Source organism: Bufo gargarizans, chromosome 3 (genome assembly GCF_014858855.1).
Source record: "Bufo gargarizans isolate SCDJY-AF-19 chromosome 3, ASM1485885v1, whole genome shotgun sequence".
Lineage (NCBI taxonomy): Eukaryota > Metazoa > Chordata > Amphibia > Anura > Bufonidae > Bufo > Bufo gargarizans.
In genome coordinates this window covers 468,583,301-468,727,479 of record NC_058082.1, presented here as the reverse complement: position 1 = coordinate 468,727,479, position 144,179 = coordinate 468,583,301, and the positions used below count along the sequence as shown (strand labels likewise).

The 144,179-nt window shown below is 45.7% G+C and overlaps 2 protein-coding genes and 1 long non-coding RNA gene across 5 annotated transcripts; all 3 read right to left on the bottom strand.

Moving 5' to 3' along the window:
• Positions 1-22,949: 22,949 nt before the first annotated feature.
• LOC122932363 lies at positions 22,950-27,736 on the bottom strand. 2 transcript variants are annotated; one of them, XR_006388297.1, is made up of 2 exons: positions 27,164-27,736; positions 22,950-23,495 (listed from the first exon to the last, which is right to left on the bottom strand). It is a non-coding gene; the product is annotated as an uncharacterized LOC122932363 (long non-coding RNA). The 2 variants fall into 2 exon arrangements; XR_006388298.1 differs by lacking the exon at positions 27,164-27,736 and adding an exon at positions 27,107-27,130.
• Positions 27,737-42,419: 14,683 nt separating this feature from the next.
• On the bottom strand, positions 42,420-104,534 carry C2CD2 (C2 calcium dependent domain containing 2). Of its 2 annotated transcripts, none has more exons than XM_044283699.1 (15): positions 103,818-104,534; positions 94,056-94,857; positions 81,224-81,322; positions 74,466-74,585; positions 72,351-72,458; positions 72,061-72,180; positions 66,124-66,241; positions 65,728-65,830; positions 59,221-59,285; positions 58,452-58,567; positions 57,986-58,166; positions 54,920-55,033; positions 54,701-54,828; positions 50,389-50,695; positions 42,420-47,067 (listed from the first exon to the last, which is right to left on the bottom strand). In XM_044283699.1, exons 2-15 carry the CDS (start codon positions 94,305-94,307, stop codon positions 46,853-46,855), a joined length of 2,046 nt encoding a protein of 681 aa, XP_044139634.1. In that variant the 5' UTR covers positions 94,308-94,857; positions 103,818-104,534; the 3' UTR covers positions 42,420-46,852. The 2 variants fall into 2 exon arrangements, with proteins under 2 accessions (XP_044139634.1, XP_044139635.1); XM_044283700.1 differs by having other exon boundaries at positions 72,061-72,177.
• A 16,606-nt stretch (positions 104,535-121,140) lies between these two features.
• On the bottom strand, positions 121,141-129,741 carry ZBTB21 (zinc finger and BTB domain containing 21). Its single transcript, XM_044283698.1, has 2 exons — positions 127,878-129,741; positions 121,141-125,917 (listed from the first exon to the last, which is right to left on the bottom strand). Exon 2 carries the CDS (start codon positions 125,902-125,904, stop codon positions 122,839-122,841), a length of 3,066 nt encoding a protein of 1,021 aa, XP_044139633.1. The 5' UTR covers positions 125,905-125,917; positions 127,878-129,741; the 3' UTR covers positions 121,141-122,838.
• Between the last annotated feature and the right edge of the window lie 14,438 nt (positions 129,742-144,179).

Here is a 144,179-nt window from a genome sequence, read left to right as displayed (position 1 = left end):
CATCACGTGGTGGGGGCGTGCCGACGGGACGCCGGCCGTGGGGTGGGTGGACTCGATCCTGCTTTGGATTTTCGCGCGCCTCTACCCATACACACCTGGGGACAAGTGAGTTCCGATCCCCTCATTGGCTGTGGGAATCCTTTTATATCTGATTCACAGTGATGGCGCGCGTTGGGGTAGCGCCACCCTGGGTCTTTCCTGCACACGGTACCTGTTTTGGTGAGCTCCTGTCTTCTGCTACTCTCCTCCATTCATTCATTTCTTATATATTTTGGTTTGCAGTATATTTCCACCTTTATTTTTCTATCTGCATACCTGGCTTCCATTCATTGAGGGGACATGCGCTGACAGGCGTCTCACCTGGTACTTTATTGCTTTTGCATTTTGCACATGGGTTTGATTATTTATCCTGCATGTGATTCCCATGTCATACACACACTATGTACCATGTTTTGTGATCCATGTGCTTTTTCTTCCCAGGGTGGCGTTTTCTTTTTTGTCCTCCGCCCCCTTTTCATCATGTTTATGGCATCATATTTATTTATCCATTATTCCCATCTTTTGTCTATTTTAATTATGTCTTAATAAAGCATATATATTTTTTGGTATTATGAGCTCCCATTTGTTCGTTTTCGCTTCCTTATTTATAGTTGCTTCTCCCACTATGCTGTGCGGTTTATAGCTTCTGTTTGAGTTGTGGATGGCTGGTGTGTGGATCTTGGCTGAGTTCCTGGTGCTGCCAAAGCCACTTGAAGTTAAGTGTTTTCTTTCCCTTTTGTATTTTGTTTGGGCTATTTTGTGCGTTGCATTTCACTGTCATTTGTATTAAGGCCTGAGGGAGACTCCTGTTCATCCTTCCTTTTGGAGGAACAGGTTGTCTCAGTCGTGACATTAGTACCAGGGTCCTATAGGTTGAGTTAGGACACTAGGTATTCCTGTGTATGAACTCACCTACCTCTGGGGTATGTCCATACTGGTAGTTAGTCAGGACTTTGATTAGGGTTTTACTAGTAGGAGGTGTCCATCTCCTTTCCCTAATTTACAGGCCTTATTCCCTCACCCCTTTCCCTACTATGTTTAGTGTGGTGTTTCCCTCCCACACCCGAACGTGACAATATATACAAGCAAACCGTCATTTTCTTGCTTGTTTCAGTACAGCCATGGATCCTATTGCTGCACTGGCCAGACAGCTGGTCTCTGGAGGTAGCTTACCACCGCATGACCATCTCGCAGATCCAGAGACCACAGGCTGCTAGTCCTAGTGGTGGTTACCAGGCCTGTCTCGAACCAAAAGTTGCCCTCCCGGACAGATTCTCTGGGGGAAGTGATAATTTCATTTTGTTTAGGGAGGCATGCAAATTGTATTTTAGGCTACGTCCACACTCAGCTGGGGATGAGATTCATAGAGTTAGTGTCACCACCAGACATCTGAGAAGCTCTGACAGATGTTCTTCAGAACCTGCTGCTTGAGGTTCTTTTGTTTTGCTTTGGTTTTGTCATCTCGTTTCCCTCTCTCAGCTGTCATGTAGTTGCACTGATTTCATCCATTTAAATCCCTTCCCATACTGCATCACTTTGCGGTTTATACAACTTCCTGGAGTGTGTGCATGGTGGATGCTACTACTGAGTCTTCTACAGATAAGTATTGTTCATTCATTTGTGTTTTCCTGTTTGCTGGATCCCAGGTGACCCTGACTCCCTCCGTATCACGTGTAGGGAGCCAGTGGTCGGGTCCCCTCACTATTATAGGGTGTTCAGGTGTCATACAGTCGAGGAACGAGGATATGCGATCATCTACCATTGAGATTTTTGCATAGGCTGAGCAGTTAGGGAGAGAGCCAGGTCTGTTGCAGGGCTTTCCCTTTGGTTCCTTAGTTTTGGATCCAGTCAGTCGGATCTTCATTTTGTGTCTTCTAGTTTTCTGTACACCTTCCGTGACAGTTAGTGTGGTTATTTTGTTGCTTAAAGGGGACACTCAGTCGTGGGCTTTTTCTCTCCCGACCGGATCGCAGTCTCTCCAGTCGGTGGATGAATTTTTCAAAGCTCTGGGTCTTATCTATGACGATCCAGGTCAGACCTCCCTGGCCGAGACCAAGCTACGTGGCCTTCGTCAGGTAGAGCGTTCTGCTGAGATCTATTGCTCTGAGATTAGGAGGTGGGCTACGGATACTGAGTGGAACAATCCGGCTCTCTGTAGTCAGTTCTGTCAGCGATTATCAGAGAGGCTTAAGGACGCTTTGGCCTTTCATGAGAATCCTGAGTCTCTGAAAGCCGCTATGTCTCTTGCAGTACGCATTGATAGACGCCTAAGAGAAAGATCCAGGGGCCCCCACTCTCAAGACATACTATCACATAACGTATCGTCTTCCTCTGACACTTTGGGTGAAGATACTCCTGGGTTTATGTCTGGAGACGAACCCATGCAATTAGGGGGAGCTACTCCTGGATCTGCTTTTAAGCATATTAATCGTAGGATGGGAGTGTGTTTTTTCTGCGGACAAAAAGGACATTTTATTGATGTATGTCCATGCATTCAGCGTCAAAAAGAAAAGGGTACGTCTAATTCCAATCTGACTCTTGGAGGGGTGAGAGGGGAGTCAGAGAACGTGCATTTGTCTTTGACTGGTAGTACCCTATTTCTCCTGACTGCCGAGGTGGTCCTAAAGTCCAAGACTGTGGGGATTGAGGTGTTTATCGACAGTGGGGCACGGGTGAACCTGATTGATGCTCAGTTCGTCCATATGCACGGGTTGTCACCGAGTGCATTAGAGAAAAACATTTCCATTTTTGCTATTGATTCTGCACCTCTATCTCAGAAGTGTTTATCTTAGATGGTGCATGACATCCGATTGAGAGTGGGTGACTTTCATCAGGAGTTCATCTCGTGTTTTGTGTTGGAGGGTCTCTCTGCTCCGTTGGTTCTGGGTTTACTGTGGTTAAGCAAGCACAATCCAACCATTAATTGGCAAGCGAGACAGATTTTGGATTGGGGTGATTATTGCATTGACAATTGTCTGAATACATATTTTTCTGCTTTAACTACTAAGACATTACCCTCTTTTATATCTGATTTTGCCAATGTATTTTCTGAAAGTGGATGCCAGGATTTACCTCCACATCGGGAATATGATTGTCCTATCAAACTTATTCCCAGAGCTAAGTTGCTCAAATCTAAATTGTATAACCTTTCTGGACCCGAAAGAACGGCCATGAGAGAGTATATTGCTGAGAGTTTGGCTAAAGGACACATAAGACCTTCCAAGTCTCCAGTGGCAGCAGGGTTTTTCTTTGTTAAAAAAAAGGACGGAGGTCTTCGGCCATGTCTGGATTTCCGTGAGCTCAATCGGATTACTGTTCGTGATCCTTACCCTCTTCCTTTGATTCCTGATTTGTTTACCAGATTGTTGATGCCAAGGTGTTCTCCAAGTTGGACTTAAGGGGGAATGGAAGACGGCTTTTAATACCCCAGAGGGTCACTTTGAGAACCTGGTCATGCCTTTTGAGTTGACCAATGCTCCTGCGGTTTTCCAGCATTTTGTGAATTAAATTTTTCATCACCTTGGGGGGAGGTTTGTAGTCGTGTATTTGGATGAGAGTTACTGGCCATTAAGTTGGCTTTTGAGGATTGGCGTCATTGGTTGGAAGGGGCGATTCATCCGATCACGGTGTTCACTGATCACAAAAACCTGGCATACCTGGAGTCGGCTAAATGACTGAACCCGAGGCAGGCCACATGGTCTTTGTTTTTTACCAGATTCAATTTCATTGTCACTTATCGTCCTGGGGTTAAGAACGTCAAGGCAGATGCCTTGTCACTTAGTTTCCTGGAGGTGGTGATTTTTAAAAAAATCCGAGTCCGATACTGTCAGAGGGGTGTTGATATCTGCTCTTTACCCTGACCTAGAGGTACAGGTGTTAGAGGCCCAGGGATACGCATCGGAGTCTTTCCCCTCTGGGAAATTGTTTGTTCCATCAGAATTGCGTCATAAGGTGTAGTAGATCCACTGCCGACCTCATCTCTCGTAGATTATGGTGGCAGGGGTTGCGTAAGTGTGTTGAGGACTATGTGTTGGCCTGTAGTATCTGTGCACGCACTAAGGTGACACATACTTGACCTTCTGGATCTCTTCCGTTGCCCATCCCGCTCAGACCATGGACTCACTTGTCTATGGATTTTGTTACTGATCTGCCTAATTCGTCTGGAAAGACAGTTATTCTGGTGGTAGTTGATCGTTTTAGTAAAATGGTGCACTTTATAGCGTTGCCGGGCCTACCTAATGCTAAAACACTTGCGCAAGTGTTTGTTGACAACATTTTAAAACTCCATGGCATTCTCTCTGACGTGGGACTCAGCTTGTTTCCGGAAGGCGTTCTGTACTGCTGGGCGTACAACTGTACTTTTCTTTGGCTTTTCATCCTCAAACCAATGGACAGACGGAGCGCACTAATCAGAGTCTGGAGACTTAAAGGGTTTCTGTCACCTGAAAAATGGGTATTAAGCTGGCTGACATTAGCAATGTGCTAATGTCAGCTTAACATAACTATATTAGTGCCATCTCACTGCCTAAAGCCTTTATTGAAAAAAAACAAACTTTTATAATATGCTAATTAGCCTCTAGGAGCGGGGGGGGAGGAACCTGCTCCTAGAGGCTCAGTTTTCCCACCTCTTTTCACGCCCTTCTTCTCTTGATTGACAGGGTCAGGCAGCACTGCTCTCCTCCTGCTGGCCGTGTCTGCCGTGTAAATCTCGCGCCGTTCAGTATTATCAGTGAGGGAAGGATGCTCGGCGGCTGCTGGCTTCCTTGCTGCGCCGAATAGTGGACGGCGCGAGATTTACACTGCAGACATGGCCAGCGGGAGGAGAGCAGTGCTGCCTGACCCTGTCAATCAAGAGAAGAAGGGCGTGAAAAGAGGTGGGCAAACGGAGCCTCTAGGAGCAGGTTCAACTCCCCCCCTCCCCCCCATTCCTAGAGGCTAAATAACATGTTATAAAAGTTAGTTTTTTTTAATAAAGGCTTTAGGCAGTGAGATGGCACTAATATAGTTACGTTCAGCTGAGATTAGCACATCGCCAATGTCAGCCAGCACAATACCCATTTTTCAGGTGACAGAAACCCTTTAAGACATTTTGTCTCTGAGAACCAGGAGGAGTGGTCCTCGTTTTTGTCTTTGGCCGAGTTTGCCATAAATAATTGTAGACAGGAGTCCACTGGTAAGTCGCCATTTTTTCGGGCATATGGGTTTCACCCACAATTTGGCACATTCTCTGGTTCGCATACTTCCGGTATCCCTGAGGAGGAACATTTTTCGTCATCATTGTCTTCTATATGATGGAAAATTCAAAATAACTTGATGAATATGGGCAACAAGTATAAACGTGTGGCTGACAGGAAACGTATGAATGGTCTGGACCTAAGTGTGGGTGATTTTGTGTGACTGTCCACAAGAAATATTAAGTTGAAGGTTCCTTCTTGGAAGTTGTGTCCAAGATTTATTGGACCATATAACATCACTGCCATTATTAATCCTGTAGCTTTTCGTCTTGAACTTCCTTAGGCTCTGAAAATTCATAATGTGTTTCACAAATCTTTGTTGGAGAGATATGTTGAACCTTTGTAGTCCTCCCCCTTGCCACCCGCTCCTGTAATGGTGGACGATAGTTTGGAGTTCCAGATTGCCAAGATTATTGACTCTCGAGTTCTCCGTAGCTCTCTTCAGTATCTTGTTCACTGGAAGGGTTATGGACCAGAGGAGAGGATGTGGGTACCGGCATCTGACGTAAATGCCAGCCGTTTGGTGAAAGCCTTTCACAGGTCTCATCCGGATAAGGTTGGTCCTGGGTGCCCGGAGGTCACCCGTAGAAGGGGGGGGGGGGTACTGTCACGGATGTTACTGTGACAGGTGGCAGGAGATCGGTGAGACTGGCAACACGTGGTTTGATCTGACATGTTTTCTATTTGGATCAAACGACGTCTGTGTTGTTTCTGGTGCTTGCTGCACCTTCTTTCCCCAGGTGTGGCGATTATGATCATTTAACCATCTCTATTTATTGTTGTTTCTCCCACTATGCTGTGCGGTTTATGGCTTCTGTTTGAGTTGTGGATAGCTGGTGTGTGGATCTTGGCTGAGTTCCTGGTGCTGCCACAGCCACTTGAAGTTAAAGGGAACCTGTCACCGGGATTTTGGGTATAGAGCTGAGGACACGGGTTGCTAGATGGCCGCTAGCACAGCCGCAATACCCAGTCCCCATAGCTCTGTGTGCTTTTATTGTGTCAAAAAGCCGATTTGATACATATGCAAATTAACCTGAGATGAGTCCTGTACATGAGATGAGTCAGGGACAGGACTCATCTCAGGTTAATTTGCATATGTATCAAATCGGTTTTTTGACACAATAAAAGCACACAGAGCTATGGGGACTGGGTATTGCGGATGTGCTAGTGGCCATCTAGCAACCCGTGTCCTCAGCTCTATACCCAAAATCCAGATGACTGGTTCCCTTTAAGTGTTTTCTTTCCCTTTTGTATTTAGTTTGGGTTATTTTGTGTGTTGCATTTCCCTGTCATTTGTATTAAGGCCTGAGGGAGACTCCTGTTCGTCCTTCCTTTTGGAGGAACAGGTTGACTCATGCCTGACATCAGTACCAGGGTCCTATAGGGTGAGTTAGGACACTAGGTATTCCTCTGTATGAACTCACCTACCTCTGGGGTCTGTTAATACTGGTAGTTAGTCAGGACTTTGATTAGGGTTTTACTAGGAGGTGTCCATCTTCTTTCCCTAGTTTCCAGGCCTTATTCCCTCCCACACCCGAACGTGACAATATCTATAGCATCAGTCAATAAAATAAGCTTTTTTTCTAACCCTTTCATGATATGCATTTTTTCACATTTTCATCCCTAATATCCAAGAGCCATACCTTTTAGATTATCCATAGTTTTTTTTAAACTTTATCTAATACAGGTGAAACTCAAAAAAATAGACTATCGTGCAAAAGTTCATTTATTTCAGTAATGCAACTTCAAATTAGAATATTGTGAGAAGGTTCAATATTCTAGGCTCAAACTGTCACACTTTAGTCAGCTAATGAATCCATACCCCCTGAGCAAAGGGGACATGAGATTGTGACTTTGGGGTTTTCATAAACTGTAATCCATAATCATCCAAATTATAACAAATAAAGGCTTGAAATATCTCACTTTGCATGTAATGAGTCTATCTCATATATTACGTTCACCTTTTAGGTCGCATTACTGAAATAAATGAACTTTGCACGATATTCTAATGAGTTTCACCTGTACATTGAATGTATCTAATACATAAATATTTTTACAATGTTTCTGCAGCATGTTTATGATGTAGCACTACCATCTGGTGGCCATTGGTGGTATTGCAGTCTTCCTAGGACAACAAACTGTCTAAAAATGACAACGAATAGGTATCATATATCAACTTGAGTTGTTACCCATGGACACCCCCCAAAAAAAAAAAAAAGCTGTTTATTAGGGTACTCCCAGCTGTTATCAGTAGAAGTAACCTTAATAGGTTGGCGTTACGCAACATGTTAGAAATAAACGGTCGTCTGTTGGTTTTAATGAATGTTGGGAATCCTCCGGAAGCAAAGAGCAATAGTTGACAGCTACACTTTACGCTCTAATAAGGTTTAACATTTAACCCTTTAAAGGGGTATTCCGGTAGGTACAAGTTATCTCCTATCCTGCGAATAGGGGATAACTATCAGATCGGTGGGGGTCCCAGAGGTAGATCACGACAACAGGGGCCCTGTATTCCCTGCTGTTCCCCTAAAATGACCGGAGCGGGCGGTCAAACATGCGCGCGGCCGCTCCATTCAATTCTACGGGAGTTCTAGAGATAGGTGAGCGCTGTACTTGGGCTACCTCCGGAAATCTCATAGAAATTAATGGAGCGGCCACGTGCAAGTTTGACCGCCCGCTCCGGTCATTTTAGGGGAGCTGCAGGGGGTACAGGGCCCCGTTCTCATGATTGATGGGACCCCCACCGATCTGATCGTTATCCACAGGATAGAGGATAACGTGTACCTACCGGAATACCCCTTTAAGGATACAGCAAATTTTAGGTTTTTTTACCTCTCCGCCTTCCAAGATCCCAGTTCACATAGCCATATGCTTATTGCTTTTTGCAGGACAAGTTGCATTTTATAATGGCACCATTCAATTGACCATAGCTTGTACTGGAAAATGAGAAAAAAAATCTTTGTCGGTTAAACTGAAAAAAAAACAAAAAAACTCCAAGGTTTATTTATTGGGTTTCGTTTTTATTGTGCTCACTATGCACTAAAAATGACAAGATGGCCTTATTCTGCAGGTCAGTAAAATTGTGATGATACCAGATTTATAAAAAATAAAAACCTTTGAAGAAATAAATATTTCCTTGGCATCGCCCTATTCTGACAGCCTTAACCCTTAGGCTCATATATATTATAATCAGCCCTCTTTCCCTAGAATATTTTTTTTTTATATATAAACAATAAAAATAAACATCATGGGCATCGCCACGTCCAAAAACGCCCATACAATTTAAATATAAAAATATTTATCCCACACAGAGAATCAGAGATCGGTGTAACAGACAAAAAAATCTAAATGGACGATGATAGGAATCTCAACGTCCCACTTGGTACCCCTGGCACCAAACTTCTAGTATCGGCTTGGTTTGAGTCCTTTTCTGACGTCAGGAGAGCGCTTCACTCAGTAGGTAATAAAAGACACAACAGTGATGTACTGAATGAACACTCTGAGGTTTATTTTTAATGCACACAGGTTATATAGAGGGGGCTTTACCCCCTTTATTAGCATATCATCGTAAGTTATGTATTCAACCTATCATATTAACACGCTCTATTCTACAGACAGTGAAAGAGAAACAAAAACGGAACTTCCATATTAGGAATATTGTCCGGGAGTAGTGCCAAAGAGATAAAATTCAGGGTTACAGAGAATAGAAACTTAACAGCAATTAGTTTGACAGCAATCAGAGCTATTTCCTAACAGAGAAACAAAACTTCAGCAAAATGCAGAATTTGTTTTTGACATTAAAAAGAACATGGATTCCTTTCAAATCCCCTCTTAGAACCTTTAGTGTATCACACTACCTGGTTCTTTCCTTTCTTGTCCTTTTTCTCTCTATATGATATTAGGTAATTCTTATACCCATCTGGGCTTCGATCCTCCTGGGGTAGAGTAGTCTGATATAATGACACATTAGAGAGCCCTTTTTCTAGCATTCGTCTCACACAAGGAATAACACATAATGCTACTACACCTATTACTACAATTACTATTAGTATGACAATCCCTAGTTGTATGAGACCTTGTTTCCAACTTGTGAACCACCCAAAGTATTGATCCCATGGATTATTTATACCTGAGTTCTTTTTCAGTTCTATTGACAGATCTTCAAGCTTTTTTTATAGCTATTGTGACCTTACCAGTGGGGCCAGTATTATTTGGTATGTACGTGCAACAGGAGGTTGGATCAGTCAGTACTCGGCACACTCCGCCCTTCTCTGCAAGAATCATATCCAACACCATTCGATTCTGAAATGTCATGATTGAGTCTGCTTGTAGTTCTTCTGCTACCCCTTGTAATGCATCTCTGGTATAGTTTACAAATAGGGATGAGCGAACTCGAACTGTATAGTTCGGGTTCGTACCGAATTTTGGGGTGTCCGTGACACGGACCCGAACCCGGACATTTTCGTAAAAGTCCGGGTTCGGGTTCGGTGTTCGTCGCTTTCTTCGCGCTTTTGTGACGCTTTCTTGGCGCTTTTTGAAAGGCTGCAAAGCAGCCAATCAACAAGCGTCATACTACTTGCCCCAAGAGGCCATCACAGCCATGCCTACTATTGGCATGGCTGTGATTGGCCAGAGCACCATGTGACCCAGCCTCTATTTAAGCTGGAGTCACATAGCGCCGCCCGTCACTCTGCTCTGATTAGCGTAGGGAGAGGTTGCGGCTGCGACAGTAGGGCGAGATTAGGCAGATTAACTCCTCCAAAGGACTTGATTAACTGATCGATCTGCAGCTGTGGATCATTGAGCTGCTGATCCTCAATTGCTCACTGTTTTTAGGCTGCACAGACCGTTTGTCAGTCTCATTTTTCTGGGGTGATCGGCGGCCATTTTGTGTCTTGTGGTGCGCCAGCACAAGCTGCGACCAAGTGCATTTAACCCTCAATGGTGTGGTTGTTTTTTGGCTAAAGCCTACATCAGGGTGAAGCTGTCACACCAAGTGCATTTAACCAGCAATAGTCTGTTCATTTTTTGGCCATATACAAAATCAGGGGCAAGCTGCGCCTGTCACCAAGTGCATTTAACCCTCAATGGTGTGGTTGTTTTTTGGCTAAAGCCTACATCAGGGTGAAGCTGTCACACCAAGTGCATTTAACCAGCAATAGTCTGTTCATTTTTTGGCCATATACAAAATCAGGGGCAAGCTGCGCCTGTCACCAAGTGCATTTAACCCTCAATGGTGTGGTTGTTTTTTGGCTAAAGCCTACATCAGGGTGAAGCTGTCACACCAAGTGCATTTAACCAGCAATAGTCTGTTCATTTTTTGGCCATATACAAAATCAGGGGCAAGCTGCGCCTGTCACCAAGTGCATTTAACCCTCAATGGTGTGGTTGTTTTTTGGCTAAAGCCTACATCAGGGTGAAGCTGTCACACCAAGTGCATTTAACCAGCAATAGTCTGTTCATTTTTTGGCCATATCCCAGTCTAATTCTGTCACTAAATCCATACCGGTCACCCAGCGCCTAAATACTAGGCCTCAAATTTATATCCAGCTAAATCTGTCCCTAGTGCTGTAGCTGGGCGAGTTATTTAGTGTCCGTTCAAGCACATTTCTTGTTCTGGGTTGAAATACAATTCCCAATTTAGCAATTTCATAATTTAGTGGTTCCTGCTATATCAGAGCTATTTGAAATCTATCCCAAAAAGGGTATATAATATTGAAGGTGCACATTGGGTCATTCAGAATAACTTCACACACACCCGCTACTGTGTATTTCCAAGTCTAATTCTGTCACTAAACCCATACCTGTCACCCAGCGCCTAAATACTAGGCCTCAAATTTAAATCCCTCTAAATCTCTCGTTACCCACCGCTGTACTGTTGTTGCTGGGCAAGATATTTAGTGTCCGTCAAAGCACATTTTTTGTTCTGGGTTGAAGTACAATTCCCAATTTAGCAATTTCATAATTTAGTGGTTTCTGCTATATCAGAGCTATTTGAAATCTATCCCTAAAAGGGTATATAATATTGAAGGTGCACATAGGGTCATTCAGAATAACTTCACACACACCGCTTCTGTGCATTTCCAAGTCTAATTCTGTCACTAAATCCATACCGGTGACCCAGCGCCTAAATACTAGGCCTCAAATTTAAATCCCTCTAAATCTCTCGTTACCACCGCTGTACTGTTGTTGCTGGGCAAGATATTTAGTGTCCGTCAAAGCACATTTTTTGTTCTGGGTTGAAGTACAATTCCCAATTTAGCAATTTCATAATTTAGTGGTTTCTGCTATATCAGAGCTATTTGAAATCTATCCCTAAAAGGGTATATAATATTGAAGGTGCACATAGGGTCATTCAGAATAACTTCACACACACCGCTACTGTGCATTTCCAAGTCTAATTCTGTCACTAAATCCATACCGGTGACCCAGCGCCTAAATACTAGGCCTCAAATTTAATCCCTCTAAATCTCTCGTTACCCACCGCTGTACTGTTGTTGCTGGGCAAGATATTTAGTGTCCGTCAAAGCACATTTTTTGTTCTGGGTTGAAGTACAATTCCCAATTTAGCAATTTCATAATTTAGTGGTTTCTGCTATATCAGAGCTATTTGAAATCTATCCCTAAAAGGGTATATAATATTGAAGGTGCACATAGGGTCATTCAGAATAACTTCACACACACCGCTTCTGTGCATTTCCAAGTCTAATTCTGTCACTAAATCCATACCGGTGACCCAGCGCCTAAATACTAGGCCTCAAATTTAAATCCCTCTAAATCTCTCGTTACCCACCGCTGTACTGTTGTTGCTGGGCAAGATATTTAGTGTCCGTCAAAGCACATTTTTTGTTCTGGGTTGAAGTACAATTCCCAATTTAGCAATTTCATAATTTAGTGGTTTCTGCTATATCAGAGCTATTTGAAATCTATCCCTAAAAGGGTATATAATATTGAAGGTGCACATTGGGTCATTCAGAATAACTTCACACACACCCGCTACTGTGTATTTCCAAGTCTAATTCTGTCACTAAACCCATACCTGTCACCCAGCGCCTAAATACTAGGCCTCAAATTTAAATCCCTCTAAATCTCTCGTTACCCACCGCTGTACTGTTGTTGCTGGGCAAGATATTTAGTGTCCGTCAAAGCACATTTTTTGTTCTGGGTTGAAGTACAATTCCCAATTTAGCAATTTCATAATTTAGTGGTTTCTGCTATATCAGAGCTATTTGAAATCTATCCCTAAAAGGGTATATAATATTGAAGGTGCACATAGGGTCATTCAGAATAACTTCACACACACCGCTTCTGTGCATTTCCAAGTCTAATTCTGTCACTAAATCCATACCGGTGACCCAGCGCCTAAATACTAGGCCTCAAATTTAATCCCTCTAAATCTCTCGTTACCCACCGCTGTACTGTTGTTGCTGGGCAAGATATTTAGTGTCCGTCAAAGCACATTTTTTGTTCTGGGTTGAAGTACAATTCCCAATTTAGCAATTTCATAATTTAGTGGTTCCTGCTATATCAGAGCTATTTGAAATCTATCCCTAAAAGGGTATATAATATTGAAGGTGCACATTGGGTCATTCAGAATAACTTCACACACACCCGCTACTGTGTATTTCCAAGTCTAATTCTGTCACTAAACCCATACCTGTCACCCAGCGCCTAAATACTAGGCCTCAAATTTAAATCCCTCTAAATCTCTCGTTACCGCTGTACTGTTGTAGCTGGGAAAGTTATTTAGTGTCCGTCAAAGCACATTTTTTGTTCTGGGTTGAAGTACAATTCCCAATTTAGCAATTTCATAATTTAGTGGTTCCTGCTATATCAGAGCTATTTGAAATCTATCCCTAAAAGGGTATATAATATTCAAGGTGCACATTGGGTCATTCAGAATAACTTCACACACACGCTTCTGTGCATTTCCAAGTCTAATTCTGTCACTAAATCCATACCGGTCACCCAGCGCCTAAATACTAGGCCTCAAATTTATATCCCGCTGAATTTGAATACAATACATTGGGCCAAATAATATATTTGTTGTTGTGGTGAACCATAACAATGAGAAAAACATCTAGTAAGGGACGCGGACGTGGACATGGTCGTGGTGGTGTTAGTGGACCCTCTGGTGCTGGGAGAGGACGTGGCCGTTCTGCCACATCCACACGTCCTAGTGTACCAACTACCTCAGGTCCCAGTAGCCGCCAGAATTTACAGCGATATATGGTGGGGCCCAATGCCGTTCTAAGGATGGTAAGGCCTGAGCAGGTACAGGCATTAGTCAATTGGGTGGCCGACAGTGGATCCAGCACGTTCACATTATCTCCCACCCAGTCTTCTGCAGAAAGCGCACAGATGGCGCCTGAAAACCAACCCCATCAGTCTGTCACATCACCCCCATGCATACCAGGGAAACTGTCTCAGCCTCAAGTTATGCAGCAGTCTCTTATGCTGTTTGAAGACTCCGCTGGCAGGGTTTCCCAAGGGCATCCACCTAGCCCTTCCCCAGCGGTGAAAGACATAGAATGCACTGACGCACAACCACTTATGTTTCCTGATGATGAGGACATGGGAATACCACCTCAGCATGTCTCTGATGATGACGAAACACAGGTGCCAACTGCTGCGTCTTTCTGCAGTGTGCAGACTGAACAGGAGGTCAGGGATCAAGACTGGGTGGAAGACGATGCAGGGGACGATGAGGTCCTAGACCCCACATGGAATGAAGGTCGTGCCACTGACTTTCACAGTTCGGAGGAAGAGGCAGTGGTGAGACCGAGCCAACAGCGTAGCAAAAGAGGGAGCAGTGGGCAAAAGCAGAACACCCGCCGCCAAGAGACTCCGCCTGCTACTGACCGCCGCCATCTGGGACCGAGCACCCCAAAGGCAGCTTCAAGGAGTTCCCTGGCATGGCACTTCTTCAAACAATGTGCTGACGACAAGACCCGAGTGGTTTGCACGCTGTGCCATCAGAGCCTGAAGCGAGGCATTAACGTTCTGAACCTGAGCACAACCTGCATGACCAGGCACCTGCATGCAAAGCATGAACTGCAGTGGAGTAAACACCTTAAAACCAAGGAAGTCACTCAGGCTCCCCCTGCTACCTCTTCTGCTGCTGCCGCCTCGGCCTATTCTGCTGCTGCCGCCTCGGCCTCTTCCTCCGCCTCTGGAGGAACGTTGGCACCTGCCGCCCAGCAAACAGGGGATGTACCACCAACACCACCACCACCACCTCCGTCACCAAGCGTCTCAACCATGTCACACGCCAGCGTTCAGCTCTCCATCTCACAAACATTTGATAGAAAGCGTAAATTCCCACCTAGCCACCCTCGATCCCTGGCCCTGAATGCCAGCATTTCTAAACTACTGGCCTATGAAATGCTGTCATTTAGGCTGGTGGACACAGACAGCTTCAAACAGCTCATGTCGCTTGCTGTCCCACAGTATGTTGTTCCCAGCCGGCACTACTTCTCCAAGAGAGCCGTGCCTTCCCTGCACAACCAAGTATCCGATAAAATCAAGTGTGCACTGCGCAACGCCATCTGTAGCAAGGTCCACCTAACCACAGATACGTGGACCAGTAAGCACGGCCAGGGACGCTATATCTCCCTAACTGCACACTGGGTAAATGTAGTGGCAGCTGGGCCCCAGGCGGAGAGCTGTTTGGCGCACGTCCTTCCGCCGCCAAGGATCGCAGGGCAACATTCTTTGCCTCCTGTTGCCACCTCCTCCTTCTCGGCTTCCTCCTCCTCTTCTTCCACCTGCTCATCCAGTCAGCCACACACCTTCACCACCAACTTCAGCACAGCCCGGGGTAAACGTCAGCAGGCCATTCTGAAACTCATATGTTTGGGGGACAGGCCCCACACCGCACAGGAGTTGTGGCGGGGTATTGAACAACAGACCGACGAGTGGTTGCTGCCGGTGAGCCTCAAGCCCGGCCTGGTGGTGTGTGATAATGGGCGAAATCTCGTTGCAGCTCTGGGACTAGCCAATTTGACGCACATCCCTTGCTTGGCGCATGTGCTGAATTTGGTGGTGCAGAAGTTCATTCACAACTACCCCGACATGTCAGAGCTGCTGCATAAAGTGCGGGCCGTCTGTTCGCGCTTCCGGCGTTCACATCCTGCCGCTGCTCGCCTGTCTGCGCTACAGCGTAACTTCGGCCTTCCCGCTCACCGCCTCATATGCGACGTGCCCACCAGGTGGAACTCCACCTTGCACATGCTGGACAGACTGTGCGAGCAGCAGCAGGCCATAGTGGAGTTTCAGCTGCAGCACGCACGGGTCAGTCGCACTACAGAACAGCACCACTTCACCACCAATGACTGGGCCTCCATGCGAGACCTGTGTGCCCTGTTGCGCTGTTTCGAGTACTCCACCAACATGGCCAGTGGCGATGACACCGTTATCAGCGTTACAATACCACTTCTATGTCTCCTTGAGAAAACACTTAGGGCGATGATGGAACAGGAGGTGGCCCAGGAGGAGGAGGAGGAGGATGAGGAAGAGGGGTCATTTTTAGCACTTTCAGGCCAGTCTCTTCGAAGTGACTCAGAGGGAGGTTTTTTGCAACAGCAGAGGCCAGGTACAAATGTGGCCAGCCAGGGCCCACTACTGGAGGACGAGGAGGACGAGGATGAGGAGGAGGTGGAGGAGGATGAGGATGAAGCATGGTCACAGCGGGGTGGCACCCAACGCAGCTCGGGTCCATCACTGGTGCGTGGCTGGGGGGAAAGGCAGGACGATGACGATACGCCTCCCACAGAGGACAGCTTGTCCTTACCCCTGGGCAGCCTGGCACACATGAGCGACTACATGCTGCAGTGCCTGCGCAACGACAGCAGAGTTGCCCACATTTTAACCTGTGCGGACTACTGGGTTGCCACCCTGCTGGATCCACGCTACAAAGACAATGTGCCCACCTTACTTCCTGCACTGGAGCGTGATAGGAAGATGCGCGAGTACAAGCGCACGTTGGTAGACGCGCTACTGAGAGCATTCCCAAATGTCACAGGGGAACAAGTGGAAGCCCAAGGCCAAGGCAGAGGAGGAGCAAGAGGTCGCCAAGGCAGCTGTGTCACGGCCAGCTCCTCTGAGGGCAGGGTTAGCATGGCAGAGATGTGGAAAACTTTTGTCAACACGCCACAGCTAACTGCACCACCACCTGATACGCAACGTGTTAGCAGGAGGCAACATTTCACTAACATGGTGGAACAGTACGTGTGCACACCCCTCCACGTACTGACTGATGGTTCGGCCCCATTCAACTTCTGGGTCTCTAAATTGTCCACGTGGCCAGAGCTAGCCTTTTATGCCTTGGAGGTGCTGGCCTGCCCGGCAGCCAGCGTTTTGTCTGAACGTGTATTCAGCACGGCAGGGGGCGTCATTACAGACAAACGCAGCCGCCTGTCTACAGCCAATGTGGACAAGCTGACGTTCATAAAAATGAACCAGGCATGGATCCCACAGGACCTGTCCGTCCCTTGTCCAGATTAGACATTAACTACCTCCCCATAACCATATATTATTGGACTCCAGGGCACTTCCTCATTCAATCCTATTTTTATTTTCATTTTACCATTATATTGCGATGCTACCCAAAGTTGAATGAACCTCTCCTCTGCCTGTGTGCTAGGCCTAAATATATGCCAATGGACTGTTGCAGTGGTGGCTGACATGAAGCCTGATTCTCTGCTATGACATGCAGACTAATTCTCTGCTGACATGAAGCCAGATTGTCTGTTACGGGACCTCTCTCCTCTGCCTGGGTGCTGGGCCTAAATTTATGACAATGGACTGTTGCAGTGGTGGCTGACGTGAAGCCTGATTCTCTGCTATGACATGCAGACTGATTCTCTGCTGACATGAAGCCAGATCGTCTGTTACGGGACCTCTCTGCTCTGCCTGTGTGCTAGGCCTAAATATATGCCAATGGACTGTTGCAGTGGTGGGTGACGTGAAGCCTCATTCTCTGCTATGACATGCAGACTGATTCTCTGCTGACATGAAGCCAGATTGTCTGTTACGGGACCTCTCTGCTCTGCCTGTGTGCTAGGCCTAAATATATGCCAATGGACTGTTGCAGTGGTGGGTGACGTGAAGCCTCATTCTCTGCTATGACATGCAGACTGATTCTCTGCTGTCATGAAGCCAGATTGTCTGTTACGGGACCTCTCTGCTCTGCCTGTGTGCTAGGCCTAAATATATGCCAATGGACTGTTGCAGTGGTGGGTGACGTGAAGCCTCATTCTCTGCTATGACATGCAGACTGATTCTCTGCTGACATGAAGCCAGATTGTCTGTTACGGGACCTCTCTGCTCTGCCTGTGTGCTAGGCCTAAATATATGCCAATGGACTGTTGCAGTGGTGGGTGACGTGAAGCCTCATTCTCTGCTATGACATGCAGACTGATTCTCTGCTGTCATGAAGCCAGATTGTCTGTTACGGGACCTCTCTGCTCTGCCTGTGTGCTAGGCCTAAATATATGCCAATGGACTGTTGCAGTGGTGGGTGACGTGAAGCCTCATTCTCTGCTATGACATGCAGACTGATTCTCTGCTGACATGAAGCCAGATTGTCTGTTACGGGACCTCTCTCCTCTGCCTGTGTGCTGGGCCTAAATATATGCCAATGGACTGTTGCAGTGGTGGGTGACGTGAAGCCTCATTCTCTGCTATGACATGCAGACTGATTCTCTGCTGTACATGAAGCCAGATTGTCTGTTACGGGACCTCTCTGCTCTGCCTGTGTGCTAGGCCTAAATATATGCCAATGGACTGTTGCAGTGGTGGGTGACGTGAAGCCTCATTCTCTGCTATGACATGCAGACTGATTCTCTGCTGACATGAAGCCAGATTGTCTGTTACGGGACCTCTCTGCCTCTGCCTGTGTGCTAGGCCTAAATATATGCCAATGGACTGTTGCAGTGGTGGGTGACGTGAAGCCTCATTCTCTGCTATGACATGCAGACTGATTCTCTGCTGTCATGAAGCCAGATTGTCTGTTACGGGACCTCTCTGCTCTGCCTGTGTGCTAGGCCTAAATATATGCCAATGGACTGTTGCAGTGGTGGGTGACGTGAAGCCTCATTCTCTGCTATGACATGCAGACTGATTCTCTGCTGACATGAAGCCAGATTCTCTGTTACGGGACCTCTCTCCTCTGCCTGTGTGTGCTGGGCCTAAATATATGCCAATGGACTGTTGCAGTGGTGGCTGACGTGAAGCCTCATTCTCTGCTATGACATGCAGACTGATTCTCTGCTGACATGAAGCCAGATTCTCTGTTACGGGACCTCTCTCCTCTGCCTGTGTGTGCTGGGCCTAAATATATGCCAATGGACTGTTGCAGTGGTGGCTGACGTGAAGCCTCATTCTCTGCTATGACATGCAGACTGATTCTCTGCTGACATGAAGCCAGATTCTCTGTTACGGGACCTCTCTCCTCTGCCTGTGTGTGTGCTGGGCCTAAATATATGCCAATGGACTGTTGCAGTGGTGGCTGACGTGAAGCCTCATTCTCTGCTATGACATGCAGACTGATTCTCTGCTGACATGAAGCCAGATTCTCTGTTACGGGACCTCTCTCCTCTGCCTGTGTGTGCTGGGCCTAAATATATGCCAATGGACTGTTGCAGTGGTGGCTGACGTGAAGCCTCATTCTCTGCTATGACATGCAGACTAATTCTCTGCTGACATGAAGACAGATTCTCTGTTACGGGACCTCTCTCCTCTGCCTGGGTGCTGGGCCTAAATATATGCCAATGGACTGTTGCAGTGGTGGCTGACGTGAAGCCTCATTCTCTGCTATGACATGCAGACTGATTCTCTGCTGACATGAAGCCAGATTCTCTGTTACGGGACCTCTCTCCTCTGCCTGGTGTGCTGGGCCTAAATATATGCCAATGGACTGTTGCAGTGGTGGCTGACGTGAAGCCTCATTCTCTGCTATGACATGCAGACTGATTCTCTGCTGACATGAAGCCAGATTCTCTGTTACGGGACCTCTCTCCTCTGCCTGTGTGCTAGGCCTAAATATATGCCAATGGACTGTTGCAGTGGTGGCTGACGTGAAGCCTCATTCTCTGCTATGACATGCAGACTAATTCTCTGCTGACATGAAGACAGATTCTCTGTTACGGGACCTCTCTCCTCTGCCTGGGTGCCGGGGCCTAAATATCTGAGAATGGACTGTTCCAGTGGTGGGTGACGGGAAGCCAGATTCTCTGCTATGGAACCTCTCTCCAATTGATTTTGGTTAATTTTTATTTATTTAATTTTTATTTTAATTAATTTCCCTATCCACATTTGTTTGCAGGGGATTTACCTACATGTTGCTGCCTTTTGCAGCCCTCTAGCCCTTTCCTGGGCTGTTTTACAGCCGTTTTAGTGCCGAAAAGTTCGGGTCCCCATTGACTTCAATGGGGTTCGGGTTCGGGACGAAGTTCGGATCGGGTTCGGATCCCGAACCCGAACATTTCCGGGATGTTCGGCCGAACTTCTCGAACCCGAACATCCAGGTGTTCGCTCAACTCTATTTACAAACCTTTGCTGATTGTATTTGTAATTTATCCAATCCACATTTTTATTCACAGTAATGATGGGAAATATTGATTCAAATCCGGCGGCTACTTGATCTCTAGCTTTGAACTCATCTGGGAGCCCTCTTGGAACACCTATTGCATCTATATACACATGGGGATCAAAACTTGAAAGGGGGCTGCTTCTTTTGTTTATCTTTAGCACCCCTTTGTCTGTAATATCTGATTCAGTAAAAATGTGCATGTTCATTATAACTTTATTATAAGATGCCGGCCCTCCATGCATTCATGCACGCAACTAGCCTGATGAAGGGCATGTGTTTTGCCCGAAACGTTGCCTCAGTTCCTAAAAGGACCCTTATGTCCGGCAAATAAAAAGCATTAACCGCATACTGGAGTGCTGTCTAAAATTATTTGAAATATTTACTAGTTCCGAGAGGTGGAGCAAGGAACGCACCTAGACGGGCACCCTAAACCTATCAGCCTCAGATAGAGTGCCGTGATCAACACGTGATGTTTACATTATAACTTTGGCAAGCGCACATTCACCTTTCCAGGCACCTTCCAGTCTGGATCTTATATTTCCATCTCCACAGATCCAGTACACATCTCCTATGGAGTATACTTGATTCTGAGTGAGGGATATGTTCAGATTGCTGTATTTGTAACAATAACCTTTGGTGAAATTCTGTACATTCCTCCCATGTGTACTACCTTTGTAACATGTGTAGTTACCTGGATATACCTGGATTCCTGCCCCAGGGCGAGGATTTTTTAACAACAGAGGGTATTTTGATTTCCATTCTGTACATGCACTGTGGTTATAAGACATATTAACAAAAAGAGTCAAAAAACATTCTTCAACACTTTCTGGTAACACTAGGGGTACGGTACCTAGGTGTGGCTTGGCAGCACCGCATATGTAACAGTTACTTTTATTCACAGAGGCTGCACTATACTTCATCCACTCCAGCCACAAATTAGCATCAGAAAAACCCGTCCCCATGGCCAAAGTATCCTCATATGTGGGATCAGATATGGCCCTTAGGTTTTTTTAAAGAAACTATATGTGGGGCTAGTGGGTTTTTGGGGACACCTGTGATGGGTTGGTATTCCTTAGACTTATACATACAGACGTGGACAAAATTGTTGGTACCCTTTGGTCAATGAAAGAAAAAGTCACAATGGTCACAGAAATAACTTTAATCTGACAAAAGTAATAATAAATTAAAATTCTATAAATGTTAACCAATGAAAGTCAGACATTGTTTTTCAACCATGCTTCAACAGAATTATGTAAAAAAATAAACTCATGAAACAGGCATGGACAAAAATGATGGTACCCCTAACTTAATATTTTGTTGCGCAACCTTTTGAGGCAATCACTGCAATCAAACGCTTCCTGTAACTGTCAATGAGACATCTGCACCTCTCAGCAGGTATTTTGGCCCACTCCTCATGAGCAAACTGCTCCAGTTGTGTCCGGTTTGAAGGGTGCCTTTTCCAGACTGCATGTTTCAGCTCCTTCCAAAGATGCTCAATAGGATTGAGGTCAGGGCTCATAGAAGGCCACTTTAGAATAGTCCAATTTTTTCCTCTTAGCCATTCTTGGGTGTTTTTAGCGGTGTGTTTTGGGTCATTGTCCTGTTGCAAGACCCATGACCTGCGACTGAGACCAAGCTTTCTGACACTGGCTAGTACATTTCTCTCTAGAATTCCTTGATAGTCTTGAGATTTCATTGTACCCTGCACAGATTCAAGACACCCTGTGCCAGACGCAGCAAAGCAGCCCCAGAACATAACAGAGCCTCCTCCATGTTTCACAGTAGGGACAGTGTTCTTTTCTTGATATGCTTCATTTTTTCGTCTGTGAACATACAGCTGATGTGCCTTGGCAAAAACTTCGATTTTTGTCTCATCTGTCCACAGGACATTCTCCCAGAAGCTTTGTGGCTTGTCAACATGTAGTTTGGCATATTCCAGTCTTGCTTTTTTATGATTCGTTTTCAACAATGGTGTCCTCCTTGGTCGTCTCCCATGTAGTCCACTTTGGCTCAAACAACGACGGATGGTGCGATCTGACACTGATGTTCCTTGAGCATGAAGTTCACCTTGAATCTCTTTAGAAGTCTTTCTAGGCTCTTTTGTTACCATTCGGATTATCCGTCTCTTAGATTTGTCATCAATTTTCCTCCTGCGGCCACGTCCAGGGAGGTTGGCTACAGTCCCATGGATCTTAAACTTATGAATAATATGTGCAACTGTACTCACAGGAACATCTAGTTGCTTGGAGATGGTCTTATAGCCTTTACCTTTAACATGCTTGTCTATAATTTTCTTTCTGATCTCTTGAGACAGCTCTTTCCTTTGCTTCCTCTGGTCCATGTCGAGTGTGGTACACACCATATCACCAAACAACACAGTGATTACCTGGAGCCATATATATAGGCCCAATGGCTGATTACAAGGTTGTAGACACCTGTGATGCTAATTAGTGGACACACCTTGAATTAACATGTCCCTTTGGTCACATTATGTTCTGTGTTTTCTAGGGGTACCATCATTTTTGTCCATGCCTGTTTCATGAGTTTATTTTTTTACATAATTCTGTTGAAGCATGGTTGAAAAACAATGTCTGACTTTCATTGGTTAACATTTATAGAATTTTAATTTATTATTACTTTTGTCAGATTAAAGTTATTTCTGTGACCATTGTGACTTTTTCTTTCATTGACCAAAGGGTACCAACAATTTTGTCCACGTCTGTATCTCTAAGTTTGAACATTTGTGTTACCCGGGAAGTCGCAGCTCCCCACATTTTATGGAAGTACCATCCCAATCTCCTTCATCATATTTACCAGGGTTTTCTATTGTCAATACAATTTTCATTTCCGCTGACCTTTTTTTGCAATAATTCAATGAGGAGGTGTCCACATAACACGTCCCTCTCTCAAGGAGTGTCATTCTAGTCAAAAGGGACTTAGAATTTGTATCCCTCCTTTTGAGGACGCTTTCTGGTTTATATCCCCATTCAGTCCCTGTATTCCATCCCACTGATCCTCAATATGCACAACCTTTTCCCCAGTATGAGTCTGTTACACATATATAGGCCTGTCCTTCTACATAGTTGTTGGAACAGTAGTTATAATATGAACATGTTTTCAATATATCACAAAGACAAAAGGTGTAGGTAGCTACGTGAGGGTTAGATGAATTATACCAAAAGGTGATGACGCCGCCCTTGCTAGTTGCGGCTACTTCTCCCATACTGCTAATTGGTAAAATCAACAAGATTATTGAAGCAATCTTAGTCAGTACATTCAACCATTTTCCAGAAAAGAGTGAGGAGCTCATCATGTTGGAGGTCAGGGCCGTCTGCCCCCGTTAGTACCTCTGGGCCTTGTTGGAGGTCAGGGCTGTCTGCCCCCGTTAGTACCTCTTGTCCTTCTTCAAGGCCAAGGCTGTCTGCCTCCGTTCCTGCCTCCTCTCTTGCTCTCACAAGCTTCACTCGGGTGGCGTGGATCCAAGTTGAAGATTGTTCAGTCAGCACGGCTGTTCTGGTTACTGCGACCACGGTAGTGGGTGGGCCATATGCGAAGTCACCTTGGGATTTTCCTTTCTTCAGTGTTTTGATCACTACCTCATCCCCCACCCTGTATGGGTGGGTGGGTTCCTGTGGAAGAGAGGGGGACTTACAAGCAACTTTTTTTCTCAGTTTTATTAAGTACCTGGTACCTGGGCGGGTGGGGAAAGGCCTTCCTATAAGTATCTGTAAGGATTCTCAATGCTGTTATATCCTACCCCCTCTTTGCAGACTAATCCTGTCTTAGGATTTTTCTGCAATACTGGATAACACCAGTCTTGCTGTTCCTGTTCAGTGGCATATCTTTGAAGATAAGTAAGCATTTTTGACATCTTAGGGGTTGGAGGTGCCAAACATGGCATCTACCAATGGTTACACAAACCTGTGGGGTTGCATTTGGCCACTCGTTTCGCCACCTTATCTGCCAGCGCATTGCCCTGTGAGACATGATCCTTACCATCTGCTGCCGTGAATCCTCTCCTCTGTCAAATCATACCATGGTCCCACACTACCCCATGTGCGTATCTACTCTCAGTATAGATGGTGACAGGTTTATCAGTATGTAGAATACATGCTCTAGTGAGTGCAATGAGCTCAGCTGCCTGCTGTGTTGAGTGCGGATGTCCTTGAGTAGGCCTACAACATCATGTGTAGTGTGCAAAAATGGTGTAACGTCACATTGTGAAAGGAGTTGCCAACTCTACCATCATAGCACAGGCTGCAAGAGAACACAGACATGCCGGCATCCCTTGAACAGGGGTGGGCATTACCTTTGAGAAAAATACACAAGGACGCAACTTGCCTCCGTGTTCTTGTGTCAGTACACCCGCCATGGTTTTACAATTTTGTCGTGCAAACATGTGGAAGGGCAGTTTGTAGTCAGGGAGGCCCAATCCTGGACTTGACATTAATGAACATTTCAGATAATCAAATGCATTGTACATTTCTGAAGACCATTTTATTAAATCAGGTTTGTCCTGTAGTGTTGCCTCAAGATATTGTCATAGTAGGAACAGTCTGGGATCCATTGTCTGCAGTAGTTTATCATTCCAAGGAAGGATAGCATTTCCTTCTTGGAGAGCGGGGTGACCAGGCCCGCTACAGACTGAACTCTCCCTGGACTGATCCTCCTTTCCCCCTTTGTGAGGACAAACCCCAAGTATTCGACTTGCTGTTTACACCATTGCATTTTCCCTAATGACACTTTGTGTCCACATTCAAACAACCATTGTAACAGTGTTATACCATCCTCAATGTTGGCCTCCACTGACATACTGCACAACAGTAAATCATCCACGTATTGCAACAACAAGGAACCTTGGGGGGGTGCCATGGTTTTAATGTGGCTTGGAGGACTATGCTGTACACTACAGGTGAATCAGCATATCCCTGGGGTCTGCCCCAGGTCAGTTGACGTCTGTCAAAGGAAAAAGCAAAAATTAGTCTGGTCTTCTTGTCAACTGGGACAGAAAAGAATGCATTTTTCAGATCTATCACACTGAACCAAACAGCGTCTGCTGGAATGGCAGATAGTAATTGAGTGATGTCAGGTACAACAGGGGCTATTAGGCACAATGATGTTGTTGATGGCCCTTAAATCCTGTACAAAGCGGGTAGTACCATATGCCTTTGTCACTGGATTTACAGGCATGCTGTAGGGTGAAATCACCTCTTCCAGGATTCCCTTTTTGTAGGAATTATTTTATCATTGGCCTAAGTCCATCGAGTTTCTCTTTTGGCAGTAGGTATTGTTTTTGGAAGACGGAAATGACACTTGGTTTTACAGTAGCTTTGTAAGGTGTGCAATCTATGAATCCTGTGTCATATTCATGTGAAGACCATAATGCAGGGTTAATGTTGTTAAGTTCTGGGTGGTTCTGTATGTTTGCAAGAATCAGTGGCACTGGTGTAGAGATTGGAATGAGATCTGAGTGTACTCTTATGCCCAGATTTTTGGCTGACACTTGTAAGTCAAGCTTAATGAACAAATCTTTACGTAACACACTTGAGGTTGCACTGCTATCTACCATGAATCCTACTCTCAGTCATCTAAGTCCACCCCTTTTAGTCGGACACTGCGGTCCTCCTACTCTGTCATTAGATTCCCAGCTGCCCATGAGGACAGAGCTCTGATGTCCAGCACAACACTTAACATGTAACACATAACGTCAAACATTAAAACAAACAGATCTGACAATACAGACATAAACACACAAAAGGCCCATAAAAACTTTTCTTTGACTTCAATAATAAAAAAAATGTACAGCTTGATCAATGCTGTTGGCACCAATAAAAACCAAAAACTTCCAAGAAAAATAAAATTCTCAATGCGCATATTATATGAAAACAGATATCGTACTCCATACACATCTCTTCTAAAAGCATCCATTAGGGCTCTTTCACACTTTCAACTCCACTACAACTCAGAGCCACACCCATTCACATACCACTGAATCATTTGTCTTCCAACCTAATCACACAATTGTCTTTGTTTCATCCCAAAACTTGCAGCACAGACAAACACAGCTTTCCTGGAAACAGATAGCCACACCACACACAGAATTGCTAATAGTATATCTCGTTGTTGTGCTGTTTTCCAATGTTTTCTGATCTTCACTCTGTGATTAATCAACTCTTATAAGAAGACAATAAACATGTTTTAATCATACAGTCATTTTGTTAAACCCAAATCATTTTATATGCCAGGTGTTCTTAGTTAATGTTGTACATATATAATAATTCTTGTTAAAAGCTGGATTCTCACATTACACTGCTGGGGAAAGAAAATTATTGAACAATTTTTTATTTATTTTTTCTATAATAATATTACACATATAACATCACTTACTCTGCAGGATTCCCTACCCCTTTGTATCATGTAATCCATATCCTAGGACGGGTCATGGTCAAAATGTGGCCATGCTTCTTTGTCTCCCAGACAAAGACCCTTTATCATGTCCATGTAGTACGGGCTATTATCGCCGTCCCTGGGAAAAGGGGCTAGCAGCTTGCATGAACTCAGTCCATCCAGCTAAATTATCCACCCATGGGTTAACTAGGAAGTAATTTATGGGACTACACCGTGCAACATAAACTTTGCATGTTTCTCCCGTCTCAGGTTTGGGATAATCTGTTTTCGACCCTTGTGACCCCATTCCGTCTGGTATTTTAATGATGCTACTTTCCTAGAACTAGCTGTACTGAAGCGTTAAGGATTCGACAAATTAATCCTGTCAACTAGGCAAAGGACTCAGGTCTGATCACAAAATATCAGAGAGTTTCATCAAACATATAATTTGTTGCTTTGGTCTGCCACTTGTGTTCACCTATCCCCGGGTTAATGGATTGCTCCTAGCCGGGGGTGGGGCGTATTGCAGACCTCCGCAACACAGTAAAACAACAATGCAATGTCCTTAAAACTCTATGCAAATAGTGAACTTCAGTCCGTACACTTACCACCCGGACATCAGTATCCTTATATCAACTCTAATATTCTTATACTTTAAAACAGCTTTAAAAGAGTCAAACCAAGCTCCATCCTTGTCTCCCTGAGACAATATTATCTAGTGCGCACTATATTTTCTCTGAGTGATCCTCACGGCGGACTCCCGGAGTCCCCAGGTCACTCCCCCAGACTCCCGGAGTCTGTTCCCTGTATCCCTGATACAGTAATTATACTAGAAGTTGTAGGTTCTACTTACTAGATCGAGACGTGGTCGTCGGATAGGCTAGAGGACAATAACAGATGCCTTTCTTACCAAACCCGATGACCTTCTCGACCCCGGACACGAGCCCCCAAACTGATAGGAATCTCAACGTCCCACTTGGTACCCCTGGCACCAAACTTCTAGTATCGGCTTGGTTTGAGTCCTTTTCTGACGTCAGGAGAGCGCTTCACTCAGTAGGTAATAAAAGACACAACAGTGATGTACTGAATGAACACTCTGAGGTTTATTTTTAATGCACACAGGTTATATAGAGGGGGCTTTACCCCCTTTATTAGCATATCATCGTAAGTTATGTATTCAACCTATCATATTAACACGCTCTATTCTACAGACAGTGAAAGAGAAACAAAAACGGAACTTCCATATTAGGAATATTGTCCGGGAGTAGTGCCAAAGAGATAAAATTCAGGGTTACAGAGAATAGAAACTTAACAGCAATTAGTTTGACAGCAATCAGAGCTATTTCCTAACAGAGAAACAAAACTTCAGCAAAATGCAGAATTTGTTTTTGACATTAAAAAGAACATGGATTCCTTTCAGACGATTCTATATTTTTTCATTGCTTCTTTATTACCTCAAAAAATTTAATAAATGTGATTAAAAAAAAAATCACACACACAATAAAAACCTGCAAAAAATGAGCCCCACACAGCTCTGTAGATATAACTATACAAAAGTTATGGGGGTCAGAATGTGGCGATGTAAAAAAAATATATATATTTAAGTCTTTCTTTTTTTTTCAGTATTAAAACACAAGAAAAACTTATACAAGTAATCCTACTTACCCAGAGAATGAAGGGCACAGGTCAGTTTTGCCGCATAGGGAACGCCGTAGGGACAAAACCCGTAAAAACTCTGGCGGAATTTGCAGGTTTTTTTTTTCAATTCTACCCCATTTGGAATTTTTTTTTTCCCACTTCCTACTACATTATATGCCATTTTTTTTTTGTAAACTTCTGTTTATTGAAAAGTACGGAATTATACAATCTTCCAGTATAAGAGAAATATCTCTCAACATACAGTTAGAATAACATGCATAGCTTTCACAGTACATAGTGTCATAATCGGATGGTATACATATACACATTGAAGACATTTCTAATCATTCCATTCCTTTTCATTTTTTTTTTTTTTTTTTTATTTTTTTTATAACCTCCCAACACGTTCCCTCCCCCCCCTAACCTCCCCCCTTCATCTCAGACACTCACTTGTGTTATCCAAGTTTCGTTAAAGCATGTACCTATTACTAAATACCTATTGTAATCCAAAGCACATGACATATTCAAGTCTAACCTCTCACTATCTACAATTGCGAGACACTTTTCGCATGAATCTGATACCATTTATCTGATGTCCCTAATTTCAAGTACCACTCTGTATATATGAACGGCCTGACGTGGACGACAATATCCTGTTCTAGCAGGAATGCTTCCATATATTTTCTCCACTTTTTGAAGAACGGTTCCGTGAGTTTCGTTTTCCTTTGTTCAGTTTCTATCCTTTCTAAAACCAGACAGTTATTAGTCTGCTGAAGTACCTCTCCTATACTCGGCACCTTTGGAACCAACCAATGATTTAACAAACATCTCTTTGCAGCTAAAATCAAGATATGAAAAGCTGGTGGGATCTTCGGTAGTGTTTCATCCCTCCCAATATGGAACAGTATAATTTCTGGATTCATTGTTAATTTCAAGTCACCCTTCGTGTTTATCTCATTCAAGAGGGCCTTCCAGAAGATTTGTATCAAAGGACATTCCCACATTCCATGTGTGACATCGGTATTTGGTGTATTGCATTTAGGGCAGTGTGTCAACTTTTCTGTTGACATTTGGGAGATTGACTTCGTTAAATGAAACCCATAGATTGCCCTGTGCATGAGTTTAAAATATGTTTCCCTCCATAATTCACTCCCTATCACTTTCCTAATAAGACTCCAGCCATCCAGAAGCTGATCCGGAAGTATCATATCCGGGAAGAACTTGAGCCAGGATTTAAAAAGTGAGCCATCCCCCAACTTAGAGTCAAAATCTCTCAATAGGCCATAGATGGTTGACAGATCCTTCTTCGATCCTGCTGAAAGCAAGAGAGAGTCAAAAGCATTGGTCGTGAACTCACTGGACAAATCCCTGGCCCCAGTAGACACAAATGACATCAACTGTCTGTATGCCAAGAATTGAGATGTCTCCAATTGATATTTCAACCTCAATTCTTGAAAAGTGAAGTAAGTGCCACTTTCTCGGTTCCAGATATGATCCAGTATGGTTATCCCTTTGTCTTTCCATTTAACAAATTGAGCATTAATGCCATAAGCCTTAAATTCTGGATGATCCCAGAGTGGCATACTTTTAGATACTTGAAAAGGAAGGTTGAACATTTTTCTTACCGTTTTCCACGCCGCTATCGTGTCTCTAAATAATACACTATGTTTAATGTTGCTGGGCAATTGTGCATATTTGGTATGCAAAAGGCAGCAAGACCCCAGGGACGCGCCATTTCCCTCTCGACCTGTATGGCTGAGTAATGTGAAGTATTATGTATCCAGTCTACTCCATGCCTCAATAGACTGGCCAGATTATATCTCCGGATGTCTGGAAATCCCACCCCACCTCTATCTTTTTGCCTACATAGTGTCCTCATCGCTATCCTGCTTCTCTTAGATTTCCAAATGAATTCCCTAAACGTTTTCTGGAGGTTTTGGATGTCTTTGTGCTTTAGAAGAATGGGTAGCGTCTGCATAGGATATAATAATTTGCTGAAGCTCATCATCTTAACTAGAGAACACCTACCTAGCATTGAAATGGGTAACTTTGACCAATGGAGAAGTTCCGTAGCAATTTTCTTAAATAGATGGGGATAGTTAAGTGAATACAGAGTATCAGGTGTCCTTCCAATCTTTATACCCAAATATTTAATATACGGATCCGCAATCTTAACTGGGACATTATTTAGCAGTATCGATGCCCTGTCGCTAGATGGAGATAGGATCAACAATTCACATTTGGATTTATTAATTTTAAACCCTGACAGATAACCAAAGTCCTCAAGCAGTTTGAACACGACAGGAAGTTCAGACTGCGGTTCTGATAGAAATAGTAAAAGATCGTCCGCAAATAGCGCGTGTTTGATAATCTGAGATCTGATGCCAATACCCTTAATGTTTTGCTCTGGGAAAATGGCCTTGGAAAGTGGTTCCAAGGCAATATTAAAAAGGAGGGGAGAAAGTGGGCACCCCTGCCTTGTTCCCTTTTGAAGTACAAATTGGTCAGAGAGGAATCCCGGAATTGATATCCTAGCTACTGGGAAGCTATACAATCTATCTATATATGTCCTAAAGGCGCCACTAAATCCCATCACATCTAAAACCTCGTTCAACCATCTCCAGCTTACATTGTCAAACGCTTTTTCTGCGTCTATGGCCAGAAATGCTGGAGATGGGTGACACTGCGGTCTGCCTTTAATGTCATCCAGTAATGCCAGCACTTTGCGGATGTTGTACACCGCCGACCTGCCTTTGACAAAACCGACCTGATGAGGTGAGATAAGTCTAGGTAGAAAGCTGGCTAGTCTATCTGCCAAAATCTTGGAGATATATTTTAAGTCGTTGTTGATCAGAGATATTGGACGGTATGATGAAGGCAAGGTACCATCCCTACCCTCTTTCGGTAGGACTTTAATGTACGCTGTGTTCATATCTTGCGGTATTTCCTGTCCTTGTAAGATCTTATTATATACTGTCGCTAGTACCGGGGTAACTTTAGGATTTAATGCCTTGTAGAATTCATTAGAAAACCCATCTGGCCCCGGCGCCTTACCATTACTGGAATTCCCAATGACCCTCTGAACTTCCTCCTCCGTTATTGGGCTGTTCAGAACCTCCAACTCGTCTTGTGATACTGACGGCAAGGATAAGGTATCCAACCATGGCTTTCCCTGGGCATTTGGATTCATGGTGGAAGCATATAGCTCGGAATAAAACGTCTTAAACGTATCCACTATTTGTTTGGGCTTTGTGAGCAGGGTACCCGTTTTGTCTTTTATTGCTGTTATCTGACTGGAGGGTTTAAATCCCTTTGCCAGATTTGCTAAAAGCTTTCCCGCCTTATTTCCGTACCTGTAATATTTTGCTTCCCTCCTCTTCCCCTCTAATTCCTCTCTCTTCCTAAGCCAACTATCATGATCCCCTTTGGCTTTCACCCATAGGGACCTATTGAACGTGGAGGGTTTCAAAATAAAAATTGTGTGTAGGACTTCCTAAGTATTTCGGTAAGTTCTTTCAGCCTGTGAGTTATCTTTTTCTTCCAGCTAGAAACATGTGCTATTATCCTACCCCTCATCACTGCCTTCCCCGCCCTCCATGTTAATTGGATGTCGCTGGAGGGAGAATTGTCATTCCAGTATTCCATCCACCAGTGAGTCATCATCTCCACAAAATTTTCATTAGTTGTCAAGTCTGATGGAAACCTCCATATGAAGTCGCTACCTCTAGGTATGGACTTTGAAAATTCCATGATCACTGGAGAATGGTCTGAAACTACCAAATCACCTATGTCCGTTATACTTGTACGCTGTAACAGTGGCTCCGAAACTAATAGGTAGTCAATACGTGACCAGGAATTATGCGGGTGGGAAAAATGAGTGAATTCTCTTCCCTCTGGATGAGTGACCCGCCATGCATCATACAGACGCAAATCCCTGACTACATTATCCAAAATCCGATCCCTCTGTCTAGCTTTGGGCTGGCATTTGGAAACACTACGTCTATCTTCCTCTACCGACATCACTGTCATATCACCCGCTACCAAGCATAATGGCGTGGTATCCTGCAGAACCAATTGGCGCAGGTTATTAAAAAAAGCAGAATTGTTATCGTTTGGTCCATAGACGTTATATATACTCAGAATATCAGATCCTAATTGTAATCTCACATGGAGGAGTCTACCTTCGCCATCCTCTGTGGTATTCAAAATGTTGCACTGTAAGCGTCTATGGATCAAAAGCACAACGCCCCCCTTAGAACCAACTGCCGGCGACCCAAATACCTGGCCCACCCATAGACGACACATCCGTTAAAAATCATCCCTTCTTAAGTGGGTTTCTTGCAGTAAAGCAACGTCTGCCTGCAACCTTTTCAGATGACGCAATACCATGATCCGTTTGTGGGGTGACCTCAACCCCTTTACATTCCATGTAACCAACCGGACCATTTTTGAGCATTAAAACTGACATTTGTAATAGTATACATATCTCCCTTCCTAAGCAAGTTATCCAGTATCTGAGATGATAAACCCTTCCCGCCCCCTAACACAACCATACGTCCCCCCCCCCAAAACAATCCCCATATTAACACATTCGGACCTCACTTCTTCCCAACACAGCCTCACAGCTCCCCTCAACATCCCGCTGAGACAATATGTTAAAGTGTAGTCTCAACTCTAACTTTAGCCCTGAGTATGATCTATAAGCATAGTGAAAAAACATTTGTAAAGAACATTTGTAAAAGTGGTAAAAAAAAAAAAAATTCTCTAGGCATCCAGGTCAACAGACGCCCCATACTGCATAACGATTACACCCGAGATATCCAGAATGTCTAGTGTTTAAACAGCTCCAAAGACTGTAATCCTCATTATGCGTCCTTCTGGTCAAGACATAAGTTCGTAGCGTCCCTGTCACGAAACAGGAGTGTGTCCGGCGATATCCTCACCGATCTCCCCATTCACTGACCTGACTCCCGCTGGGATGAGCGACTCCCGAAAGTGTCATTCTCCCTCGGCGAACGATCACTCTCATAACGAAGGACGTGTTGCAAGGCTCTTCTCGCCTCTGCCGGATCCTGGAAAGTATCTATGTTCCCCTCTGCATCATGGACCCTCAATGTCGCTGGGTATATCAGGGCAAATTTCACTTGCGCTTTATAGAGACCAGAGCATATTGAGGAAAATTCACGCCTCTTCCTGGTAACCTCTGCTGAGAAATCTTCAAACAACAACGTCTTGGATCCTCTTAGCATCAGAGGTGCTTTAATATTTTTGTAGGCTCTTAGTATGGCCGCTTTCTCTGAGTAGTCCAGATAGCGTACAATCACTTGTCTTGGCCTTTGATTCAACGGCCCTTGTGACGCCAACTCACGATTGTGCCTTCCTGCTGGGGACGGCGGTCTGCCAATCCTATGGGCTCTCTCGACTTTACAGGGTACAGAGAGATTTAGTGCCTGGGGGAGCTCCTGTTCACATAGTTTCACCAGCTCATGGAATGGCACCGATTCGGCAACCCCCACCAGTCGCAGATTGTTCCGCCTTGAGCGGTTCTCCAGATCATTAATTTCATTAGAATCCTCTTATTTTCCTGCTGGAGTCTGGAACACTCTGCTCGGTATTGCCCCTGGTCATCGTCAACTGCCGCAATTCTCCCCTCAGCCTCAGTGAGACGGCGGCCATGTTCGGCCAGGTCATGGTGAATCTGTGTCAGGGAGGCAGTCACAGTCGTAGCGAGGGAATCTTGTAGATCAGGTAAAATGCGCGCCGCAACTTCTAGAGCCAGCCTCTTGTAGTCGACCATAAGCTCGTCTCCATGCTCGAGATCTTCTGCAGCTTCATCCCCTGCTTGGGACAGCGATTCCTCTGCGAGAGATTCTTGAGCGGCCATGCCGACCAGGTTTCGCGCCACCGACTGGGACCTGGTACCTATAGTCTGTCCTTTCTGCTTGTTTTTTTCCCCCCATTGTGATCAGAAACCGGTCCATATGAGACCGGAGATCGTTCCCGAGTGATAGGCCCTGACTTTGACAATAGTCAGGCCCGGTATGTTGGGGGATCAGACTTTTAGTTAGCGGGCGTCAGCAAAGCTCCTACTCAGCGTGACTTGCCATGTTGGCGCCGGAACCGGAAGTCATATGCCATTTTAAAGGGTTTCCCACAAAAAAACAAGCTGTCATATGGCTATGTGAACGAAAAAATAAAAAAGTTATGGCTCTGTAAAGACAGGGAAGAAAAATGAAAATGAAAAAACTTCCGGTGTTAAAGGGGTTGTCCGCTTTCGTTTGTATTAGTGACCCATCACCAGGATAGGTCATCAGTATCAGATCGGCGGGGGGGGGGACTGCCGACACCTTCAAAACAGCCAATCGGTGGGGGTGCAGGGAGTGAGACCCCCGCCAATCTGATATTGATGATCTATCTAGAGGATAGGTCATCAATATTTAAAAAAAAACTGAAAACCCCTTAAACTTTTAATATTTTTCCATCTAAAGAGCTGTATGAGGGCTTGTTTTTTTGCTGTAGTTTTTATCGGTACAATTTTGGGGGTACATGACTTTTTAATCATTTTTTAGTAAAGGCTCAGAAGGTGATCAAATATTATATAGTTCAGACATTTTCAGATGTGGCGATACTAATTATGTTTATTTTTATATGTATAATTGGGAAAGCAGAGGGAGATTAGCATTTTCTATTCTAGTTCCCTTGTGGAACTTGCGATCTCTTGGTCACTTGTACCATAGACTGCAATAGAATACTATTGCGGTGTATGGGATCTTTTAAGGCTTCCTTGCACATGGCTCTGCCGGCAGCTCATTATGACATTGCTGGGAACCTTCACAAGGCCCCTAGAAACTGATCAGAACCCCACGATTTCACCACTGGGGGCTCCAATCAGAGGACAGGGGGACCCGTCTAACTCTGTCTAACCACCCAGGTGCCACTGTCGCTATTGACAGCAGCTTCTGAGGGGTTAAATGACCCGGATCTCCCAACACTTCTTGATGGGCAAAGAGACTTGGCTACACGTAGCTGGAGGTCGAGGCTGCTGCCTCATAATCACGGTAGTGGAACTCCGCTGTAAAAGATGTTTGTATTATATATGTGCAGGTGGGAGCCCCGCCAATGGTTAGAATGGAAAAATACCCAGGTTTATACTCATGCCCACTAGCATAAGCGCTCAGTGCCCGTATTGGGCACCCTAAACGGCTGGTCCACAATATATGAGCACTGGCTGAGTGCACTCCGTACCATGGATGCAGACCCATTGACTTGAATATGTCCACATCAGCCAGGTATGACCGAAGATGGGGCTTCACCTACCTTGGGTCAGAAGTACTACGCAGCGCTTCCGGGGGCTTCCAATCCGTGCTTTCGCACAGCAAAAAGATGGTCTGTTTGTCTGTATGCTGTGGATCGCGGACCCATTCAAGTCAAAGGGTCCACATCCGCAAGCAGAGTGCACACCGCTGGTGCCCGTGTACTGCGGACCGCTGAGCTAGTACGCTTGTGGGTATGAGCCCCTAGGCCAGTGGTGGCGAACCTGAGGCAGCACTCAGAGCCCTCTCTGTGGGCACCCACACCCTGGAAAAAGTCCATGGTGTACCAATATGCCTTAGTCTTGTACTGCCATTCATCAGCGCAGGGTCTACTATGAACAGCACAAGCAGCGCACTGAATGTAGGCAGGCTGTTATAGCTAAATGATAAAGTACCTGGAAAATATACTATATTGGCATTCAGGTTAAATTGCCGTGTTGGCACTTTGCAATAAATAAGTGGGTTTTCGGTTGCAGTTTGGGCACTCGGCCTCTAAACGGTTCATTATCACTGCCCTAGGCAGTGTTGATTGGATATTAAAATAACCAAATCCAAAACGGGGGCCCCCAAAGTAGAGGGAGAGCAGGCTGTACAAGCACAGAGTGCTCTCCTTCACTTCAGGGGCCCCGTTCTGGAGATAGGATTGGGTCCCAGAGGTGAAACCTGCACCTATCTGACATTAATCCCAGCGATGCCATCAGTGTCCCAGATAAGAATAGCCCTTTAACCGCTTGCCGCCACGCTAACGCCGAAAGGCGTCATCGCGGCGGCTCTCCCAGGTCACACTAACGCCAATAGGCGTCATCTCGCGAGACGCGAGATTTCCTGTGAACGCGCGCGCTCACAGGAACGGAAGGTAAGCGAGTGGATCTCCAGCCTGCCAGCGGCGATCGTTCGCTGGCAGGCTGGAGATGTGATTTTTTTAACCCCTAACAGGTATATTAGACGCTGTTTTGATAACAGCGTCTAATATACCTGCTACCTGGTCCTCTGGTGGTCCCTTTTGTTTGGATCGACCACCAGAGGACACAGGTAGGTCAGTAAAGTAGCACCAAACACCACTACACTACACTACACCCCCCCTGTCACTTATTAACCCTTTATGAACCACTGATCACCCCCCTGTCATTGATCACCCCCTGTCATTGATCACCCCCCTGTAAGGCTCCATTCAGAGGTCCGTATGATTTTTACGGATCCACGGATACATGGATCGGATCCGCAAAACACATGCGGACATCTGAATGGAGCCTTACAGGGGGGTGATCAATGACAGAGGAGTGATCACCCATATAGACTCCCTGATCACCTCCGTCATTGATCACCCCCCTGTAAGGCTCCATTCAGACGTCCGTATGATTTTTACGGATCCACGGATACATGGATCGGATCCGCAAAACGCATACGGACGTCTGAATGGAGCCTTACAGGGGGGTGATCAATGACAATGGGGTGATCACGCATATAGACTTCCTGATCACTTCCCTGTCATTGATCACCCCCTTGTCATTGATCACCCCCCTGTAAGGCTCCATTCAGACGTCCGTATGATTTTTACGGATCCACTGATACATGGATCGGATCCGCAAAACACATGCGGACGTCTGAATGGAGCCTTACAGGGGGGTGATCAATGACAGAGGAGTGATCACCCATATAGACTCCCTGATCACCTCCGTCATTGATCACCCCCCTGTAAGGCTCCATTCAGACGTCCGTATGATTTTCACGGATACATGGATCGGATCCGCAAAACACATACGGACGTCTGAATGGAGCCTTACAGGGGGGTGATCAATGACTGGGGGGTGATCACCCATATAGACTTCCTGATCACCCCCCTGTCATTGATCACCCTCCTGTCATTGATCACCCCCCTGTAAGGCTCCATTCAGACGTCCGTATGTGTTTTGCGGATCCGATCCATAGATGCGTGGATCCGTAAAACACATACAGACGTCTGAATGGAGCCTTACAGGGGGGTGATCAGGGAGTCTATATGGGATGATCACCCCCCTGTAAGGCTCCATTCAGACGTCTGTATGTGTTTTACGGATCCACGCATCTATGGATCGGATCCGCAAAACACATACGGATGTCTGAATGGAGCCTTACAGGGGGGTGATCACCCCATATACACTCCCTGATCACCCCCTGTCATTGATCACCCCCTGTCATTGATCACCCCCCTGTCATTGATCACCCCCCTGTAAGGCTCCATTCAGACGCCCATATGTGTTTTACGGATCCACGCATCCATGGATCGGATCCGCAAAACGCATACGGACGTCTGAATGGAGCCTTACTGGGGGGTGATCAATGACAGGGGGGTGATCACCCCATATACACTCCCTGATCACCCCCCTGTCATTGATCACCCCCATGTAAGGCTCCATTCAGACATCCGTATGTGTTTTGCGGTTCCGATCCATGTATCCGTGGATCCGTAAAAAACATATAGACGTCTGAATGGAGCCTTTCAGAGGGGTGGTCAATGACAGAGGGGTGGTCAATGACAGAGGGGTGATCAGTGACAGGGGGGTGATCACCCCATATACACTCCCTGATCACCCCCTGTCATTGATCGCCCCCCTGTCATTGATCACCCCCTGTAAGGCTCCATTCAGAATTTTCTTTGGCCCAAGTTAGCGGAAATATTTTTTATTTTATTTTTTCTTACAAAGTCTCATATTCCACTAACTTGTGTCAAAAAATAAAATCTCACATGAACTCACCATACCCCTCACGGAATCCAAATGCGTAAAATTTTTTAGACATTTATATTCCAGACTTCTTCTCACGCTTTAGGGCCCCTAAAAAGCCAGGGCAGTATAAATACCCCACATGTGACCCCATTTCGGAAAGAAGACACCCCAAGGTATTCCGTGAGGGGCATATTGAGTCCATGAAAGATTTACATTTTTGTCCCAAGTTAGCGGAAAGGGAGACTTTGTGAGAAAAAAATAAAAATAAAAAATTTCCGCTAACTTGTGCCCAAAAAAAAAAATTCTATGAACTCGCCATGCCCCTCATTGAATACCTTGGGGTGTCTTCTTTCCAAAATGGGGTCACATGTGGGGTATTTATACTGCCCTGGCATTTTAGGGGCCCGAAACCGTGAGAAGAAGTCTGGGATCCAAACGTCTAAAAATGCCCCCCTAAAAGGAATTTGGGCCCCTTTGCGCATCTAGGCTGCAAAAAAGTGTCACGCATCTGGTATCGCCGTACTCAGGAGAAGTTGGGCAATGTGTTTTGGGGTGTCATTTTACATATACCCATGCTGGGTGAGATAAATATCTTGGTCAAATGCCAACTTTGTATAAAAAAATGGGAAAAGTTGTCTTTTGCAGAGATATTTCTCTCACCCAGCATAGGTATATGTAAAATGACACCCCAAAACACATTCCCCAACTTCTCCTGAGTACGGCGATACCAGATGTGTGACACTTTTTTGCCGCCTAGGTGGGCAAAGGGGCACATATTCCAAAGAGCACCTTTAGGATTTCACCGGCCATTTTTTACAGATTTTGATTTCAAACTACTTCGCACACATTTGGGCCCCTAAATTGCCAGGGCAGTATAACTACCCCACAAGTGACCCCATTTTGGAAAGAAGACACCCCAAGGTATTCCGTGAGGGGCATGGCGAGTTCCTAGAATTTTTTATTTTTTGTCACAAGTTAGCGGAAAATTATGATTTTTCTTTTTTTTTCTTACAAAGTCTCAGATTCCACTAACTTGCGACAAAAAATAAAAAAATCCAGGAACTCGCCATGCCCCTCACAGAATACCTTGGGGTGTCTTCTTTCCAAAATGGGGTCACTTGTGGGGTAGTTATACTGCCCTGGCATTTTAGGGGCCCTAATGTGTGCGAAGTAGTTTGAAATCAAAATCTGTAAAAAATGGCCGGTGAAATCCTAAAGGTGCTCTTTGGAATGTGTGCCCCTTTGCCCACCTAGGCTGCAAAAAAGTGTCACACATCTGGTATCGCCGTACTCAGGAGAAGTTGGGCAATGTGTTTTGGGGTGTCATTTTACATATACCCATGCTGGGTCATATAAATATCTTGGTCAAATGCCAACTTTGTATAAAAAAATGGGAAAAGTTGTCTTTTGCCAAGATATTTCTCTCACCCAGCATGGGTATATGTAAAATTACACCCCAAAACACATTCCCCAACTTCTCCTGAGTACGGCGATACCAGATGTGTGACACTTTTTTGCCGCCTAGGTGGGCAAAGGGGCACACATTCCAAAGAGCACCTTTCGGATTTCGCAGGCCATTTTTTACACATTTTGATTGCAAAGTACTTCTCACACATTTGGGCCCCTAAATTGCCAGGGCAGTATAACTACGCCACAAGTGACCCCATTTTGGAAAGAAGACACCCCAAGGTATTTCGTGATGGGCATAGTGAGTTCATGGAAGTTTTTATTTTTTGTCACAAGTTAGTGGAATATGAGACTTTGTAAGAAAAAAATAAATAAATAAATAAATCATTATTTTCCGCTAACTTGTGACAAAAAATAAAAAGTTCTATGAACTCACTATGCCCATCAGCGAATACCTTAGGGTGTCTACTTTCCGAAATGGGGTCATTTGTGGGGTTTTTCTACTGTCTGGGCATTGTAGAACCTCAGGAAACATGACAGGTGCTCAGAAAGTCAGAGCTGCTTCAAAAAGCGGAAATTCACATTTTTGTACCATAGTTTGTAAACGCTATAACTTTTACCCAAACCATTTTTTTTTTACCCAAACATTTTTTTTTTATCAAAGACATGTAGAACAATAAATTTAGCGAAAAATTTATATATGGATGTCGTTTTTTTTGCAAAATTTTACAACTGAAAGTGAAAAATGTCATTTTTTTGCAAAAAAATCGTTAAATTTCGATTAATAACAAAAAAAGTAAAAATGTCAGCAGCAATGAAATACCACCAAATGAAAGCTCTATTAGTGAGAAGAAAAGGAGGTAAAATTAATTTGAGTGGTAAGTTGCATGACCGAGCAATAAACCGCTAAAGTTGTGGAGTGCCGATTTGTAAAAAAGGGCCTGGTCACTAGGGGGGTATAAACCTGTGGTCCTTAAGTGGTTAAAGGAGTTGCTCCACAAAGAATATTCTACAGTTTTCAAACCAGCCCCTGGATCTGAATACTTTTGTAATTGCATGTAATTAAACATTTAGTATAGCCACTGAGCTATTCAGTAAAATCTATCTGTATAGCGCCACCTGCTGTTTGTTCTTTTTCTTATTTCTCTGTCCATGTCACTGAGGTGGTCCCACATTCTCAGTTTAAATCTTTGAATGCCGTCAGCTGTGTCTACTGCTAGAAGCTGAGCCATGATAGAGAGAGAGCTGCAGCAGAAAGGACCCATCTCCTGAGCGCAGATAGTGAGAGAGCTGCAGCAGAAAGGACACGCCCCCTGAGCTGTGATAGAGAGAAAGCTGCAGCAGAAAGGACCCATCTCCTGAGCGCAGATAGTGAGAGAGCTGCAGCAGAAAGGACACGCCCCCTGAGCTGTGATAGAGAGAAAGCTGCAGCAGAAAGGACCCATCTCCTGAGCGCAGATAGTGAGAGAGCTGCAGCAGAAAGGACACGCCCCCTGAGCTGTGATAGAGAGAAAGCTGCAGCAGAAAGGACCCATCTCCTGAGTGCTGATAGTGAGAGAGCTGCAGCAATAAGGACACGCCCCTGGAGCGGTGATAGGGAGAGAGCTGCAGCACAAAGGACCCAGCTCCTGAGCTGTGATAAGGAGAGAGCTGCAGCAGAAAGGACATGCCCCCTGAGCTGTGATAGGGAGAGAGCTGCAGCAGAAAGGACATACCCCCTGAGCTGTGATAGGGAGAGAGCTGCAGCAGAAAGGACATGCCCCTGAGCTGTGATAGGGAGAGAGCTGCAGCAGAAAGGACCCATCTCCTGAGCGCTGATAGTGAGATAGCTGCAGCAGAAAGGACATGCCCCTGAGCTGCCAGCCTGAAATAAATCTAGAAGAACAATTGGAGCAATGAATGGGGAGATCTCTGACAAAGGAGTATTAACAAAATGTAAAAAAAAAAAAAATTGTACTAATTAAGGGTACTTTCACACTAGCGTTTTTCTTTTCCGGCATTGAGCTCCGTCCTAGGGACTCTATACCGGAAAAGAACTGATCAGTTTTATCCCCATGCATTCTGAATGGAGAGCAATCCGTTCAGGATGCATCGGTTTTATCTCCGGCGAAAAAAAACTGAAGACTTGCCTGAATGCCGGATCCGTCATTGTTCCCCATAGGAATGTATTAGTGCCGGATCCGGCATTCAAAATAACGGAATGCCGGATCCGTCCTTCCAGTCTGCGCATGCGCAGACCTTTAAAAACGTGAAAATAAATAAATACCGGATCCGTTTTGCCTGATGACACCGGAAAAACGGATCCGGTATTGCAATGCATTTTCCTGACTGATCATGCGTTGGCATACAGTTTGCCTGATCAGGCAGGCAGTTCAGGCAACAGAACTGCCTGCCGGAATCCTCTGCCGCAAGTGTGAGAGTACCCTTAATAGTAAAAATAAATCTAATAAAAACTAATTAAAAAAAGGGAGCTGCAACAAAAATGGCAAACTAATTAATACAAATTCAATAGTAAAATAAGAAAAATAACAAAAGGAGTGGTAAGGGTACTTTCACACCTGCGTTAAAGTTTTCTGGTATTGAGTTCCGTCCTAGGGGCTCAATACCGGAAAAAAAACGCATCAGTTTTATCCTAATGCATTCTGAATGGAGAGCAATCCGTCCAGTACGCATTTTTAGTTCAGTCCCTTTTTAACGATATTTGTCCGGATCCGGCATTCATTTCCATTGAAATGTATTAATGCCGGATCCGGTACCAAGTGTTCCGGTCTGTGAAAAAGATAAATACCGGATCCGTTTTTCCGAATGACACCGGAGAGACGGATCCGCTATTGCAATGCATTCGTCAGACAGATCCGGAAACAAATGATATCTGTTTGCACACGGATTTCCGGATTCTTCTAACGCTAGTGTGAAAGCACCCTAACAAAATGAAAAAATAAAATAAAATGTATAAATTAAATAGTAAAATTTTTATATAATAATAAAAAGAGGAGTGGTAAGAAAAATGGTAAATGAATTAATACAAATTAAATAGTAATAAAAAATAAATAGTAAAAAAAAAAGTAGAAAATAATTATTTTAATCACTTCTGAGAACACGGTCAGCAGTGAAGATTTCTTTTTAATACAGAAAGTTTACATTGTGTAATCTGATGAGGAGGATGAGAGTTATCATTAGAAACGGATGTAGAAATGTCAAATAATCCTTCACCGACTGCTGAAATGTAAACCTGGAGGAAAAAATCAGATTCTTCCTATGTTCTATGTATACAGCATTAAATATCCTATAAAGTACATAATCATTTTGCATAATCATCTGGTATGGCTATTAATGCTACGATTACACAGCAGTTAACCCCTTCTTTGTCCGCCTGAGAAGTCCAGAGAGCGCCAGCAGCTGAGGGGTTAATCAGTGTTGTTTTTTGTTTGTTTGTTTTTCTTGATACCCGCTTTTTATGAACACTCATTACCCACTTCACTCACGCGCCAATCACTACACAAAACGCCAGGCGCTTCCATGCCACGGTGAATTTCCACATTCTGAATTCCTGTTTCTTTAAATAAAAATTTAACTAAAAAACGTCCTTTAATCTGGCATCTGATGATACCGACGTCCGATAGTCCAGCACTGGACTGTAAAGACTTTCCTCTGAGCAGATCACAAAGGGGAGCCCCAGCGATCGGCTGTAATCTGTGGGGGGAAAGCTGGCAGTAAGTGTTCAGTTTCCCTGCAGTGCCACCTCTGGTGAAATGAAGTATTACACAGTGTCCATTCACATCAATGGGTTGTCTATGTCATACAGGACAGGGCAGGTCCTCCAGAGCGAGAGACGCTCTTTGTAATTCTGACCAAAAGAGGTGGATCCTGAACTGAGCACCCCCCTAATACGGTCTATGATAATGGGGGTCTTCGAAACTGGACACCCCATCTAAGCCCACTAGTAGTCTGCAGTGTAGTGTGACAGGAAGCATACATTTTCATTGACTTGATGCCGATTTCCTACAGACCAAGGGTACATTCACGCAAAATCGATCACATTGTCCCTCTAAAAAAAATAAAAAATAAAAATTCCTAGAAAAGCCCCTTTAAGAAAATACGCAGTAGTGATGCAGCTTCCTGCCTATGTGAAAGCAGCCTTGAGGTGAAGCTTCCCTTTTGACCAACATTAGCTCAAAATGTAAAATCTAGCATCTGCGATTACCTTTTTCTGTGTTTTAAGGCTCGTGCACATGGGCGTAGCCGTCCGCAGATTGCGGATCCGCAAAACACGCATTTTGAGGAACATCCTGCCCTCTATAGGACTGTCCTATCCTTGTACGAAAAATGGACAAGAATAGGACATGTTCTATTTTTTCTGCGGGGCCGCGGAACGGACACGCGGTCCGCATCTTTTGCGGTCCCATTGAAGTGAACAGGTTCGCATCCGAGCCGCAAAAAATGCGTATCAGCTGCAGACGAAAAATACGTTTGCGTGCATGAGCCCTTTAAATTCGTATCTGCACAGAACTGAATAAAAACATCTCCCGGTGTTAGATGGAAACCGTCAGCATGGTCGCTAACAGGATAGAAACCATTGTGTTTTACACAATGCCCTATAAATGTAAAGGTAGCCATAACGGATTTAGCGTCGTTACTTGGAAACTATAAGCAAGGCTGTCAGTTAGCTCGCTGACAGTTCATTTACGGTGTATGTGCTAGGATTTAAGAATATATTATATACTGTACATCTATAAATTCTGGTGAATTTTCTATATCGCAACATAGAAAATAAATTAATACATTTAAAATAATCTCCCCTGGTTGACTGGAAACCGTCAGCAAGCTGCTTCCAGATGTAAAAAATAAGTAATAGAATAAAATGAAGTAGCTGGATTTTACATTTACCGATCCTTAAAGGTCAATATCAGTCAAAGGCAGAGCTCCCCTTTAATATGCAAGGTGCAGGAAATTCCTAAAACAAGCAGCAGACCGTCCCCCAGACGGACTGAACATGACAAATACATTGGTTCCTTCTGGGCCCATCCTCTGCACAGCGTGGAAGCTGTAGGCCCGAGTGATGTCACCATTTTCTAGCCACTGGGTTTTATCATGGAAATGGCCGCGTCCAAGGATGCCGGATAAAATGTACGCAGTATGATCCCTGGCTGCATGGAGTGTATGGGAAGGAGGGTGACAGGTCCGCAGAGAGCCGCCATCTTAAAGTGCAGGCAGGACAGGTGAAGGGCTATAGGCAGTGCTTTGGTGTAAACAATAGGTCAAGCATTTGTAGGTAGATTTGCCCAGTGGCTTTGCTATAGGGGGTGCAGAGTCATAATCCAGGTGCCATCCATCAGAAACAACCACCATGTTTAGCACATTTGCATAGGCTTTGCCACTTGGTGGTCTAAAAAGGTAGGTCGGGAGGTATGTAGAGGTTACAGGCCCTTAGGCTATGTACACCTTTGAGGGCATTTTTTTTATATTGTACTGATTTTGAGCTAAAAAAAATATCTTTATTTTATTTGGTATTTATTTAAAAGTGTTGAACCCCTGTCTCTGTGCAGCCTTGAGATTCTCTAGTAGCAGTATCTGAATTTTCACTCTGTGCCATCAGGCAGCTCAGCTGATGGCCCCCTATATCTCTGATCTCTTAAACATTCTTTATAGCTCAGCTCTTATCTTACTGGCTTAAATAAGTGTTTATGACCTCTCCGTAGTTTAGAGATGAGGGTTATTAGATGACGGCAGAAAGTGAAAGTACCAGTCGCACAGTTAGAAAAACAGTTAACTCTTTGTGACAGAACGGCTCAATATTTTTAATAAAGGCCAATTGAAAATATGATTTTTAGCTCAAAATGAGTAAAACGCAATCATAAACAAAATTGCCTCCAGAAGGTGTACATAGCCTTTAAGCCTGGCCTAGTGGGCCCCGAGAGGGGTTCATATAGATTTATCATCGGGGCTTAGGAGCTTTAAGCTGGCCTCCGGCGGCCATATTGATAGTCACCCAGCTTTCCCAAAACAGTTTAGAGGACTGGTTTCATTTAAAAAATAAGCAGATGAAATTTGCCTGGTTGCTATGGGCAACACTGACCCTTTCTTCTGAGTTAGTGTTTCCCATAGCAACCAGTAGTCATCAATACAATTAGTTTCACAGTTGCTGTGGAAAATCAGAAGCTGATTGGTTGCTATGGACAACACCGCCATTTTCTCAGACAGCCCATGGTGTGACCTAGGCTTTGCTTTTCTGTGGAAATTTAGAGGAAATTTAATAATCCTTCAATTTTGGGAGTGTAGTTAAATTCCTTTAATCTGGCATTATCCCCTAGACCAGACAGAACTATATGTACTATGAAGTCTCTTTGTGAGCTGCTCCCTCTTCCAAGGCCAGTGACATCACTAGTCCTATTCAAGTAAATGGGCTTGAGCTGCAATACCAAGAACAGCCACTATCCAATGTACGGCGCTGTGCTTGGTTACACTCTGAAGAGGCCGCATCGCTCCTGTGTCGGGTGTCAGATCCCCACCGATCAGCTACTGATTACCAATCCTGAGGATTGCTCATCAATATTTTCCTCCTGGAAAACCCCTTTAAGCTGTTATGTCACATGTCTGACAGAAGGGCGGAGCTAAGCTGTTTTCTGTTTCCAAGGGCAACCAGCACTATGGAAAATTCCTTTAGTCTTTATGAGGTGAAACCTGAAGCTCCTGGGCCGCCAATGTAAAATCTTTAATAAAGGCCCCCTACCTACCATGCACCATTTATAATACTGGTGCCTTCTTATGGGGCAGAGCAGCCTTGGGACCCAATCAGGCACCAGGGCCTACATATGACCACCCTATAGCTAAGCCCTGGGTCTCCTATATCAATGTCTGGGGCCTACTTACATTCGGCTTAGTTGGTGCCTAAAATAAGCGAAAATCTTACATGAATTAAACATAATAACTATATAAAAACCTCTTAATATCTCCATTATTTACATAATTAGTGTTCAGGGTGGTCCGCTGCGTATAGATTGCACTATTGGATATCATAGGGATCCTCCCTGCCCCCACCCAGAGGTGTGGAGGAAGCCATTAGCGCCTAGGCCAAAGTGGAGCCTCTAGCCATAGAATTGAGTGGCTCATAAATACAATTTACATGCAATTCCATGTCAAAGTGGACATTTCGAGGTGAACCCACCCTCCACGGTGGACGCCATTTTGTAGAAAAACACACAGAAACCAGTCATATCACTGAGAGATGAGGTACATTGCAATCAATGACCGCCTTAGTTGAGAACTCTCACACTCATACAAAATGGCTGCCTCTCTATTCCCACGAGTATTGCTTTAGCTCATAAAATGGCTGCCCCTCCATTGTGCGTTGAGGATGAGCCGCCTTATAGGACTTCTAAAATCTCACAGTGTTGAGCTAAAAGATCAAAAAAATTAAAAGCAGAATTTTACAAGTTCACTTCGTTCATGAGGGACATCTAGGCCTTCACCACGGCCTCACGCCTCTCAGGGGCTTTCCTCCTGTGGTGTCTTGGTCGGCCATCTTGCCTGGCTGGGTTAGGCGTTTTCAGGTGGCGGTTTATTTTTGTGTTTATTTTTGGGGAGGAGCTTCTTGTTGAGGAGTCGGGTCAGCGTGCTCCCCTTCTTGTGATGCTCCGCCGCCCCTTGCCTTTCTAGGTAGACCAGGTCGTTGTGAGACTGACTCATGCTAGGGTCTTTCTGCTGGTGTCTCCGGCGGAAAAATAGCTTTGCTCCTTTGTGTAAAAATCCGCCTGCGAGAAAATAGAGGGTCGTTATAAAGGGAGAAACGTTAAGCGATGTAAAGGGTCTACGTATGGATACATTATAGGGGCTGCCATAGTATTGGCGCCACCTCCATCACAACTGCCCCTCAGGCAGAAAAGTAGATCAGCCATGTTTGAAGGGGTTATCCAGCCTAGATGCCAACCAATTCAATCCTAGTAACCCGTGCCCAACTAAAGAAGAGAACGCCTCTGTCGACAGTCCTGTTCTTCTCCACCATGGCCCCGTTTCCAGCCACTGTGGGTCCCCACTGGACAGGAAGTGACTTGGTCCCATGACCTCGGTGGCCAATCACAGTCCTCAGTGGTCACTAGAACGGCTTGTTACCAGCAGTTACAGTGTGTGCCGCTGTAGAACATGTGACCACTGAAGCCAGTGATTGGTCGTAGTGGTCATGGGACGAAGCTACTTCGGGGGCCAGTGAGCACTCAGGAAAGGGGCCAGTATGCGGGAACAGCACAGGGTCTGAGGACTAGGGTGGTCGGCTCTTAGGCCGGACAACCCCTTTAAAGGGTTGTCTCATTAGGATAACCTATCCCCAGGATTTGGGATAGATGCTTGATCAGTGGGGGCCCCAGCATGAGAATGGAGCCCGTGCTCCCCTGTTCGAATGGAACGGCAGACATGTTTGTATGTTGCCGCTCCATTCAACTCTATGGTACTGCTTGTACTCTGCTATCTCCAGAATGTAGCAGCAGTGCACATGCTTGACCACTGCTCCATTCAAACAGGGGAGCGCGGGCCCTATTTCTCATGATCTGACCACTGGGACTACCCCGATAACAGAAGAGGATAGTACAAAGTACTGAACAGGAGCCATACTACAACAGTCCTACAATCCTGCTGGTCGGTGCAGGGCTCAGACATAAATAAAGGAGCCAGTCAGCAAACGACCTTCAGACAATGAGCTTTTTACATTGTACACCCCATACGACATCTTCTAATGCTAAAGACGAGTACGTAATGATTTTATTTTTCTACTTTGATCAAGTCCTGGGGGTGAAGTAGAGGGGTCCGGTTCACCTGGTTAAAAGAGTAAGAAAAAGCAAAAACACAAGAAGAAAAGGAATGGAAATCGGTGGACTTACTGCGTGAGCAATTAATTGAAGTTGGTAAAAAGATCCTCTTAAGGTGACAGAAGAGATGGAAAGAGAGACGATGAGAGAGAGACAAACAGGAAAATGACGAATGAGAGATGATCGGACAGACAACATGGAGGTTTCATTTCACAATGATCTGAATCCCAGCACCATGGGTGGTTGAGGAGTTTTTTTAGTTTTTTTTTTCATTTTTGTGAATTTGTATATCAAATCGAATTTGTCTCAAATTTTTTAAAAAAAAGAAGCAAAAATGATTTTAAAAATAGAGCAAGCACGCAGATTATTTTTTTTTCCCCCAACACCTTCCGCAGCAGCCTGTAGTTGAAAAACAAAAAGTGAACAGCCATTGCAAGCAGCAAAATAAACCTTGAGAAACAAATTTTTGTCTTTTTGACACCACCTTATCCCCTAGACTTGGGGACAATCATATAAAGTAAAGACATTTGGGTTCTTAAAGGGGTCATTCATCCCTGAGGACATTTTCTACAGACACCCCAGCGTGGCCAGACCCATGGTGGTAGTCCTACTCACTTGATCCCTGCTTCTGGATTCTGACCTGCCAGCTCTGCCGATCCTGGGTCTCCTCGTGTCAACATCTAGTTTAACGCAGGTCACGTAGCAAATAACTGACCACCATGTCATGGGTGACACTTGACTGCTGCAGTGGTCAAATCAAACCGGATGTTGACACGGGAAGACTCGGGAACAGCAGACCAGCTGAGCAGTGATGGAGCCAGAACTGAGCCGTGGAGATCATAAGATTATGAGTCCGGCCACGCTGAGGGGGTCTATAGCAAACGTCCCCAAGGGTGAAGAACCTCTTTATGACCTGCTTGCTCCAGATTATTGTTTTTTTTTTAACTGTCAGCATGGCATAAAAAAAAAAGAAAGACAAAACTGATCGGACACTGCTCCTGTTTTGGCACTTCTCAGTTCCCCACTGATCTCTACTTCCATCTAGACACACGGGACATAACCATGCAGTCGATCACTGCCCGCAGCGGTGACCCACCTCATATGGTAAGTGGATGAGTGATCCTGGGTGTCAGGAGCTGGCCAGGGAGTAAAAAGCAGTAGGAACCTGCGAAGCATCTGAGGATGAGCAGTAGGGGTTAGTGCTTCCTTTTTTATATGTCATTCTGACCCTTTTTTTTATTTTTTTATGTGCAACTCCTTAAAGGGGTTGCCCAGGTTCAGGGTGAAATTGGACAAAACTCCGGATCAAGCCGCAATAAAAAACAGGTAATTGCTAAGGCTACTTTCACACTGGCGTTTTGGCTTTCCGTTTGTGAGATCCGTCATGGGCTCTCACAAGAGGTCCAAAATGCTGTCCACATTCACATTTCCGGAGCGCGCCCCCGATCTTCTGGTCTGCGGCTCCGGAAACAAATAGAACATGTCCTATTCTTGTTCGCAATTGCGGACAAGAATAGGCATTTCTATGGGGGGGGCTGCCGGGTGTATTGCGGATCCGCAATACACTATGGACATGTGAATGGACCCTAATGCCCTTCTGGAGAAGCAAAATGCACTTTTCTTCTAAACCCAACTAACCTATGTCTATCAAGATTGAGAAGATACCATAGTATTTGGAGACAATACTTGCTGACCACTTGGTATCATGAAGACTTGTTCCAGTAGGGCTGAAGCCAAGCCTTTAATGTTCCAGGTGCTAACCAGTGTCCAATGCTCAGTTGGAATCAAGAACTTTAGAAGTTATAATGGTGTATGGAGTCCACCCCCAAGTATGACATCTTCTGTAGAACCGGTCTGTTCATATGGAGCAAAGTCGTTTTGGGTCCTTCAGGCTCCAGGGCACATATGCAACCTCTGCACTCCCTATTTCTACTCCCTGGACCCAAAGAACTCTGTGGTCAACGTATCCCAGTTCTTTGCCTACTTTCAACCGGACTGGTCTTCACTAGCTCAGATTGGAAAGGACGGTGCCCAGTAACATACAAACCCGCCACCTTTGGAGGGACTGGGCTAATGCGTATGGGGGGGACGGGGGATGGTAAGAGTAGGTGTTGCTCAAACAATTGTTCATCTGACCATTACTGAAGTTGTGTGGCCACCTTTATTCCCTGGCTAGCCTATCAGTTATCAGCTCTAACGAGATGTACATTTATGCAGGTGACTTGTTATATGAAATGAATAATTCTGGCAGTAGGATCAGCATTGAACACAGACCTTTCGATTTCCTGATGCTCCCCGTCTCCGACATGCTCAGGTTACTGACAGATACTAATTCAGAGTCTGGGTCCTCCAATCCATTGCCATTCCAGTCTCCCGGCTGACTGCTCTGCTCCCAGGCATCGAGAAGCTCGTCTTCTGAGCTCATGGCTGGCACGGTGGACGTCGACGCCAATGTCAGACCTTTATTACTGGTGGCTCCCTTAGTGACGTCATCAAAGGGCTCGTCATTCACAACTGTGCTGTCCATGGAGGCTGCGTAATTCATCATGAGCGAGGATTCATCGTCCTGAGTAAGCACACTCTGTGGAAACACAAGAGCCATGTATTATAGTCTCCTAATTGCAGTGACCCAGTGGGCTACTGCTAAGTGGTCAAATGTAGTGTAACATGTGTAATGTGATAGGTCTCCGGTGTTTGTTTTTGCTTTATTTTATTCCATACTGTTTTCGGAGTTAATTTCCATCCTAGAGATAGTCTACAGGAAGATGAGGGCCTTAACCCCTGGGCTCGGCTCTTTCCTGTGTAAAGGAGTTAGTAAGGGTAGGTTCACACTTGTGTTAAATGGAAGCCTGGGGATCCTCCCGCTTTTTAGCCAGACAAAAACCTTTGCATGCAATGGTTTTTGGCCGGCCGAAAACCAGCACTTGTGCTGGAAAGCAGCCAGATCCCATTATAGTCAATGGGGTCTGGTCGTCAACAGCAGTATCCGGCTAGGCCATATTCGATGAACTACCCTTAAAGGAGAGGATTGCAGTGTGAGCAGCTTCCAGAAACTGCAGTCCTGTATGCAACAACCACCATCAGCATTTTACGACTTGAGGAAGAGACCAGGAAGCATCCTAGAGAAGGATGGTGGACCAGCGTTCCTAAGAAGGTTAAGCAGCCATAAAAAAGAGGGTTTGGGAGCGGAAATCTGTGAAGGTAACGCATGAGGCTATGAACGGTCACCCTCTAAGTCAGGAATCAGCAACCTTCGACACTCCAGCTGTTGTGAAACTACAACTCCCAGCATGCTCCTTCCACTTAAAGAACAGCCAAGCAAGTGAGCATGATGGGAGATGTAGTTTCACAACACCTGGAGTGCCTGAGGTTGCTGACCCCCTGCTCTAACAAGAGCTGCAAAGTGCGTAATACTAATGATTCTATTCAGTGAAGTAAGGCTTCATTCAGACGGGCGTATTGTACCCGTATTTAGTGTCGTACATTCGGTTGAGTATACAGTGGCCTGGTGTGGAGGAGAGTGTTGTTGGTAGGACTCACGGTGGTGGCTGTCCTGCTCCTGTGCTCCCTTGGGCCACACTGTGAGGTGGCGGTGCACTTGGTGTTAAAGGGGTTCTCCGGGTTCAGGGCTCCTCTTTATTCTTTTACTTGCTCCGATGCTCCCCCTTGCCTTGTGCTGCATCAACCCTGAACCCGGAGAACCCCTTTAACACCAAGTGCACCGCCACCTCACTGCGTGGCCCAAGGGAGCACAGGAGCAGGACAGCCACCACCGTGAGTCCTACCAACACCACTACCACTCCCATCTCCTCCCCACCAGGCCAATGCATACTGAACCGAATGTACGACACTAAATACGGGTACAATACGCGCGTCTGAATGAAGCCTTATTAGTATTACGCACTTTGCAGCTCCACTTAGAGGGTGATAGTTTATGTTGTCCTGCAACCACCTCACCTCCTACGTGGATGGCCGGCTTACGAGTACACGTCAGGGCTGCCAACCAGATATTTTATTTTTTCTGGACAAATTATCCCAAAATAACAGACAGCCAACAATTGTTATGGAGAATTTATAAAACCATAATGAATAATAATGATTCTGAGTACCACATGTCTACAGCTCAGTGTACTGATAACGCCTCATCACCAGCATTTACTGGGAGCTGTAAAACAATGAGAATTACCACCAAAATAATCTAGTCAAGTCTCACAAGCCTAAAAAAAAATAAAAAAATTCACGGACACAGGAAAAAAGTTGCCTATTTTTACGGACTGTCCAAAAATTTGGCAACTTTTGTACATGTTGCTTCATGTACTGAAGTTCTCTTTAACCCTTTGAAGAATGGGTGATTTTCAGTATTTTCATGCACTAATGATTCTAATGGCAGCATTTACAGTTGCATACAATGTGGTGGAAAGCGGAAAAAAAAAAAAATGGGATGGAATTAAAAAATAAATAAAAAAATTCCGCCAGTTTTATGTTTTTTTTTTACACCATTTCCTATGCAGTAAAACGGACCTATTATTTTTATTCTCCAGGTGACTACGATTACAACAATACCACATATATTTTATATATATATATATATATATATATATATATATATATATATATATATATAAATAAATTTTTTTTTTTTTTTTTTAATACTGAAAAAAATCAAAAACTTTGGAAAAATCAAATTTTTCATTTCTATTGCCATATTCGGACCCCCATTTTTTATTTTTATTTTTTTCCGGGATGATCTGAAGTTTTTATTGATACCGTTCTGGGGCGTATACGGCTTTTTATAAAAAAAATAAAAATTGTGGGAGGTGAAGCGACCAAAAACGACGAATCAGCCAATTTGACTTTTTTTCCCCGTTTCTTCATTTGCCATATGGGATAAATATTTTTGTATTTTAATAGTAGGGGTGTTATCACATGTGGCGATGCCCATAATGTTAATTTTTAAAATTATTAATGTATTTATTTATTTTTTTTGGGAAAGGGGAGCGATTTAGATTTTTACATTTTTTACAAAAATATATATTTTAAAATATTTTATTTTTGTTTTACACTTTTTAATAATTCCCCATAGGGAACTATAGCAAGCAATCATCATATTGCTTTTCTGATCGACGATAATGGACACATTGGAGTCTATCGCATACATTAGTCCTGGGTGCCTGCTGTTTAAAACAGCAGGCACCCTGTCGGCTACGGCACCTGCTGCACGTGTGAGCGGGCGCCATATTTAAAGTCCCAACTGCCGACGTAAATTTATATGGGGCAGTCGGGACGGGGTTAAAATTTCAGCAATACAATAGACTGCCCCATTTATTTTCATCTTCTATGTATATATTATATATCTTATTTTTATTTTTTTAATTGCAAAGCGGTATCTCCCAGGAAAAGAGAACCAGCTCGCTAGCGCCACCTTCTAGAGCACTGCCAGTAAATCTACATACACAGCACCCCGCCTAATAAAGCATGGTACTGAGCCAACCAGAGTCATACTCCATACTGATGAGGGCAAGCATCGAGAAACAGCAGTCTACGGATGGATATTTGGCTTGGCATTTTCTCGTCCAGGGCTTGTTAAAAAGTTGGATTGTGACTCACAAGGAGCCACTTCCAGAAGGTGGCGCTAGTGAGATGGTTCTCTGTCTCTGTCCCATGAAGCATTACCAATAAGTCTAAATGCAGAACTGGTCACTTTAAAGAGAACCAGCTCCCTGCCTGATCTTTATTTATTTATGTATTTTATATAGTATAACATTTTTAATATTAAAAAGTAACATATTACTTAAAAACACGTGTCATTAGACAATGACCTATTGTGTAAACTAAGGTTTTATGTTAAGCAAAATTTTAAGGATTTTTGGAGATTTTTATTCCAATTTTCCATGTTGTGACCTATATTTTTTAAAGTAATCCTGAAATCCTCCAGTTTTCACACTGAGCCTCACAATCGGCTGACACTTCCTGCTCTGTAGAGATCACTTCTCAGCAGTCATCTTATCACTAGCAGGATTACAAAGACAAGTAACTCTATACAGAAAACACAGGATCCACCGTTCACAACAGGATGGCACAGCTCATCTCCTCCCCCTCCCTGCACAATCACCTCTGCACAGGTCACAGAGCATGCCCACAACACTCTCCCATAGAAGTCAATGACTACAGGTCCTTGTGGTTGCTATAAAAGCAGGGATGATCAACCTGCAGTTCTCCAGCTGTTGTAAAACTACAACTCCCACCATGCCCTTCTGTAGGCTGATAGCTGTAGGCTGTCCGGGAATGATGGGAGTTGTAGTTTTGCAACAGCTGGAGGTCCGCAGGTTGAGCATGCCTGTTATAAAGCATGTGTCTGAATTTTGGTAACAGCAGCTCAGGCAAGATGGCTGCCCCCATAAACACATAGGTTCTAAATAGTGAGAAAAAACGATATAGATGATACATTCCCTGTTTTCAGACAAAAATCATCATCACTAATTATCAGACACTACTTCCTGTCGGGCCTGGGATTAGGGGCTGTTGGTCAACGCTACTCCCTGTCCCTCCCCCTCACGTTCAGTAGGTTAGACCGCCCGACACTCACCTTGGAGACTCCTGATATAATGATGGTGCTCTTCTTCCGAGGAGACTTTAGGGACTGTCTAGAAGACTCCCTCAGCTGTCTTATGGCGGCTTCTGCCACCGGGTCAGAGCCATTCAGCATCAAGAGTTCTGGATCCAAGATGAAGAAAATGAACTTTAGAAATTTTGGGGGAAATATAAAAAGTTGAAATCCTAAACTTGTGGCTTGTGAAGGTTTTACCAGTGTCCGAGGAGGAGAGCACCTTGCTGACCACCCCGGGCTGAGACGGAATGGCTTGTACCGAGAAGTCCCTCTCAATCACTTTCATTTTAGGGGGAGTCCTCGAGGGGGAATCTGTAGGCACAAAGCGGGCGTCACAAGCGAATAATAAAAAAGATACATTCCAGACTGTTTGCCCCTTACAGGGGAGCCCCATTTACAATGTGCATTTAAAGGGGAACACTTCCTACATTTTTCATCACATATTTCCAACCTCTGTGTATATTATATGTTCTCCGTGCCACAAGTCACTTTATGTATTCCGCTTCCTGTTCTGGCTCTTTTACCTCTTAGTTTGGACTTAGCATGGCAGACAGTCTCGCCTAAAGGGGTATTCCCATCTCAGACAATGGGGGCATATCGCTAGGATATGCCGCCATTGTCCGATAGGTGCAGGTCCTAGAGGAGCGGGGAAATGAACGGAGGGTGCACTGCGCATGCGCCCTCCATTCATTTCTATGGGGCCCCCGAAAATAGCCATTTCCATCTGCCCCATAGAAATGAATGGGAGCAGGGGGTTGCGCGTGCGCGGTGCGCTCCCATTCACTTCTATGGTAGCAGCGCTTGGTGGTGGACGGACCCCGGGAAATCCAGGGTCCTCCAGCCACAGCTCTCCCCGCTCCGTTCTCGTTTTAGGTGCCGGTCCCAGAGGTGGCAATATGCCCCCATTGTCTGAGATAGGAATACCCCTTTAAAAAATAACTGCACACAGGCCGAGAATCGGGCAAGTAACGGCTAACAAGCGTTTGTAGGATTGCTCTGGCGGTGTAAAGGTGCCGCTGATTACCCCATGAACGAGCAAAACGCTCTTGGGTAATACGGTCATTCATGTAGGCACCTAAAACGTTGTTGATGCAGTCTAATCACGCTCTGCTGCCGGCAAACAAGTCGGTATAGGGACGAGCGATGGCATTAGCGATCACTGCTCCCCATACTGTGGAGGAGATCACTGCATGTAAATGTCTCCTCCACTGATGAGTAGGCGATAAATTGTTCAGTGTAGGAGGACCTTAAAGGGGTTATCCAACCCTTATAATGCCCCCCAAATACCTGACTGTATTTACCTTGCTCCCCGGCACCCGGGTCGCTTATGATGCCTGCACGGCCCTTTCTGCATCTCCCCGTAGTGCGGATCAAAACATACGGGAACGGGATCAGCCAATAGCAGGCCGCAACGGGAATGGGCATTTGGGGGCATTCTAGGGGTTAGATAATCCCTGTAACTCTCTTAAGGGCCCTTTAAAAACGGGACAAATGAGCAGACGATTGTCGGGAAGGAAGCGTTCTTGTTCCTGGCAATTGCCTGCTCGTCAGTGGAGGAGACATTTACATGCAGTGATCTCCTCCACAGTATGGGGAGCAGTGATCGCTAATGCCATCGCTGGCCCCCATACAAACTTGTTGAGGTAGACAGCATCGACGATTTAGGTGCCGATATGAACGACCAAGTTACCGGATGAAAAGGGAGTTTTGCTTGCTCATTGGGTAATCCGTGGCCCCTTTACACCGCCAGATAACGAGCAATCCTACAAAACGCTTGTTAGCGATTACTCGCCTGATTCTTAGTCAGACCATCACCGCGAACAGAGAGAGCCCCCTGCAGTGAGTCCATTACAGCACGACGCTGATCATCGCAATGGTCCTATGGGCACATTCTTATCTAGGCTTTTCAAGAGAACGATAGAGCGGTCATACTGTTATCCCAATTCTACACCTCCTGTTATCACGAGGATTACCTGGCAGATAACATCTAAAACGGACAACGGATTACCTATCTATACAGTTATCACTTGGGCTGACTGCTATAGAATGGCAACATTTCTTATTTAATTTTCAGTGGCATGGTACTGCTGAAATAAAACATAAAAACAGCCAAAAATGCAAAAAAAAAAAAAGCATATTCTATGAATATTGAGTTTAATAAAGTTTCCCTTTAAAGGGGTGACCTATCCAATATCAGATCGGCGAGGGGCTGACTCCTGGCTGTTTGAAGAAAATGCAGAGCTCGTACACTCCCGGCGCCCCCTGCTATGTCTGTGGAAGGGTTAACTTTAAGACAGTTAAAGGGATTGTCCACTTTTTTATATTGATGAGCTATCCTCAGGATAGGTACTCAATATCAGATCGGCGAGTGCCTGACTCCCAGACCCCCGCTGATCAGCTGTTTGAAGAGAACGCAGTCGCCTGAGGATAGGTCCTCTATATAAAAAAGCGGACAACCCCTTTAAGACCTCATGCACACGACAGTATTTTTTCACGGTCCGCAAAACGGCGTTCCGTTGTTCCGTGATCCGTTTCCGTGTGTCTTCCTTGATTTTCGGAGGATCACCAGACATGAAGGAAATTGAAAAAAAAATCTAAGTCAAGTTTGCCTTGCAAATGATAGGAAAAAAACGGATCACGGACGCGGATGACAATCTTGTGTGCCTCCGTGTTTTTTCACGGACCCATTGAATTAAATGGGTCCGCGAACCGTTGTCCGTGAAAAAAAATAGGACAGGTCATATTTTTTTGACGGACTGAAAACACGGATCACAGACGCGGATGACAAACGGTGCATTATCCGAGTTTTCAACTGACCCATTGAAAGTCAATGGGTCCGCAGAAAATCACGGAAAACGGAACAACGGACACGGGACACAACAACGGTCGTGTGCATGAGGCCTAACTGTCTTAAAGTTTAGCCTTCCACAGGCATAGCAGGGGGAACCAAATTTAGGATTGATTACTGTAACATTGTTGCTGTTGTCCATTCTGACTTAGATTTAAAGGGAACCTGTCATGGCGGCAGACCCCTTTAACCAGGGCAAATATTACTCTCCATACCCTGCTCACTAACCTCCCATGCACATAGCCAAGTGGCCATGCCAGGCAATTTAAAGAACGTTTCCGGCCACTGTTCTGCGCCCTCCAAAGCTTTACACTGCAGCTCCGCTTGTTCAGATTGGCTGCTGCGGATAAGCACAAGCCCTCCACAAGCTCGGCAGGACGTATCCGCTATACGATATTTCAAGGAAGATAGCCTACCCAATGTTTTATCAGTGCAGCTGGCAGTCGGACTCTTCCCCTCTAGCCGTGGCTTTGAAGAGACAGAGGTAACGGTGGTCACCACGGTGCCGCAAGGCATCACCGTCCGGTCCATCTCTACTTTCTTTGCAGGGACCGGGACCGACCAGGACTTCACTTCAGTCGGCTCCACGAACAGGAACTGGAATCAACAACATGGATCGTCTGTTACTGGTCATTGGAAACAGGCGACTCTTGGCCCTTTAAAATTACCACTGGGTCCAGATACCAAATTTAAAGGGATAGTCCACTTTGGGAAAAAAACCTTTATGTATGCGTTCTATGCCCACATACCCCTTTTACCCCAAGCACAGAATCGCTACATGAAGAGCATATAGAGAATAGGAAGGATAGAAGGGCTGAATTATTGCGGGGTGACTTTGCCTACCACCTCCGACATTTATATGCTGCATTACTAGGCACCTACCTGAGCACTGATTGACCCGGACAAGGGACTGCTGGGGTTCAGGGAATAGTTCTGCCTTCCTGAGGGGTTCTTCCTGAATAGATCTAAGGGCACGATGGCACAGGCCAAGGGGGGACCTGCAGACAAACAGAGAAGCCATAGAAAATACACAAATGAGGGCACTTCACCCAATGTATGCAGGGTTCAAGCCTAAGGTTGTGCGGGTATTACACACTGGCAGGGTGGACGGGGCCACAAGAGTCAAGGGCCCCTCACATCACCATACATTTCAGCTGAGGACCTGTCACCACTCCCGACGGGTCTGTTTAAGCAAATACTTTCCCATAAAATAATTCTGGATCCTCTCTTCGTAGAGCTCCATGTTGCTGTGCCATTCCTCTTTTATTCCTCCTAGAAATACACTAAACTAAATTAACATCCAGTTTGGGCGGTGACTGTGTGGAGTCAGGCCCCTTTGACATGAGACATGTTAACACCCAGTTGGCAATTTAGCCTCATATTTCCAGGAGGAATAACAGAGGAATAGCACAATTCCTCCAAAAAACAGACATGTCAGGAGAGGCGCGCGCACACTGACACTCCATACCGACACGGGACTGCGCCCGGACCCCTGGTGATCATACATTTATCACATACCCTGGGAAAGTCGCCCGATTATGAAATATTCTGGATTATCGGACAGCCGTAGACATTGCTGTGTTACCAGTTGTGGCATCGCCATCCTGAATAATGCATTTCGGGGACGGCTGGCGGTGGCCCCGGTACTTACCTCCCGCAGGTTTCCCAGGTTCTATCATCTGCAGCTGCAGCTCTCTGGATTTTGCATTCAGTTCACTGCAAGAAAAGAAGGATGAAAGTGTCAAAAAGAGCAGCATAGAGGATAGTGGTGCGTGGGTCCGGGTGTAGGACCGATACTACGAGGGGAACAGTATCTCTGCAGATACTCCATGGACCTACTATAGAGGGTATTGTTATAGGGGTCCTGAGAGTAAGACTACCATAAGGGCAGGAATACTGCTGGTACTATTATATGGGCACAAGATGAACTGGCACTAACAGAGGTGGCATTATTACACACGGAGAAGAGCGATACTACTATAAAGGGCAGGAATACTGCTGCTACTATGGACAGCAGATAGACTGGTGCTATTATCTGGTATCGTTATACCTAAGATAGATGGTATGTATATATGGGTACTGATATGGCCGATATTATACGAGCCCGAAAAATACTGTAGATTGTCTTAGGTCATGCGGACAGTTATAGGGTTGGCGATTTTATTTTATGGGCAAACATACTGCTGCTACTTTTATATGGACCCTGATCTAGATGGTATTGTTATCTGGACACTGGTAGTACGGGTAGTATTATATGGACTCTGAGATAGATGGTATTATATGGACACTTAGTAGTATGGGTAGTATTATATGGACTCTGATATATATAGTACTGCTATATAGACACTGGTAATTTAGGTATTATTATATGGGCCTGGATATAGCTGGTATTATTATATGGAACCCAATATAGATGGCACTGTTGTATGGACATTGGTACTACGGGTACTTTCATATAAACCCTGATATAAATAGTATTGTTATACAGACACTGGTAGTTTAGGTATTATTTTATGGGCCTGGATATAGCTGGTATTATTATATGGAACCCAATATAGATGGTACTGTTGTATGGACACTGGTGGTATAGGTACTTTCATATACACCTGATATAGATGTTAGTGTGACTGGTTGGACTGGTCATATTATTTGGACCCCAGTACTGTATACAGTGATACAACATACAATGTCTCCAGCCGATCCAGGTCACTTCTCTGGTAGAAACGTCCAGATTATTACTAGTTATTATCTACGGACTGTTAGATGGAAGGACCTGCTCTCTCTCTCTCTCTCTCTCTCAGTTATCTGCTTATTTTTCTTAATTCTTCATTTTCTCTCATCTTGGATGGCATTTTGGGGCTTTGGAACCGATTACTCGACTTACAATGGTTTCGGCATACAATGGTCGTCCTGGAACCAATTAATATTGTACCCTGAGGGAGCGCTGTATACGGTATCGGTATAGATGATATCATATGGACCTAAATGCTTCTGTGACAGACACTGGTGGGACCATTACACAGCCTTCGGTATAGATGGCACCAGGATGCTACGATTATGCCCTCTGGTTGGGTTGTTGCTGTTGTTATATGGATGGTCTTGTTATATAGCTGATACTATTATCCTATAATACTCTGGTATTATATATCAACCCTGTTATATAGACACTGGCAGGGCTGGTAGTATTATGTGGCTACTGATGGTATGAAGGGTTTGATGTAGTTGGTGCCATCCTCTGCAATGCCTTGTAGCTGTATAACTGGCAGTGTCTGTGTGCGCGTCCGCCTGTGGCAGGAGGCAGCGATAATGCACCCTAGACCGCCAGGTATAGCTGTGTAATAATACACCCCCCTCCAGGTGCAGCCGCAGCGTCACAGCAAAGGGCTGGAAATCCTAGTAACGTGATGGCACTGGGAACACTACAGCTATTGTTTCATGACAAAGTCAAAATCCCCCTCCGCTATCCTGTGCACATAGTCTTGACATCCTCTTTCTAACCAGGTCACAACCAGCCCTGTACCTCACATGGATCCAGAGATCTCCCCATTCATTGCTCTGCTAGATTTATTTCAAGCTGGCAGCACATGGGGCGTGTCCTTTCTGCTGCAGCTCTCTCCCTGTCAAAGCTCAGATGGGGATGTGTCCTTTCTGCTGCAGCTCTCTCCCTGTCACAGCTCAGAGGGGGCGTGTCCTTTCTGCTGAAGCTCTCTCCCTGTCACAGCTCAGAGGGGGCGTGTCTTTTCTGCTGAAGCTCTCTCCCTGTCACAGCTCAGAGGGGGCGTGTCCTTTCTGCTGAAGCTCTCTCCCTGTCACAGCTCAGAGGGGGCGTGTCCTTTCTGCTGTTGCTCTCTCCCTGTCACAGCTCAGAGGGGGCATGTCCTTTCTGCTGCAGCTCTTGCCCTGTCACAGCTTAGAGGGGGTGTGTCCTTTCTGTTGCAGCTCTCTCCCTGTCACAGCTCAGGGGGGCCTTTCTGTTGCAGCTCTCTCCCTGTCACAGCTTAGAGGGGGGCGTGTCCTTTCTGTTGCAGCTCTCTCCCGGTCACAGCTCAGAGGGGGGGGGGACGTTCTGTTGCAGCTCTCTCCCGGTCACAGCTTGGAGGGGGGCGTGTCCTTTTTGCTGCAGCTCTCTCCCTGTCACAGCTCAGAGGGGGGGGGGACGTTCTGTTGCAGCTCTCTCCCGGTCACAGCTTAGAGGGGGCGTGTCCTTTTTGCTGCAGCTCTCTTCCTGTCACAGCTCAGAGGGGGGCGTGTCCTTCTCTCTCTGTAAGGATGCCTTCACACGCTGCCAGAAACTCTGCAAGAAAATCTGCAGAATTGTGGCGGGTTTTCTGGTGTGAAGTATGGTGCAGATTTCCTGTATGAAAATCTCTCCAACTGATTCTGCAGCAGAAAACATTGTGGAAAAAGCCAAAAGAAAATTTGTTGCAGTATTTTCCGCAGTGTTTTATACGGCAGAATCAGTTTGCTATTAGATAACATGGCGGGTGGAAGTCTTGAAGTTGCAGATTTTTTTTGAAGAATTTTCCGCAACGTGTGAAGGCGTTCTAACAGTGGATATTGCTGGTGGCAGTTGTAGGTTGGAAATGGGCGTGTGCGTCCACTCCAGCAAGGTGGACAGAGAGATGAGGGAAAAAGCAGACAGCAGGTGGCGCCATACTGATACATTTTATTGCATAGCTCAGTGGCCATACTGAATTTTTAACTACATGCAGTTGCAGAAGTGTTCTGGTCCAGGTGCTGGTTTTTTAAGTGATTGGCGGATCAGAACGTGTCGAGTCCTTCAGCTCCTTGTTAGAGGCTCTCCGTTCTGACTCAGAGGGGTCTCCAGTGGGGGACGCTGCCGACGTCCAGAGGGGCTATCAAAATCAGACAACCCCTTTACGAAGAGTTATCATCAGTATACAGAGCCATAGGACGCTATATACCAGCTGGAAATGCATCCTGTATGCAAAGCAGTCTGACACCGATTGGCCATGGGAGGTCACATGGTCACGGACTCCTGAACCACGTGTGGCTTTTTTTTATTTTTTCTGTTAAACAATGCTGCTCCTCTCCTGAAATACTCTGTGCTGCTGGGGCACCCACTCTTTCCATCATGCAATGCTATTTCTGACACCACACTGACTCTGTTCCTCTCCGCTTGTCACAACACAACATAACATCTTCATATGAATGGAAAGGTCACAGCCTCCTACAAGATCAGCACTCTCCTCTCCTGAAATACTCTGTGCTGCTGGGGATCCTTCTCCTTCCACTATGTATCTCTCCATCTCTGATCTCCCCCAGTGTCTCTGTTCTCCTACTCACATTATGACACTGTCAGCCCTGTCCTCACCAACATCATCCTATGAATGAAAATGTCGCTGCCTCCTGCAAGATCAGCACTCTCCTCTTCTGAAATACTCTGCACTGCTGGGGACCCCGCTCCTTCCACTATGTAACTCTCCCTCTCTGATTCCCCCCCCCACTGTCGTTCTTCTCCTCCTGTCATGACACTGTCAGTCCTCACCTCTCCTGAAATACTCTGTGCTGCTGGAGGAAACCTACTCTTTCCACTATGTAACTCTCCCTCTCTGATGCCCCCCCCCCCCCCCCCCCCACTGTCTTTCTTCTCCTCCTGTCAGTCCAGACCTCATCAACATGATCACATGGAGAGGTCACTGCCAACCACAAGATCGGCTCTCACCTCCTGAAATACTCTGTGCTGCTGGGGGAAACCTACTCCTTTCACTATGTAACTCTCCCTCTCTGATGCCCCCCACTGTCTCTGTTCTCCTGTCATGACACTGTCAGCCCTGTCCTGGAGAGGTCACTGCCTCCTACAAGAGCAGCACATTCCTCTCCTGAAATACTCTGTGCTGCTGCTTTCAATGCTCACTCTGGATTACAATGAGTACATTCTAGGGATCATTTAACGCCGCGAGGTGCTGAGACAGGCGGGAGGCGTCTATCACTGGAATGTCGGCCATGCCTCGCAGCCTGTATTTATAGAAGAAGGCGTTCATTGTCTGCCGAGAGGTTCTTCGCGCCTCGCTTTCCATTCACTGACCGCTATTTTGGGCGCTGCATATAATCACAAAGGTTTACAGACCGTCCACAAACAAGAGATTAGTTGGGGGGGGGGGGGGGTGGCGGTCACTGGTCCGAATATCAGGCAGTCACCTGGTACAGAAAGGTTCTGCCTGCGTCTGGCTGATAACAGAGAGCGACAGACGCATTCATAGGCTCTATTGACTCCTATGGCACCAGAACTGCTGATTCTGCTTTCATTACTCTCTTGTCATAATCCCATAAAAATCTATTGAATACACTGACGAGTCAACGGATTCGTTTTTTTTCCTTTCAATTCATCACCATTTTCAACATCTCTGCATGTTGACAGTGAATTGGAGCAGTCCTGTCTACACCCACAAGCTAAAAATCCATACAGACCTTATACTTCCTATAGCTGAGGGTTTGTGACAGTTATGTCCAGTTTAGACAATACCCTGTAGGCAAAATACATCAGCGGCACAGATTTGCTACAATGTATCGGTGCAGGTAAAATGTATCAGTCTAGAGATTAAGCGGATTAGGTCTAGACTGGATACAATGGTACCGGACCCTCAGCTGGTGTGTACAGGTTTACAGTCTGGAAATGTAACAAGAATGTTCCTATTTATTGACAGCAAGCAGATATATTGGTGTTTTGTCAAGTCCGTGCACCAGCAGAAACTGGAATCCAAACTGGAAAGTTTCATACATTGTATTACACATTTTTCAGATTCCTGTAATGTTGTCGCTACTCTCAGACACATCTGAAAAATCCTTCATATACAGTACATGTATGGGAATGTAGTAATCACTGGGGGGTATACATGTATGGGAATGTAGTAATCACTGGGGGGTATACATGTATGGGAATGTAGTAATCACTGGGGGGTATACATGTATGGGAATGTAGTAATCACTGGGGGGTATACATGTATGGAAATGTAGCGATGACTGGGGGGTATACATGTATGGAGGGTAGTGATCACTGGGGGGTATACATGTATGGAAATGTAGTGATCACTGGGGGGTATACATGTATGGAAATGTAGTGATCACTGGGGGGTATACATGTATGGAAATGCAGTGATCACTGGGGGGGTATACATGTATGGAATGTAGTGATCACTGGGGGGTATACATGTATGGAAATGTAGTGATCACTGGGGGGTATACATGTATGGAAATGTAGTGATCACTGGGGGGTATACATGTATGGAAATGTAGTGATCACTGGGGGGTATACATGTATGGAAATGTAGTTATCACTGGGGGGTATACATGTATGGAAATGTAGTGATCACTGGGGGGTATACATGTATGGAAATGCAGTTATCACTGGGGGGTATACATGTATGGGAACATAGTGATCACTGGGGGGTATACATGTATGGAGTGTAGTGATCATTGGGGGTATACATGTATGGAGTGTAGTGATCACTGAGGGGGTATACATGTATGGAGTGTAGTGATCACTGGGGGGTATAAATGTATGGAAATTCTGTGATCACTGGGGGGGTATACATGTATGGAGTGTAGTGATCACTGGGTGGGGTATACATGTATGGAGTGTAGTGATCACTGGGGGGGTATACATGTTTGGAGTGTAGTGATCACTGGGGGGTATACATGTATGGGAATGTTGTGATCACTGGGGGTATACATGTATAGAAAAGTAGTGATTACTGGGGGGGTATACATGTATGGAGTGTAGTGATCACTGGGGGGGTATACATGTATGGAATGTAGTGATCACTGGGTGGGTATACATGTATGAGAATGTCGTGATCACTGGGGGGTATACATGTATAGAAATGTAGTGATCACTACATTAAAAATTTTGTGTCTACAGCTCCTATGCCGAACAATGTGACTCCATAGTTACAGACTACGAACAAACCCTCTGTAGTTCTTCCTAACCAACCAAATACCTATCCGCAAAATGTGTGGGAAGAGATGGAAGGGGGTATGTCTATGGGATCAGACTACACAGGGTTTGTAGTCTGTTACCATGGAGACAAAGAGCTCTGCACAGGAGCTGCATGGGGATCATAAAAAGTTGGAGGAGGACAATTCTGATTTGAGAATGGCGCCATTGTGATAGGACCATGATCCCTGGTATACTTACAATACAAATTCCTCCTCCCAGCCGAGGCTTGCGCTCTGTTGTATGGCTGCGGTCGTGAACCTCTGGACGGGGTCGTTGAGCTGCGCGGAGCACACCACCATCCCTGCGGGCAGATCAAGGACACAGGCCCTGCTCAATATGTCATAAGGGTACCCCCACAAATTACAACAGAACTAAAGAAGTACTCCAGGCAGAACGTGAAGCCCTGTGTCCTGGGTGTGAGGACATCATGTATATTCCCTACAATGGAGCCCATGGATCCCTTTAGTTCAGATGACCCATGGAGGATTGTAGAGTAGGAGGGGTAGACGTGGCGGAGGCCCGCTTTGCCCACACTATAGTCTGGCTCTGCCCATTAGAAATTACGGTGGGCACCTGGAAAGAATAAAGACTTACCGGAGGTGTCAACATTTCCGCTCAGCGCGGCTTTGATATTGCGCACTTGAAGCTTCAGCTCGTGAACTCGCGGTGGTTTCGGAGGACAGATCACTGGAAAATGGACGCCAGGAATATTCTGGAAATGGAGGAGAGTATAATGGACCTTTCGCCATGTCAGTCCCGCCCTCGCTTAGCCAAATTCTTAGCAGTCGTAAGCACGTTGTCAAAGCTCCTCTGCTGGAGCACTAGTCAGGGGCCAACATAGAGGAGACGGGACCCATACCAAGAGCAAAATGACCCCCCTGGTTCATATGACCATGCTATGGACTTCTGGTCCTAGAGGTGCCCTCTAGGGATGAGCGAACTCGAACTGTATAGTTCGGGTTCGTACCGAATTTTGGGGTGTCCGTGACACGGACCCGAACCCGGGCATTTTCGTAAAAGTCCGGGTTCGGGTTTGGTGTTCGTCGCTTTCTTGGCGCGTTTGTGACGCTTTCTTGGCGCTTTTTGAAAGGCTGCAAAGCAGCCAATCAACAAGCGTCATACTACTTGCCCCAAGAGGCCGTCACAGCCATGCCTACTATTGGCATGGCTGTGATTGGCCAGAGCACCATGTGACCCAGCCTCTATTTAAGCTGGAGTCACATAGCGCCGCCCGTCACTCTGCTCTGATTAGCGTAGGGAGAGGTTGCGGCTGCGACAGTAGGGCGAGATTAGGCAGATTAACTCCTCCAAAGGACTTGATTAATCGATCGATCTGCAGCTGTGGGTCATTGAGCTGCTGAAATTCAATTGCTCACTGTTTTTAGGCTGCCCAGAGCGTTTGTCAGTCATTTTTTTCTGGGGTGATCGGCGGCCATTTTGTGTCTTGTGCGGTGCTGCGACCAAGTGCATCCAAGCTGCGACCAAGTGCATTTAACCCTCAATAGTGTGGTTGTTTTTTGGCTAAAGCCTACATCAGGGTGAAGCTGTCACACCAAGTGCATTTAACCAGCAATAGTCTGTTCATTTTTTGGCCATATACTACATCAGGGGCAAGCTGCGCCTGTCACCAAGTGCATTTAACCCTCAGTAGTGTGGTTGGTCAAGCTGTGACACCAAGTGCATTTAACCAGCAATAGTGTGGTTATTTTTTGGCCATATCCCAGTCTAATTCTGTCACTAAATCCATACCGGTCACCCAGCGCCTAAATACTAGGCCTCAAATTTATATCCCGCTAAATCTGTCGTTACCGCTGTCCTGTTGTGGCTGGGAAAGTTATTTAGTGTCCGCCAAAGCACATTTTTTGTTCTGGGTTGAAATACAATTCCCAATTTAGCAATTTCATAATTTAGTGGTTTCTGCTATATCAGAGCTATTTGAAATCTATCCCTAAAAGGGTATATAATATTCAAGGTGCACATAGGGTCATTCAGAATAACTTCACACACACCCGCTACTGTGTATTTCCAAGTCTAATTCTGTCAGTAAACGTATACCTGTCACCCAGCGCCTAAATACTAGGCCTCAAATTTATATCCCGCTGAATTTGAATACAATACATTGGGCCAAATAATATTTTTGTTGTTGTGGTGAACCATAACAATGAGGAAAACATCTAGTAAGGGACGCGGACGTGGACATGGTCGTGGTGGTGTTAGTGGACCCTCTGGTGCTGGGAGAGGACGTGGCCGTTCTGCCACATCCACACGTCCTAGTGAACCAACTACCTCAGGTCCCAGTAGCCGCCAGAATTTACAGCGATATATGGTGGGGCCCAATGCCGTTCTAAGGATGGTAAGGCCTGAGCAGGTACAGGCATTAGTCAATTGGGTGGCCGACAGTGGATCCAGCACGTTCACATTATCTCCCACCCAGTCTTCTGCAGAAAGCTCACAGATGGCGCCTGAAAACCAACCCCATCAGTCTGTCACATCACCCCCATGCATAGCAGGGAAACTGTCTCAGCCTCAAGTTATGCAGCAGTCTCTTATGCTGTTTGAAGACTCCGCTGGCAGGGTTTCACAAGGGCATCCACCTAGCCCTTCCCCAGCGGTGAAAGACATAGAATGCACTGACGCACAACCACTTATGTTTCCTGATGATGAGGACATGGGAATACCACCTCAGCATGTCTCTGATGATGACGAAACACAGGTGCCAACTGCTGCGTCTTTCTGCAGTGTGCAGACTGAACAGGAGGTCAGGGAGGAAGACTGGGTGGAAGACGATGCAGGGGACGATGAGGTCCTAGACCCCACATGGAATGAAGGTCGTGCCACTGACTTTCACAGTTCGGAGGAAGAGGCAGTGGTGAGACCGAGCCAACAGCGTAGCAAAAGAGGGAGCAGTGGGCAAAAGCAGAACACCCGCCGCCAAGAGACTCCGCCTGCTACTGACCGCCGCCATCTGGGACCGAGCACCCCAAAGGCAGCTTCAAGGAGTTCCCTGGCATGGCACTTCTTCAAACAATGTGCTGACGACAAGACCCGAGTGGTTTGCACGCTGTGCCATCAGAGCCTGAAGCGAGGCATTAACGTTCTGAACCTGAGCACAACCTGCATGACCAGGCACCTGCATGCAAAGCATGAACTGCAGTGGAGTAAACACCTTAAAACCAAGGAAGTCACTCAGGCTCCCCCTGCTACCTCTTCTGCTGCTGCCGCCTCGGCCTATTCTGCTGCTGCCGCCTCGGCCTCTTCCTCCGCCTCTGAAGGAACGTTGGCACCTGCCGCCCAGCAAACAGGGGATGTACCACCAACACCACCACCACCACCTCCGTCACCAAGCGTCTCAACCATGTCACACGCCAGCGTTCAGCTCTCCATCTCACAAACATTTGAGAGAAAGCGTAAATTCCCACCTAGCCACCCTCGATCCCTGGCCCTGAATGCCAGCATTTCTAAACTACTGGCCTATGAAATGCTGTCATTTAGGCTGGTGGACACAGACAGCTTCAAACAGCTCATGTCGCTTGCTGTCCCACAGTATGTTGTTCCCAGCCGCCACTACTTCTCCAAGAGAGCCGTGCCTTCCCTGCACAACCAGGTATCCGATAAAATGAAGTGTGCACTGCGCAACGCCATCTGTGGCAAGGTCCACCTAACCACAGATACGTGGACCAGTAAGCACGGCCAGGGACGCTATATCTCCCTAACTGCACACTGGGTAAATGTAGTGGCAGCTGGGCCCCAGGCGGAGAGCTGTTTGGCGCACGTCCTTCCGCCGCCAAGGATCGCAGGGCAACATTCTTTGCCTCCTGTTGCCACCTCCTCCTTCTCGGCTTCCTCCTCCTCTTCTTCCACCTGCTCATCCAGTAAGCCACACACCTTCACCACCAACTTCAGCACAGCCCGGGGTAAACGTCAGCAGGCCATTCTGAAACTCATATGTTTGGGGGACAGGCCCCACACCGCACAGGAGTTGTGGCGGGGTATAGAACAACAGACCGACGAGTGGTTGCTGCCGGTGAGCCTCAAGCCCGGCCTGGTGGTGTGCGATAATGGGCGAAATCTCGTTGCAGCTCTGGGACTAGCCAATTTGACGCACATCCCTTGCTTGGCGCATGTGCTGAATTTGGTGGTGCAGAAGTTCATTCACAACTACCCCGACATGTCAGAGCTGCTGCATAAAGTGCGGGCCGTCTGTTCGCGCTTCCGGCGTTCACATCCTGCCGCTGCTCGCCTGTCTGCGCTACAGCGTAACTTCGGCCTTCCCGCTCACCGCCTCATATGCGACGTGCCCACCAGGTGGAACTCCACCTTGCACATGCTGGACAGACTGTGCGAGCAGCAGCAGGCTATAGTGGAGTTTCAGCTGCAGCACGCACGGGTCAGTCGCACTACAGAACAGCACCACTTCACCACCAATGACTGGGCCTCCATGCGAGACCTGTGTGCCCTGTTGCGCTGTTTCGAGTACTCCACCAACATGGCCAGTGGCGATGACGCCGTTATCAGCGTTACAATACCACTTCTATGTCTCCTTGAGAAAACACTTAGGGCGATGATGGAAGAGGAGGTGGCCCAGGAGGAGGAGGAGGAGGAAGAGGGGTCATTTTTAGCACTTTCAGGCCAGTCTCTTCGAAGTGACTCAGAGGGAGGTTTTTTGCAACAGCAGAGGCCAGGTACAAATGTGGCCAGACAGGGCCCACTACTGGAGGACGAGGAGGACGAGGATGAGGAGGAGGTGGAGGAGGATGAGGATGAAGCATGGTCACAGCGGGGTGGCACCCAACGCAGCTCGGGTCCATCACTGGTGCGTGGCTGGGGGGAAAGGCAGGACAATGACGATACGCCTCCCACAGAGGACAGCTTGTCCTTATCCCTGGGCAGCCTGGCACACATGAGCGACTACATGCTGCAGTGCCTGCGCAACGACAGCAGAGTTGCCCACATTTTAACCTGTGCGGACTACTGGGTTGCCACCCTGCTGGATCCACGCTACAAAGACAATGTGCCCACCTTACTTCCTGCACTGGAGCGTGATAGGAAGATGCGCGAGTACAAGCGCACGTTGGTAGACGCGCTACTGAGAGCATTCCCAAATGTCACAGGGGAACAAGTGGAAGCCCAAGGCCAAGGCAGAGGAGGAGCAAGAGGTCGCCAAGGCAGCTGTGTCACGGCCAGCTCCTTTGAGGGCAGGGTTAGCATGGCAGAGATGTGGAAAACTTTTGTCAACACGCCACAGCTAACTGCACCACCACCTGATACGCAACGTGTTAGCAGGAGGCAACATTTCACTAACATGGTGGAACAGTACGTGTGCACACCCCTCCACGTACTGACTGATGGTTCGGCCCCATTCAACTACTGGGTCTCTAAATTGTCCACATGGCCAGAGCTAGCCTTTTATGCCTTGGAGGTGCTGGCCTGCCCGGCGGCCAGCGTTTTGTCTGAACGTGTATTCAGCACGGCAGGGGGCGTCATTACAGACAAACGCAGCCGCCTGTCTATAGCCAATGTGGACAAGCTGACGTTCATAAAAATGAACCAGGCATGGATCCCACAGGACCTGTCCGTCCCTTGTCCAGATTAGACATTAACTACCTCCCCTTAACCATATATTATTGGACTCCAGGGCACTTCCTCATTCAATCCTATTTTTATTTTCATTTTACCATTATATTGCGAGGCTACCCAAAGTTGAATGAACCTCTCCTCTGTCTGGGTGCCGGGGCCTAAATATATGCCAATGGACTGTTCCAATGTTGGGTGACATGCAGACTGATTCTCTGCTGACATGAAGCCAGATCCTCTGTTACGGGACCTCTCTCCTCTGCCTGGGTGCTGGGCCTAAATTTATGAAAATGGACTGTTGCAGTGGTGGCTGACGTGAAGCCTGATTCTCTGCTATGACATGCAGACTAATTCTCTGCTGACATGAAGCCAGATTCTCTGTTACGGGACCTCTCTCCTCTGCCTGGGTGCCGGGGCCTAAATATCTGAGAATGGACTGTTCCAGTGGTGGGTGACGGGAAGCCAGATTCTCTGCTATGGGACCTCTCTCCAATTGATTTTGGTTAATTTTTATTTATTTAATTTTTATTTTAATTCAGTTCCCTATCCACATTTGTTTGCAGGGGATTAACCTACATGTTGCTGCCTTTTGCAGCCCTCTAGCCCTTTCCTGGGCTGTTTTACAGCCGTTTTAGTGCCGAAAAGTTCGGGTCCCCATTGACTTCAATGGGGTTCGGGTTCGGGACGAAGTTCGGATCGGGTTCGGATCCCGAACCCGAACATTTTCGGGAAGTTCGGCCGAACTTCTCGAACCCGAACATCCAGGTGTTCGCTCAACTCTAGTGCCCTCCTTTATTTGTTAGGTTCACACAACCCTGGAGTAAATGTATAGGGCAACCTAATTGTGAGCCCCCGTCCTGCATGTACCCCATAGCATACTTGTTTGCGCTTTATGGCATGTCCACCCACTGACCATAGCTCAGAGGTGGCCCAAAGAATAGCTTGGATTGTAGATACCTGATGCTCCTTCAGGTCTGTAGGCTTGCTGCTCAGATCTACTTGAGGTCGGACACAGCCCATGAGGTTCTTCAGTATGTCCTCCAGAGTTTCCCTGATGGCGCTTGCTCCGGGGGTCTGCTAAGATGACACATACATGAAGTCAAACCTATAGATGGACAAGCTTGTATGTCCCCAAGTTCATACATTTAGTTTTTTCATTCTTCTGATTACACAACTTGACAGGTTTAGTCATGGAAGGGGAAACAGCCAACATGGAGGAGAGATAACAACACAACTTACTGACTGACCTCCAGCTTAGTTTTTGGTTGAACTTGAAGATCAAGGTCGCAGAAGTTTCCCATGGACCACGTGACCAGGACGTCTTTTCCAGCTCCATCTTTTACACGGAGCTCCAGCTGGAAGGAGAGGAAGAAGATGGACCCATGATGAAAATACTACAAGCCCAGGAACCGTATGCTGTATGTATCCTAGATGTGTCCATGACTGTGGCCAGATCCCACTGAATAATGAAAGGTGTGATTTTCTAAAATACTTTGTGTTTCGACTCCTTGCCATTTTTAAGATTTCTGCTTGCTGTCAAGGAATGGAACATTAGTCCCAAGAAAGCCAATCAGGAGAATGTCCAATAGACATGGTTTCTTAAAAGGGGCTGTCTCATGAAGGCAACCCTTACCCATATGCCCTAGTAGGCCACATGGACGTCATACAATGGACATCATACAGATGGTTTTTCCCACTTGGGACCACCCTCTAGGAACCAGAATGGAGAGCAATTCTTCTAGACGGCCTTGGATAAATGTCCATGTAACACACATACGGTATGTCTCATCATTGGACATGCTGCTGCTTCACCTGCCAAATTCAGTGGCTATAATTAAGAGAAACAGCGCTGACACATTGTGACGAGCAGAAATGACAGTTCTGATACATTGTAGCAAACTAAGGATTATCTGCACTGAATACCATTGCAGTAAACCCGCTGCATGTCAAGTATTGGGTCTGTACATGTTTAGCCTCTAAATGTTTTATTGTTTCGTTTTTGTGAAGTGACAGCAAGCAGAGATAGCACAAAGTACAGTACAGACCAAAAGTTTGGACCTTCTCATTCAAAGAGTTTTCTTTATTTTCATGACTATGAAAATTGTAGATTCACACTGAAGGCATCAAAACTATGAATTAACACATGTGGAATTATATACATAGCAAAAAAGTGTGAAACAACTGAAAATATGTCATATTCTAGGTTCTTCAAAGTAGCCACCTTTTGCTTTGATTACTGCTTTGCACACTCTTGGCATTCTCTTGATGAGCTTCAAGAGGTAGTCACCTGAAATGGTTTTCACTTCGCAGGTGTGCCCTGTCAGGTTTAATAAGTGGGATTTCTTGCCTTATAAATGGGGTTGGGACCATCAGTTGCGTTGAGGAGAAGTCAGGTGGATACACAGCTGATAGTCCTACTGAATAGACTGTTAGAATTTGTATTATGGCAAGAAAAAAGCAGCTAAGTAAAGAAAAACGAGTGGCCATTATTACTTTAAGAAATGAAGGTCAGTCAGTCCGAAAAATTGGGAAAACTTTGAAAGTAAGGGCTATTTGACCATGAAGGAGAGTGATAGGGTGCTGCGCCAGATGACCTGGCCTCCACAGTCACCGGACCTGAACCCAATCGAGATGGTTTGGGGTGAGCTGGACCGCAGAGTGAAGGCAAAAGGGCCAACAAGTGCTAAGCATCTCTGGGAACTCCTTCAAGACTGTTGGAAGACCATTTCAGGTGACTACCTCGAAGCTCATCAAGAGAATGCCAAGAGTGTGCAAAGCAGTAATCAAAGCAAAAGGAGGCTACTTTGAAGAACCTAGAATATGACATATTTTCAGTTGTTTCACACTTTTTTGTTGTGTATATAATTCCACATGTGTTAATTCAAAGTTTTGATGCCTTCAGTGTGAATCTACAATTTTCATAGTCATGAAAATAAAGAAAACTCTTTGAATGAGAAGGTGTGTCCAAACTTTTGGTCTGTACTGTATATTAGACAGTTGCAGAACTCATTTAAAAAAAAAAAAGTCTACCTAGGACATGTCTTATCTGCAAGGAAGGCAGGCCTTTGGTTGGGGCAGGATCTATTGGGAATAGGCTCTTTAGGGTGAATTCACACACGGCAGAATCTGTTGCAGAAATTTCTATAACTGTTCCATTCATCTGAATGGAGATTGTAGAAATCCATGCACCTTCTGCAAAAATAACCCCATTCAGATGGATGAAACTGCTGCGTGTGAACTTACCCTTACAGTGACCATAGCAGTAGTGTACTTCATCTATGAGGAGGAAGTGGGATTCCTTCATATATGGGCAATTTGAAGGTCAGGAGGAAGCTAGATACCTACCCCGTGAACAGACTTACATTTATATGGAGCGGAGTGATGCGCACACTGTACACCTGGCATCCTGAGTTGGCTGGCAGTGTCCGGGTCACCCGCACGGCAAACTGTAGACATTCACCTACTACAGTGCAGCACACAACCTGAAGACAAAACATAGGCATTATGGGGCATCCTGATCATTACACCACCAGATTATACAGCCACCACTAGAGGGAGCTCACTATATACAGATTATACAGCCACCACTAGAGGGAGCTCACTATATACAGATTATACAGCCACCACTAGAGGGAGCTCACTACATACAGATTATACAGCCACCACTAGAGGGAGCTCACTATATACAGATTATACAGCCACCACTAGAGGGAGCTCACTACATACAGATTATACAGCCACCACTAGAGGGAGCTCACTACATACAGATTATACAGCCACCACTAGAGGGAGCTCACTACATACAGATTATACAGCCACCACTAGAGGGAGCTCACTATATACAGATTATACAGCCACCACTAGAGGGAGCTCACTATATACAGATTATACAGCCACCACTAGAGGGAGCTCACTATATACAGATTATACAGCCACCACTAGAGGGAGCTCACTACATACAGATTATACAGCCACCACTAGAGGGAGCTCACTATATACAGATTATACAGCCACCACTAGGGGGAGCTCAATATATACAGATTATACAGCCACCACTAGGGGGAGCTCACTATATACAGATTATACAGCCACCACTAGGGGGAGCTCACTATATACAGATTATCAGATTATACAGTCACAACTAGAGGGGGCTCACTATATACAGATTATACAGTCACCACTAGGGGGGCCTCACTACATACAGATTATACAGCCACCACTAGAGGGAGCTCACTACATACAGATTATACAGCCACCACTAGAGGGAGCTCACTACATACAGATTATACAGCCACCACTAGAGGGAGCTCACTACATACAGATTATACAGCCAACACTAGGGCGAGCTCACTACATACAGATTATACAGCTACCACTAGGGGGAGCTCCCTTCATACAGATTTATACAGCTGAAGTTGATATGTATTTATATGAACAGCTATATAAATGCAGATGCAGAAAGCTCCCCCTAGTGGCAGCCTTGAATGAGACTTGAAAGATCCTCCCTGTTTTCAGAGACACCTGGACAATCCAGCAGGTGATCTTCTCCAAAGTCAGCCTCAGACAGGATTGTCTTCTGCTGAACCTCATGGGCGGGGTTATGGCAGGGTCTAGTGATTGTGTTAAAACTTGGGACCATTGCTGGTCCCTTGGGGAACCAGTGTGACCTTGTGCTAGATCAGATCCTGAGGACTACAACAGCACTAAGTTTTACAGACACGTGACCAAAGGTGCTCATAGATTGGAGGGGCCCCATAATAAAAGTTGCAAAAATCAAAACGTTGCCCCTTCTTGTTTTTGTCCACTCCTTCTCCCCCCCCATAGAGAATGATGGTATGACCCACCCTGGCTGGATCCTTCCTTGTTTACTGCAGGTGCTATGGTTCATGTCATCCATGAAGAATAGGGGGGAGTAGGAGATCCTGAGTTGGGGTCCCTCATTGGTATGACATTATGTGATGAGGTAGGGGGCCGGGAACCATTGTCCCATCTGGTCCCTCACTGGACACAGATAACGAGATCGCCCGCCCATCTGTATTCCCCTGGCAGTAGACGGCCGTTCACAGGAAGGACAGATGTTGGGTTCTTGAGAGGTCATGAGAATGATTTTTTGGATTGCAGAGAAGATGCACGGGGCCCTCATAAAATATACAAAAATATACATCATAAGATTTCCCTCCGCAATGCAGGATCCTACAGCCATCCCCTCTCTGGATGTGGATTTAAAAGCATGGTTCATTCTGTGCCTTCTGGTTCATGAACAGAATACAGAAATGACAGTAAAGACTGACACAAAGTCAGAGGAGACTAGGGTTAGGAGGGAATGTAATTGCATCACAGTGCCAGAGGCAGGCACTAAACTACCACAGATACTATCTGCCACCAGGGGGAGCTCACTGCATACAGATTTATACATGTCTCAATGCTGTATACACCTGTATGCAGTGAGCTCCCCCTTGTGGTGGCTGCAGGCAGACAGATATTTAGTTTTCTGCAGGCTCGATCATCTTTAATTATGTGGATTATAATCCCATGACACTATGTGTGTGCGGTCACACAGAAGACAGTTCATCACAGTGCCGTAATCACCAGGGTTCTCGCTCCACCATCTTGAGCCAATTAAAGGGGTTGTCTCATTTCAGACAATGGGGTTATATCGCTAGGATAGGCCCCCATTGTCTGATAGAGGTGGGACCCACACCTATCTCCTAAACAAAGCCCAGCAAAGGGGTGGCTGGAGGACTCCGGTCCGGCCACCACCAAGTGCTCTCCCCATAGAAGTGAATGCAAGCGCACCGTGCATGACCGGCCACCGCTCCTATTCATTTCTATGGGCCCGACGGAAATGGCTGATCCGGAGCCCATAGACATGAATGGAGGGCGACTGCGCGTGCGCAATGCACCCTCCACCACTCTCGGGGCTCCGTTCTCGATGTAGGTGGCGGTCCCATACACATAGCCTGCCGTTTGGGTATACAGGTCCTATGCAGACCTATCTGTGTCCATGCTTATTGCTATAGAAGGGGGATAGGAAGAAGGAAGCAAGAGGGGAGTGTCAGACCGTACATGGTATGTATGTCGTCTGTTACCATGGAGACACATAGGTCCGCACAGGGGCTGTATATACACTTTTTTTTTTTTAAAGATAATACTGTTTCAAAAGTGTACACGCCCTTTCAGATACCAGTACAATGAATACATATTATGCGGGAAATATTTATTTTTGTTACGTTTCCCGCTTAGGATGTTGGTTTGTGATCCAGGATTTCCTGGCAGGGGATTTTTGGCACGGATCGCTCCGCCTATAATAACATATGTGTGAATCCGCAGGGCAAACATGTAACGTGCGGACCCACCTGGAAGGCGGGATAATGGCGCATTTTCAATCACAGCGAACCAAATCATCATTGGAGACTTTAAACACTGTTCAGCCTGAGCGTCTTAGTTCAGGAATGCAATTCCAGAACTGCAGTGGAGACTGACACTTGGACAAGAATGGGCTATAAATAATTCTGCATAACAGTGGGGATGTATATGGCGGTATCTCCACCTGGACGGCCACACATTCTTGACTGGTAGTCTGTAAGGAGTCTCTTGCTTGCATCATGGTCTCTTTCTTGTAAAGGCATGGTGGGGCGATTTAATTTACGGACATCTCCTTAGTAACTGCCTGCATTCCCCATGTAATAACAATGCTAGAGCATCTATATTGTGCCATTCCTCTATTATTCCTCCTAGAAATGTATGAACACTCTGCAATAAAGGGTCATCTAGGTGTTACCAGTGGAGGAGGAGTCCAACACTGGCAAGCAGCACTGATAGGATAGTGTCAGACTGGGCAGGGACACGCCCCAATTGGTAACACCCATCTGGACCTTCATTGCAAACTGATGGCAATTCATCCATAACTTCTAGTAGGAATAATAGAGGAATGCGACAACATAGAGTCATAAGAATAACTGCTCCAGAATTTTTATAACATGGGGAATTCAATTGGTTGCTAAAACAGATAGGAGAGGTGACAGTTCCTCGTTAAAGGGACAGATTCTATTTAAAGGGATGGTCAGGTTTAGAAGACTTAATATTAGGGGGTTCCATATTCAGGACCTCGTCAGGATCACAGTTACAAAGAGCGTCCCCCTCTCTCAGGAGGACCTAGGTCAGTGTGTTAGGGGGCATTCCAATGACTGTATCGGTTTTGCGGTCCACAGATCGCACTTTTCGCAGGTCCCATTGTAACTGCCCATTTTTGTCTGTTTTATCTTTTTTTCATGGGGCCGCGGAACAGAAATACGGATGCAGACAGCTCTCAGTGCGCCATCTGCATTTTTTACAGCTCCATTGAAATGAATGGGTTTGCGTACTTTCCGCAAAAATGTGGATCAGACGCGGAGTGAAAATACGGTCATGTGGATGGGGCCTTACATGGAATCAGAATTCTGATGCATTTATTCTGATGACTATGTTGTGCTGTTCCTCTACTATTCCTGCTAGAAAAGTTTATGAATAGAACTGTCCAGCCGGGTGCTACCAGTTGGGGCAGTCTGACGCTATCCAATCAGTGGTGACAGTGACAGTGCAGGGACACACCGCCAACTGGTAACACCCATCTGTACCTTTACTACAGATTCATTCATAACAGAGGAACAGAACAACGTGGTTAATACTTGGGGAACTGCAAGTGGTTACTAAAACAGAAGTGTTAGGAACGGGGACAGGTCCTCTTTAGGCCTCTTGCACACGACCGTATGTAATTTACTGTATTTTGCGGTCCGCAAAAAACGGATTTGCAAAAAATACGGATGACATCTGTGTGCATTCCGTTTTTTTCAGAACGGAACAGCTGGCCCCTAATAGAACAGTCCTATCCTTGTCCGTTATGCAGACAATAATAGGACATGTTCTATTTTTGAACGGAATGGAAATGCGGAAACGGAAGGCATACGAAGTACATTCCGTTTTTTTTTATGCATACATTGAAATGAATTGTTCCATATACGGTCTGTATACGAAACGCAAAAAATGGACCGAAAATTGAAAAAGAGGCCTTAATCAGTACATAATAATGAGAATTCAAAAGTAAATGGATCTTAAAAATAAAACAAAAAAATAAAAAAAAGTTCAAAAAGAAAATTAAAAGGAAAAAAAAAAAAAAACACAAAAAAAACCCTACAGCTAAACTGCCTGCTTGCAGAGAACGGGAAGTGGCTTATGTCTAAGGCCTCATGCACACGACCGTGGTATGGTTCCGCATCCGAGACGCATTTTTTGCGGCTCGGATGCGGACCCATTCACTTCAATGGGGCCGCAAAAGATGCGGACAGCACTCCGTTCCGCGGCCCCGCAAAAATGATAGATTAATGTCCTATTCTTGTCCGTTTTGCGGACAAGAATAGGCATTTCTATAATGGACCGTCTGTTCCGCACACGGGCGGCATCCATGTTTTGCGGATCTGCAATTTGCGGACTGCAAAACACGGCACGTTCGTGTGTAAGAGGCCTAACTATGACCTTGACCGAAAAAAAGTAAATGCAAGGGAAGGATCTTAAAAAAAAAAAAAAAATTATCAAAATAAATAAATAAATGAATGAATGAATAAATAAAATAAAAAAATGAAAAAAAATAAAATATAAAATGACGACCTGCTACCACCTACAGCTAAGCCGCCAGCGCGCAGAGAACAGGAAGCGCCCTATACGTGACTATGACCATGGCCGAAAAAAAGGAAATAAAAAATACATGTATAAATCCCACCTAGAAGAATAGGGGTGCAGAACCTGCCCTGAGGTTGTCTTGACCCAATATTAGGACACCCAAGATCTTAAGAGTTAACAAAGTATAAGGGAAGAAAATGAAATAAATCCACCTGTGTAATTAGGGTTAATAGGATTTTTGTTGCGGATGTTCTGGCGCTCCACGGACTCCACCTAATCCACTTACCAGGGTCCGGCTGAGAGGCACAGATGGGCGATTAGTGTATTGGGGGGGGGGGGCGCTCTCCTGACTACGCGGGTATTGGCAGTGCGCCAGGCGATCAGCGCAGCGTACTCGTTACACACACAAGTCAGTCCACGCTCCGGATTGTCACACGACGCCGGCAACACTCAGAATGTCTCAGAGGTGGAGATGGTTCCCCCCGGGAGGTGGAGGCGATCCCTCTGGGGCAAGCTTGTAGATTCCTGGAAATGGCCGTATACTGCCAAACCATAACCTTATCATATAGTGAACACATAACAGTACTATACAGTGCACACATAATACTGCCATATAGTGAACACACAACAGTACTATACAGTGCCCGCATAATACTGCCATATAGTGAACATATAACAGTACTATACAGTGCCCACATAATACTGCCATATAGTGAACACACAACAGTACTATACAGTGCCCACATAATACTGCCATATAGTGAACACACAACAGTACTATACAGTGCCCACATAGTACTACCATATAGTTAACATATAACAGTACTATACTGTGCCCACATAGTACTACCATATAGTTAACATATAACAGTACTATACTGTGCCCACATAGTACTACCATATAGTTAACATATAACAGTACTATACAGTGCACACATAATACTGCCAAATAGTAAACACACAACAGTACCATACAGTGCACACATACTACTGCCATATCGTATACACATAACAATAGCATACAATGCTAACATAATACTGCCATATAGTGAACACATAACAGCACCATACAGTGCACATAATACTGCCATTTAGTGAACACATAACAGTACTATACAGTGCACACATAATACTGCCATATAGTGAACACATAACAGCACCATACAGTGCACATAATACTGCCATTTAGTGAACACATAACAGTACTATACAGTGCACACATAATACTGCCATATCGTATACACATAACAATAGCATACAATGCTAACATAATACTGCCATACAGCAAACACATAACAGCACCATACAGTGCCCACATAATACCGCCATATACTGCCAATGTATCAGCCCTGTTTTGTGCATAATAAATAACGCAGAACTGGCTCCTATAAATCTCGACCCTGGTCGGGGGCAGGAGACCAGAGGGCAATGGCCCCTGTGCAGATGCTATAGCGCCGCCGCTCACCTTATCACTATAGGACTTCACAACGCTCTCCACTTGTTTGACGGACAGCTCTAAAGGTCGCGGTCCATTGTCATCTTCAAACGCCAGCCGCAGGGATCCCTACAGAGACAGAAAGGAGACAGTCAGCAAGCTTGTCTGACAAATGGCCGTGTCATCAAGTTAATAGAGGGAGGCCCTCAGGGCGAGGGTCTGTGCAGAACTTTCTACTATACTGTGTGCCTAAATTCCTTAACATTTTCAAGATCTCTGCTTGCTTTTAGCGAATCAAAATATCCTTGTTTACATTCTGAGGCTGCAAACCCTGACCTGATGCTTCTCACCTCTGGAGGTTTGTTACTATCGCACCCAGTCTACGCAGATACTTTGTAGCCAATTATCAGAGAGTGTATTTTCTTTCCGTGTCCGTTCCGTTTTGTTTTTTTTGCGGACCGTGTGCGGAACCATTCATATTGAAATGAAGGGTCCGCAAAAAAAAACAGAGGTTAGGCCTCATGCACACCACTGTATGTATTTTGCGGTCCGCAAAAAATACGGATGACGTCCGTGTGCATTACGTATTTTGCGGAACGGAACAGCTGGCTCCTAATAGAACAGTCCTGTCCTTGTCCGTAATCCGGACAATAATAGGACATGTTCTATTGTTTTGCGGAACGGAAATACAGACATACGGAAATGGAATGCACACGGAGTAACTTCCGTTTTTTTTTTGTGCAGAGCCATTGAAATGAACCGTTCCGCATATGGTCCGCAAAAAAAAAAAAAAAAACAGAACGGACACGGAAAGAAAATACGTTTGTGTGCATGAGCCCTCATACATCTGAATGGGCCTGCAATACCAAGCATAGCCACTATATAATGGACGGCGCTGTGCTTGGGAATCTGCATACAGCATATCGGCGGGGGTGCTGGGAGTCGCCGATCACATACCGACGAGAGCCCATCAGTATTAGGGCTCATTTACACGATCCGTATCGTTTTGCGGTCTGCAAATCGCGGATCTGCAAAACACAGATACCGACCCTTTTGCATTCTGCAGTTTTCGGACCGGACATGGCCGGCACTATAATAGAACATTCCTATTTCTTTTTTGTGGGGCCGCAGAATGGAATTACGGATGCAGACCGCAGGTGGCGTGCTGTCCGCACCTTTTGCGGAACGGATGCGGAGCCATTCATACAGTTGTGTGAATAGGGCCTTAAAGAATCCCTTTAAAAGAGCAGCGGGTCAATGTATGTGACAGGCTGAAATGTATGTATGCGACAGGCTGAAATGTATGTATGCGACAGGCTGAAATGTATGTGTGTGACAGGCTGAAATGTATGTGTGTGACAGGCTGAAATGTATGTATGTGACAGGCTGAAATGTATGTGTGTGACAGGCTGAAATGTATGTGTGTGACAGGCTGAAATGTATGTGTGTGACAGGCTGAAATGTATGTATGCGACAGGCTGAAATGTATGTATGCGACAGGCTGAAATGTATGTGTGTGACAGGCTGAAATGTATGTATGTGACAGGCTGAAATGTATGTGTGTGACAGGCTGAAATGTATGTGTGACAGGCTGAAATGTATGTATGTGACAGGCTGAAATGTATGTGTGTGACAGGCTGAAATGTATGTATGTGACAGGCTGAAATGTATGTGTGTGACAGGCTGAAATGTATGTATGTGACAGGCTGAAATGTATGTGTGTGACAGGCTGAAATGTATGTGTGTGACAGGCTGAAATGTATGTATGCGACAGGCTGAAATGTATGTGTGTGACAGGCTGAAATGTATGTATGTGACAGGCTGAAATGTATGTGTGTGACAGGCTGAAATGTATGTGTGTGACAGGCTGAAATGTATGTATGTGACAGGCTGAAATGTATGTATGTGACAGGCTGAAATGTATGTATGTGACAGGCTGAAATGTATGTGTGTGACAGGCTGAAATGTATGTGTGTGACAGGCTGAAATGTATGTATGTGACAGGCTGAAATGTATGTATGTGACAGGCTGAAATGTATGTGTGTGACAGGCTGAAATGTATGTGTGTGACAGGCTGAAATGTATGTATGTGACAGGCTGAAATGTATGTATGTGACAGGCTGAAATGTATGTATGTGACAGGCTGAAATGTATGTGTGTGACAGGCTGAAATGTATGTATGTGACAGGCTGAAATGTATGTGTGTGACAGGCTGAAATGTATGTATGTGACAGGCTGAAATGTATGTATGTGACAGGCTGAAATGTATGTATGTGACAGGCTGAAATGTATGTATGTGACAGGCTGAAATGTATGTATGTGACAGGCTGAAATGTATGTGATAGGCTGAAATGTATGTGTGTGACAGGCTGAAATGTATGTATGTGACAGGCTGAAATGTATGTATGCGACAGGCTGAAATGTATGTATGCGACAGGCTGAAATGTATGTGTGTGACAGGCTGAAATGTATGTGTGTGACAGGCTGAAATGTATGCGACAGGCTGAAATGTATGTGATAGGCTGAAATGTATGTGTGTGACAGGCTGAATGTATGTGTGTGACAGGCTGAAATGTATGTGTGTGACAGGCTGAAATGTATGTGTGTGACAGGCTGAAATGTATGTGTGTGACAGGCTGAAATGTATGTGTGTGACAGGCTGAAATGTATGTATGTGACAGGCTGAAATGTGTGTATGTGACAGGCTGAAATGTATGTATGTGACAGGCTGAAATGTGTGTATGTGACAGGCTGAAATGTATGTATGTGACAGGCTGAAATGTATGTATGCGACAGGCTGAAATATATGTGTGTGACAGGCTGAAATGTATGTATGTGACAGGCTGAAATGTATGTATGTGACAGGCTGAAATGTATGTATGTATGTGACAGGCTGAAATGTATGTGTGTGACAGGCTGAAATGTATGTGTGTGACAGGCTGAAATGTATGTGTAAGGCCTCATGCACACGGACGTTTTTTTTCACGGTCCGCAAAACGGGGTTCCGTTGGTCCGTGATCCGTGACCGTTTTTCCGTCCGTGGGTCTTCCTTGATTTTTGGAGGATCCACGGACATGAAAAAAAAGTCATTTTGGTGTCCGCCTGGCCGTGCGGAGCCAAACGGATCCGTCCTGAATTACAATGCAAGTCAATGGGGACGGATCCGTTTGATGTTGACACAATATGGTGCCATTTCAAACGGATCCGTCCCCATTGACTTTCAATGTAAAGTCTGGAGTTCTGTTATACCATCGGATTGGAGTTTTCTCCAATCCGATGTGGTATATTTTAACTTGTAGCGTCCCCATCACCATGGGAACGCCTCTATGTTAGAATATACTGTCGGATATGAGCTACATCGTGAAACTCATTTCCGACAGTATATTCTAACACAGAGGCGTTCCCATGGTGATGGAGACGCTTCAGGTTAGAATATACAAAAAAACTGTGTACATGACTGCCCCCTGCTGCCTGGCAGGTGCTGCCAGGCAGCAGGGGGCAGACCCCCCCCCCCTGTTTTTAACTCATTGGTGGCCAGTGGGCCCCCCCTCCCCTGTTGTTAACTCGTTGGTGGCCAGTGTGCGCACCCCCCTCCCTCCCTCTATTGTTTTAATACATTGGGGCCAGTGTGCGCGCGCCCCCCAACCCCCCCTCTATTATTTTAATACATTGGGGCCAGTGTGCGCGCGCCCCCCAACCCCCCCTCTATTATTTTAATACATTGGGGCCAGTGTGCGCGCGCCCCCCCAACCCCCCCCCCCTCCCTCCCTCTATTGTTTTAATACATTGGGGCCAGTGTGCGCGCGCCCCCCCAACCCCCCCTCCCTCCCTCTCTCTATTGTTTTAATACATTGGGGCCAGTGTGCGCACCCCCCCAACCCCCCCCCCCCCCCTCCCTCCCTCCCTCCCTCTATTGTAATCATCATCGGTGGCAGCGGAGTAGAAGATTTTCATACTTACCTGCTTCTTGCTGCTGCGATGTCTGCGTCCGGCCGGGAGCTCCTCCTACTGGTAAGTGACAGCAATGCGCCGCACAGACCTGTCACTTACCAGTAGGAGGAGCTCCCGGCCGGACGCAGACATCGCAGCAGCCAGCAGCCAGGTAAGTATGAAAATCTTCTACTCCGCTGCCACCGATGATGATTACAATAGAGGGAGGGAGGGGGGGGGGGGGGGTTGGGGGGGTGCGCACACTGGCCCCAATGTATTAAAACAATAGAGGGAGGGAGGGGGGGTTGGGGGGGCGCGCGCACACTGGCCCCAATGTATTAAAACAATAGAGGGAGGGAGGGGGGGTTGGGGGGGGGCGCGCACACTGGCCCCAATGTATTAAAACAAGGGAGGGAGGGAGGGGGGTGCGCACACTGGCCACCAACGAGTTAACAACAGGGGAGGGGGGGGGGGGCCGCACAATGATATTCAAACTGGGGAGGGGGGGGGGTCTGCCCCCTGCTGCCTGGCAGCCCTGATCTCTTACAGGGGGATATGATGGGGTTAATTGTACTATCATATCCCCCTGTAAGAGATCGGGTGCTGCCAGGCAGCAGGGGGCAGTCTTGTACAAAGTTTGCAGTGTATTCTAACTAGAAGCGTCCCCATCACCATGGGAACGCTTCTGTGGTAGAATATACTGTCGGAAATGAGTTTTCACGAAGTGAAAACTTAGATCAGAAAAAGCTTTTATGCAGACGGATCTTCGGATCCGTCTGTATGAAACTAAAACCTACGGCCACGGATCACGGACACGGATGCCAATCTTGTGTGCATCCGTGTTCTTTCACGGACCCATTGACTTGAATGGGCCCGTGAACCGTTGGCCGTGAAAAAAATAGGACAGGTCATATTTTTTTCACGGCCAGGAAACACGGCTCACGGTGCATTTTCCGATTTTTCCACGGACCCATTGAAAGTCAATGGGTCCGTGAAAAAAAACGGAAAACGGCACAACGGCCACGGATGCACACAACGGTCGTGTGCATGAGGCCTAAGGCTGAAATGTATGTGTGTGACAGGCTGAAATGTATGTGTAAGGCTGAAATGTATGTGTGTGACAGGCCGAAATGTATGTATGTGACAGGCTGAAATGTATGTGTGTGACAGGCTGAAATGTATGCGACAGGCTGAAATGTATGTGATAGGCTGAAATGTATGTGTGTGACAGGCTGAAATGTATGTGTGTGACAGGCTGAAATGTATGTGTGTGACAGGCTGAAATGTATGTGTGTGACAGGCTGAAATGTATGTGTGTGACAGGCTGAAATGTATGTATGTGACAGGCTGAAATGTATGTGTGCGACAGGCTGAAATGTATGTGTGCGACAGGCTGAAATGTATGTGTGTGACAGGCTGAAATGTATGTGTGTGACAGGCTGAAATGTATGTGTGTGACAGGCTGAAATGTATGTATGTGACAGGCTGAAATGTATGTGTGTGACAGGCTGAAATGTATGTGTGTGACAGGCTGAAATGTATGTGTGTGACAGGCTGAAATGTATGTATGTGACAGGCTGAAATGTATGTATGTGACAGGCTGAAATGTATGTGTGTGACAGGCTGAAATGTATGTGTGTGACAGGCTGAAATGTATGTATGTGACAGGCTGAAATGTATGTGTGTGACAGGCTGAAATGTATGTGTGTGACAGGCTGAAATGTATGTATGTGACAGGCTGAAATGTATGTGTGTGACAGGCTGAAATGTATGTATGTGACAGGCTGAAATGTATGTATGTGACAGGCTGAAATGTATGTGTGTGACAGGCTGAAATGTATGTATGCGACAGGCTGAAATGTATGTGACAGGCTGAAATGTATGTGTGTGACAGGCTGAAATGTATGTGTGTGACAGGCTGAAATGTATGTGTGTGACAGGCTGAAATGTATGTGTGTGACAGGCTGAAATGTATGTGTGTGACAGGCTGAAATGTATGTATGTGACAGGCTGAAATGTATGCGACAGGCTGAAATGTATGTGTGTGACAGGCTGAAATGTATGTATGTGACAGGCTGAAATGTATGCGACAGGCTGAAATGTATGTGTGTGACAGGCTGAAATGTATGCGACAGGCTGAAATGTATGTGATAGGCTGAAATGTATGTATGTGACAGGCTGAAATGTATGTGTAAGGCTGAAATGTATGTGTAAGGCTGAAATACGCAGAAAAATAAAAAAATAAAAAATAAAATAAAAATGTAAATTTAGATAAATTTTTTATAAAATAAAACCCATAAGTCCTTCATGTGGATTCTGCACTGATTTGGTGTAATCTGTGGTGGATCTTTCAACCCCGCGTCGATGCAGTCTAAGGGGTACATGCACGCAACCGCTGCCCAGCCGTTCCCGTATTGAGGCCGCGTGCGCCCCGCATCACGGATGCGAACCCATTCACTACGGAGCGCTTCCTCGATTTTCTCTCCGTGCCTCCGCACTGCAAAAAAATAGAACATGTACTATATTTTTGCGTTGCGGACGTATCAAGTTGAATGGGTCTCGATGCATCCCGGCCGCCGCCCTGCATATTGCGGCCCCAATGCATGGAAGGGCCGACCAACGGCCAAGTGCACGAGCCCTAAGCGTGATACGGTGAGGATTTTACGCCACGCTGCACCTTTACTCTGCATCATGTGAACAGCAGACGGAACATATGGGGAAAACCGGGAAGAGTCATCGAGGATGTGACCATCTGGACGTGTGGAGTTTGCACATCAGACTTCAGCCTCATTCACACGTCAGTGTTCGGTCAGTGATTTCCATCAGTGATTGTGAGCCAAAACCAGGATCGGAGCCTCCACACCTGAGCGTTTTACAGCGCGTTCCTACGCGCTGTAAAACGCACAACAGGCAAGAACCAATGATTCCCTATGGGAATGGTTCACACCTGGGCGTTTTACAGCGCGTACGATCGCGCTGTAAAACGCCCGACGCTCAAACAAGTACAGGAGCTTTTTTTGGCGCGTTTGACGCGCGTTTGGGCCATAGACTCTTTGGACAACACTGCTGTCAATCACCCAAACGCGCGTCAAACGCGCGTTTACTATTACAAAAACGTGCATAAAAACGCGCGACAAAATCGCGCATAAAAACGCGCGTTTGCGAAACGCTTAGGTGTGAACCCAGCGTAAGGGAAAGATCTGCACCTGTTCCGAGCCGCACCTGGTTTTGGCTCAAAATCACTGACGTGTGAATGAGGCATTAAAGGGGTTTCCACTCTTTTTTTTTTTTTTTTTAATACTGATTTCCTATCTTCAGTCAGTATCTGTTTGGTGGGGGTCGGACCCCCACCGATCAGCTGTTTGAGAGGCTTTCCTAGGCCAGAGACGTTCATCGGTCACATGGTCACATAGAAATGAATGGGGCTGGGCTGCAATACCAAGCACTGCCACTGAGCAATGGACGGCGCTGTGCTTGGTGACACGAGAGGATGCCGCCGCGGTCTCCTCAAATGCCCAGGACCCCCACCCATCAGATACCGATGACCTATCCAGAGGATAAGTCATCAGTATAAAAAAAATAATAATATATTTGGAAGACCCCTTTAAAAAAGGAGTATTCCCATCTGGACATTTATGGCAAATCAATAGGTCATAGATGTCTGATAGGTGTGGGCCCCACCTCTGGGACGGGGGACATGTGTGCTCACCGCTCCGGGACTTATGAAAATTACGAGCAGTGAATGGAGGAGCGGCCGCGCATGCGCAGCTTGCTTCCCCATTCACTCGCTCGTCCAATAGCAGTGAATGGACAGGACACTGCACATGCGCAGCTTACTCCCCATACTTGAGACAGGAGCAGGTCCCTAAGGTGGGACCCCGATTTTGGCATGTATGATATCTGCCCCTATATAAGCCAGGCAGGATGTAGATATTGATGTAGACGGCGAGTTGGATCCACACAAGATCTCCATGACAATACCCGTCATCAGACTGCCTCAGTAGTGCCACCTCAGGCTTCGGGCCTACAACCTCGAGTAATCAGATCTCAGGCTAGGAGTAAGATATTGAAAAACGGTTTTCACATTTTTGACGTACGTCAGCGGGCCTTTTATATACTGCCTGCGGACAGACCCGGCCTCAACCTGTCATAGAAGTGGCCATGTAACATGTAGCTAATAATACGACCGGAGTATTCTCCTGCGGCCCTGTGCGAGAGGCCATGGAGAAGCAGCCGCACGCGCTCACATCTGCTGGTGATGTCTGTGAACAGTACAAGCCCAGGGAGATGGCTGACCTAATTGGAGACTGATGGAGGAGGTGCGCAGTCCTCGTGCGGTGCTGCGGAAAAGTATTTGCCCCCCCTTCCAGATGTCCCTTTATTTTTATTAAAAAAATACATATTCTCTTCTGGGTCACCCTGTGGTCTGGACAGCCATTACAGTCTCCAGCGCCCGACGGGTCACCACGGCCTGCACAGAGCCCGATATCATGATGAATTGCAGCAAATGACAAACTCAGCTCTGCTACGTCTCTGCAGTATGCCCTATGCCAGCCTTTCTTTCCAGACACCCACACACCCTGAAAGCAAATGCCCACGAGTCCGCATGGGGTAAAGCCTCAGCCAGGATCTATGGAAATGTCACTGAATTTCCATCTATTCATGGCTGGTAACGAGCGCCGCAGGAACGGAGCCATTAACCCCTTCAGCGGAGGTTGCTCCTACACGCGAGGATAATCATTTCTTTTTTGCTGCCACGTATATTAATGGATATCCATAGCAACCTCTGTAATAGGTGGATGTCCAACCGCTGAACGTAAGAATGAAGGTGAATATATGGCGACTAGTGACAATAGGGGACAATTCAAGGAGGGCGCTGCTCCGTAGGCCTCATGCACACGACCGTTGTTCTGGTCCGTATCCGAGCAGCAGTTTTTGCGGCTTGGATGCGGACCCCTTCACTTCAATGGGGCCGCAAAAGATGCGGACAGCACTCCGTGTGCTGTCCGCATCCGTTGCTCCGTAAAAAAAAAATATATAAACTGTCCTATAATTGTCCGTTTTGCGGACAAGAATAGGCAGTTATATCAATGTCTGTCCGTGCCGTTCCGCGAATTGCGGAACGAACACCATCCGTGTTTTGCGGATCTGCAATTTTCAGACCGCAAAACACACAACGGTCGTGTGCATGAGGCCTTACTTTGTGTTGGTGACCACAGCGAAGATTGCTTCACTAGTTTAGGGGTTAATACCCAATATCGCTGGTGGTATAGAGTGGTGAAAGGGTTACTACCCAATACCATGGTGGTCTAGGTTGGTGAAAGGGATAATCCCTAATAACATTTGTGGTCTAGGATGGTGTAGACCCCATACCACCTGGAGCCCCCTGAAACGAACGTAGCAGCAGGCTCCCGACAATGACCGACAGGTTTCTTTCCTATGCACAACAGAAACCCCGCCGGTCATGGTCAGGAGGTGGGGGAGATCGGGGCCAACGAGTCTCATCGGACTCCTCACTGGTGGGTGCTACGAAAGTACTGACTGCCAGCTCATAAGTTGCAGTCCTCTGATATCAGCCTCAGTGAGGGCAGCATAGTACAGGTGACAGCTTCCTTTTAACACTGATGGTTTAGGATGATGAAGGGGTTAATGCTATGCCCGTGGTCGTCCAGGACAGAGAGGATCCATACGTCTAAAATTCCGTGCTGATGGATTTCCTTATATATCTTTAAAGCCCTGCAAGTCCCATTTTGTCCCGATACAGCTCCAAATCACCTGCATAGACAGAGAAATTAAAATTCTGTGCGGCCACCACCAGGGGGAGCTCACTGCATACAGACAGACTTAAGCAGCTCCCATTGAACTCAATACTCCATGAACTCTATATGTAAGGAGCTCCCCCTAGTGGTGGCAGCAGACAGTGTTTAATTCTAGATTCTTGGAATTACAAAAGAAAAGCCCCCTCCCAAGTGCGCCCAACGCTGGGGCCCCTTCTTCCCGCTACTAGGTCCCCTACCTATCAGACATTGGGCTATGTACAGACGACAGAAGTGTAAATCAGGAAAATGCGGAGCCGCATCTCCAGCAGTGACCGTGGTACGTGGAGGAACAGCTGTGTAAACCCAACAGCTGCGCCATAATAAAGCCTTGCTTCTCAATACACAATACATCAGTGGAGAAAAAAAGGGTTGAGAAAATCCAGCTTCAATTAAAAAGGAATAGGCGTTTATTCAGCTTGCGGTTAAAAACTCATCCGAGGATACAAAATAGCAGTCTTGTCTAAGCTTTTCGGGCTACTAGAAACAATTCCAGCCCTTCTTCATGTCATGAAGAAGGGCTGGAATTGTTTCTAGTAGCCCGAAAAGCTTAGACAAGACTGCTATTTTGTATCCTCGGATGAGTTTTTAACCGCAAGCTGAATAAACGCCTATTCCTTTTTAATTGAAGCTGGATTTTCTCAACCCTTTTTTTCTCCATTGCCGCCCGCACCTGACACGGGCTGTCCGTGCTCACAACTAAAGGAAGGGCAGGTGAGAGCTGCTACACTCCTCTTTTTCTACAATACATCAGTCATCCCATACCAAGGCCAAGGCCCCCCTCAGGGCACAAAAAAATAAAATAAAATTTTTAAATCTCTGCCATTGATTTTTTCTCGCTCTCGCTTTAATTCTGTTTTCTCCCTCTTAAATATTCAATTTACAGGTAATCAATCGCTGCCCCTCTGCTGTCGCCAGCCGTGTGTAGAGACGCCGTATAATCACGTCCGAATGATCACACGGCAGACGAGAGGGAAAAAAAAAAAAAACTCTCGCCATAAATCTGGCCGGAACTCCGCGTCCTTTAAATTTAATCTGACATTCAATCTCTGCTGCTAAATAAAAGCCCCATAAAAGAGGCACCGGCAATCCGTCCTGCGATTTGTCATTATAATGGACAGCGCAGATGGTGACTGCGGTGACGAGAGGCGGTGGAGCGGAGGCCGCAGAGCGCACTTCAAAAGGGTCCACATTGTTTGATTTTAGGAACATTTCCCCCCCAAAAAAATTAAAGATAGAAAAAATAAATAAAAAAGTAATCTGTTCCTTGAAAAGCTGGGTGTGCCAATATAGATGCCACAGTGGGTGGCGGACTGCTGCCACCTTACCACTGAACAGCGAGGCAGATTTGCCGTCCAGTGGTCTAGGAAAGTAGTGTTCCTGATTCCGTTCCGTTTTTCTGTTCCGTTTCCGTATGGCATATACAGTATACAGTAATTACATAAAACAAATTGGGCTGGGCATAAAATTTTCAATAGATGGTTCCGCAAAAACGGAACCGATACGGAAGACATGCAGAGTACATTCCGTATGTGTTCCGTTTTTTTTGCGGACCCATTGACTTGAGTGGAGCCATGGAACGTGATTTGCGGGCAAAAATAGGACATGTTTATCTTTCAACGGAAAGGAAAAACGGAAACGAAATGCACATGGAGTACATTCCGTTTTTTTCCCTGAACCATTGAAACGCATGATTCCGTATACGGAACGCAAAAAACAGCACGTATACGGAACGCAAAAAACGTTCGTGTGAAGGAGCCCTAAGGGTCAGTTCACACGTCCGTATGTGTTTTGTAGATTCGCAAAACACAGACGCCAGCAATGTGCGTTCCGCATTTTGTGGACCGCACATCGCCGGCACTCTCATAGAAAATGCCTTTTCTTGTCCGCAATTGCGGACAAGAATAGGACTTGTTCTAATTTTTGGCCGAACGGAAGTGCGGATCCGGAAATGCGGAAGCGGACAGCACATTCCGGCCTAATTGAAAATGAATGGGTCTTCACAATTTCAGAACGGATGCGGACCCATTTTGCGGACGTGTGAATGGACCCTAAGAGTATAACTAGATCCCCCAAACAGGGGGCGTGACCAAGCAGCAGCGTGGTCGGGGCTCACGTGACACTTTCTTCTGGCTGCTTCCACTCTAAGCCTTGGGGCAATTGTGATGGGCCTAGATTAGACTGTGGTCAGCTCAATGCCAGTCGGCAGCAGTAGGCAGCGAACTGGGGCTTTCCAAGCGTTGACTCCTCTTACTGTAAAGAAGCCTTTCCTGATGATGGAACCCCCACAGTCCAGTCCACCGTGTGTCTATAGGATCTCCTCTAGATCATCTTCACCCCTCGAACAACACCAAGCTTTCCAATCTCTGTCATTTAAAGGGGTTGTCTCATCATAGACATCGCTAGAACCCGCACCTATATCGAGAACGGAGCCCCGCAAGGTGGTGGCTGGAGGACTCCGATCCGGCCACCACCAAACCGGCTTCCCATATCCCCATAGAAGTGAATGGGAGCGTACCGCGCATGCGCAGCCCCCGCTCCCATTCATTTCTATGGGGCTGATGGAAATATTTCGCCGGCCCCACAGAAAATGAATGGAGGGCGGCTGCGCATGCGCAGTGCGTCCTCCTTCACTTGCCCGATCCGTTCTCAATATAAGTGCGGATATGCCCCCTTTGTCCATGATGAGACAACCCCTTTAAAGCTCAGAGGTCCTAATCCAAATCTTTAACGTTCCCTACAATGTGAGATTTAGAATGCTGGGGTCTTCATGAATGGCAGAGGAACCTTTGGCGCGAGGGTCCAGGTGGGACTGGTACCTCCGCATCCCCCTCTAACTACACCCATAGGCAAGGTGACGCGTTACGAGTATGGTAATTTAAAGCGGAGAAATATCTGAGTCACAGGACTTTCCCCCCACAAATACAGGTGTATTGGCTTTTCGGCTGCTGTCTGGCATTGAGCGCTCAGCTTGAATTCAATTAGGCATTCCTAAAAGGGTTGTCCCAAGATTTAAACATATCCATATGACCGAGCATGCACACTGACCCTCATGTGGTCGGACCCCCACCGATCGGTAATACATTCATAAGTGTTACTTATGTCCAGACACCTACCCCTCTTTTCCCGGCCTCTTCGTTGAGCGCGGCTATCCACGTCTTCAGCCATTGACTCCTCCAACTATTCAGAGATAAGATCCAGGACAGCAGAGAGTCGGCCTCACTCTGCGCGCCGGAATAAGACCTCTTTGCTTTACGTTTCCACCAAACGTTCAAGATGTACTGGACGAGATATACAGCGATGGTCACCAAGGAGGCAAAGAAGAGGGTCACCAGGCATAACCACTGAACTTCTCCAAACCAAGACATGGCTCAGCGTGGTCACCACATCCACGAGATCCCAAGCTTCATGAAATAAGAGTTGAATTATATTCCCAAAGAGGTTCCTGGTATGAGGGGGGTCAAAAATAATAAAACGGAACGTGGGGTACAAGTTCCATGTCCAGTGACAGAGTCGAAGGTCAGAAGATAGGTTCACCTCAAATGTAAGATTCCAAGGCGGACAGAAACTGGAGATCCCAAGTGGAAGGAGTCGGAAGAAGTGTAAGATGTTTTGGAATTTTCCCCGGCATCCCGCATCCCAGGAAGGGGAGGAGGTGGCAAGACAAGCACTGGCATAGACCTAAGGAAAAAATTCCGCGGCCTCAGACCTGTTGGAGAGACACGGTCTCCTCCTGTGTCGTAGCTCGAGGGGGGACGTCAGAAACAAACAAGACCATTCTCTCTTCTCCGAGTCAGCGGAACGTATCCAGGAAAACAGGTCTTCTTCCAGGAATGGCGGAGTTTCCCTCTAGTTCCTCTGGAGATAGCGGCTCCGGGCTTTCATTTTTGAAGTCCCAGCAGCGCCCAGAAGAAGTGGCTGGAGAAGAGATCACATGATTAGTCAGCATTCAGAGGAGAAGATATTTTGGCAGGAGCCTTGAGACGTCTTAACGCACCCCCCACCCCCACCCAGACAGCTCAGAATAGAAACAGTCGTTATAAAGCCTCATACACATGGTGAGGATTTGGAAAAAACGTGTCTGCTTTGTTCCAGAAACAGCACCACACTCGTCTGCAGGTTGTCTGTGGTATTGCAGCTCAGCCCCTTTCACTTCTTGAAGCTCAGCTGCATTACCTGACACAACCCATGGACAGGGGTGGCGCTGTTTTTCAAAAAGTTTTCAAACCCCTTTAAATTAGGTCCCCGTGGACATCTATGGCCGCCCTATCATACATTTGTACAGAGACACGGCTGTATTACAGCTTCATACAAAATTCCAGTTGTACGGACCCTGAACATGGCGCCTATACTTCTGCGGCCTGTATCTATGCATGACTCGGATGCCATAGTTGGTGGGTATTTTCCCCTAAAAGCATTGCTTCTAGGGGTGAATGTCTCTGTATGACTGGGGTATACACAGGCACCATATGGCGGCACACAAAGTACTATAGCGCCATATAGTGCCATGCACATACTGTACGCGGCACATAAAACTGGAGGTACACAGAGGTGCGGTGTGACCCCATATACTGCTACAGGGGAGGAACTACAACTCTGGATGCCAGATGATACATAATACATCTGCACAAGCACTTAAAGGAATTGTCCTCTTCTTCTAGAAGTTCTGCCTAGTGTTTCAGTTCATCCTCTTTCGAGTGACTGGACAGTGCCAGAGTCTGTAGGGGCACACCCCTTTTGCTAGGATAATGGTAACTCCCAACTGTCAATTGAACCATGCATTTCCAGGAGGAGTAACAGAGGAAAGGATACAATGCGCAAACAGAACCTGCTACAGAACAGTTATTTCATTGGGAATGCGGGTATTTTCTAAACCAGACAGAAGAGATCCCCTTTAAGTAAATTCTGGAGGATACCCTTGGGCTATACGCACACGAACATTGTTTGTTTCCGTGTCCATTCCGTTTTTTTTTTTATGCGGATAGGATGCGGACCCATTCATTTCAATGGGTCCGCAAAAAAAATGCGGACAGCACACCGTATGTCCGTTCCGTAGCCCCGCAAAAAATATAGAACATGTTCTATTCTTGTCCGCTTTAGGCATTGTTACAATGGATCCGCAAAAAAACAAAAATAACTAAAACGGTTGGCATACGGATGTCCTCATTTTTTTTTGCGGACCGCAAAACACATACGGTCGTGTGCATGTAGCCTTAAAGTGAACCTACACTAATATATACAGTAATGTAATAGGCCCCGCAGGGATGGCCAACCTGAGGCTCTCCAGCTGTTATAAAACTACAACTCCCACCATGCCCTGCTGTAGGCTGAGAGCTGCAGGCAGTGTGGGCATGCTGGGAGTTGTAGTTTTGCAACAGCTGGAGAGCCCCAGGTTGGCCATCCTTGTAATAGGGTAAGAGGAGGAGACGGCAAAATTGCCAAGTAATATGGCTTTCCCTGCTTTATGATAAGTGCCTCTGGTAACAAGCATTCATTGAGGAATTGTTTTTTATGTAATTCCCTTTAATATCAGTGTCCTTCTTGCGCCTTCATGCAACTTTAGCTTATTTTAAAACTTTCAACAGAATTCATTATTTTGTAGCTTACTGACACCACATGATCCCTTCAAAGCTTTCGGTTGTTCAGCTGTGCAGTCATCAAAATCCTCCATAAGGAGACTATTGCACCTTCATTCAACTTTAGATTATTCTAAAATGTTCGACAGAATTATTTTGTGAATTTTTGCCATGAAATCCCCCCCACTGACACCACATCACATAATCTTCAGCTCGTTTGTTCAGCTGTGCAGATGTCGTAAGCCACCATCATAATGTGGCTATTGCGCCTTCATGCAACTTTAGCTTATTTTAAAACTTTCAACAGAATTCATTATTTTGTAGCTTTCGGATGTGAATTTTTGCTACGAACCCTGCCCCCCCCCCCCAACACTGCATGATCTGCCGAAGCTCTTGTGTGTTCAGCTGTGCAGACGCCATAAGCCTCCATAATGTGGCTATTGCACCTTCATTTAACTTTAGCTTATTCTAAAACTTTCAACAGAATTCATTATTTTGCAGCTTTCAAACAGGAATTTTTTGCCATGACCCCCCCATCCTGACACTGTATGATCCGCCGAGCCTTTTGTTTATTCAGCTGCGCTCTATTTATAGAGAAATACATATCTGTAATGTACGTTTTGTGCATTATGTTCCCATGACAACCCCATAAACTGCACAGCACGTTCTCCCAGGTCGGGCTTTGTTTTATTCAAATCATATCAAAGGGGGTGACTTATCGAACTTTTATTTTTGCTATTAAATTATTATTATTTTTAACAATGCAAAAACATCAGATGGGAGTGGCCCTTAGGCCTCTTTCACACGGGCGTCATGTTTTTTGCCCGGATAAGATGCGGGTGCGTTGCGGGAAAATGCGCGATTTTTCCGCGTGAGTGCAAAACATTGTAATGCGTTTTGCACTCGCGTGAGAAAAATCGCGCATGTTTGGTACCCAAACCCGAACTTCTTCACAGAAGTTTGGGTTAGGTGTTGTGTAGACTGTATTATTTTCCCTTATAACATGGTTATAAGGGAAAATATTAGCATTCTGAATACAGAATGCATAGTACAATAGCGCTGGAGGGGTTAAAAAATTTTTTAAAAAATGTAACTCACCTTAATCCACTTGCTCGCACAGCCGGCATCTCTTCTGTCTGTCTTCTGTGCTGTGTGCAGGAAAAGGACCTGTGGTGACAGTCACTCCGGTTCATCACATTATCCATCACCATGGTAAAAGATCATGTGAGGGACCATGTGATGACCGGAGTGACGTCATCACAGGTCCTTTTCCTGCACACAGCAAAAAAGAAGACAATTTTTTTTTAACCCCTCCAGCGCTATTGTACTATGCATTCTGTATTAAGAATGCTATTATTTTCCCTTATAACCATGTTAAAAGGGAAAATAATAATGATCGGGTCTCCATCCCGATTGTCTCCTAGCAACCGTGCGTGAAAAATCGCACCGCATCCGCACTTGCTTGCGATTTTCACGCAACCCCATTTATTTCTATGGGCCCTGCGTTACGTGAAAAACGCACAAAGAGGAGCATGCTGCGATTTTCACGCAACGCACAAGTGATGCGTGAAAATCACCGCTCGTGTGCACAGCCCCATAGAAATGAATGGGTCAGGATTCAGTGCGGGTGCAATGCGTTCAACTGTGAAAGCGGCCTTAAAGGGGATGTCTCACTTCAGCATGTAGATAAAGGTAATACAAGGCACTTACTAATGTGTTGTGATTTGTATTTCCTGGTTTGATTCTTTTTTCCATCATATTATACCCTGCTCATTTCCAGTGGTTACAATCACCAGGCAATCCAGCCTCGGTGGTCGTGCTTGCACACTATAGGAAAAAGTAGCCGCCTCTATGGTGGCCGGGACTGTGGAAGAGCACGTAAGCACGCATTCGCAGCAGCTCCTGTCCCGGCCACCTTGTATCTGCACTCCAGCCGGCGCTTTTTCCTCTAGTGTGCGAGCACGACCACCGCTGCTGGAATACAGGGTGGTCATAACCCCTAGATACAAGCTGTGTGTAATGTGATGGAAAAATGAATCCAGCCAGCAAAGGAAGCAATATGGAGAATCACAATACATTAGTAAGTGCCTTGTATTAGCTTTCTCTACATGATAAATTCTATTTGCTGAAGCGAGACAACCCCTTTAAGGGCCTCTCCCATCTGAGGTTTCTGCGCTTTGTATGGTTTTTAGACTGCTGCGACTTGGCTTGTACACGCGCAGTACACCCACACATGGCAGGTAGTGTAAATACTGGATTCCTGTCACATTCGAGCAGCTGCGCCCTGATATACTGTGTACACAGCTGCTCTATTATACCACCTGCAGCTTCACCCGGTGTGTATTGGCCTCCCCGCAAATACAAAGTTTACATAAGTATTTATTTTACACTGTCCCTTTAAGAGACACTTAAAGGGGGAGTCCATTTTTATATTGGAGGGACAGAATGTTATCACCAGCTGTATGTTTATACACATCCTCTATGCAAATATTGTCTCCGCTTCAGCAAATGACATCAATCATGTAGACAAAGTTAATACAAGGCACTTACTAATGTATTGTGATTGTCCATATTGCCTCTACACTTCTCAGTTTCCATGGTTACGACCACCCTGCAATCAGTGGTGGTCGTGCTTGCACACTATATTAAAACTCACCAGGCTATGTGCGCTCCTATGGTCCCGGCCACTACGGAGGCACTTTTCCCTATATTGCACAAACACGACCACCGCTGCTGGATTGCAGGGTGGTCGTAACCATGGAAACGAGCAGGGCATAATGTGATGGAAAAATGAATCCAGACAGCAAAGGAAGCAATATGGATAATAATAATGCATTAGGAAGTGCCTTGTATTAACTTTCTCTACATGATATATGGCACTTGCTGAAGTGCGACAACCCCTTTAATCTCTTCACTTTGATCAATAGCAGAGTTGTCACCCAGCTGTCTCCAGCTCCCGAATGGTATATTTGCTTAGCCGCACAGTGCTCCATCCATACTTGCCTTCAGGACACTAAGGAGACTGAGCAGTGCACCCCCGTGTGGCTGTAATGGCAGCCATGTTGCTTTCGTACTCAGCTTTCCCAGAAGCAGATAATGGCGGGTGGCGGAGTGTAATGGGAGCGCTGGGAAACTCCGCATGTAAATATTGACAGAGGTGACTTTGCTTTCTCGGTTCTTTCCCACGTAAGTTCAGCAATGTAACTAATTCCTCATTTCCTAATCAAATATTTGGAAATTTAAAATGCAAATATGGAGGAAGCGACTCCTAGAGAAGAATGACTGGGAGCAGCTCAGTGCCTCCCGCACCTCACCTCCTAGTGACCAGCACCCTCATGCATGCGTACACGGTCTGCAAACCGCCCATCCGCAAAATACGGATGTGGTCCATCTGTGGACCCATTGACCCGATTTTGCGGACATGTCCTATCCTTTTTTTGGCGGAACGGACATACAGATGCCAAAGGCACATGCTTTCGGTAAGCCCGTTCCACAAAAAGACAGAACATGTCCTAAGCTTGGACACAAAATGTGGACCAAGGACCCATTGAAGTCAATGGGTCTGCAATAAATGCGGATGCAAAACGGACGGTATCCGTATTTTACCGATCCAGCAATTTGCAGACCGCAAAATACATCCGGTTATGTGCATGAGGCCTAAGGATTCAAATGTCGTATGCGGCTATGCCCTAAAGGTTGCTTTGACTGGCAGTTCTTTTCCCCAACCTTTGCCAATTAGGCATGCTACATGGGGTTATCAACTTTTGACCACCCCGTTCCATTCCTGACCACGTTGCAGGGAAACTTAAAGGGGTTGTTCAGTTTCAGGAACAAACTGGACAACCCATTATGTTGCTAGAAGTTCCTCACCATGACTCTTGGACAATTCCCCACTTGCTTTGTTGATGTGAAGTTCCTCTGGGGCAGGGCCTACAAAACAGGATAGGGGGCGGTACCTTCCCCCTCTCTTCATGGACTCGATCTACCTCCCTTTGTATGCTACCATCCATGGATTACAAGATGCCTATTGAATTAGTGGGAACTATATAATGTTTAAAAGGGGTTTTCTGGTTTGAGTAACAAACCGGACAACTAACGGGATCAACTGGTAAGTACTTACCTGGCAGATCCCATGCCAGTTCTCCCGGCTAGGCTCTATTTACCGTTATGCAGTGGTGACGTCATGTTGGCAACACATGACCACTGCAGCCAATCACTGGCCTCAGTGATATCCCAAAGAGGTCAGTGATTGGCTGCAGTAGTCACATGTCGTCGACATGACATCACCACTGCAGATGGGTAAATAGAGCCTGGCTAGTAGAACCGGGGCAGCGCCTGCCAGGCAAGTACTTACCAGTTCTTATTGCAGGCTGATGCCGAGGGTTGTCCGGTTTGTTACTAAAACCAGACAACCATTTTTAAACATGATATAGTACCAACTAATTCAATAGGCATCTTGTAATGCAGCATACTAGGCGAGGTAGATCGAGTCCATGAAGAAAGGCGAATGGTACCACCCACTATCATGTTGTGCAGGACCCGCCCCAGAGGAACTTTACAGCAGCCAAGCAAGTGGGGAATCGGCCAAGAGTCATAATAAGGATCTTCTAACAACATAATAGGGTCCTTTCTAGAGGTCTTTCCCTCTTCTATGTAGTTCACTAGCAGATCTCTCAATACAACCCCCCCTACATTGTCCAAAGTGGAGAACCGATTTAATTTTTATGTTGGGAACAGGGGAGAACGGTTTAAAGGAATAGCCCCATATATCTATATTTTCCATTCCACCTTTCAGTGGTTCTTCCTCGAGTTCACAAGATCGCCAACATGCAAGACAGTCTACGATGACCCTGAATGACCACTTCTGCTTGAATCAGATCTTTACGATTGCGTCAGTATCGCTACTCGTAGGACCCACCCCAGAGGAACTTCACAGCAGCTAAGCAAGTGGGGAATCGGCCAAGAGTCATGATGAGGATCTTCTAGCAATATAATAGGGTCCTTTCTAGGGGTCTTCCCCTCTTCTATGTAGTTCACTAGCAGATCTCTCAATACAACTCCCCCTACATTGTCCAAAGTGGAGAGCCCCTTTAATTTTTATTTTGGGAACAGGGAGAATGGTTTAAAGGAATAGCCCCATATAGCTGTATTTTTCATTCCACCTCTGGCAGTGGTTATTCCTCGAATTCAGAAGACCACCGACATGCAAGGACAGTCTATGCCACCCCTGAATGACCACTACTGCTTGAATCAGATCTTTACGATTGCGTCAGTATCACTACTCATAGGCCCCGCCCAAGAGGAACTTCACAGTGCCCAAGAGGAACTTCACAGTAGGGAATGTTTTAAAGGAATAGCCCCATATATCTATATTTTTCATTCCACCTTTGGCAGTGTTTTTTCCTCGAGAAGACCTCCGACACTCAGGGACAGTCTACGCCACCCATGAATGATCACTTCTGCTTGAATCAGATCTTTACCATTGTGTCAGTATTGCCACTTGTAGATGGATAGCTTTATAAGGGCTCGTACAATTATAAGCAGCGATATATAATCCTGGCGTGACTACTCGCTTCACTGCGAGCAGAAGACGACTAGATAAGGAATAACAAAGAAGGCGCACTACAATAAGACAATACACAGGGATGGGCACAACCATTGTGGAAGGAGGTTCAGGGGCCGACTGAACAGTATAGTTCTCTGTATTCAGGCTACATCATAGTAATATAGCTGTCAGCACTAAATTATCTCCTTCCTCCAAAGGATCAGGTAATAAAACGCTGACTGCCACTTCCAGGCACCAAAATTAACAGTCAGAGACGTCAGTAAAGCTATAAAATTATATCTATATATAGAGCAGACTCTCAATGGGAGAACTCCGAGAACAGTGTGACTTAAAGGGGGATTCCACCTTGTAAAATTTAGTAACTATATACATTGAAAAAGAAAAAAGGGTCACAGTCGTTTTTTTTTTAGCTATAATAACTTCGAGGAAATCTCGGTGACAACAGAGGTGACCATCATCACATCGGCCACCTAAGTAGTCACCGGGCCGTTCTACAGTTCTCATTAGTTACTCTCACCGTTACCATTCAAGAAAGCGGTGACAACCAGAGATGGCGGAAAATAATTTTTGACAACTAGGCAAAACATGATGACTGACGTTTCTACTGAGCTAACATAGCGGACAGATTGTGGCCATGGCGGTCGGCGCTTACGTGGGGGGCTATTGCTCTGTTATTTGACTCTTATCTACTCCAAGGTGGAGAATTCCTTTAAATTAGAGGGGGAGTACACTTTTGCCAGTTAGGTGTGATGGGAACTAACGCCTATTCTTCAACCTCGCAACCAAGAGAATTTTCCCTCTGAAATCGAGACGACATCGCCAACATTTTTAAGTCCTCCCCGAACTGTCAGCTGTCGTCACGTTTTGGGCGACCGCCAGTATGGCCGTCGTTACAACGTCACCAGAAGTGGTCACCTAGTTTATAAGACACGGTTAAAGCCTTGTGTGCCTTTCAGGGCGAATGACAACCCTGTAGCTGGAATGGGGGCCATATTGGTTGTCACCCAGCTTTCACAGGAACTGGAAAAAAAAATATGAGGATTAGTTAAATTTGTAGCCAATTGGTAAAAGGGAGGTCAATTAAAGGATTTTTGGGGGGATTTTTTGAAGCAGTGTTTATTTCGATGGGAATGGTTTTGTCATAGGGAAAGTACAAAAAAAGTCAAGGGAAAGTGAAAGAGGTGGTCAGAAATGAAGGGGGGGGGGAGGGTGGGGGGGTCACCATTGTGCTAAGCCGTGCGATCGCTCCTTACTTCCTGGTGAAACAAACAGGAACTGAACTCTCATTGTTACAGAGCTGCAGCAGCGAGAAGTCACATCCACATAGTATGAATAGTCAGGTCACAGCCTGCGGGTAACCCCTTGTGTGCTGGAATATCCTAGAAGAACGCACGCTGCTGATCAGACCAGGGCTATGCGTCTACCTGCGACTTCATCCAAATAGTGTTTTGCCATTTCCTTTGACTTCTATGGGTCGCGACGTGCGGCGAAAGTCATCGCCTTGCCCCGAACCTGGCACTGTAGAGTGCGATAAAGTACGCCGGCGAAGCCCCCGCACTGCCGCCCACCCCTCTGGGCACCCCCCGGTGACAATCACCATCACGCCGGACCGGTCTCTGCTACGGTGCCCACGTATGGGACTCTGTCCTACTTCTCCGTCCTCTGCCAGTGCCACCAGCCTACTCAAGGGCACAGCTCTTGCACGCCGTCGCCAGCGCGCTCGACCCCCTTCCTACCTGTTCATGTGACTCAGCGAACCCCCCAGCTGCGAGGCCTTGTGATCCCACACCGCAGGAGCCCAGCACCCGGCTGCTGGCCACAGCAAAGCCCAATACCTGGAGGAGTGGCCGGGACTGGGAGCTTTGCATAATGAGGGCCTCCCATAATCCTTGCATTGAGTGTGACTGGAGGAGGCTGCAGGGGTAGGCTGCACACTGCACGCTCACTGCACACTTAACCCTATAGCTGCCGCTTTCACTAGCAACCCCCCTTACGGACAGTGCAGCGCTGTCTGGCTGAGCCGTGCTAACTGGCAATGATGAGGTTAACCATTCCCAATCCTGCATACTGGGAGAGCAGATAGCCTTTCTGTGCTAGAGGGTCCTTTTAACTCTTTGCTTGCCAGAGTGCACAGCTTGAAGATAAGATCACTATCCCCCACAGGCAGGGAATGTGAACTGGTCAGACTGGTCACCCAATGCCATGAGCCCCCTTCCCCCTGCTGAAAACACTTTGCTCCAGTCCTGGTCAGTTACTGCTGGGGAGGACTACAAATCCCATGATGCAATAGGACCTGGCAGCGAATCCGCCAAAAAACGAGTGGATGCTGCATGAGGGCAGTGGTGATCTCATGCAATCAAAAAATTTAAGTAAAAAGAGAGATTAAGTGCCCCCCCGCAGGGCTATAAAGCCTGGGAGCCCCCTAGATTGCTCAGGGGTGATACAGGCGGCTCCTGGCACTGCCCTGTGCTCCTGCCTGGTCTCTGCTGGCACAGGAAGAGACGGCTACAGGAAAGCGGCTGCTGATTGGCTGCTCACATGTAGCTTCCTGTCAGAGGGGTAGACAGCAGGGGCAGACACGTGGGTAGTGTAGGGGCAAGATGTGTATGTGCTGTGTGACTGGCACACCAGAGGGGGCAATTCTGTGCAAATGGTATTCACTTGTATGCCTCTACTTGTCATCCAGGGTGCACCTAGCCTTTCTGCTGCCTGAGCCGAAAACTGAAATGTCTGTAGTGCCCCTAGTATTTATAGTGCCCCTCAGTGGTGCCACCAGAATGTATAATACCCCCAGTATTTATAATGTCCCCACTAGTGAAACCAGTATTTATAATGGCCCCTGTAGTGCCAACAGTATCTGTAATGTCCCTAGTATTTATAATGCCACCAGTAATGTCACCAGCATGTGCAATGCCCCCTGTATTTATAATGGCTGCCCCCGGTAGTGCCCCCAGTATTTAGCATGCCCCCTCTTTATTGTCCCCAGTATTTAGCATGGCCCCCTCTTTATTGTCCCCAGTATTTAGCATGGCCCCCTCTTTATTGTCCCCAGTATTTATCATGGCCCCCCCTCTTTATTGTCCCCAGTATTTAGCATGGCCCCCTCTTTATTGTCCCCAGTATTTAGCATGGCCCCCTCTTATTGTCCCCAGTATTTAGCATGCCCCCTCTTTATTGTCCCCAGTATTTAGCATAGTCCCCTCTTTAGTGTCTCCAGCATTTAGTATGGCCCACCTCTTATGGGTCCCCAGTATTTAGCATGACCTCCTTTGTAGGTGTCCCTAGTATTTAGTATGGCCCCCCTCATTAGCATCCTCAGTATTAATAGCATAGTCCCCTCTTTAGTGTCTCCAGCATTTAGCTTGGCCCCCCTCATAGGTATTCCCAGTATTTAGCATGGCCTCCTTTGTAGGTGTCCCCAGTATTTATCACGGCCCCCCTCGTAGGTGTCCCTAGTATTTAGCATGGCCCCCCTCATTAGCATCCCCAGTATTTATAGCATAGCCCCCACTTTAGTGACTCCAGTATTTAGTATGGTTCCCCTTGTTAGTGCCCCCAGTATTTATAGAATGGCCCCCCTCTTTAGTGTCTCCAGTATTTATCATGGCCACCCTCGTAGGTGTCCCCAGAATTTAGCATGGCCCCCCTCGTTAGTATCCTTTAGCATGACCCCCCTTGTAGGTGTCCCTAGTATTTAGCATGGCCCCCCTCGTTAGTATCCCCAGTATTTAGCATGACCCCTCCTTGTAGGTGCCCCCAGTATTTAGTATGGCCCCCCTTGTTAGTATCCCCAGTATTGATAGCATGGCCCCCTCCAGTATTTAGTATGGCCTATCTCTTTAGTGTCCCCTGTATTTATAAAATGCCCCCCCCCCCTTGTTAGTGTCCCCAGTATTTATTGCATGGCCCCCTCTTTAGTGTCTCCAGTATTTAGCATGGCCCCCTCTTTATTGTCTCCAGTATTTATAGCATGGCCCCCCTCTTTAGTATCCCCAGTATTTATAGCATGGCTCCCCTCTTTATTGTCTCCAGTATTTATAGCATGGCCCCCCTCCTTAGTGTCCCCAGTATTTATTGCATGGCCCTCTCTTTAGTGTCCCCAGTATTTATTGCATGTCCCCTATCCTTAGTGTCCCCAGTATTTATTCTATGACCCCCCTCCTTAGTGTCCCCAGTATTTATAGCATGGCCCCCCTCTTTAGTGTCCCCAGTATTTATTGCATGGCCCCTCTCTTTAGTGCCCCCAGTATTTATAGCATGGCCCCCCTCTTTAGTGCCCCCAGTATTTATTGCATGGCCCTCTCTTTAGTGCCCCCAGTATTTATAGCATGGCCCCCCTCTTTAGTGCCCCCAGTATTTAGCATGGCCCCCCTCTTTATTGTCTCCAGTATTTATAGCATGGCCCCCCTCGTTAGTATCCCCAGTATTTATAGCATGGCCCCCCTCGTTAGTAACCCCAGTATTTATAGCATGGCCCCCCTCTTTATTGTCTCCAGTATTTATAGCATGGCCCCCCTCCTAAGTGTCCCCAGTATTTATTGCATGGCCCTCTCTTTAGTGTCCCCAGTATTTATTGCATGCCCCTATCCTTAGTGTCCCCAGTATTTATTCTATGACCCCCCTCCTTAGCGTCCCCAGTATTTATAGCATGGCCCCCCTCTTTAGTGTCCCCAGTATTTATAGCATGGCCCCCCTCTTTAGTGTCCCCAGTATTGATAGCATGGCCCCCTCCAGTATTTAGTATGGCCTATCTCTTTAGTGTCCCCTGTATTTATAAAATGCCCCCCCCCCCTTGTTAGTGTCCCCAGTATTTATTGCATGGCCCCCTCTTTAGTGTCTCCAGTATTTAGCATGGCCCCCTCTTTATTGTCTCCAGTATTTATAGCATGGCCCCCCTCTTTAGTATCCCCAGTATTTATAGCATGGCCCCCCTCTTTATTGTCTCCAGTATTTATAGCATGGCCCCCCTCCTTAGTGTCCCCAGTATTTATTGCATGGCCCTCTCTTTAGTGTCCCCAGTATTTATTGCATGCCCCTATCCTTAGTGTCCCCAGTATTTATTCTATGACCCCCCTCCTTAGTGTCCCCAGTATTTATAGCATGGCCCCCCTCTTTAGTGTCCCCAGTATTTATTGCATGGCCCTCTCTTTAGTGCCCCCAGTATTTATAGCATGGCCCCCCTCTTTAGTGCCCCCAGTATTTATTGCATGGCCCTCTCTTTAGTGCCCCCAGTATTTATAGCATGGCCCCCCTCTTTAGTGCCCCCAGTATTTAGCATGGCCCCCCTCTTTATTGTCTCCAGTATTTATAGCATGGCCCCCCTCGTTAGTATCCCCAGTATTTATAGCATGGCCCCCCTCGTTAGTAACCCCAGTATTTATAGCATGGCCCCCCTCGTTAGTATCTCCAGTATTTATAGCATGGCCCCTCTCTTTAGTGCCCCCAGTATTTATAGCATGGCCCCCCTCTTTATTGTCTCCAGTATTTATAGCATGGCCCCCCTCGTTAGTATCCCCAGTATTTATAGCATGGCCCCCCTCGTTAGTATCCCCAGTATTTATAGCATGGCCCCCCTCTTTTGTGTCCCCATATAAGGATAATAAGGGGTTACATAAATGAGGACAGGACACAGATCATACAATAATTGCCTGCACTGACGAGGAGAGCAGCTGTCGGTGGATCCCTTCCAGGAGAATCTGTCCATAAAAAAATAAGCTGATGATCAGCATTATCCGGGCAATGAAGAGCTTCCCCGAGGATCTAACCTCCCACCCACAAGATAGGTGACCAGAGTCTGACCACCGGGGACTCCCCCCTCACAAGATCCAGTGCCACTCAATGGTGCTGCCGTCAGGTATGCCCACTGCCGCTTCATTCATGTCAATGGACCTGCCGGATATAACCAAATGGTGTCTTCTCTTGGGCAACAGTGATCGATGATACAGCAGTGTGCATGACCCATAATGCTCATAGATGTGTTCAGTGATCTCCAGTACAGGGCGTAATATGGACCCATGGGGCCCAACACCACCATGATTATGTAGGTTTTCCTAATGCACAGGGATAATGCACACAGTGATGTCACAATGGTGGGATAATGCGCACAGTGATGTCACAATGGTGGGATAATGCGCACAGTGATGTCACAATGGTGGGATAATGCGCACAGTGATGTCACAATGGTGGGATAATGCGCACAGTGATGTCACAATGGTGGGATAATGCGCACAGTGACTTTACAGAATAGCAAGAACGCTCACAGTGATATCACAGTACTATGATGATACGTATGGAGATGTACAGAAATGAATCAGTGATGTCACAGCACAGAAGTAATGCTCCCTTCCACTGTCCGTATACATCAGTGACTGCACATATGTCCGAGTGGAGATGGGCCCCTTTAGTCATTGGGGCCCCATAGCATCTGCTACCCTGGTAGTTACACCCATGCACAGGACATTTCTTTAATTATTATACTAAACTCCAGGTGGATAGCCACAGACATTATTTAAAGGCGTTGTCCGACCCAAGGTAAAATCTGCAATGGGAGACGACAGGAACTTCTCCCTTCTGGTTAAAGGGGTTCTCCGGGAATAAAAAAAACGAAAATACACAAATATTACTTTATTATAAATATATTCCCAAATACCTTTTATTAGCTATAATGTCTCGTTTTGTCTGGGGGGAGCAGTCATCAGGAGAAGAAAAATATCCTGCCGTCCTATTAGTACACATAAAACCTGTCCTAATCACACAGGAGGACAAGTTATTTCACAACACTGAGCTAAAGAGCTGCCTAATCCTCCTATCTGCTCTGACTGTCAGGGATTATGATCCTGACTACAGTTTAGTATGATTTTTTGCTGAATCTTTGTGGGAATGGAGCTCATCAGGAGACATGAAGTACAGAGAGGACGGACTGTGGTAATAGAGACTACGTACAAGTGCTGCTCATTAGCCACATCTGCTCCGTTCCTACAGAGATTCAGCCGTATTCAGCATCATAATCCCTGACAAGTAGAGAGGAGGATGAGGCAGCTCTTTAGCTCAGTGTTGTGAAGTTACTCCTGTGTGATTAGGACAGGTTTTGTGTGCACTAATAGGATGGCGGCCATTTTATTTCTCCTAATTATTGCTCCCTAGACATTATATGGGTACTTTCACACTTGCGTTGTTGGATTCCAGCAGGCAGTTCCAGATCCGGAAATACATATGCAAAGAGATATCATTTGTTAACGGATCCGGATGCGGATCCGTCTGACAAATGCACTGAAATTCTAGATCCGTCTCTCCGGTGTCATCTGCAAAAACGCATCCGGTATTTATTTTTATCGCACTTTTAAAACCCGATCCGGTTTTCCGGAACACTTGGTACTAGATCCGGCATTAATACATTTCAATCGAAATTAATGCCTGATCCTGAACCAGATTTTTTTGTCGGAGAAAATACTGCAGCATGCTACGGTATTTTCTCCGGCCAAATACCGTAAAGGGACTGAACTGATGCATCCTGAACGGATTGCTCTCCATTCAGAGTGCATTAGGATAAAACTGAAGCGTTTTTTTTCCGGTATTGAGCCCCTATGACGGAACTCTATACCGGAAAAGAATAACGCTAGTGTGAAAGTACCCTAACTAATGTAAGATATTTGGGAATATATTTAAAATGAAGTAATATTTAAGTATTTTCATTTTTTAATTCCTGGAGAACCCCTTTAAGAAGCTCATCATAAAATACATGACATCCTCTTTCTAACAAAGCTAGAACCAGCCCTGTACCTCACATGGATCCAGAGATCTCCACATTCACTGCTCCAATTGCTGTACTAATTTTATTTCAGGGGGTGCTTCCTTTCTCAGGAGGCGTGTCCTTTCTGCTGCAGCTCTCTGCCTATCATAGCTTGGGGGGTGTCCCTTCTGCTCCAGCTCTCTGCCAATCATAGCCCAGGGGCGGTGTCCTTTAGGCTGTAGCTCTATACATAACATAGCTTGGGGGGGGGGGGGGGTGCCCTTTGTGCCTATCATAGCTCAAGGGACATGTCCTTTCCGCTGTTGCTCTCTCCCTGTCACACCTCAATGGGAATGTCCTTTTATGCTGCAGCTCTCTCCCTGTCACAGCATGTAGAGGCGCTGTCTCTTCTGCTGCAGCTCTCTCCCTATTACAGATCAGAGGGCGTGCCCTTTCTGCAGCAGCTCTCTCCCTGTAAATGTCATCACTTATAACAGTAGATGCAGCTGGTGGTAGTTAAAGGATGAAACTCAGCATGCGCGACCACCTCAGTGATGTTACTGAGGTGGACAGAGAAACTGGGAAAATAATAAACAGCAGGTGGCGCTGTGCAGATACATGTTATTGAATAACTCAGTGGCTATGCAAAATTTTTGATTACATGCAATTACAAAAGTATTTAGATCCAGGCGCTGGTTTGAAAACTGTAGAATATTCTTTTCATGGGACAACCCCTTTAAGGGGGTTTAAGCTAGGGGGGCTGAAGTGGTTAAACACATTATAGGTCTCAGTTGATTTTTACTCTAAGTTCAGACAACCCCTTTAAGTCTTTGCAGATTAGATTTTTTTTTCCTTAGGCCCCATGCACACAACAGTGCTGCTGCTGTGCTCGTGTTGTGGACCGCAAACCACAGGTTCCCAAAACATGGGCACCGGCCGCGTTCACTCTGCTTCAAAGGGCCCGCAATCTGCAAGATCCTGTGAAAGACAGGACATGTTCTATCTTTTGCGTCGCGGAGGCACGGAGCCGAGAAACCCTGCTGCGGGCTTCTGGGCTCGTGCCTCCACACTGCAAAAGATAGAACATGTCCTGTCTTTTGCCGTATCCTGTGGATCCTGGACCCGACGCGGGCACGGCGGCACCACGGTCGTGTGCGTGGGGCTTTTGGCGAGCTTACATCACGTCGTCTTGTGAATCCACGCTCCCTGACGTGCACACAGATATCCCGGAATAGGTGTAACGCACTACATGGCATTGAGGGACGTGTAGAGTTCATTGTATCTCCAGCTTACAGCATAGCAAAGTGTGCAGACACTGAACCAGCAGGGGTCGCCAGGGAGAAGTGAGCGGTCTGCAAATAGTAGGTGAACCTGTTGCAAGGGGCGTATATGCTCCAGCCAAAGCGAACCTGTTTTTCATGTTGTCTATCCTATGAAGGAGACACACCCACATATGGGCCCTTGTAAAATAAAGGGCCCCGGAGTTATTGTGTGGGGTCTATCGGTCACTGGTGTGAAATCCCCAGCAGAACCTCTACATCTTATGGGTGACCACCTAGGAGGAAAGGATTCTATATGTCCTATATGTCAGCAGGAGCCGAAAACGCGTTGTGTATATAAACATGCCATGTGCGCGGTCTTAACCCCTCCGGGACCTTAAGGACCAAGACAAAGTTAAAAATCTGATGTGCGTCACAATAGTTTTGGAATCCTTTTACCTATCCAAGCCATTCTGAGACACATTGTACTTCATGTTAATGGTATATATGTTTTACCTTTATTTTAAAAATTTGGAAAAATTTGCAATAAAAAAAAAAAAAAATATTCTGCTTTTACGACAGATGGTGATAACTCATAAAATAGTTATTACTTAAAGTCGTTCTCCAGGAATTAAAAAAATGAAAATACTTAAATATTATTTTGTAATAAATATATTCACAAATACCTTTCATTACTAAGCGTACTTTCACCCTTGCGTCATTACCACAAGTGTTCCGGAATTTTGGACGGAGAAAATAGGTATATTCTACGTCCTGTTAAAGGTAAAATGACTGAACTGAAGACGTCCTGATGCATCCTGAACAGATTTCTCTCCATTCAGAATGCATTAGGATAAAACTGATCAGTTTTTTTCCGGTATTGAGCCCCTAGGACGGAACTCGATGCCGGAAAAGAATAACGCTAGTGTGAGAGTACCCTTAGAATGGCTTGTTTTGTCTGGGGAGCAATCATTAACACAGTATATAAGGCCGAAAAAAGGACATTTGTCCATCCAGTTCGGCCTGTTATCCTGCAAGTTGATCCAGAGGAAGGCAAAAAAAAAAACTGAGGTAGAAGCCAATATTCCTCACTTTAGGGGAAAAAATTTCCTTCCCGACTCCAATCAGGCATCAGAATAACTCCCTGGATCAACGATCCTCTCTCTAGTAGCTATAGCCTGTAATATTATTACACTCCAGAAATACATCCAGGCCCCTCTTGAATTCCTTTATTGTACTCACCATCACCACCTCCTCAGGCAGAGAGCTCCATAGTCTCACTGCTCTTACCGTAAAGAATCCTCCTCTATGTTTGTGTACAAACCTTCTTTCCTCCAGACGCAGAGGATGTCCCCTCGTCACAGTCACCGTCCTGGGGATAAAAATATGATGGGAGAGATCTCTGTACTGACCCCTGATATATTTATACATAGTAATTAGATCTCCCCTCAGTCGTCTTTTTTCTAAATTGAATAACCCTCATTTTGATAATCTTTCAGGGTACTGTAGTTGCCATTCCAGTTATTACTTTAGTTGCCCTCCTCTGTACCCTCTTCAGCTCTGCTATGTCTGCTTTTGTTCACAGGAGCCCAGAACTGTACACAGTACTCCATGTGTGGTCTGACTAGTGATTTGTAAAGTGGTAGGACTATGTTCTCATCACGGGCATCTATGCCCCTTTTGATACAGCCGATTATCTTATTGGCCTTGGCAGCAGCTGCCTGACACTGGTTTCAACTGGTTTGCTGTTCACTAAAATTCCTAGGTCCTTTTCCATGTCAGTGTTACCCAGTGTTTTACCATTTAGTATGTACGGGTGACTTGCATTATTCCTTCCCATGTGCATAACTTTACATTTGTCAGTGTTAAACCTCATCTGCCGCTTATCTGCCCAAGCCTCCAATCTATCCAGATCGCTCTGTAGTAGTATACTGTCCTCTTCAGTGTTAATTACTTTACACAGTTTAGTGTCATCTGCGAAAATTGATACTTTACTGTGCAAGCCTTCTACAAGATCATTAATAAATATATTGAAGAGAATAGGGCCCAATACTGACCCCTGAGGTACTCGGCTAGTGACAGTGACCCAATCTGAGTATTTACCATTAATAACCACCCTCTGTTTTCTATCCCTCAGCCAGTTACTTACCCACATAGAGACGTTTTCTCCCAGTCCAAGCATTCTCATTTTATATACTAACCTTTTATGTGGTACAGTGTCAAATGCTTTGGAGAAGTCCAGATATACGACATCCATTGATTCGCCGCTGTCAAGTCTAGAACTTACCTCCTCATAGAAACTGATTACATTAGTTTGACATGACCGATCCCTCATGAAGCCATGCTGATATGGAGTTATTTGCTTATTTCTGTTGAGATGCTCTAAGATAGCATCTCTCAGAAAACCTTCAAACAGTTTACCCACGACGGATGTTAAACTTACCGGCCTATAGTTACTGGGCTCTGTTTTTGGACCCTTTTTGAATATTGGCACCACATTTGCCATGCGCCAATCCTGTGGGACATTCCCTGTCAGTATAGAGTCCTTAAATATCAGAAATAAGGGTCTGGCTATGACATTACTTAATTCTCTTAGGATATGGGGATGTATGCCATCTGGTCCTGGCGATTTGTCTATTTTAATCTTTTTAGGACGCCGCTGTACTTCTTCTTGGGTCAGACAGAACACTTTTAATGGTAAATTAACTTTTACATTCTGCATTTTATCTGACGGTTTATTTTCTTCAGTGAATACAGTGGATAAAAAGACATCTAATAGCTTTGCTTTCTCCTCATTGCTCTCTGCAACTCCCCCCTCATCACTCTGTAGAGGGCCGACACCTTCAGATTTATACTTAGGATTTATATTAGGAGAAATAAAATGGCTGCCAACCTATCAGTTCACACAAAACCTGTTCTAATCACACAGGAGGACAAGTTACTTCACCACAATGAGCCATAGTGTTGCCTCATCCTCCTCTCTGCTCGTCAGTAATCATGATTCTGAATACAGGTAATTCTCTGTGGCAACGGAGATGATGAGGAGATATGAGAGGAGGGTGAGGTGTGGCTAACGAGCAGCAGCACTTGTTTACAGTCTCCATTACCACAGCCCCACATTACCACAGTCTGTCCTGTCCGTCCTCTTTGTACTTCATGTCTCCTCATGAACTAAATTCCCCAGAGATTCAGCTAAAGTTCTTATCATCTGTATTTAGGATCATAATCCCTGACCAGTAGAGAGGAGGAGGAGGCAGCTCTTTACCTCAGTGTTGAGAAGTAACATGTCCTCATGTGTGAACAGGACAGGTTTTGTGTGAACTAATGGGACAGCGGCCATTTTGTTTCTCCTGATGATTGCTCCCCAGACAAAACAAGCCATTATAAATAATAAAAGGTATTTGAGAATATATTTATAATAAAGTAATATTTAAGTATTTTCATTTTCTTAATTTCCAGAGAACCCATTTAACATTTCTCATATGTCCACTTTAGGTTGATATAATTTTTTTAATTTTTAAGAAAATTTACAAAACCGACTTTTTAAAGGTCCAATTCAGTGATGAAATCATTTTATGGGGCTTACATAAAAGAAACTACCCGTAAATGACCCATTTTAGAAACACCCTCAAATTATTTTAAATGCTTTTTTTTGTCCCACATGCTGTATTGTACTGCATTGGAACTCTCAGTATTACACTGACAATTCGGCTAGGGGCTGGACCTCATAGGCCTCCGTAGGTGGCAGTCCCTGAGGTCTGTGTAAGTGATCGGGCTGACTTAGCAGCCATCGTACCCCTGTCACTGCAATGCGGGGGGCTAATGGGGTCAAATGGGATACGGCCTCTAGTCTGTATACAAGATGAGATACGGCCTCTAGTCTGTATACAAAATGAGATACAGCCTCTAGCCTGGATACAAGATGAGATACGGCCTCTATCCTGCATACAAGAGGAGATACAACCTCTAGCCTGGGTACAAGATGAGATATGGCCTCTAACTTGGATACAAGAGGAGATACAACCTCTAGCCTGGATACAAGAGGAGATACAACCTCTAGCCTGGGTACAAGATGAGATATGGCCTCTAACTTGGATACAAGATGAGATACGGCCTCTAGCCTGGATACAAGATGAGATACGGCCTCTAGCCTGGATACAAGATGAAGATACGGCCTCTAGCCTGGATACAAGATGAAATGTGGCCTTTAGCCTGGATACAAGATGAGATACAGCCTCTAGCCTGGATACAAGATGAGATACGGCCTCTAGCCTGGATACAAGATGAGATATGGCCTCTAGCCTGGATACAAGATGAGATACAGCTTCTAGCTTGAATACAAGTTGAGATACGACCTCTAGCCTGGATACAAGATGAGATACAGTTGGACATGGAGGCATACAGGTTCTGTATGGTATCCTGCAGCACATTTGCTCACAGATGATGCCGCTGGGTCTGTAGATCCTGCACAGGCCTTTAGCCTGGATACAAGATGAGATACGGCCTCTAGCCTGGATACAAGATGAGATATGGCCTCTAGCCTGGATACAAGATGAGATAAAGCCTGTAGCTTGGATACAAGATGAGATACGGCCTCTAGCCTGGATACAAGATGAGATACAGCCTTTAACCTGGATACAAGATGAGATACAGCCTCTAGTCTGAATACAAGATGAGCTTGGCCTCTAGCCTGGATACAATATGAGATACGGCCTCTAGCCTGGATACAATATGAGATACGGCCTCTAGCCTGTATACAAGATGAGATATGGCCTCTTGCCTGGATACAAGATGAGATACAGCCTCTAGCCTGGATACAAGATGAGATATGGCCTCTAGCCTGGATGCAAGATGATATATGGCCTCTACCCTGGATACAAGATGAGATACGGCCTCTAGTCTAGATACATGATGAGATATGGCCTGTAGCTTGGATACAAGATGAGATACGGCTTCTAGCCTGGATACAAGGTGAGATGCTGTTTTGCTCACAGATGATGCAGCTTGGTCTGTAGATCCTGCACACTCATGGGTTGGTGAAGCTGGTGTCCCAGCTGGTCTCATTAATGCTCGATTGGCGATAAATCTGGTGACCCAGCAGCCAAGTATTGTAATTTGGTGGAGACATTCATGGGAAACCCATGCTGTGTGCGGGCGAGCATTATCCTGCTGAAAGATGCCAGTTGGAAGTCCTGCCATGAGAGAAACACATGGCGGTACGATGTCCTGCACATATCACTAAGCGGTTAGTGACCCTTGTATCACTACTAGGGGTGACTGACTGTTGTATGTGATGGGTCTCCCGATCATCACACCAGCAGTTGGGGCAGTGTGTTCCTCCACAGCAAAGGCAGGATTGAAGCAATCAACATAAGGCTTCTGTACTGAAACCCGACTGCCGAGGAATTCCTGGATTCATCACTAAAGACAATACGGTTCCAATCCTTAGTCTATGGAGAAACATTAACCTTTCATTTGGTGGACAGCATTTTTTAAATCCAGGTCAGACTAGAGGGAGCCACAACATTGGGATGTCAATTGAATGGATCTGGTCAAACACCAACACTAAGGACCATGGGTGGTTAAAACTGGTCATAGACAAGTTATTTTTGCCAAAAGAAACCAGGGTTTGGCAGCCTAGAAAAAGGCATGTGCCTTCATGATCAGCTAATCATCAATGTACTGATGAGATTCCCTGCAGTGGCCTCTGCAGGAGAAATGTAGTACTACACCACGCCTAATAAAGTTAATGGGTGACCTAGTAATACATGGTGTTGATGGGTCCTCCAGAGCAGGAAACTATAGGCAATAAAGGCGGGTAATGAGAACGGAACCCCGAGGATGTCCATATGTGTAGCTGTTACCTGAACCACAAAACTAGAAAAATAAAACTCACTCATTATGTTTTATTCAAACGAGTCAATTACAAAATAGGAGCTTCATTAAATGGAAAATTCTGAACAATTATGTCATATTATACTTTGTTTAATATAAACCTGATCGATCAATATTTGCACCAATACAAACATATGTATATATATATGATCAACAGCAAAAGGTCTAGAACAATACATAACTAATCCAGTTCCATTTACAAGGTGGAGGCCGATGTATTTCTTGCTTATGCGGTTGCAGAGTTCACATGTTTTTTTTGCAAGTTCTGGGTACTGGTCCGTGCTCTTAAAGGGAATCTGTCAGCAGTTTTGTACCTATGACACTGGCTGACCTGTTCCATGTGCGCTTGGCAGCTGAAGACATCTGTGTTGGTCCCATGTTCATATGTGCCCGCATTGCTGAGAAAAATGAGGTTTTAATATATGCAAATGAGCCTCTAGGAGCAACGGGCTCAGGTCTTTTTGCAATGGCAACGTCCTAGTTGCTCCTAGAGGCTCATTTGCATATATTAAAACGTCATTTTTCTCAGCAGTGCAGACACATATGAACATGGGACCGACACAGAAGCCTTCAGCTGCCAAGTGCACATGTAACGGGTCAGCCAGTGTCATTGGTACAAAACTGCTGACAGATGCCCTTTAATTAACTCCAGGACCAATCAAAATGTATCTAGAGGACTCCTCAGCATCCACAAAGTGCCGATCCTGCTGAATGCTGAACTTACTCTTCTTGCCCGTACACCTTCAATAGCTGTTGGTTGAACACTCATCTGGCCGACAGCTGTTCTTTCCAACTCCTCCACACACATGCAGACTCTACCAAGTGTTCATGTGTCAGACTACTCTGGGATTGACTTCTCTCCCCTGAAAACTAAAGGACTGGTCACTGCAATTCCAGATACTTGACTCTTCTGTCCTCCAACATCTGCCGGGGTATAGTCAAGAGGCCCCCATACACATAAGACTGTCAGAATTTGGTGGGTTCGGCCAACATTTCTCTTATGTGTATGGGGGCCTTAAGAAGCCAGGGAACTGCCCTTTAAGATTTTTTTTTTTTAATCCTTATCTATTATAACCACGGTCAGTTGGAATAATCACTACAATTTAGTATATTAGCACTCTCTCCTAAAAGAAGGTGCTACGAATGATCGTGATGGATCCTCCTCTTGGGTCAGTTGTCATTCTCTTCCGTATGGGTTATTTTTATATATTTTTTGTTTCAGTCTTTATGACTTAGGACCAGCTTGTCCATTAGGAAAGTGTGCCTACAAGGCTCTCACATCTGCAGTGGAGACCACCTTTAAATGTAAAGGATAGAACAAACCCCAGACCGATTCAGTCTTTTGTCTTTCTATTTGTCAGTTTCGTTGGAGGTAGACGTCCCCATCCTTTCTTAGCTATTTAGCCACTTTTCAGTTTTTTTTTTTTAGCTTTACTACATATTAAAACAGAAAATAAATGTCACCTGTCAGTACAATCCTAGTGTTACCTGCCAATAATATGGTTTTGCCTACGGTGGTTATGCTAACGCCACTTAGCCGGTGGGGGATCTGAGAGCCTCATGTGGTTCCTGAGCCCCTGACATAGGATACATATTTGTAGTTTTTTTGGGGGGGAAATTAATCTGTATGACATTGTGGGTGCCCTATGGCTCCATACACTGCTACGGCTGTAATACGTTGGTGTGCATGAGCCCTACTATTGATTTTGTGAGCAAGAGAACCATAATCTGCAGATAATGGCCTAGACTTGTGCCTCCCAAGCATAGAACTGTGATCTTACTGTGGCTCTCGGGCCCCTTTCATGCTGCTGCTGGACTGTTTGACCAGTGCAAAGACATCTATTTAATCTGATAATGGCTGAAGCTTATTTTGGGGTTCTCTGGTGTAGGTCTGCAATTCAGCTTACTATTTTATTATAAAAGGAGAATTATATGGAAATTAAAGGCATAGAAAATACAAGGAGTCTTAGGCTACCTTCACACTGGCGTTTTGGTTTTCCGTTTGTGAGATCCGTTCAGGGCCCTTACAAACGGATCAGTTTGGCCCTTAATGCATTCTGAATGGATAAGGATCCGCTCAGAAGGCCTCAGTTTGCCTCTGTTCTGTCACCATTCTGCTTTGGAGGCGGACACCAAGACGCTGCTTGCAGCTTTTTGATGTCCGTCTGATGAAACTGAGCCAAACGGATCCGTCCTGACACACAAAGTAAGTCAATGGGGACAGATCCGTTTTCACTGACAATAGAAAACGGATCCGTCCCCCATTGACTTTCAATGGTGTTTAAGACGGATCTGTTTTGGCTGTTAAAGATAATACAAACGGATCCGTTCTGAACGGATGCAGACGGTTGTATTATCTGAACGGATGCATTTGTGCAGATCCATGACGGATCCGCACCAAACGCGAGTGTGAAAGTAGCCTTTCACACTTCATCTCCAAGTTTCTATATAAAAGCTGCTGTACTAGGGCTCATTTATCTTTAAGGGGTTGTCAGGTCAATCTTTTTTCTTTCACACTCGCTGACACCAGGTCTGCACAGGTCCATGCTTCCTGACACACAGGAGGGCCGCTCAGCCAATCACTATCCGCAGCAATGACCTGCCTCGGCCAGTGATTGGCTGAACAGGCATTTCTTCTGTGTCAAAAGGCGTCAGCAAGCAGAGATCAGTGGGGACCTGACAGGCACCGAAAAACAGGTGCCGGGGGGGGATCGGTGGAGGTATCAATGTAATATCTGCCTTAGGGCTCATGCAAACAAATGTATTGTCTTACCATGTCCGTTCCATTTTTTAGCGGACCGTATGCGGAACCATTCACTTCAATGGGTCCGCAAAAAAATCCGAAGTTACAGCGTGTGCATTCCATTTCCGTTCCGCCCAAAAATAGAACATGTCCTATTATTGTCCGCATTACGGACAAGGATAGGACTGTTTTATCGGGGGCCAGCTGTTCCGTTCCGCGAAATACAGAATGCACATGGATGTCATCCGAATTTTTGCGGACCACAAAATACATACGGTCGTGTGCATGAGCCCATAGGGCTCATGCACACAACCATACAACAGCCCCCTACAATAGAGCCATAATACAGCATATGGGGACCTGCTATACTCTGGTATGCCTCGGCTGTATTTTTGGTGCGCTTTTTTTGTGCATCGCATGCGGATTTCAATGGGGCTGCCAAAGTCTGCATCCATGTCCGTTCTGTGGGCCCACAAACAAAAACAAAAAAAAATGTCCCATTCATGACCGTTTTGCGAACAAGAAAAGGTATTTTTAACACAGTGCGGGACCTGTTCAAAGATAGAACATGTCCTATTATTGTCCGTATAATGGACAAGTATAGGACTGTTCTGTCAGGGGCCAGCTCTTCCGTTCCGCAAAAAAGGGAATGCACACGGACGTCATCCGTATTTTTTGCGAACCGCAAAATACTGAAAAAGCCATACGGTCATGTGCATGAGGCCTTATCCAGGCCAACGTGGATTTACGTGATGCTGCCCCCATTCTGCTACAGCATCCCGACCACACTGCACCCGGCCTTACATAAAGCCTGAGCTATCAGCCTTCTAGCTTCTATCTTATGAAAGGGGTTGTATTACCCAGAAACAGCGCCACTCTTGATTATAGGCTGTTTCTGGTACAGCAGCACAGTCCAAATCAAGTGAATTCTGCAATACCTATGCCCAAGAGTGGTCCTGCTTATGATGGAGGGACAAACCCCACATCTTATCTCCTACAACCCCTTTAATCTACTGACGGTTTGAAGGCAACGTCCATGCGAATTTAAAATCGCCAGATATATGAACGCCCGCTCAGTATTGTCTCTGCGTATAAATGTCCATTTTAGTTCTGAATGAAGTGTTAGGCCTCTTTCACACATCAGTGAATCGCGGAGGTGTGCTGTGGTCTCCACCCATCCCTTGACTTTAATGTGTATACTCACTCAACAGTGGTTTCCCATGGACTGTGGTGACATCACTAAAGCATACCCTATTTCCATGATTATGAATCCCTCACACACATTATAGTCTATGGCAGGCATGTCCAAACTGTGGCCATCCAGCTGTTGCAAAACTACAACTCCCAGCATGCCCTAATAACTGTAAGCTATCCAGGCATGCTGGGAGTTGTAGTTTTGCAACAGCTGGAGGGCTGCAGTTTGGACATGCCTGGTCTATGGGTTCGTGAAAACTACGGATGCCCTCCATGTCTGACCAGTAGGAGATGCTCTGGAAATTAATTTTCAGCCTAGCAGTGTCCGTAGAATACTGATGGCATACGAAGGGCAAAAAAAACAGACACACGGCCCAAACACGTATCCTTCACGAATGAACCACTGACCGTCTTGTCACAGATGTTATCATGGACACAGATGTGTAAAAGAGGCCTTAGTAATAAGCTGTGTGTGCAGGGACATCTCCCTTTTAGTAATTTGAGAACAGAACCAGACCTGGCACTACGGGCTCATGCACTCTGCAGTAGCAATTTTTGTGGTCCGCAAACTGCAAATCAGGGATACTAACCCATGTGTGTTCCGCATTTTGCACAATGGTACGTTCTGCCCTCTTTAGAACTGCCTGTTATTGTCTGCAAAACGGACAAGAATAGCTTATCTATTTTTATGCTGGGCCGCGGAAGAGACATACGGACGCAGACAGCTGTCCGCGTCTTTTGGGGCCCCTTTGAAATGAATGGGTCCGCATCCGATCCGCATTTTTTTTGCCAAAACCACAGTCGTGTGCATGAGCCAGTCTGTTGTGATTTTAGGACACACTATAGGTGGCAGTAGATGGTTTCAGGTGACCAAACTGCACTGCACTTACTTGCACAACTGGGATGTAATTTTGCAATAAGGCTCCGCGTTTTTTTTTTTCATCTGTATCTAAACTGGAAGGTTTTCGACTTCTGAATTTCACGTACGACTCTTAGAACAAATACATTTGTGACCTCTTACTTTTCACACAACCATCCCACTTCCGACCTTCTGAAGAAATATGTATACAATTTACCCGAACCCAGTTAAAGTCGGAGAGAGAGAAACTTTAAGTTGTGCTTGGTGTATTTTGTTTTCGACAACTCACTTTACAGAGATTTCCAGTTCTGAAACTTCTTCCACTGAACAAAAAGCAGTAAACCGCACACACATGGTAAGATATTGGACCTGATCATAGAACAGTTAGAAGTCCTGGGTTAGGAACTGTAGATTGTGCTACGGAGAAAACTGCAAAAGGCGACATGTCTGAAAAGAAAAACCATGAAACTCCTGCCAAAGTGGCATTTCAGCTACGGAAACAAAATAAAAACCAGCGCTGTCAAATGCAGAGGTCTTCTCATACAAAGAAATTACAGTAAAAGAAAAACCTTTGTTTCTTGATCACAAAGGCCGACTACAAAAGAAGCGCCATCATTGTATTGGTCAGTTACAATGGTCTAAGGTTCAGCCACGCTAAGCTACGATCTATCACTGCTAACCTACGTAGCACAACATCAACCTGCTGCCTCTTCTTACGAAGCTCGTCCCATCTGAACTTGAGGTTCTCGTATTCATTATTGCTAGAGGATAGACTGGGTCATAGTCCACAAACCAGTTCATCGAAAGATTCAGTCTTGTTACAGATGTAAGGAGATGCTCCCACAACGTCGAAACCGTGGTCTGTGGTGGATTACATGCAGATGGGAAAGGGTATCCAAGTCAAATGGAAATTAAAGGTTTATTGATGGACTTCCAGCCATGTTACGGGGTCACAGTTTAAAGTCTTTTAGGAGCACTAATAATAGTGACTGATACCTAGAGTCTTATTTTGGCCAGGAATGGTTAGCCCTCCCCACCCCCAAACATCTATGCATTACTTTAGTCTAGCACCATAGATTCAGTTGTGTGTCTGCTCGTGACTCCATAAACTGAAGGCGGTTTTAAAGGTCCGGTGACACAGTTTACACATGAACTGTCGCTTAAATGTAATGGCCGACAGAGGTGGGGCATGGTAGAAAAGAGTATCCGATTCTTGGGGGGCAAACATCTTTTCAGTAGAACTAGACTTCTCTGGAACGGCTTTGCGTCTTTCTACTTCTATGGGTTGCATTTTCAGTGGAGGAGGACGTGGAAGCGTTGCTGGGGGTGGTGGTGGAGGAGGAGGAGGTGGTGGTGGTGGTGGTGGCGGTGGAGGCGATGGGGATGGGGAGCTCACGGGAGCAGCACCTTCTGGTTCTTTGAAAGAAGACTCTTCTCCCTGTGCCATATGCGACTGAAAGTGACTCCAAAGCCGAAAATTTGTTCGGAACGCTTTGTTGCATACGTGACAGATGAAAGGTTTGACTGAACACAATAGTTCCTGATGACGCTCCAGCTGCTTGTGAACTGTAAACATTTTGCCGCATTTTTCGCACGACCAGACCCCACGTTCAGGGCTGGGCGTGTCTTCTTTGTGGCCATAGAGAGCTTCGGAGCCATCTTCCATTTCATCTATAGGTTCTTCCTTGATCTTAACTTCAAATTGCTTAGAAACGCTAAGATCTTCGGGGAGACAGTTGGAGTCCTCTGAATCGAAATTCATATGTTCTGAAGAGTCACTGTATACACCGTCATCCTTTGATGTCAGAAAGCTGTTCCCCTTACTAGGTTCAGATACCGGCTGCAGCCTTGGTGTACTATTGATGTCCCCATTGTGGTCAAGCATAGGTAACGAAAAGTTTTCTGTAGGGGCCATTGTGTTTTGGTTGTGAACTTCCACTTGGTGACGCCAAATACTGAAAGAAGATTTAAATGTCCTCATGCACTCCAGACATGTAAGCTTCTTGTACTCACACTTTAGGTCATGTTCAATTTTAAGTTCTGAAGTGGCAAATCGAAGACTACAGTATTGACAGAGAGTTGCGTTTCGACACAGGTGCTCATGGTTTCCCTGCTCGATGAATGAAGACAACTTTAAATTGCAGTGCCTACATCGAAATATCTCCTTACTATCATCAGGACTCTTTGGAGGCGATGGAGCTTTAGGCCTAAGGTGTTTGCTGCCATACTGATACTTCTCCCCTGGATGCATTTTGCAATGCTGCTTAAACTGGGATAGGAACCGGTAAGACTTCCCGCAATAGTTGCAGGTGTAAGCAGATTTAGTTCTTGATCTGAAGTTTCGTTTCAGGGCTTGTGCTTGGCTACTTGCCGATCCGGGAAAGCCCGCTTTGCCCCTTCTCAGTTTGTAGATAAGTGCTTTTTTGATTTCCCTTTCTCTAACAATGTCTATTAACTTCCTTTGGAATTTTTCATCTAAAACAGCTTGTGTGCTCGACGCGGGCGACGGGTTCTTCACGATCCCGTGCTGCGTCTGACAGTGTGTCCACACTTTAAAGTTCGTGTGGAACCTTTTGAAGCAGATGTCGCAAGAGTACGGTTTCTCCGGGTTGTGGTACATGTTCATGTGACGATTAAGCCCAGCGGTTGATCGGAAAATCTTAAGGCAATGTTTACATTTGAATTTTTTGTCTTGGTGCATTTCTGGTAACGCAATGCTCATTTCGTGGCTATCGTCAGAATCTGAGAAATGATCCGCTGCTCTGGCACCTTCTGGCTCTGGTGGACTCTCTTTCATTTTTATTCTTTTAGGCAGGAGCCTCCTATCAGCTGGAAACTTTCTTTTATTAACCTTGATTACAGGGGCCTCCTCCTGTGGACTGACAGTCCTACTTTGTGCTTGATCCCCTATCGTTACTTGATAGATCTCTGAAGGTTCGGAACCAGGGCTACTAGGTTCAGTCTTGATGCGGACCTCATCCTCAAGATGGGTATCGGTAGCTGTCGAGTATGTCACAATGGGTCTCATAAGTTCTGCCGCTTTTTCTTTGACTCTGGCTTTCAGTATGTTCCTACGAGACATTCCGCTGGGCACTTGCTCCTTCGTGCTCGTCTTAAAAAAGGTCGTCTCATGGCTGGAATGAAAATCGGCAGCTTGTGAGTAAGCAGGAACCGGACTATCCATGGAGAGTGATCTTCTTAGAAGACTTTTAACAAGAGGGCCGCTGCGATCGATCTGTTGGCTCGATGTGTTGGCAGGAGCAGCTGAAACGCCTTGATAATAGGTCATGTCATCATCGTCTTCCTCTTTAATTTGTGGACTCTCCCTTTCTGTTTTTGGCAATGTAAAAGAAGACTCTGTTGGACTGGGAGAGGGTAGCACCGTTTTTTTGCTGAACAACTCTGACACACCTCCCCTTGACAAGCTGGAAGCCGAGGGGTGGTCTTCGTTACCATCGTCATCATCTTCAAATGTAGATTGATGCGAAAAGGCTTTTCTTCTCGACCAACCGCTTTGCTCAATTGAGTTAGAGGCCCCGTGCCACTTCCGTTCAGAAGCCAAGAAGCTGGAAAGTGAATCAGATGTCCGCATGTGATGTCGACCCGAGCTTGCTCTACCAGTAGAAGATAGCCTTGACGGATGGCTTTTGTCATTGTGTAAATGACCAAGGTCTCTGCTCGGAGTCTCCTTTTGACAGACTATGACACTTCTTTTCTGTGATCCATTGTCGTTGTCTTCGTGGTATCCCGGCTTCTTACATGAAGAAAATGGTGCTTGAGGGGTTTTGGAAAGGATGTTTGTCAGAAAGCTGATACCCAGGCTATAGCCTAGTTCTTGCACAGCTGCGAGGCTTCCCTTCTCGGCAAACAACGAGGAAGAGTAAATGTAGTTCAAGACGTTGTCAAACGCATCAGCTTCGCAGAAGTCCAGCTGAAAGACATTTTGGGACTCGTTGTTTTTGTCCATGAAGAGGCTGTGGAAATATTCACTGCTCGCGGCAAGTACATTTTTATGTGCTCTAAATTTCTGGTCCCCGACAATCAGAAGAACATCGCAGAGTTGACCTTTCAGACGCTCTTCATTTAAAGCGCTCAGCAAAGAGATTGCATGAGCTGGATTTATATAATGTAGGATCCCATCCATTGTCAAAACCGACCTTAGGAGGAAAGAAAAACAATAATCAGTCATCTCAACCCGAAATACTAAGAAGGTTATGGCGGTACATTTCATAGCAACTTTCTACACAGTATGCATAAAGGGAACCTGTCAGCAGGATACTGGCCTTTAAGGCGAACCTGTCACCACGAAATGCAGTGTAATCTGCAGGTTATAGAGCAGGAGGAGCTGAGCAGACCGATATATAGTTTGATGGGAAAAGATTTTGTAAAACTTGTAATTTATTCATTTAAATCTCTGCTACGTCTGATTTCATTGTCCACTGACCGCTATCTGTATACACAGTTACACAGAGCATGCTATCAATCACTGATAGCTGTATACAGGGAGGTGTTATCACTGACTGCTATATCTGTATACACACTTACACAGAGCATGCTATCAATCACAGATAACACCTCCCTGTATACAGATATTAATGATTTACAGCTCTGTATACACTTTTGCCCAGAGAATGCTATCAATCACTGATAACACCTCCCTGTATACAGCCATCACTGACAGCTATATCTGTATACACACTTACCCACAGAATGCTATCAATTACAGATAACACCTCCCTGTGTACATATATCAGTGATTTACAGCTCTGTATACACATTTACACAGAGAATGCCATCACTGATAACACCTCGCTGTATACAGCTATCACTGACTGACAGCTCTCTCTGTACACACACTTACACAGAGAATGCTATCAATCACTGATAACACTTCCCTGTATACAGCTATCACTGACAGCTATATCTGTATACACACTTACACAGAGAATGCTATCAATTACAGATAACAACCCCCTGTGTACATATATCAGTGATTTACAGCTCTGCATACACACTTACACAGAGAATGCTATCACTGATAACACCTCCCTGTATACAGCTATCAATTACAGTTATATCTGTATACACACTTACACAGAGAATGCTATCAATTACAGATAACAACTCCCTGTGTACATATATTAGTGATTTACAGCTCTGCGTACACACTTACACAGAGAATGCTATCACAATGCTATCACTGATAACACCTCCCTGTGTACAGATATCACTACTGACAGCCATTTCTGTATACACACTTAGGGCTCATCGACATGAACGCATGTATTTTGCAGTCCGCAAAAAATACAGATGACGTCCGTGTGGCATCTATATTGCATCAGGTTTTTTTTTTGGGGGGGGGGGGGTAATGTAAGAAGTTATTTATAAAAAAAAAAAAGTTAAAAAAAATTCAATTAACTTTTTTATTTTTTAATAACAGGGCATTGTTATATATTACAATACCCTGCTTTAAAAGGAAAGAAAAATAAAGAAAAATAAACTGAGGCCAATTCTATATTTTGGTGCTGCTGTCCCTTTAAATACATAAGAGCTCTGTCCATCACACAGAACAGTCCAGAAAACCCCAGGCCTCTCCGCCTCCTACTACACAGAAGCTCGTCATCACATTCAACCACATAAATAACAAACTGCCGCCATTTTCTTGAAGCCAAAACGTAATAAGAACGCAAGCAGAGGACGTCGCCAATATGGCCACGCAGCCGGAGCCCAACGTAACGGTTCCGGGCTTCTCGTCCAATCGGAACAGCAAGAGGAGGTCCCGTGACCAATAAGAAACAACCAGCCACGCACGCATGCGCTGAGACCGCTCCAGAAACCACAAGTCCCAACGTTTCAGCTCGACACACAGCGCAGGCGCCAGCGGCCGCCATTTTGAGGAGCTGCGCACGCGCACTAAAGCGGTTCCATCAACAGAAGGGTGTGCGGTGGGGGAAAAGGAGGCAGGCAAGCTGAGGGCTGGTAGAGAAAGGCGGGAGGAGCCCAGGCAGCTCGGAGAGAGGATAGAAGGAGCGGGAAGATGGTGAAAACACCTCAGAGTTACGTCAGGGAGACGGCGGCCTCGTGACAGCGGCTCGAGAGGGGCTTGGACATACTTACCGTTACTCCGCGGCTCCGGGAATGGCTGTCCGCAACGGCTCTCGACCCTCCAGTGCGCAAAATGTCATCGGCGCTCTCCTGCCGCCGTGATTCCATCCATCTTGAATTTGACGTCATCCCACACCAGAGATGAGGTCATCGCATGGAGCGCTCGTCACGTGCGCGGCCTTCTGATTGGCCCTGGCGGTCGTGGGCGGCGGAGTTGTAGGCGTGGTTAGGAGGGAAAGGGGCGGGGCTGGGAGCCGCTGTGAGGAGAGTGATGATTGTTATTGTCATCAGCGGCCATGACAGTTGGTGAGAGGCCGGCTCCGGAGGCGGACGTGTCGGCTGTGTGCGGTGTGGCCCCCCGGAGCCCTCAGCCTGGCCCTGCTGGGAGTTGTAGTTCTAAGCGCGCCAGGGATAGTGTGCAAACCTATTTAAAGCATAATCAAGACTGCTACAACTTGTGCTTTCTGTTAAAAGTTCCACCATGTCAAGATCTCTGCTTGCTGCCAGTGAATGGAAACTTTGCGACTTACATCCTGAGGTAGAGGTCTGGATCCTTTCTAATTGATGAAGCAATCGAAGGCGCCACGTCATAAATCGCAGGTCCGCAGCGGCCTCATCAAGTCATACGCAAGCGATGAGGAATCGTAAAGCGCTCTGGGATACATACAAGCCGGTGTAAAACTGCCGCGCCCGACCCTCGCTCTAATATCTGAAGGACTTCGGCAGGACAGGTTTTCTGTCCCCCCTGGTATATGGACTAGAATGCTGCCATTCACTGACTGCAAGCAGAGTTCTTGAAAATGGCGAGGAAATGAAACACGAATGTGCCATAATGGTAGCCGTCGCCTACAACCCGGGAGGACTGGAGCGGATTCTCTTTAGTCCGGCTTCCCTGTGATAGTCCTGACACCTCAGTGGTTAGAGCCGACCGACAACCCTGCTGATGAAGAGCAGTGACCGGGGGTTATACTCCTGGTATCAGTATGACATCACGTATATTCCCGGTATCACTATGACATCATGTGTATTCCCGGTATCACTATGACATCACAGCTATTCCCCGGCATCACTATGACATCACAGCTATTCCCCGGCATCACTATGACATCACAGCTATTCCCCGGCATCACTATGACATCACAGCTATTCCCCGGCATCACTATGACATCACAGCTATTCCCCGGCATCACTATGACATCACAGCTATTCCCCGGCATCACTATGACATCACAGCTATTCCCCGGCATCACTATGACATCACAGCTATTCCCCGGCATCACTATGACATCACAGCTATTCCCCGGCATCACTATGACATCACAGCTATTCCCCGGCATCACTATGACATCACAGCTATTCCCCGGCATCACTATGACATCACAGCTATTCCCCGGCATCACTATGACATCACAGCTATTCCCCGGCATCACTATGACATCACAGCTATTCCCCGGCATCACTATGACATCACAGCTATTCCCCGGCATCACTATGACATCACAGCTATTCCCCGGCATCACTATGACATCACAGCTATTCCCGGCATCAGTATGACATCACAGCTATTCCCGGTATCAGTATAGCCATACTGATAAGATAAACAGTGTGATGTCATAGTCTTACTAACGCTGATGTCATAGTCATGTGATGTAGTCATACTGCTACCAGGAATGAATATGTAATGAGAGAAGGGTTGTTCCCCTGGATCTGATCTTGTGCCGCCGCTGATGCAGCAGGTCCCCGGCCTCGTCAGGCTCCCAGTCGGCAGCTCCCTCCATCTCGCCACGTGGTGATATCAGCAAAGGTCCTTCAAGAAGAACAAAGAATCAAGTGGATGAGGGGAGTTATTTTATTTTTTAACCCCTCAATGGACCTTTTACTTAGCATTCTGTACTAAGATTGCTATTATTTTCCCTTATAACCATGTTATAAGTGAAAATATACAGAACACCGATCCCGAACTTCAGGGTTCGGGTCTGGGGACCACAGTCAGTTTTTTATCACGCATGTGCAAAACACATTGCACCCACGCGATAAAAACTGAACATCGGAACGCAATCGCAGTCAAAACTGACTGCAATTGCGTACCTGCTCGCACGATTTTCCTGCGACGCTTCCGCATCCTATCCGGCCCTCACATGCGACGTCCGTGTAAATGAGACCTTAAACCTAGGACCCCAGCGCTGCAAGAAACCAGGGCTAACCACTGAGCCACCGTGCTGCCCACATTGAAAATATAAAAGTTCCCACCGCCTTCTTGTACCTGAAGAAGGCAGCAGGACACTACTGAAACGCGTCATACAGTCTGTTAATGAAACTGATTTATGCTAGATTTTGATAAACTACTGGAAGTACAGCTTCTGGAATCCATATTGTGTGCATCCATATATTATAGTCATAGAGATACCAGCGATATATGTGATGTCATAGTGATACCAGCGATACATGTGATGCCAGTAATAGCTGTGCTGTCATACTGATACCAGTAATAGCTGTGATGTCATAGTGATACCAGCGATACATGTGATGTCATACTGATACCAGTAATAGCTGTGATGTCATAGTGATACCAGCGATACATGTGATGTCATAGTGATACCAGCGATACATGTGATGTCATAGTGATACCAGCGATACATGTGATACCAGTAATAGCTGTGATGTCATAGTGATACCAGCGATACATGTGATGTCATAGTGATACCAGCGATACATGTGATGTCATAGTGATACCAGCGATACAGTAGTGATGTCATAGTGATACCAGCGATACATGATGTCATACTGATACCAGTAATAGCTGTGATGTCATACTGATACCAGCGATACATGTGATGTCATAGTCATACTGATACCAGCGATACATGTGATGTCATAGTCATACTGATACCAGCGATACATGTGATGTCATAGTCATACTGATACCAGCGATACATGTGATGTCATACTGATACCAGTAATAGCTGTGATGTCATACTGATACCAGCGATACATGTGATGTCATACTGATACCAGTAATAGCTGTGATGTCATACTGATACCAGCGATACATGTGATGTCATAGTGATACCAGCGATACATGTGATGTCATAGTGATACCAGCGATACATGTGATACCAGTAATAGCTGTGATGTCATACTGATACCAGCGATACATGTGATGTCATACTGATACCAGTAATAGCTCTGATGTCATACTGATACCAGCGATACATGTGATGTCATAGTCATACTGATACCAGCGATACATGTGATGTCATAGTCATACTGATACCAGCGATACATGTGATGTCATACTGATACCAGCGATACATGTGATGTCATACTGATACCAGCGATACATGTGATGTCATAGTCATACTGATACCAGCGATACATGTGATGTCATAGTCATACTGATACCAGCGATACATGTGATGTCAGTCATACTGATGTGATGTCATAGTCATACTGATACCAGTAATAGCTGTGGTGTCATACTGATACCAGCGATACATGTGATGTCATAGTCATACTGATACCAGCGATACATGTGATGTCATAGTCATACTGATACCAGCGATACATGTGATGTCACAGTTATACTGATGTGATGTCATAGTCATACTGATACCAGTAATAGCTGTGATGTCATACTGATACCAGTGATACATGTGATGTCATATTGTTACCTGTAATAACTGTGATGTCATTTTGCAGTACAATACTAATAGAGAAAGATTAAAAACCCCATCCATATGTAGCACATAGAATTCACGTGGAATTTAGGTTGTACTATGTATTTCCTAACCCCCAGCATTACAGCGCGGTGCGTAGCGTAATCTGGGGTTAATATTTTTTTTTGTTAAAGTATTATTAAAATTTTTTGAAGAAAACAAAATGAAAATTAAAAAAAATTCCCATATTTAAAAAAAAATACTGAATTGGTATTGCCACGTCCGTAACGACCTGATTTATTAAATTATCTCATCATTCAATCTACACAGTGAGCACTGTAAAAAATAAAATAAAAATCCTCAGTGCCAGTATTGTCTTGTTTTTGGTTACCTCACCTTCCAAAAAATTATCAAAAGGTGTGTCCCAAAATGGTGTCGATAAAAACTACAACTCATCCCACAAAATAAAGAGCCGACACACAGCCCTGCCAGTGCAAAAGTAAAAAAAGTTATGGTGGTCAGAATATGGTGACGTAAAAAAATGTAAAAAAAATTTTGCTTTAAGTATTGAAATATAGCAGCAATCATATAAATGTGGTATCTCCATAATCGCGCAGAGCTGCAGAGTAACGTCATCATGTCATTATTATCGGGAAAATAGGATGGTAAGATAAGAAAGTGCAAACAATACATGTAGAGCTAAGTGTGCGCACACCACCAATCGGGCGACAAACATTACCAACAAAAAACAAGCAATATTGCCGTGGGTGACAGAGTTTCATAATACCAACCACACGGCAAAATGACACACCTTCCCCATCAGGTATATACTCCACAATCTATAAGGAGTGATCTTACCGGTAAATGGGAGTCACCCGGATACCGTCTTGAAGTTCCAGTAATCAATCTTTCAACAGGGGCAGGGTCCTAATAAGAATGACTGTCCCTGGAATGCCCTGTCAGGCCTAGACGTCCCTGGAGCCCCAACAAGGGCCGCCCCGTCCGGAACCTCTCCCTAAAATATTAGAGGCCCTGGACGTCCCTGCCTAAGGATGCTAGTAAACGAGGACCCCTAGAAGCAGATTAAACCCTACATGTTTCCTCTATAGTATCATTAGCCCTAGACTCATCAGGGGATTAAGGGTTGGCTACCTATAGCTGGTATATGCCTAGAGTGCCAACCACAATTACAAGTAAGAAGGATGGTACCTAATGTGGAAGTATTAAACTGAATAGACCTATAATTAAAGTATGTAGAGACCAAGAGGGGTTAATTGGGGCCTAAAATATTCCCACCAATTGCTCCTAATGGGGTCTTCTATCAGCTGGAGAACAGCGTATGGCCTGTCCTCTGCACGTGTAGTGTGTGCCGGTGCATCTCGCCGCTCGGCCTGTATAGGCGCACAGGGAAGGCGCGAACCCCTCCTCCCTGCCGGGAGTCCCCATGACGTCATCAGGGTTTCACAGGCAGCCGGGGAAAGCACTTGAGGGGCCACGGCTTCAGCGATGTGCAGAGAGCGCTGTGTTACTAGCAATAGGATCTGCACATCGATACGATGTTGGATAATTACTCAACCAAGAGTGTCAATATCTATTTATTATGGCAAGCTAGGGACATTTTAGGCTGACATAATCCCCAATAGCAAAACAATGGGGTGACAAGAAGGCTATGCAAATGACGGATGAAATCTAAATAGGAGGCAAATGTAACAAAGAGATATAATATAATGGCATAGACTGCAAGCCTCAGTCTGTGTGTAAACGAGTCAATCAACCCACTTTAATGATGTTAAAACAGTCACACCGGGCTAAGGATGAACGTGGGGTAATATTAAATTAGGTCACCATCCATTGATGGACCAATATGGTATACTGTAGAATATGGTGGCTATAGATCCCGAGGGAGAGGAGGACGTCATACACCTAATCAGTCTGCCCAACAAGGTTTTTTGGAGCAGGGACCCCACTGTCCCCTCCGCAATCGGAATATACAAGGGCCCCCAACACAGTAACATCTGCAATAAGCAATCAGGTGATTATTCTCTAGGCCCCTCACCACCGCTGAAGTCACAATACTTAGCCGTGGTTTGTCATTTGCCCCCACTTCTAACTTTGAAATCTTTAATTGGATTAAAGACCTCCACTTGTTTGCACCTAAATTGAGGTGGCACAAATATTTCAAAACTCAACAGAAAAAAAAAGCCGCAAATGGGGCATACCTCCAGTGGAGATTCTTAAGGACGTTAAAACCCTCTACAATTTGGAGTCAGAACCGCCTCACATAAGAGGGGTAGGGCCTTTCACTGATTCAAGAAACAAAAGCTGTAAAATGCCGCCACAGGGGGACATTTCTTGAATTGATGTGTTCTTGAAACGCTACTTCAGGATTTAACTAGGATTAGATCGATTCCTTACAGACATAATTGTAGCCAGGATGAACGTAGGGCAATAAGTGATTGAGAGAAGGACAAATCCATCGCTATAAAACCCTCAGATAAAGGGGGTAATGTGATAGTGATGGATACTTCAACGTATCGTACAATGTGTCTCTCTATCTTGAGGGGCAAGGATAATTAGGAGCGGGTATCCTCAGACCCGACCATGCAATATCGACTAGAACTCTGTGAGCTAGGTCTAATCACTTAATTAGTCAAGAGGAATTTGATTTTCTTTATCCTATAACATTTTACCGCCTACCCAAGGTAAGCAAGGGGACTACACCTCTTAAAGGTCACCCGATTGTGTCAGGGGTGGGCAGTCTCTCATAAAACGGTGGGATTTATATTGACCGAATATTAAGACCTTTTGTTGAAATGAAAGCCTTCCCTCCTACATTAGGGATACCGGTGATTTACTGACTAAATGTGAGGGCATACTAATTGAAGAGAACTGGTTCCTGGCATCAGTGGATGTTGAGGCCCTTTATTCATCAATACCACACGAGGCGGGCATTTTGGCAGTTAAACATTTTCTGAGAGCCAGGGGCCAACAGTTCTTGAGCCATAATGACTTCATCGTTGAACTTTAGCAGTTTGTACTTACAAGGAATTGTTTCCTATTTGATGGTCACTTCTTCCACCAGCTCAGTGGCACCGCGATGGGCAGTTTGTGTGCGCCGTCGTACGCAAATCTGCTCCTGGGCTGGTGAGAGGAGGCCATTGTCTTCGTTGACCCCCCTATACCAGGTCTCACCAATGTTGTGTTATGGTCACGCTTCATTGATGACATTTTTGTTATCTGGAGTGGTACCGAAAGTGAATTTACCAAGTTTGTGGATTGTCTAAACATAAATACGGTTAATCTGAGATTCACATCAATGATTGAGAGGGATTGTTTACCCTTCTTAGACATTTCCATTCAGAAAGGAACAACAGGACACATAGAAACTAGTATCTATCGCAAGCCAACATCAACCAATTCCCTGCTGAGATGGGAAAGCAACCACCCCGTACCTATTCCCTCCGGGCAATACTTGCGTCTTAGACGTAATTGCTCGGAAGAGAGAGAAAATCTATAAGGCAGGTGAACTATGGAGTAGGTTCCAGGAATGAGGATACCCGGATGGGGTCCTGCTGACGGCATTTCAGAGGGCACTTGGGCAGGAACGTATAAACTTACTGCACTCAACCAACCGCCCAAAGAGAGAAACCTCTGACACAATTAGTGATAGGTACCTTTGACACTGCCTCCACTCAGATCCGTAGGACCTTCTCTAAACACTGGGAGACACTGTTGATGGATCCGGATTTAGGGGATGTCTTGAGCTCCTATCCAGCTATCACTTATGGAGGGGCAGAAACCTGAGGGATCGGTTGGTGCATAGCCATTTTACCAATGTACAGAGTCCGAGAACATGGCTTAATAACCCAATAAAGGGGTGTTATAAGTGCAGCAATTGTAGCTTTTGTGATTGTGTACAGACAGGTAAAACCTTCACTAACAGAGAGAAAGGATTTACCTATTACATACTGTAAGTGGCTTTATCAATTGTTGCACCACAGGAGTCATCTATTTGATTACCTGTGAGTGTGGATCACAATACGTCGGTAGAACACGGAGAGAGTTCCGCCGGCGTATGGGGGAACATCTCAACGACGTACGAAACAAAAGGGACACATCAGTTGCGAGACACGTTAATAAATGCCATCAGAGCCAGGTGAATGTGCTTAAATTTAAAGGAATTGAACTGGTCATTAGGGCACCCAGAGGAGGTGACAGGGACAGACGCATCCTGCAGAGGGAGACCTGCTGGATCCACAAACTGAATACCCCTAGTCCAAATGGACTAAAGGAACAACTGAATTTTGGCTGTTTTTATTTCTTTCAAATTTCTTTTTATTGAAAGTGAAAACAGATAATACAGCATCTGAGTGAAAGTTCCATTTTTATGAACATCCCTGAATAACCGCCGACACAGACGGTTTACATCAATGAGGTATACATATCGGTTCACACGTGCATCAAAACATTACAACAGACAGTAACTGTACAGTACATATCAATAGGGGCGCGCACATCATCCCTAGTGTGAAAACCATGCGAAGACATGTGCTGTCAAAGATAAGGGGAAGTAGGAGAGAAGGGGAACACGCATGAAAAAAGGGAGGAAGGGGGGAAGGTAAGGTAATTCTGATGCTAAAAGGGTAAAGGTTGTGGCTGTTTACACTACCAGGGCTCATCGAAAGCACACAATTTAACTACTGACTCCAATATACATGAATACGCTGCAGCAACCAAAAACTGAGAGTATCGGTAAAAGAGCATAGAATCAAACCGAAAGGGCTTGGGTCTTATATTTTTTCCAAGGAGCCCAGAACTTCAGAAACCCCTGGTGTTTCCGCAGCTCCCAACTCACAAGTTCCTCTAATCTGTAGATTTGGTCTACTTTATCAATCCACATATCCAGTGTCGGGGGATTGGTATCCATCCATTTCAGAGGGATAAGCAATCTAGCCGCTTGGATTAACTGCGTCGCGAGATCCTTCTTGCCCGGGCACCAAGATTCATTGGGGAGCCAGAGCAAAACGGATTCAGGAGACAACAGCAATCGTTTGCCTATGATACTCTCAATTTCCGTAGCTACTCTACGCCAGAACTCGATAATTCTAGGACAGAACCAGAAAATATGACTCAATGTGCCTGAGTCCTCCCCACATCGCCAACAGTTCCCTGATTCAGTAAGACCTATTGTAAATAAATGCTGCTGGGTTTTGTACCAGCGTGTTAGAACCTTATAGGAATGTTCCTGGACTCTAACGCATCGCGAGAACCCATGTGAACATGAATGCATCCTTACTATGTCTCTTTCTGTGAACATTCTACTTAACTCCTTTGACCAGTGGGCTATATATGCAGGTGTACCTTTGCTTTGCCCAGTTAAAAGGGAATTGTAGAGGATTGAGACTAATTTCTTGGGTAGATCTGGCTTGGCCAAAAGTTTCTCAAACCAAGTCAATTCACCTATCTGTGGATTATTGGAATACAGGATCTTACACGCTGACAGTAACTCCGTCCTATCTAGAAAATTGGACGAGATCGCGCCCACGTCTGGCGGTTGAGGTAACCCGTCCCTGTAAACCATGCCAGCATTAAAACTAGCCCAAGTCTGATCTTTGAACTTATTCCAAATCTGAGGCGCATTAAGGGATAGCGGCCTCAACAAGAAAGGAATCAGTGAAGCCGGCATTAAAGGCGAAGGCGAACCCAGGATGTCCCTATCATTTGTTACTGAGCGCATCATCACTACTATGCCCTGAAGTATCGGGTTAGTGAAGGGAGGGATAGTCTTTTTCAAACCCCAAAGACCCGCTAATTGAGGAGGAGTAATAGAGATGAGTTCCATATCCACTCCATAAATTTGCTGGTTTCTGGAGTTGAGTTGGAGCCACCTTTTCATAAGTATTGCCTTATAGTACACATATGGGTCTGGAAACCCAAAACCGCCGTGCTCCCTCCTCATAGATAATCTAGCATAGGGTAATCTTGCTCTTTTCTTATTCCATAGGAACTTCGAAAAGGAGGATTTAATTTGCTGAAAGAAACTCTTGGGGATGAAAATTGGGAGCATTTGTAAGACGTAGTAGCTGAGGCATGATAAAAGTCTTAAGAAGATTTTTTCGGCCCATCCAAGAAATATATGGAACCGCCAGGGATGTAAGCTGGCTCTGAATTTTAGTCACCATAGGAGGGAAGTTAATTTTGTAAGTATCTACAAGTTCCCGGGGAATTTTAATTCCCAAATAAGTAAGGTATGACGATTGCCACTTAAAGGGGTAAGACCCTGTATTTTGGTAACCACTAAGGGGTGGGCCGAAACATTCATGGCTTCAGACTTAGTGCAATTCACTTTAACCTCCTCCCGTCACACTAACGCCGAAAGGCGTCAATGCTGCGGCGCTCCCAGGTCACACTAACGCCGATTGGCGTCATCTCGCGTGAGCCGAGATTTCCTGTGAACGCGCGCTCACAGGAGCGTGCGTTCACAGGATTGCGTAGTTCACAAGTTCATCTGCAGCCTGCCGGCCGCGATCATTGGCTGGCAGGCTGTGGATTTTTGAATCGTCCAATGAAATGGTTATGTCAGACGCTATTTTGAAAATAGCATCTGATATAACTCCTGCCTGGTCCTCTGGTGGTCCCTTTTGCTTGGATCGACCACCAGAGGACACAGGCAGCTCTGTAAGTAGCATCAAATCACCACACTACACATTAGATATTACCCTGTCATTTATTTAACCCCTTATTTAGCACCTGATCACCCATATTAGACTCCCTGATCACCCCCTTATCCACCCCCCTGTCATTGATCACCCCCCCCCCTGTTAGGGTCCCTCATCCCTGCCAGGTAGTTAGCTACTTGCTAGGTAGTTTAGCGCCCAGCCCACCGCACCGCATTCACTGATTAGTTGCTGATCAGCGTCATCGCTGTCGCTAATCAGCACTAGTACTATATAGTATCTGTAAGTGATCAATACTGATCGCAATCAGATCTATATAAGTACATTAGGGTCACCTTAGGTTCTACAAAAAACGAAGTGTTCGCCCGATCAGGCCTGATCTTGTGCGCACACTTGCGTTCAGTCCGCCCCACCGCAGTGACAGAATTTTTTTTTTTCTGATCACTGCAAAAACCGTAAAATCGCTGCGCCGCTATAAAAGATCACTTTTGAGCTTTTTGGATCTTTATTAGCGATCGCAGCTTTACTTCGCAAGCACTCCTTTTTACTAGGTAGGTTTGCTCTTTTTCCTGGGTAGTCTCAGAGGAATACCCCCTAAATTTAGTGAACCCAAAATGTCAAACAAGGGGTATTCCGCTAAAGAGGCCTACAGGATTCTGACCGTGATGGATGAAAGCGATGGGGACGCCTCACCCGCTGAATCCAGTGGTTCAGAATATGAACCTGTAGACAGCAGTGGCACTCTAACGGCTAGTGAGGATGACGAGGTAGAGGTCCCTGCTACGGCCAGACGTACCCGATCCCATGTAAGAGTTCTGCCTACCCTGCATGATGATCCTCATTTGCAGCAGAGTGGTGCTAGCGCTGATCTTGTTTATGGTGCGGCATACACCAGCAGCGCAGCACAGCCTGGACCTTCTACCAGCACTGCCGTATTCCCTGGTGAAGTGGCGAGCACCAGAAGGGCAGTTCCAGCTGGTACGGTGGCACGTGCAATAACCCCCCCTGTCGCAGCCACCGCGTTCACAGGCCCGTAGAACCCTTAGTCTCCCAGAGGTGCTGGCAAATCCTAATTGGCAATCCCCTGATTCCGCCGCACCCGTATTGCCCCCTTTCACCGCCCAGTCTGGAGTTCGCGTGGAGACGGCTCATTTAGGATCGGCCCTTCAGTTTTTTGAGCTGTTCTTCACCACGGATCTCTATGACCTAGTTGTGGCTGAAACCAACCGCTACGCCACACAGTTTATTACCGCCAATCCGGAAAGCTACTATGCCCAGCCTTTCCGGTGGAAACCAGTCACCGTTTCCGAGTTTAAATTTTTTTTGGGCCTTATCCTCAGCATGGGTCTAACAAAAAAAAATGTATTGCGGTCATATTGGTCTAAAGACCCAATACATTTCATGCCCATGTTCTCTGCTGCAATGTCCAGGGCACGTTTTGAGGTCATCATGTGCTTTATGCATTTCGCGGACAATAGCACCTGTCATCCAAGAGGCCACCCTGCTTATGACCGGCACCACAAAATTCGGCCCCTTATAGACCATTTGTCATCCAGATTTGCAGATGCGTATACCCCTAATCAAAACATCTGCATAGACGAGTCCCTAGTACATTTTACCGGGCGCCTTGGCATAAAACAGTACATCCCCAGCAAGCGCGCCCGGTATGGGGTCAAACTGTATAAGCTCTGTGAAAGGGCCACAGGCTATACATATCGTTTTAGGGTCTATGAGGGAAAAGACTCAAAACTGGAGCCGGTCGGATGTCCTGACTACCTGGGGAGCAGTGGCAAGATTGTCTGGGACTTGGTGTCACCATTATTCCACAAGGACAATTTTTACTCAAGCGTGGCCCTCTTTCGGCACTTACATATAGTCGGAATTCAATGCTGTGGTACCGCGCGACCTAGTCGCCGGGGCTTCCCCCAACAGCTCGTTAGTACCCGACTTGCAAGGGGGGAGAGGGCTGCCTTGTGTGACCAAGAACTGCTCGCGGTGAAGTGGAGGGACAAGAGGGACGTTTACCTTCTGTCCACCATTCACGCAGACACGACTGTACAAATTGAAAGGGCAACTGGTGTCATTGTGAAACCCCTCTCTGTCCACGACTATAACCTTCACATGGGAGGGGTGGACTTCAATGACCAGATGTTGGCTCCCTATTTAGTGTTCCGCCACACCAGACGCTGGTATAAGAAGGTGTCTGTTTATTTGATCCAATTGGCTCTGTACAATAGTTTTGTTCTCTACAGTAAGGCTGGGAGAACAGGATCCTTCCTAAAATTCCAGGAAGAGATCATTTCGGAAATCCTGTATCCAGGAGGGTCCGTGCCCCAAGGCCCTGATGTAGTGAGCCGGCTACATGGCAGACACTTCCCGTCTGTCTATCCTGGTACCCCAACTCAACGTTCCCCAAGAAAAAGATGTCGTGTCTGTAGCAGGGGTGGAATAAGGCGTGACACCACCTTTTTTTGTCCTGACTGTCCTGACCAGCCTGCCCTATGCATAGGGGAGTGTTTCCGCAAGTTCCACACTCAGGTACACTATTAGCATAGGGATTGCGTACACAGGACAGGCACACAGGGGTCTTAGGGCCCTTTCACACAGAGCTGCCACAAACCTCTCCTTTCACATGGGACAAAGTGCATAACGCACTTCACCACATGTTTGGGCGATTTGCGCTTTGCACATTGTCCCATGAGGAAGGAGAGGTTTGTCCAATAAAGGTAAAAAAATAAAAAAAAATAACCGGTAAGCAAAAAAGTTATTGTTCTGTTTCAAAAGTTTAGAAAAGTTAATGTTCTCTAAAGTTAATGTTAATAAAATTATTGCGTTGCGGCCTGGTTTTTTCTTTTCTTTTTTTACCTTCCAGGTGGACCAAGCGATCAAGCAGCTGCAGCACCGATGTGCATTCTGACAGAAGCATTGCGCTGCTGTCAGATTACACGCAAGTCGGTGTATGCGGCGCTGCAAGACGAGATTTCTACTCTGCAGTGACAGATACGTTTGCCGAAGCATACGAGCTGAGGAGGTGGCGGTGTTCCTATGCTTTGGCAAACACTTTGTATATAAAAAAATATAAAAAATCCTGGCAATGATTTATTCATCATCCACATCGATTGATGTGAATGGAGAAATCTGGTTTGCTAGGGCATACGAGCTAAGTGGGTATGGGTGTCGGGCGGAGCTCCTATGTCCTGGCAGACGCCTTTCCCCTCCTTTTTTTTTTTGGGCAGAGATTTTTTCATCCACATTGATCGATGCGAATGAAGAAATCTGTGCCGTTCATTTTTTTCTTTCAGCCCAGAGGCTGAACGGAAAAGAAAATCTCATTACCTGTATGCTCAATATAAGGAGAATAGCAGAAACTCCTAATGCTGGCCATACATGTAATGATTGCGGAGACCCTCAAATGCCAGGGCAGTACAAACACCCCACAACTGACCCCATTTTGGAAAGAAGACACCCCAAGGTATTCGCTGAGGAGCATATTGAGTCCATGAAAGATTTAAATTTTTGTCCTAAGTTAGCGGAAAGGGAGACTTTGTGAGAAAAAAACAAAAAAAAAATCAATTTCCGCTAACTTATGCCAAAAAATTTTTTTTCTATGAACTCGCCAGGCCCCTCATTGAATACCTTGGGGTGTCTTCTTTCCAAAGTGGGGTCACATGTGGGGTATTTATACTGCCCTGGCTTTTTAGGGGCCCTAAAGCGTGAGAAGAAGTCTGGGATCCAAATGTCTAAAAATGCCCTCCTAAAAGGAATTTGGGCCGCTTTGCGCATCTAGGCTGCAAAAAAGTGTGACACATCTGGTATCGCCGTACTCAGGAGAAGTTGGGGAATGTGTTTTGGGGTGTCATTTTACATATACCCATGCTGGGTGAGATAAATATCTTGGTCAAATGCCAACTTTGTATAAAAAAATTGGAAAAGTTGTCTTTTGCCAAGATATTTTTCTCACCCAGCATGGGTATATGTAAAATGACACCGCAAAACACATTCCCCAACTTCTCCTGAGTACGGCGATACCAGATGTGTCACACTTTTATGCAGCCAAGGTGGGCAAAGGGGCACATATTCCAAAGTGCACCTTTCGGATTTCGCAGGCCATTTTTTACACATTTTGATTGCAAACTACTAACCACACATTTGGGCCCCTAAATTGCCAGGGTAGTATAACTACGCCACAAGTGACCCCATTTTGGAAAGAAGACACCCCAAGGTATTCCGTGAGGGGCATGGCGAGTTCCTAGAATGTTTTATTTTTTGTCGCAAGTTAGTGGAATATGAGACTTTGAAAGAAAAAAAAAAAAAATCATCATTTTCCGCTAACTTGTGACAAAAAATAAAACATTCTAGGAACTCGCCATGCCCCTCACGGAATACCTTGGGGTGTCTTCTTTCCAAAATGGGGTCACTTGTGGGGTAGTTATACTGCCCTGGCAATTTAGGGGCCCAAATGTGTGAGAAGTACTTTGCAATCAAAATCTGTAAAAAATGACCGGTGAAATCCGAAAGGTGCACTTTGGAATGTGGGTCCCTTTGCCCACCTTGGCAGCAAAAAAGTGTGACACATCTGGTATCGCCGTACTCAGGAGAAGTTGGGGAATGTGTTTTGGGGTGTCATTTTACATATACCCATGCTGGGTGAGAGAAATATCTTGGTCAAATGCCAACTTTGTATAGAAAAATGGGAAAAGTTGTCTTTTGCCAAGATATTTCTCTCACCCAGCATGGGTATATGTAAAATGACACCCCAAAACACATTCCCCAACTTCTCCTGAGTACGGTGATACCAGATGTGTCACACTTTTTTGCAGCCTAGGTGGGCAAAGGGGCACATATTCCAAAGTGCACCTTTCGGATTTCACCGGTCATTTTTTACAGATTTTGATTGCAAAGTACTTCTCACACATTAGGGCCCCTAGAATGCCAGAGCAGTATAACTACCCCACAAGTGACCCCATTTTGGAAAGAAGACACCCCAAGGTATTCCGTGAGGGGCATGGCGAGTTCCTAGAATTTTTTATTTTTTGTCGCAAGTTAGTGGAATATGAGACATAGTAAGAAAAAAAAATAAAAATTCATCATTTTCTGCTAACTTGTGACAAAAAATAAAAAGTTCTATGAACTCACTATGCCCATCAGTGAATACCTTAGGGTGTCTACTTTCCGAAATGGGGTCATTTGTGGGGTTTTTCTACTGTCTGGGCATTGTAGAACCTCAGGAAACATGACAGGTGCTCAGAAAGTCAGAGCTGCTTCAAAAAGCGGAAATTCATAATTTTTGTACCATAGTTTGTAAACGCTATAACTTTGACCCAAACCATTTTTTTTTTTACCCAAACATTTTTTTTTTATCAAAGACATGTAGAAAAATAAATTTAGTGAAAAATGTATATATGGATGTTTTTTTTGCAAAATTTTACAACTGAAAGTGAAAAATGTCATTTTTTGGCAAAAAAATCGTTAAATTTCGATTAATAACAAAAAAAGTAAAAATGTCAGCAGCAATGAAATACCACCAAATGAAAGCTCTATTAGTGAGAAGAAAAGGAGGTAAAATTCATTTGGGTGGTAAGTTGCATGACCGAGCAATAAACCGCTAAAGTTGTGGAGTGCCGATTTGTAAAAAAGGGCCTGGTCACTAGGGGGGTATAAACCTGTGGTCCTTAAGTGGTTAAAATTAGAGAGCACACCAAACTTGTCAAATACGTCTAACAAATGCGGGAATGCTTCCAAGGGATTAGTGATGAAGATCAACAAATCGTCCGCAAAGGCAGCCGCATGTTGTTGGGGCAATGGGTCTGGTAGTTTCGACCCGTGTATACTAGGATGCTCCCGAATTGCTTGGATTAATGTTTCCATAACCAGTATGAAGAGTGAGGGCGACAGCGGACACCCCTGACGGGTTCCATTGGTTATGGAGAACGCCGCTGAAAGAGTGCCGTTCACCCTCACTCTGGCACCGGGCGACGAAT

Bases quoted from the DNA above. Each gene is read 5' to 3' on its own strand.
- ZBTB21 (XM_044283698.1), bottom strand. From the start codon at position 125,904: ATGGATGGGATCCTACATTATATAAATCCAGCTCATGCAATCTCTTTG.
- C2CD2 (XM_044283699.1), bottom strand. From the start codon at position 94,307: ATGTCTTGGTTTGGAGAAGTTCAGTGGTTATGCCTGGTGACCCTCTTC. The intron at 72,181-72,350 runs GTCAGTCAGTAA...GTGTCATCTTAG, and splicing joins AACCAAAAACTAAGCTGGAG to CAGACCCCCGGAGCAAGCGC. The intron at 47,068-50,388 runs GTCTGTGTTCAA...ATTTTCTCGCAG, and splicing joins GAGCATCAGGAAATCGAAAG to GCGGATTTTTACACAAAGGA.